General features: G+C 42.5%; 3 protein-coding genes and 1 pseudogene across 5 annotated transcripts in view; 1 reads left to right on the forward strand and 3 right to left on the reverse strand.

Moving 5' to 3' along the window:
• Window positions 1-6946: 6946 nt before the first annotated feature.
• On the forward strand, window positions 6947-108512 carry INO80 (INO80 complex ATPase subunit; the record flags this gene model as incomplete). Its single annotated transcript, XM_079699619.1, has 35 exons — window positions 6947-7111; window positions 7368-7537; window positions 7629-7696; window positions 9551-9736; window positions 11902-12022; window positions 13109-13323; window positions 22514-22567; window positions 24193-24396; window positions 27300-27495; window positions 28392-28459; window positions 29550-29759; window positions 30245-30325; window positions 31195-31290; window positions 38154-38213; window positions 38655-38797; window positions 39967-40051; window positions 41016-41133; window positions 42055-42140; window positions 44818-44985; window positions 45215-45348; window positions 46372-46439; window positions 47181-47274; window positions 48044-48215; window positions 61935-62075; window positions 68583-68808; window positions 72924-73051; window positions 82985-83079; window positions 89388-89460; window positions 100002-100160; window positions 100801-100903; window positions 101717-101805; window positions 103927-104082; window positions 104387-104546; window positions 105641-105856; window positions 108295-108512. Exons 1-35 carry the CDS (start codon window positions 6969-6971, stop codon window positions 108510-108512), a joined length of 4704 nt encoding a protein of 1567 aa, XP_079555745.1. The 5' UTR covers window positions 6947-6968.
• LOC307050704 (small ribosomal subunit protein uS12-like) lies at window positions 65908-66347 on the reverse strand (annotated as a pseudogene). Its single transcript has one exon. The product of its transcript is annotated as a small ribosomal subunit protein uS12-like (transcript).
• A 21019-nt stretch (window positions 108513-129531) lies between the features above and the next one.
• Window positions 129532-131013, reverse strand: CHAC1 (ChaC glutathione specific gamma-glutamylcyclotransferase 1; the record flags this gene model as incomplete). Of its 2 annotated transcripts, XM_079700141.1 has the most annotated exons (4): window positions 129532-129735; window positions 129871-129912; window positions 130347-130382; window positions 130792-131013. In XM_079700141.1, 4 exons carry the CDS (start codon window positions 131011-131013, stop codon window positions 129532-129534), a joined length of 504 nt encoding a protein of 167 aa, XP_079556267.1. The 2 variants fall into 2 exon arrangements, with proteins under 2 accessions (XP_079556267.1, XP_079556266.1); XM_079700140.1 differs by having other exon boundaries at window positions 129532-129912.
• A 10985-nt stretch (window positions 131014-141998) lies between these two features.
• The window catches only part of DLL4 (delta like canonical Notch ligand 4), a gene marked incomplete at both ends in the record, with an annotated part of 11917 nt that continues 9736 nt past the window's right edge, over window positions 141999-144179 (reverse strand). The window contains one exon of the mRNA XM_079699135.1: window positions 141999-142528. Coding sequence (XP_079555261.1) covers window positions 141999-142528 — 530 coding nt within the window. The remainder of the gene's footprint in view (window positions 142529-144179) is intronic.

The following is a 144179-nucleotide window of genomic DNA, read 5'->3' on the forward strand; positions in this document are numbered from 1 at the left end:
AGGATATGAGTAGAGACCTGTGGTCATTGACTACAGATTGTCTTTATACAGAAAGTAACATTAGAACTAGAGTTTTGTAGCCTTGACATTTAAGACTGTGCTTTGAAAAGCAAATTAATGTGGTCATTTGTAAATATCAGAACCAAATAGATTCATGAGATAGGGACTCTTTGCCCAAATAGTTTAGTAAGTTTGTTTAGTAAGGGAGCTAAGGTGTGCATGCATACAGTTAATAGACTGTAAGATCATATAAGTGCCATGCTTTCCATAAATAACCATACAGATGTTCAAAGAAGAGAATAGTCTTAGCTAAGAATAATCTAAAAGTGTTTACTGGAATAGTGTATTTCACTCATTTTGACTTTGAAGGATTTCGTTTCAGCTTGGTGAGACTCTTCTTACAGAGACATTATTCATAGGATAAGGGTAAGACAGCATCCATAAAGGCATAGCAGTAATTAGAGAGTGCAAAGCAGTTCAGTCCAGGACCATATATGGATACAGGTAGGTAAGTCTGATACATGTGAGTATGATTTGAAGGCAGACACTTTACCATGGATATCAAGCTTAGTTAGGGGACCTAAAGGGTGATCATAGTCCAGCTGCAGGATAATCAAGATTAAAGAACCAGAGTTCAGGGTATGGACCAGGCCAATCAATGGTGAATTGCTCTAACATCATGTATTAATCCTTTGAAATGGCAGTAAGACCCTGTGGTTGGAGGAGTTTTAAAGAGCTCTTCACGTGAATATTGGGATGGATCTGAGAGGAAGTTAAGAGACATTTTCAGGGTATTCTTAATTTGTGTCGAGTATAGGGAAATAGTAAAATTGGAAAAGTAGCTTGAAGCCAGATGATAAAGGTCTTTGAATCTCTGGTTGAGGAATTTAGACTTCATTGGATTTTGGAAAGCTACTGTGGGATAACAACATAATCAGAGTGATGTTTTGGGAATACTGATCTGGAAGTAGCTGCAAAGATGGATCAGAGGGAGAAGTACCTGGAGGTGGGAAGCCAAATTAGGCAGCAGTAGTCTGGGTGTGTGAGTACATGTGAATGTACTTAATGCCACTGAATTTTCTACTTACAGATGATTAAAGTGGTAAATTTTATGTTATGTATATTTTACAACAGTAAAAATCTAATCAAACACTTTAAAAATATTCCTTGACTCTCCAGATATCATCATAAGACTTCTTGTGGAGATATGTCATGAACTTCATGCACCTCCTCCTTTAGCCTTGTGGAAATAAGAAAGTGCTATTTCATGGCTGCTATTTCAACTATCAATGGTGATATGCTACAGAGGTGACTCTGGGAGAATCAGACTATAGGATTGATGTGTACTTGGTGTCACAGGGGGCACATTGAGCATTGTAAGACCATACAAGTAACTCTGATCTTTCCTGGACAAATTGGTTTTGACTTCATGTTATTATGCAGCCCAGATACTAAGGAATTATTTTAAAAAGTAGTTCCTTTTGGGCTTCCCTGGTGGCGCAGTGGTTGAGAGTCCGCCTGCCGATGCAGGGGACACGGGTTCGTGCCCCTGTCTGGGAAGATCCCACGTGCCGCGGAGCGGCTGGGCCCATGAGCCATGGCCGCTGAGCCTGCATGTCCGGAGCCTGTGCTCCGCAACGCGAGAGGCCACAACAGTGAGAAGCCCGTGTACCACCAAAAAAAAAAAAAAAAAAAAAGTAGTTCCTTTTGAATCACCCAGTATTTCTTTGTAGTCATACCTTCATACCTCCTTAATTAGGACCATTTTTATTATCAGCTAAATTAAGTAGGTAGAGCATAATATCAATTTTTTAAAATAAATTTATTTTTTATTTTTGGCTGCACTGGGTCTTTGTTGCTGGCACGTGGGCTTCCTCTAGTTGCGGCAAGCGGGGGCTACTCTCGTTGCAGTGCGCGAGCTTCTCATTGCGGTGGCTTCTCTTGTTGCAGAGCACGGGCTCTAGGTGCACAGCCTTCAGTAGTTGTGGCACGCAGGATCAGTAGTTGCGGCTCGCGGGCTCTAGAGCACAGGCTCAGTAGTGGCACATGGGCTTAATTGCTCCACGGCATGTAGGATCTTCCCGCACCAGGGCTCGAACCTGTGTCCCCTGCATTGGCAGGCGGATTCCTGACCACTGCGCCACCAGGGAAGCCCGAGCATGATATCAGTTATTTTGTAATAAAATCTTAGGAGGGTGCCAAGCAACACCTTTTTTTCTTTTTTTCATTCAACTATAGATGATTTACAATATTGTGTTAGTTTCAGGTGTACAGCATAGTGGTTCAGTTACACACACACACACACACACACACACACAATAAATCCTTGTTGTTTATCTATTTTGATACAGTGGTGTGTATCTGTTAATCCCAAACTCCAAACTTATCCCCCTCCCCCCTTTCCCCTTTGGTAACCATAAGTTTGTTTTCTATGTCTGTGAGTCTGTTTCTGTTTTGTAAATAAGTTCATTTGTATTATTTTTTAGATTCCATGTGTAAGTGATGGCATATAATATTTGTCTTTCTCTATTTGACTTCACTAGTATGATAATTTCTAGGTCCATCCATGTTGCTGCAAATAGCAATATTTCACTCTTTTTCTGGCTGAATAATATTTCATTGTTTATGTATACTACATCTTCTTTATCCATTCATCTGTTGCTTCCATGTCTTGGTTATTATAAATAGTGCTACTGTGAACATTGGGGTGCATGTATCTTTTCGAATTAGAGTTTTTGTCTTTTCTGGATATATGCCCAAGAGTGGGATTGCTGGATCATATGGTAACTTTATTTTTAGCTTTTTAAGGAACCTCCATCCAACAGTGTAGGAGGGTTCCCTTTTCTCCACACCCTCTCCAGCATTTATTATTTGTAGACTTTTTGATGATGGAGTTTTTGTCTTTTCTGGATATATGCCCAAGAGTGGGATTGCTGGATCATATGGTAACTTTATTTTTAGTTTTTTAAGGAACCCCATCCAACAGTGTAGGAGGGTTCCCTTTTCTCCACACCCTCTCCAGCATTTATTATTTGTAGACTTTTTGATGATGGCCATTCTGATGGGTATGAGGTGATACCTCATTGTAGTTTTGATTTGCATTTCTCTGATAATTAACATTGTTGAGCATCTTTTCATGTTCCTGTTGGCCATCTGTATGCCTTCTTTGGAGAAATGTCTATTTAGGTCTTCCAAGCAGCAATTTTATATGCTTTAGTTTGTATGTATGTATATCAAGATGAATTATATGTATTCTCTAAGGTAGTTTTGCTTTATTTTTAAAACCAAGTTTCTTTGAAATCTTCTGGAATGGGTACCTGTTAGGTCTCATTTTGAAAAGTAGAATTTATTGAAGTCGTTTATAAAAGACTTTTATTAAAAAGTCTTTTATAAAGACTTTTATAAAAAGTATTTAAAGTATTTTTTTTTTTTTTTTTTTTTTTTTTTGTGGTACGCGGGCTTCTCACTGCTGTAGCCTCTCCCGTTGGGGAGCACAGGCTCCGGACGCGCAGGCTCAGCGGCCATGGCTCACGGGCCCAGCCGCCCCGCGGCATGCGGGATCCTCCCAGACCGGGGCACGAGCCCGCGTCCCCTGCATCGGCAGGCGGACTCGCAACCACTGCGCCACCAGGGAAGCCCTAAAGTATTTTTTTAAATTAATTTATTTATTTAGTTTTGGCTGTGTTGGGTCTTAATGGCTGCGCGCAGGCTTTCTTTTTAGTTGAGGTGAGCAGGGGCTACTCTTCCTTGCATTGTGTGGGCTTCTCATTGCAGTGGCCTCTCTTGTTGCGGAGCATGGGCTCTAGGTGCACGGGCTTCAGTAGCTGTGGCTCACGGGCTCTAGAGTGCGTGCAGGCTCAGTAGTTGTGGCGCATGGAGCTGCATGTGGGTTCTTCCCGGACCAGGGCTCGAACCCATATCCCCTGCATTGGCAGGCGGATTCTCAACCACTGCACCACCAGGAAAGCCCTAAAGTATTTCTTAACCTTTTTTCTTTAACTGTTCCCAAGATTGATATTTTATATACCATGAAATTCACCTCATTTAAATATACAATTCAGTGATTTTTAGCAAAATTACAAAATTGTGCAAACATCACCACAATGTGGATTTACATTTCTACCTCCCCTAAAAAAGATCTCTAGTATCCATTGGTAGTCACTCCCCCTTTGTACCCCCAGTGAACCACTGATCTACTTTTTGCTCTATAGATTTCCTTTTCTGGATATTTCATATAAATGGAATTCTACAGTATGTGGTCTTCTGTGTCTGGATTCTTTTACTTAACATAAAATTTTGAGGTTCGTTCATGTTATTGCATGTATCAATTGTTTATTCCTTTTTAATGCTGAATAGTATTCCATTGTCCAGACATGCCATATTTTATTTATTCATTCATCATTTGATGGACATTTAGATTATTTCACTTTTTGACTATTATGAATAATACTGCTGTGAACATTCACATAAAAGGCTTTGAGTGGTGGACATGTGTTTTTATTTCTCTTGAATAGATAACTGGGAGAGGAAGTGCTAGGTCATATGGTAACTATATTCAAATTTTCAAGCAACTGCCAAATTTGTCTATAGTGGCTATAATATTTTACATTTTCACCAGCAGTGTATGAGGGTTTCAGTTCCACATCTTCCCTAACAATTGTTTTTGTCTTTTTACTGTAGCTGTTCTAGTGGGTATAAAGCGGTATCCCTCTGTAATTTTAATTTGCAATTTTTTTTTTTTTCTTCTTTGGTACGCGGGCCCCTCACTGTTGTGGCCTCTCCCATTGCGGAGCACAGGCTCCGGACGCGCAGGCCCAGTGGCCATGGCTCACGGGCCCAGCCGCTCCGCGGTATGTGGGATCTTCCCAGACCGGGGCACGAACCTGTGTCCCCTGCATCGGCAGGCGGACTGTCAACCACTGCGCCACCAGGGAAGCCCTTAATTTGCAATTTTTGATGTTGAGCATCTCCATGTGCCTGTTAAGCCACTTGTATATCTTCTTTGGTAAAATGTCTGTTCACAGTCTTTTGCCCATTTTTTAATTGAGTTATCTTCTTACTGAGTTGTAAGAGTTCTTTATAAATACATATCTAAAGTCATGAGGATTTTTTTTTTTCTTGTAGAAGTTTTATATTTTGGGGTTTTACACCTGGGTCTGTGATCCATTTTGAGTTAATTTTTGTGCATGGTATGAGGTAATGGTTTAAATTCAACTTTTTTTTTTTTTTAAGTGAGAAAAGGACCTATTTCATTGGTCGCTGTGCAGATTTTTTTTTAATTAATTAATTTATTTATTTTTGGCTGTGTTGGGTCTTCGTTTCTGTGCGAGGGCTTTCTCTAGTTGCGGCAAGTGGGGGCCGCTCTCCATCGCGGTGTGCAGGCCTCTCACTATCGCGGCCTCTCTTGTTGCGGAGCACAGGCTCCAGACGTGCAGGCTCAGTAGTTGTGGCTCACGGGCCTAGTTGCTCCGCAGCATGTGGGATCTTCCCAGACCAGGGATTGAACCCGTGTCTCCTGTGTTGGCAGGAGGATTCTTAACCACTGTGCCACCAGGGAAGCCCCTAAATTCAACTTTTATATGTGTTATATATTCAGTTGTCCGGCACAGTTTGTTGAAGACTGTCCTTTCCCCCATTGAAATTGCCTCGGCACCTTCATTGAAAATTAATTGACCATAAATGTAAGGGTTTATTTCTGGATTTTTCAGGTCTATTTCATTGGTCTGTGTGGTTATCCTTATGCCAGTACCACACTGTGCTGGTGACTGTAGCTTTATGATATATTTAAAATCAGAAAGTATAAGTGAGTAAGCCCTGTACTTTTTCAAAATTATATTGACTATTCTGATTCCTTTGTGTGTCCATATAAATTTAATAATCAGCTTGTCAATTTCTGGGGGGAAAAAAAAGCCTACTAGGATTTTAATAGAGATTATGTTGAATCTGTGGCTCAATTGGGAGAGAATTTTTAACATTCTCTTAAGGAGAAAGATTGTATTAGGAAATTAAAAAAATTTGTAATAAAAAGAAGACAACCTAAGATAAAGATGTTCTGGTTTCCTTTAAAGATTATACCTTAATTTATTAGATTATGAACTTTTACAAGTAATTTACTATTTACTGAGTACTCACTGTATGTCAGATGGTGGGCTAATTGCTCTGTGTTGTCCCATTATTTAATCTTGGCTCAGCCCCTTAACTCTTTAAAGATAACCAGTTATAAGGTAGAAGATGTTACATGAAAGACAGTTGGGGGGAAGGTTGTTAACACTGATTGATTCTCTAGTTGAAGACGTTCTTAGTCTAACATTGTCCTTAACAACATAAGGTAGCAAAGAGAATGCTCAGGTTTCTCACCCTCAGTTTTATTCTCTTTGTTCCGGTTTTCTAAATCATCTCTAAATTTTTATACTTTATGACTTGTTTATAAGGGATTGTAAAATACTCTGCCAGTATATCTATTCCCTTGTAAGTGGACTACCTCACACATATGTATGAATGTAAATACAAAGTGAAAAAGGGAGCAGCTGTTTTGAAGGGTGATGCTGAGAACATGTGCTCCTCTATGAGGTGTACAACAGTGAACTTGTGGTACAGATTTGGATAGTTGTGAGTAATTATTAACTGTAAGATGAAAGAGAATTGAGTATAAATTTTAAGGCACTGCTTCAAAAAAGTATCAAGAATTTTCATTGTGACAGGTGACAGTATTTCTATAGTTTGGTGTTTTTCTCACCCTTTTAACTTCTGCATTTGCATTAGGAGGCAATGCCTAACAAGAGCTTTATCATGGTCTTTCTGTAGACTGCTGTATTCTCTTCTTGTGTCTAGAAGGTCTGATTTCTCTTCACATTGATAGCAAGCAGGCAAAATAAAGGGAGAATGAACAGCATTTCATCTTTCACTACTTATCTCCATTCTGCAGCCGTGCAGTCGGAAACCCTTGTGCATGAAGACAGATTTGTTCTATGGCCTCGGAGTTGGGTGCCGGGGACGATGGCGGCTTCACTGAGCTGGCAAAGCCCCTCTATCTTCAGTACCTGGAGAGGGCCCTCCGGTTGGACCATTTCCTGCGACAAACATCAGCCATCTTCAACAGGAATATTTCTAGGTATGGTATCCCATCTTCCCAATATAACGTTTCACCACATTTCTGATTCCCATCATTCCTGTAGATTTTATGGTTCAAGTATCTTATGGGTTTTGGGATGTTTGATTTTTTTTTTTCCTTCTTTCTTTCAAATAAAATACAGTCAGCTTAATCAGAGGATCAATTTCTTCTGTAAAGTGTTCAGTCTACTAACCATAAATTATAATATTTTGCTGGGTCAGCTGTTATTGTGGATTCACCATTCTTCAATTTATAGTGATGAAAGTGAAGATGGACTGGATGACAATAATCCTTTATTACCCCAATCTGGGGATCCCTTGATACAAGTTAAGGAAGAACCTCCAAATTCATTGCTTGGTGAGACTTCTGGAGCAAGTAGTTCTGGAATGTTAAACACATACTCATTGAATGGAGTTCTACAGTCAGGTCAGTGTGGTGTGAGATCCCTCTTTGGACTATCAGTTCTTTTGGGGCAAGTGTCCTTTCATTTTTTTATTCTCTATGTTTCTTTACACAGAAACAAAATCTGACAAAGGGAATTTATATAACTTCTCTAAGTTGAAGAAAAGCAGAAAGTGGCTAAAGGTAAGAGATAAGGCAGAATGTTTATAATTCAAATAACCTACTAAAATTACAAATAGAAGGATAAGTTACTGACTAATTATGGCACATTGGCAGAGATTTTCCTAGACATGAGTCTTTTATTCTGGGTGTGGTTTTTCAAGAGATTATAGAGAAAAATCTAGAGGACTCAACGAAGTTCATTTTAGCAAACATTTTTGGGAATGAAGCCCTATACTGAGCAAGGGAGTACAGAAATATATCAGATAAGATCCTTGCTCTCACTGGCTTGTAATCGGGATTATTAATCTGTTTGTTTTATTAGTCACTGAGTAGTTCATTCATTCAACAGATGTTGATTGGCACATACTGCCTTGGGAGATACTGTTGTAGATAGATAGGGTTCCTACCCTGAGGAGCTTACATTCTAATGTAGGGAGGCAGTGAGTAAGCCTGTAAATAAGAAATAAATACAGTTTCTTTAAAGAGGTAACATTTCAACTGATTGCTGAATGATCAGAAGGAACTATGTGAAGGTTTAAGATAAGAGCATTTCAGTCAGAAGGAACAATGGCAGAAGTCCTGAGAAAGGAAGCAACTTGGTATGTTTGGGGAAGAAAGGAGGTTGGTATAGCTGGAGCACAGTAAATGAGAGGATAGTAGAAACTGAGGCTATTTAGCTGATCACGTTCGGCCTTGTACACTATGTTACGGAATTTGTATTTTCACTCTTGTTACAGTGCTAAGCAATTGGAGTGTTTGTAAGCAAGGCAGTGACAATCTTGTTTATACTCTTACAAGATAACTGTCATTAGCTAGACTGAATTAAGGTTAGCATTTCTTTTATTGAAACTAATTATTTCTCTATTTTATACTTTTCTTATGAAGAGCTCAAAGTAATTTAAAGGTAGTAGTCTTTTATTTTTATCACCAGCCCCTTTAAAAGGCTCATGTGGAAAAGGCCTGAAAAGGCTCATGTGGAAAAGGCCTGATAAGCTTCACATCAATGAGGTTTTCAACTGTTGGGAATGCAGTAACCTTATGCTTGGCCATCACATTTTTAAAAATTGAGATGTAATTCACATGCCATAAAATCTACCCTTTTAAAGTGTATAATTTAATAATTTTTAGTACTTTCATAAAGTTAATACAGCCATTACCACTATCTAATTCCAGAACATTTTCAACACTCCAGGAAGAAACTCTGTTCATTAACAGTCACCCTTTCTCTACTTTCCCCAGCCCTTGGGAACCACTAACCTGTTTTCTGTCTCTGGATTTGCCTATCCTGGACATTTCATATAAATGAAAACATAAAATGTGGCCTTTTATGTCTGGCTTCTTTTACTTAGCATAATGTTTTCAGGGTTCATTCATGTTGTGGCACATGTCAGTACTACTTCCTTCATTTTAATGGCTGAATAATTCTTCGCTATCTGGATAATACCACATTTTGTTTATCCATTCATCTGTTAATGGATTTTGGGGTTGTTTCCCCTTTATTAGGCATCACTGCTTGCTTTCTATATTATACCTTTATGCCCTATAGTAGTTTTTTAGGTTTTGTTTACGTTTTTTGCCTTGGTATTTGACATTTATTTAAATTACCTTATGTGTAGCATATGTACTAAGTGAAATTTAGCCTTGTTGCTGTTGATAGCATTTCTCATGTTTTGACGCTCTTTCATTCATGACTACTAGGTTTAATTGGTATCTTTTTGTGTTTTAGATGAATTGGTAAAGAATAGTATAAGGGAAACTGGAATGACTATCCTCCAGCTGTTTTTGTCATTGTTTTGGGATCTGGAAAAAACCCTTGGATTATAAAAGGAATTGCTTCACATCAGAGGTTCCATTTCCATTTCCTCCCTTTTTCAGAGCATTCTGCTAAGTGATGAATCCAGTGAGGCAGATTCTCAGAGTGAAGACAATGATGATGAAGAAGAAGAAGAAGAAGAAGAAGAAGAAGAAGAACTCAATCTCAGCAGAGAAGAACTTCATAATATGTTGCGACTGCACAAATATAAGAAACTTCACCAGAATAAGTATAGTAAAGACAAGGAGGTAAGGGTTTCAGGAGAAATCTCAGATTTTCATGCTGGGTATTTACCCTCTGGTTTATATTAATTGAAAATACATCATTTTAACTTTATATTTAGATGGTGGTTGTGTTGTTCTGATAATTGAAATATACTTCACATACCAAAAAAATTCAGCCTTTTAATGTACACAGTTCAGTTGGTCTTAGTATATTCATAGAGTTTGTAACTATCATCACTTTCTAATTTCAGAACATTTTCTCACCCCAAAAAGAATTCTCTTAGCTCTTGCCCCTCATTCTCTTTTTTTTTTTTTTAATTTTTTACATTTTTAAATTTTTTGCCATGTGGCTTGCAGGATCTCAGTTCCCCTACCAGGGATTGAACCTGGGCCACAGAAGTGAACGTCTGGAATCCTAACCACTAGGCCAGCAGGGAACTCTCCCCCTCATTCTCTTCATTCCCCTCAGCCCCAGAGAGCCATCAGTCCACCATTTGTTTCTATAAATGTGCCTATCCTAGACACTTCATACAAATGGAACAACATGTGTCCAGCTTCTCTCACTTAGCATAAGGTTTTCAGGGTTCATTCATGTTGTAGCATGTATTAGTACCTCATTCCTTTTTATTACCAAATAATATTCCATTGTATGGACATAGTGCGTTTTATTTATCCATGCATCATTTGATGAACTAATTGGATTGCTTCTACTTTTTGGGTTTTATGGATTGTAGCTACGAATAGTGACTTGTTTCACTTTTTGGCTCTTATGAATAATGCTGCCCTGAAGATTTGTTTGCAGATTTTCGGTGTGGACAGGTATTTTTATTTCTCTTGGGTATATACCAAGGAAAAGAATTGCTGGGTCATATGATAACACTATGCTTACCCTTTGGGGGAACTGTCAGGCTGTTTTCCAAAGCAGCTGTACCATTTAAAATTCTTGTGGTTGCTTTTTAATGCAGTTGTTCTTTGGAAGTGTTCCTATCTTGGAAAAACTCCCTTTCTTCACATACTAACATTAGATTGATGATAGTTTTATGTAGCAACTATTTGAATGCTGTTACAAACGCCTTCTGATTTTTGTCAGGAGTGTAGCACTTTGTACATAATGAGCAATAGAATATTTGAAGACCTAAAACTTTCCAGCAATTAGTTAAGGTCCAAAGTCAGTTCAGAAAGCTTTGAATAATATGCTAAAAGTTATAAACCTGTAGAAGTAATAAATAGTAAGATGTATGAAGATGTATGACTTTTGACTTAGACAAGGAGTTCCTTTTTAAAGTACAGTGCTAAGGCAGTTGATGCTCAAAATAATTGGTCTTTTAAAAATTGAAGTAAAAGGCACATGTGGGAAAGTCCACAGATTTTAAGTTTACAGCTGTGCGAATGCTTTAACAGAGGACCTTGTAATAGTTCTCCATGTCACTCTTCTATCCTAGTTTCAGTCTTTGAACAACTCATTTGCCTATAATTCAGGAAAGAGATTCTGCAGTGGACTACCTAATTTTATTTATCTTCGTATTTACCCGTTAGTAATAGGTCAGACAAAATTTGAGCTTTGGAGGTCAATTTGAATGAAATGTTTGAAAAGATTAAGTGCTCTCTGGACAGAAAAAAAATAGATTATTCATATGTTAGAATTCTGGTAACAAAGACACTATAATACACTATAATATTGTCAGACTCTTAGTGGGAAATGAAGAGAGAAGACTTCAAAGATTGAAGAATTGTGATGGCTGGGGACTATTCAAACTAAATATAAGACTAAGAGCTGGGAAAGCAGGCATTAGAAACCTTAGTAAATCTGGGGACCTATTGGTAGTAGAAGTATGGTTTATTTCTTGTTGATGAATTGAAGAGGAGACCTTTCTGCAATGACAAATATGTGTCAGGACAAAGTAAATATTCTGGTGGAGAATCAGAATCATGAAAATTTGCTTATTTGTTTTTTTAAGTTATTTTCAACAACTTTCCATGTGCATGGCCAATGAACCCATTTTGTTCTGAAGTTAAGGAAATAATTCACTTCGATGTATTAAACGTTTATTGGTCTCTTGGTGGGAAGAATACTGTATGTAGGAACTATGGTTTTTCTCTGGATCAGCTTTCTTTAGTAAAGATAATTTGAAGGCTGTTCTGTAGGAAAGACAGGCCCTTCTAAACATCACTGTCTTTGCCTGCTTCAGTTGCAGCAATACCAATACTACAGTGCAGGACTGCTCTCCACATATGACCCTTTCTATGAGCAGCAACGGCACCTTCTTGGACCCAAAAAAAAGAAATTCAAGGAAGAAAAGAAACTTAAAGGTGAGCATATTGACCTGCCTTCTACCGTTACTCATTCTTAGTTCCAGGTACGTTTGGGCTTTGAACATAATCCATGTAGTAGAAATTTGCTTTATCTGAAAAACCCTAGTCTCCCTTATCCGATTACTAGTTGTAAATAGTATTAAATTTGTTTTGTATTTGGTTTATGATATTTTCTAGAATTATGAAGACATGAGAACTATAGATTCTTTGCCAGAGATTTAAGCCAATTAGGTTATTCCTTTTTTTCTTCTACATACTCTCCAAATATTGAAACTGTTCTGGGGCAGAAAGAAGTTAGTTATACACAGGGAAGTATGAAGAGTCACCTGAAGTATTTGGAATAAGTTATAATTGTTGCTGTGTGTAGTGATTTAAAATAGACACCTCCTGATGATCTTCTGTAGTGCTTGTTTGCACGTTTGCCAGGAAATGTCTTTTCCTCTCTGAGTTCCAAGCAGCTGGAAATCAGGAAGGAAATAGGAAAGGAAAGTTTTAGACTATCTGTACTAGGCAGATTTTATTCCCCTAAAGGCATGAACTCTGTACAGAAACACTCTTTTCAGCCTTCTTCCCTTATTTCTTCCACGTCCTCCTTGTTTATCTCAATATTTTCTCATCCTTCCACTCTCCCTCTCAAACTAGATTTTTGTTTCATGTGCAGTTTTTTTTTCACAGGTCGTAGTGTCGTATCAGTTAATGCATTTTTTTTCTTTCTCTGTTGTTTTTCTTTAGTCACCTTACATTGCTACCAAGTAGAAAAGTTTCCTTCCTCTGATCATGACTTGAGCTCATGATACTTCATAAGCCTCCTTTCCTATTGTTGGGTTCAAAAGAAATACAGTTCTTAGGTTCTCTTCTATTTCTTTCATGTAAACAGAGGGAGTATCCAGTGTTCTTTTTTGAGGTAGTGTTAGCTTCTTCTTGGAATATTCATGGACCTGAATAGATAAAAAGAAAAACATTGCCAGTCTCAGTGGAATGAGAAAAGAACCTTGATTTTTCTTGAAGTGATGAGGTTGTTTTGTGACTTTCTCCTGTGGAAGGGAAGAAATGCAACCTTCTGAGAGTCTGTTTCCTTTGCAGCTAAGTTGAAAAAAGTGAAGAAAAAAAGGCGAAGAGATGAAGAACTCTCCTCTGAAGAATCCCCTCGTCGCCACCACCACCAGACCAAAGTCTTTGCCAAGTTCTCTCATGATGCACCTCCTCCTGGCACCAAGAAGAAGCACTTATCCATTGAGCAGCTCAATGCCCGTCGCAGGAAAGTATGGCTCAGCATTGTGAAAAAGGAACTACCAAAGGTAAGTGAGTGCCTCCAGATAGAATGTTTTCTCTGTCTGCCCTCCAAAGAGAAGCTGTGAGAGCTAGATACCTTCACACGCTTCAGAAAGAAAACTAATCGTTTGGAATTGGAAAATCCTGAATAGTACTCTCTTCAGTTAACTGATTTTCTAGAATTTGATCAAAATATATGAGATGGTTGTGTTATGCTCCTTGGCCAAAAAAATGGAGGGAAACCTCTTTGAGGAATGCAGTTTTCTTACATAAAGAAATAGAGATTTGACAGCAAATTGATAGGTCATAATGCAGGAAATTAAAATAAAATGATGGACATGTGTTTCTTAGACTTTATAAACATTTGGATGTTACTGAATAATCACAGCTATTAGAAGAAAATGTGAATGATTTAGGAAAAACATGTATAAGCATTCATTTTGCTCTTTTAATTTGCTTGAATGTTTTTTTTTGTTTTGTTTTTTTGTTTTGTGGTACGCGGGCCTCTCACTGTTGTGGCCTCCCCGTTGCGGAGCACAGGCTCCGGACGCGCAGGCTCAGCAGCCATGGCTCACGAGCCTAGCTGCTCCGCGGCATGTGGGATCCTCCCAGACCGGGGCACGAACCCGTGTCCCCTGCTTCGGCAGGCGGACTCTCAACCACGCGCCACCAGGGAAGCCCTGCTTGAATGTTTTGATATACTAATTTCAAACTTAAAAGTTGCAGGAATAATGTCTGTATACCCTATTTATTTATTTGTTTATTTATGGCTGTGTTGGGTCTTAGTTGCAACATGCGGGATCTTTGTTGTGGTGCGCAGGCTTCTCTCTAGTTGTGGCGTGTGGGCTCCAGAGTTCTTGGGCTCTGTAGTTGCTGCACGCGGGCTCTCTAGTCATGGCGTGTGGGCTTAGTTGCCCCGAGGCATGTGGTATCTTAGTTCCCCGACCAGGGATCGTACCAGCGTCCCCTGCTTTGCAAGACCAGTTCTTAACCACTGGACCACCATGTCCCCTTATACTCTTTACTTAGATTCACCAGTGGTTTGCATTTTACCCAGTTTATTGCTTCATTATAAATTGAGTGCAATCTTAATAGACATATGAACAGGATATTTTATGAATTTAGAGAAGAAGATTCTAAACTCAATGTGGAAAAAGTCAATATGCGAGAATTGCTAGGGAAACAGTAAAAAAAAGCCTTCCCAAACATTAAAACATACTATAAAATCTCTACAACTGACACATGAATGGGCAGATAGACCAGTAGTACCTTTAATAAATGGTGTTGGGACAACTAGATAGCCATTTTGTAAAAGGTAAAATTAGGTCTGTATCTCACACATATATTCTAAATGGATTTGGCATCTCAGTGTAAAAAAAATAAATCATACAAATATTAGAATAAAACGACTGCATTTCTATCTAACGTTTGTGTAGGAAAAGAGTTTCTAACTATGATTCAACATCCAGAGGTAATAAAAGAAAATACTTCTAAATTTGGCCACATAAAAATAAATTTTTGTATGACAAAAGACAACTGACAGGGGCTTCCCTGGTGGGGCAGTGGTTGAGAGTCTGCCTGCTGCTGGAGGGGACACAGGTTCGTGCCCCGATCTGGGAAGATCCCACATGCCGCAGAGCGGCTGGGCCTGTGAACCATGGCCGCTGAGCCTGCGTGTCCAGAGCCTGTGCTCCACAACAGGAAAGGCCACAACAGTGAGAGGCCCGCGTACCGCAAAAAAAAAAAAAAAAGACAACTGACAAACTGGGAGATATTATTTTTTTATTTTTTTAAATTTTTTATTTTTAAAATTTATTTTTGGCTGTGTTGGGTCTTTGCTGCTGCATGCGGGCTTTCTCTAGTTGCGGCAAGCGGGGGCTACTCTTTGTTGCGGCGTGTGGGCTTCTCGTTTTGCGGAGCACAGGCTCTAGGCATGCGGGCTTCAGTAGTTGTGGCACACAGGCTTAGTTGCTCTGCTGCATGTGGGATCTTCCCGTAGCAGGGCTTGAACTCATGTCCCCTGCATTGGCAGGCATATTCTTAACCACTGTGCCACCAGGGAAGTCTCCATTATTTACATTGAATACTACAGTCAAAGGGCTGTTACCTCTAATAATATGGAAAGAACTATTAAAAATTGAGGGACAGGGACTTCCCTGGTGGTCCAGTGGGTAAGACTCTGTGCTCCCAATGCAGGGGACTTGGGTTCGATCCCTGGTCGGAGAACTAGATGTGCCACAACTAAGAGTTCACATGCCGCAACTAAGAAGCCCACATGCCGCAACTAAAGACCCCACATGCCACAACTAAACATGCCACAACGAAGATCCTGCATGCCGCAGCTAAGACCCAGTCCAGCCAAAATAAATAAATATTTTTTAAAAATGGAGGGACAAATGACCACAGATTCAGTAGACAAATGGGAAAATGTCAAGCAAAGAAAGATATAAAAATGGCTCTCAAACATTTTTAAAAGGTTCAAAGTCTCTCATAATTGGGGTAATACAAATTAAAATAACACTTAGACACCATTTGTCACCTATCACACTGGCAAAAATTTTTAAATATGACAACACATTCTGTTAAGGAGCCTGTGGGGAAGCAGGTGCTCTCATAAATTACTGATAGGAATACAAATTAGGACTGTGTTGTGGGGAAAGTTGGCAACACCTAGCAATCTACAGATGCACTTACCTTTAAAATCAGCACTACCAGTTCTAGGAATCTACCTTAAAGCTAAAGCAACCATACAAAAATACATGTAAACAAAGTTATTCATTGTAGCATTATGTGTAATTGCAAAATAACAGAAACAATCTAAATGTTCATATATGGGGCTTGAATTAAATGATGGTAGGTCTATCCAGTGGATTATTATACTGCTGTTAAAAATAAAGAATGAGGAAGACCTCCCTGAACTGATATGAAGTAATTTTGAGGATATACAGTTAAGTGAAAGAGGCAGAACACAAAAAAGTAAGTATACCCTTCATGTAAGAATAAAGGGAATACAAGAAAGTACACAAATATCTGCTCATTCGTTCAAAAGAAATTCAAGAAGGATGAACCAGAAATTAAAGTGATTGGTTCCGACCGCCTGGAGGGGTGGGATAGGGAGGGCGGGAGGGAGACGCAAAAGGGAGGGGATATGGGAACATATGTATATGTATAACTGATTAAATAAAAATTAAAAAAAAAAAAGAAAGTGATTCCTTAGCAGCAAGGAGGTCGGTGAAGAGCCACACAAAGTTTGGGGGGGCGGGGGGGAGCGGGTGCAGAATAAATGTCTGTTCGGTCTGCAAAAAATAAAAAATAAAATAAAATAAAGTGATTGGTTCCTTATAGAGGGCAAGTGGGAAAAGGGTAGAAAGGAGGGAAGGAATGGGAACGGGGTAGCAAGGATGAGGAGGAAGGAGTCTTTGAGTATATTTTGTATAAGGCTGACTTTTAGAACCATAGTAATGTTTCACAGATTTCTGATATACCTCCAATATTAAACCAACCAGGATGTGGGTGGAGAGGGAGGTTGGGGGGATGTGTGGTCAAAATGGAATAAAAGTAGGAACAAATGAACTTAACTGTATTAGAAATGAGTGACATGATCAGGTTGCAGGGAGTGGGGAAGAAAGAACTCATCTAAGTAACTGAGGAGAACATTATTTTAATTGGATATGTAAGGCTAAAGACTGATGGAACTATGCGTAAATGCCATGATTGACATAGTAAAAGTGTTTCTCATAGGGGAATGAATAGGTTAGCAATTTTGAAACTACTTTATGTGTATACTAGGATTAAACAAATAAGTAAATATATTGTAGATGAGCCAGTTTCTCACTGCTGGAGAAAGAAGTTATGAGTAAGGAGAAGGGGAAAGCTAAAATGAAGCCCGTGAAGTTTGACTGGGATCAGAGGTATCAGTATAAATTCATGGTTTCATATATATCTACACACATACAGATAGATAACTGAAATGTACTTGGGTGTGTATGCATGGATTAGCATGCATATGTATATTTTTTCTGGTTCTGTTTGCTGAGAGGGCCTAGAAGCAGTGACACCCCAGTAACAACGAAGATACCTGGCAACCAGGTCTTGATTTCTTACTTACTTATTTATTTATTTTTTGTTGTGTTGCATCTTCGTTGCTGCGAGCGGGCTTTCTCTAGTTGCGGAGAGCGGGGGCTACTCTTCGTTGCGGTGCGCGGGCTTCTCATTGCAGTGGCTTCTCTTGTCGCGGAGTATGGGCTCTAGGTGCGCAGGCTTCAGTAGTTGTGGCATACGGGTTTAGTTGCTCTGTGGCATGTGGGATCTTCCCAGACCAGGGATCGAACCCATGTCACTTGCATTGGCAGGCAGATTTTTAACCACTGCGCCACCAGGGAAGTCCCTGGGTCTTGATTTCTAAACAACTTTTATTCTCTAATAAGAGGAACCAAGGCTCCTTGAAGAGGTACCTTATTCCAGAACTCAGCAGGGAAAATACAAAATGAACCTTAGGGAATTTCCTGACGGTCCAGTGGTTAGGACTTGGTGCTTTCACTGCCAGGGCCTGGGTTCAATCCCTGGTCAGGGAACTAAGATCCCGCAAGCCGTGCAGCACAGCCAAAGACAAAATGAAAAACATTTTTAAGTGGTGCCAGAAAGTAAAGAAGTTCTGAAGAAAGATCAGGGGGAGGTGGGGCTTGTCAAAAGAACACAGGAGCCAACCTGAAGGAGCGCCTCATGGCCAAAGTTAGAGTAATTTGAGCAACAAAATAAATAAGAATAATATTGGATTTTGACCCATAGAATAAAAGAAATATCTGTCAGTCCATACTGTTATAAGTAAATACTTGAATAGACAAAGTGTAGAAGGAACAACTCTTCCTTTCGGTAGGAATTCCAGTTAATAAGTGTAGAAGGAAAGAAGGAAATAAAATTATCCTTATGCAAACACCACAGTAATAATTGTTACAGACTACATCCATTTATGAATGCTAAAATTAGAGGGCAAAAGTTAGAGGAGAAACAGAAGTTGCATAGCTTCAAAACTGGCAGAGTGCACCTTAACCAAATGATCAAAGTAAACATCACTAGTAATATAAATTTTGATATCACGAACTCCTTGATGTGATGCACTGAGAGGAGCACATCATCAAAACATCATTTCTCTGGTATTCTTGCCATAGTAAATGATGTCATTCCCATCATGAGGAAACAGCAGAAAACCACACATTTTGGGACACTTTACAGAATAACTGATTGGTGCTTTTCAAAAGTGTCAAGGACATGAAAGAGAAGGATTGAGGAAATGTTACATACAGGAAGAGATTAAGGAGAAGAAAAACTAAATGAACACATTGTGAGATCCTGTGTAGGATCCTGGAACAGTGAAAGGATATTAGTGGAAAAGTTGTTGACATTCAAATAAGAACTATATATAATTTGGTTAATACTTTACTGGTGTTAATTTCCTTGCTTTTTTTTTTTAAAATTCGTGTCAAGAAGCATCACTTTTTATTTATTTATTATTTTTTAAAGGGAACTTTAATTAATTAATTAATTTTTAATTGGCTGCATTGGCTCTTCGTTGCTGCATGGTTTTTCTTTAGTTGTGGTGAGCGGGGGCTACTCTTTGTTGAAGTGCGTGGGCTTCTCATTGCGGTAGATTCTCTTGTGGCAGAGCATGGGCTCTAGGCACATGGGCTTCAGTAGTTATGGCGTGCGGGCTTCAGTAGATGTGGCTCACGGGCTTCAGTAGTTGTGGCTCATGGGCTCTAGAGGGCAGTTAATTTCCTTTCTTAATAATTGCACTATGGTTATATAAGTTGCTAAAATTAGGGAAAGTGTGGGTGGGGAGTAGTAAGGGAACTCTACTATTTTTTGCATGTTTTCCATAACTCTAAAGTTAGTTCAGTTTCCTCACACCGTATACAAAAATAAACTCAAACTGGATTAAAGACCTGAGAAGATCTGATAAGATCTGAAACCATGAAACTCCTGGAAGAAAACATAGGCAGAACAACCTTTGACATAAGTTATAGCAGTATTTCTTTGGATCTGTCTCTTGAGGCAAAAGAAGAAATAAAAGCAAAAGTAAATAAATGGGACCTAGTTAAATGTAAAAGGTTTTGCCCAGCAAGGAAAACCATTGACAGAACAAAAAGATAATGTATAGAATGAGAGAAGATATTTGCAAACAGTATGACTGGCAAAGGATTAATATCCAAAATATATAAACAGCTCATACAACTCAGTATCAAAAAAGCAACCTAATCAGAAAATGGCCAGAAGACTTGAATAGACACTTTTCCAAAGAAGTCATGTAGATGGTTAACAGGTACATGAAAAGATACTCAACATTGCTAATCATCAGAGAAATGCAAATCAAAACAAAAATGAGATATCACCTCACACCTGTTAGAATGGCTGTCAATCAAAAGGACCACAAATAACAAATGTTGGAGAGGATGTGGGGAAGAAGGAACCCTAGCACACTGTTGGTGGGAATGTAAATTGGTATGGAGGTCCCTCAGAAAACTAAAAATAGAACTACCATATGATCCAACTAGAGAAAGCCCGCGCACAGCAACAAAGACCCAACACAGCCAAAAAATAGATAAATAAATAAATTAATTAAAATTTTTTAAAAAAATATGGCAAGAATAATGCAAGGAACTGCCATGTATCTTTTACTCGTATTTAGCACCTGTTTGCCTCATTTGCTTTTGCCATGTAAATGCATACTTTTTCCTCACTCACTTAAGGGTTAGTTTGAGATTTTGTGCTAAATTTACTCCTAATAATTGTGTGTTTCTGAAGAAAAAGGAAATCATCTAGTGCATAACCACAGTGCAGTATTAAAAATTATTATCTGACTCATAGGTTTTCATATTTCATCACTTGTTTCAATAATGTCCTTTATAGCACTTTCCCCACCCCTGAATCAGTCTAGGACTACATGTTGCATTTAATTGTCCTGTCTCATTAATCTCCTTTATTCTGAAACAATTCCTTAGCCTTCATCTTTCCTGACATTGTTATTTTGAGGAGTATATCATTTTGTAGAATATTTTTGAATTTGGGTTTATGTGATGTTTCCTTGGGATTAGATTTGAATTATGCATTTTTGGCAATATTACTAGAGAGTGATATGTTCTTGACATATCTCATCAGGAGGCACTTGATACATCTGTCCCTATATTGTGATATTAGCTTTGATCCCTTAGTATGATGATGCCTCTGTACTGTGCAATTACTTCCCCTCCCTCCAAAGCAATTAGTAAATATTTCTGGAGAGACGTACATGTTTGAGCATTCTTTTTTTTTTAATTGAGATATAGTTGATTTATAATATTAGTATCAGGTGTACAGCATAGTGATTCAAAATTTTTATACATTATACTCCATTTAAAGTTATTATAAAATATTGGCTGAGTTCTCTGTGCTATACAATATATCCTTGTTGCTTATTTATTTTTTATACATAGTAGTTTGTACCTGTTAATCCCATACCTCTATCTTGTTCCCTCTCTTCCCTCTTCCCACTAGTAACCACTCGTTTGTTCTCTATATCTATGAGACTGTTTCTGGTTTGTTATATTCATTTGTTTGTTTTATTTCTTAGATTCTACATGTAAGTGATAACATACAGTATTTGTCTTTCTCTGACTTATTTCACTAAGCATAATACCCTCTAGATCCATCCATGTTGTTGCAAATGGCAGAATTTCATTCTTTTTTATGGCTGAGTAATATTCCGGTGTGTGTGTGTGTGTGTGTGTGTGTGTGTGTGTGTGTGTGTGTGTATCACATCTTCTTTATTCATTCATCTGTTGTTGGACACTTAGGTTGCTTCCATATCTTGGCTATTGTAAATAGTGCTACTATGAACATTGGGGTGCGTGTATCTTTTTGACTTAGTGTTTTCATTTTCTTTGGATGTATACCCAGGGGTGGAATTGCTGGACCATATGGTAGTTCTGTTTTTAGTTTTTTGAGGGCCCTCCATACTGTTTTCCATAGTGGCTGTACCAATTTACATTCCCACCAGCAGTGTGCTAGGGTTCCCTTTTTCCATATCCTCTCCAACATTTATTTGTGGTCCTCTTGATGGTAGCCATTCTGACAGGTGTGAGGTGATATCTCATTTCTGTTTTGACTGAATTTCTGTGATAATTAGTGATGTTGAGCACCTTTTCATGTGCCTGTTGACTTTGTATGAACATTCGTGATGGGAAAAGTTACAGAAAAACTTGTTTCATACTTAGTGAAGAGGCTTCAGATGATGCCCTCTGATGATAAGGAATTCAGTGGGAATATTTGAGATTTTTATCTTTAAAGTGGCAATAGTTGCTTTAGAATTAGAGAAAGTTTTTGTTAAAAGCCCTCAAAATTCCCTTAATCAGACAGTCTGAGGTGGGATTATTATAGAAATGGCTTTCAGGCCCTTTGTATAACTTCACACCCATTGTTTCTTTACAGTCTTGGGGGAGATCTCTTTAATAGTCAGAGAGCCACTCAGCTCTGCCTCTTCTTTCCCACATCAAATAAATGGACCATCATGGTCAAAATCAGGTTTCTTTATTGAAGCTAGTATTTTTTTAACTGAAGTGGTAGACATAGTAAGCAGCTTGAGACTTGGTTGTGGGCTGCTGAGTCATCTTGTGTTAGGTCTGCCTTGGAATTTTTGTTGAAGAAGATGAGGTCAGGTGGTAGTAAAAATTAAGTAGTAGTGGCAGTGGGTTTGCCTTGGCTGGAGGTAGGGCTAGAATCACAAACTAAGAAGCTAGTTTACCTTTCTCCTAATGATTTTTGTATCGCTGCCCTGCTGTCTCAGCTTCTTTGAATATTGGCCCTAGAAAGCAGTGTTCTAATCAGGGTGGTGCTAGGACTAGGGTATGTTGTTACATTTTCCTACTTCACTTCAAGCCTTAAATATAGCTTAAATTCTTTCCAGAAGGATACAGAAGACTCAATTTAAGGCAGATACAACACCAGTTTATTTTTTTTAATGAGGCTTTAGGAGCTTTATGTGTGGTTCTGAGTTGGTACATTTGAGTGACTCTTAGAAGTCATGTATTTTATTTTAATTGAAAGAAGTAATGTATTTTGACTACGCTTGGTTTGGCATTTTATTTTTTAATCTTTGAGGAGATCAGTAAAGTACGGTGCCAGTCTACACAATCGTATTTCAAAAAAGAATCCTAAATGAAGTATTGTTTTTAACTATTTTAGGCCAACAAGCAGAAAGCTTCAGCTCGTAACCTGTTTCTCACCAATAGCCGCAAGGTACGATTATATTTCCCATTTTATGTTTTGCTGGAATGTGTTCTTATTATTTAGATCTATGGTTGCTGCTCTTGTCTCTTGTGACCTGTTGATACTTAATCTAATAGTACTTAAGAGAGTTTCTAAATGTTCTCAATCTATTTTTTTAACATATTTATTGGAGTATAATTGCTTTACAATGTTGTGTTAGCTTCTGCAGTATAACAAAGTGAATCAGCTCTATGTATACATATGTCCCCATATCCCCTCCCTCTTGTGTCTCACCCACCCTCCTTAGCCCACCCCCTAGGTGGTCACAAAGCACCGAGCTGATCTCCCTGTGCGATAAAGCTGCTTCCCACTAGCTATCTCTTTTACATTTGGTAGTGTATATATGTCAATGCTACTCTCTCATTTCGTCCTAGCTTACCTTTCCCCCACCCCGTGTCCTCAAGTCCATTCTCTACGTCTGTGTCTTTTTCTTTTTTTAAAGAACATCTTTATTAGAGTACAATTGCTTTACAATGGTGTGTCAGTTTCTGCTTTATAACAAAGTGAATCAGGTATACACATACATGTGTCCCCATATCTCTTCCCTCTTGCATCTCCCTCCCTCGCACCCTCGCTATCCCACCCCTCTAGGTGGTGACGTCTGCGTCTTTATTCCTGTCCTGCCCCTAGGTTCGTTAGAACCTTTTTTTTTTTTTAGATTCCATATATATGTGTTAGCATACGGTATTTGTTTCTCTCTTTCTGACTTACTTCACTCTGTATGACAGACTCTAGGTCCATCCACCTCACTACAAATAACTCAATTTCGTTTCTTTTTCAATCTATTTAAAAAATAAAATTGCTGTTCCTCGCATTTCTGGTTTTCAAATTTTGGGGGATAAGACCATAGCCTACTGTTAATTCCTTGGGCAAATCATGCAGTCATCCTGTGCTCAGTCTCTTCATCTAAGAAATGATGGTATTAATATTTTCCCTTAGAGGGAATTAATGCAACTTTCTTTGGGTATTGTGAGAATTAGATGAGGTAACCTTACTAGTTGTGTTTCCCTGGGCTAGTTACTCATCCTCATTTCCTCATCTATGTATAAAATATCAACTTCATAGGGTTTTTGTGGAGAATGAATTAGTTTAATATATGTTAAACTTAGAATGGTGCCTAGCATCTAATAAACACTGACAGTTATTATTATTATTATTATTAAAAAAAATTTTTTGGCCATGCCACACGGCTTGTGGGATTTTAGTTCCCCAACCAAGGATTGAACCCCCCGGGCCCTTAGCAGTGAGTGTGCAGAGCCCTAACCACTAGACGGCCAGGGAATTCCCGAAAGCTTTTATTATTAATGTGTATGATAATATTTCAGAACTTCCCAGAACATCTTAGGTTATTATACTTTTTTTTCATCTTCTAAGGCAACGTGTCTATAGGTTTCTCATCCCTGATATTACTTTGTGGTCAGGGACTGGCTCACGGGACTGTATAGAGACATTAATCGGATTAGGGAGAAAAAGATGTGGCCATAGGAGGACTATATGCCCTGAACAGGTTGAGGGATGCTGTGGTTTAGAGTCCAGGGAGAACTGGCCCTGGTGTTGGTCCTCCTCCATTGTGATAACATTGTTGTCACTTGCAGCTCGCCCACCAATGCATGAAGGAGGTGCGTCGAGCTGCCTTGCAGGCCCAGAAAAACTGTAAGGAGACCTTACCTCGTGCTCGCCGCCTCACCAAGGAAATGCTTCTATACTGGAAGAAGTATGAGAAGGTGGAGAAAGAACACCGCAAACGTGCAGAGAAGGAAGCCTTGGAGCAGCGGAAGTTGGATGAAGAAATGCGGGAGGTAGGGCAATAGCATGAAATTTTGAAAACCATAATTGCTACAGCCATATTAAGAGATTGGTTAGCATTTCATAGGTTATAAATCTAACCAATGAAATGGTTGAAAACATATTTTAAGACATAACTTTGAGTATAGTGATTTTAGTCCCGTAAACCAGTTCTGTTTTTATTCTTTTAGTAAGGCCCTCTCCCTGGCCTTCACCTCTCTTTTATGCTCATTTCCTCTCTTCTTCTTTTTTTTTAAAATTTTATTTATTTTTGGCTGTGTTGGGTCTTTGTTGCTGAACGTGGGCTTTCTCTAGTTGCGGCAAGCGGGGGCCACTCTTCGTTGCGGTGTGTGGGCTTCTCATTGTGGTGGCTTCTCTTGTTGCAGAGCACGGGCTCTAGGCATGCGAGCTTCAGTAGTTGTGGCGCACGGGCTTTGTTGCTCCACGGCATGTGGGATCTTCCCAGACCAGGGCTTGAACGTGTGTCCTCTGCATTGGCAGGTGGATTCGTAACCACTGTGCCACCAGGGAAATCCCCATTTCCTCTATTCTTTGTAGCCTTATTCTTTTGAATATTTCTGGAGGACACCCTTCCCCAGCCTCCCCCACCTCACAAAAAAAGAAAAGGAATGAAAGAAAAAGAAAACAGCTTAGAGCTTATCTGGGCTTGGTTCCAGATGCTGGCTGTAATTTCGATTTGTTGGAAGATGAGGGCTGGTTGCCAAATTTAGGGCCAGATAGGGACAATGGACAACTAGCTCAGTTTTCTGAGACACCTCCCCCATCCCCACCCGCTGCTGCCTACTTTTCTGTTTTAACTTGCAGTCAGTTCTCTTGCTAAGAGATATCAGCTGAGAGTATTATTCAGGGAAGCAAGAGGAGAGATTAAGAGGACAGAGTTATTATGTTGCCCTTGGTAAACCCATTGGGATGAGTGGAAGGACAGTTGAGGTCTGGAGAAGGAAGGGAATCAGGATTGAATGTTTTCTTTCGGGTATAGGTGTAGTACTCCTGTCAAAGCAGAGCCGTGGAGACTCTTTGGAGTTCTTGGTCTTCCCTCCTGTCGCATGCCTTTGAGGGGGAATATGGATTTTGCCCAGTTCTCTTAAGTCCCTGGGTGACTTGTTTCTTTGCATGGAAGATAAACGTATTATTGAGTTAGTAAACTTTTGATGCTAATGGAAATATTTGCTCACTGAGTTTAGAGGCATTTGAGTTAGTCACAGATCTTGAAGTTTTGAAACTGACTTGGCTTATGATCTAGATTTGTGAGACATTCTCTCAATTATGTTGATAGCTAACTGATGAGACTTTCATCTGTGATTATTTTGACTTATGTGTCTTTTTCTCTGAATTTTTGAATTAAGACATTTTTGATGTATCCTTGTTCCCTTAATTTGCCTTCTTCATTTAGACACATAGTAGTTGACTTCCTTAAGGTTAAAGGAAATGTTACTTTTTATGGTTTAATTTAGAAAGGTTTTCTTTTAATTTTTGGCCACACCGGCCTCCTGCGGGATCTTAGTTCCCCCGCCAGGGAATGAACCCGTGCCCCCTGCAGTGGAAGCACAGAGTCTCAACCACTGGACCACCAGGGAAGTTCCTAGAAAGGTTTTCTTGACAGTACTTTAGCTTTAGAACATGAACATCTGTATCCTTTATGAAAATAAATCAGTTTTCTCTCAAACTCTCAGATTTTTTTTTCTAATCTGAATTTGGCTAAAGTGTTATAAAACCTTAAGGAGAAAGTCTAGTTTTGTGTAGCATACTTTGGGACTTATGTCCTTCCTGGCCATGTTCCTTATTTTATTGTTGTTTTTCTTTTGTGGAGGTGGATCAAGGATAAATCAAGTATACTTCATATGAATTTTATTATAAAATAGTTCATGCAGAATAATGATTCTTTTATTTGGTATTTATTGTATATGCTGTATTTCATATAATTCAGTCTTTTGAATCATTTGCTTACTCATTTTATTGTTGAAGAATGATTTTTACTGACATAATGATTATTTTTCTTACTAGATTATTTCAGAGGCACTTTGAATTTAGCTTTCTCGTATTTTAAAAAAAAGGTATATGTGTTTGTGATTTTGTATTTGGTCTGTATTCATGTTTTATAGCTATCATTATCAACAGATGAACAGTAGGCTGTTTCGGGGAGCATTTTCTTTTTTTCATGGACTTCTTTTTTTTTTTTTTTTTTTTTTGCGGTACGCGGGCCTCTCACTGTTGTGGCCTCTCCCGTTGCGGAGCATAGGCTCCGGACGCGCAGGCTCAGCGGCCATGGCTCATGGGCCCAGCCGCTCCGCGGCATGTGGGATCTTCCCGGACTGGGGCACGAACCCGTGTCCCCTGCATTGGCAGGCGGACTCTCAACCACTGCACCACCAGGGAAGCCCTTTTCATGGACTTCTTATTCTCAGATACCTCCTGCATTGACTTTCAGAATAATTTATAGCTCTTCGTCACTTATTTTGCCTTTTGGTGTTAAAGAAGAGTTTTGAACACATTTATGTTTTTAAAAATAAAGCTGTACATGTGTATTTATCACCCAAGTTATTAAGTAAAGCATGTTGTTTGAATTTAGTTGGTATCTCAGTGCCATTAAAGAAAAGTAATACAGTAAAGAAATAAGCATTTTAGACGGAAGCCTAATGGAAAAAAATTTTATTTTGTAAAGGAGAGTAAAACATAGGTTATTATTAGGCTATAAATGAAGATTATTCCTTGCTTTTAGTACCACTGACTTAGTTATAATAAAATTTGTTCATTAGCAATTTTTACCTTTCTAAAGGTAAAGAATTTGTAGAGGAATTGTTTGCAAACTATGTATAGGTTTAGTGAATTCTGTTGAGTACCCTTGTATGTGATTGGTGATTTGACTCTTTTCACTTTCATCTTTTTTCACCTTTAGGCCAAGAGGCAGCAGCGAAAACTGAACTTCCTCATCACCCAGACAGAGTTGTATGCCCATTTCATGAGTCGCAAACGAGACATGGGTCACGATGGGATCCAGGAAGAAATCTTAAGGAAACTGGAAGATAGTTCTACACAGAGACAAATTGACATTGGTGGAGGGGTTGTAGTTAACATCACACAGGAGGATTATGGTGAGTCCTGAATCAGGAGTGGGAGGAAGGAGATACCCAAAATTTTTTCATATCTCAGGTTATACTCATTATTAATTCTTGCAAGTTTTGTCTTGATCGATAGGTAATATTGATCAAAAGGGGAATTTATTTTATTGGAGTAGGGAAAGTGTGAATGTTTGTATAAAATAAGCATATAAAAAACTTTTATTAAAGAATTTGAAAAGGAAAGGGTGTGGTTATATGATCTTGCAAATTTGGAAATATTTTGTGTGTTGATTTGTTAGCAGAAATAAAAGGTATTGTATCAGAAGAATTCAGTGAACATATCTAATTAGAGAAAATCATCTCTCACATAACAGGATTCTTGGTGATGTGAGTAAAGCATGAGAAGAGACTGTTTTGGTATTTTTGTGACCACACAGAGAGGGAGGAATTGGGGTAAAGTTTGAGAGGAAGTTCATAGAGAATAGTGGTCAAGATCATGTTGAGTAAGAATAAGAGAAAATGAGAATGCTTCAGATTATGTTGGGATTTACACAGTCTCTGTTTCTTCTTTAGGAATAGTTTCACCCGGTATAAATATATTACAATTTTGAATCCTCATTGTCTTGCTTTTCCTGGCTTCGTCATTGCTTCGTGCAAGAAACGCAGGATTGGGAGACTGGGGCTCAGTCTCCTGGTGACTTTTGTGAGCTGGCTTTGGCTCCTAGAGACCATGGCAGCCCTCTGCCTTCATTGCCACTTCCAGGTCCTTACCTCTGTCAAGTAATTTGAGCCTTTCTTCTCCCTCACCCTGTGTGAACTTAGGGATAAATAGAATGTGGGCATCAGGGATCCACATATGCTAGTATAAATTGCATCCTTAAAGGAGATCAGTTAATGAGGTGTTATAATCTACATGTTTCCCTTTTCAGACAGTAACCATTTCAAAGCCCAGGCCCTGAAGAATGCTGAAAATGCTTACCATATTCATCAGGCTCGGGTGAGTCTTAAAAATGAAATGTTGGGCCCTGGAAATACAACTTTTTACTTAGGTGGTCTTCCTTTAATCTTAATCATATTTTCAGTTAAAAACATTAATGGATGTGTACGTGTGTATGTGACTGCATTGGGGGTGTGTGTGTCTCTATTTACTTTAGAGTAATAGAGGAATACCTGAGGAAAGGTGGGAAACGAGCATTCACTTGTCTGAGCTTTAAGAATGTGTTGATTGTCGCTAAGACAGTTTGCCTATTTTTTTTCTTCTGTCCTCCCTGGTAATCATGGGTAATACAGAATGAAGTGCATCATGGTGGTTTAGTGAAAAAGTCCACACTGTTGCTTGTTAAGAAAGTGGTATCATGTGTTAAAACTGCTAAGTTAGCACCTTCTTTCACTTTAGTAATAACTTGCTTGTTCATGACATAGTGACATTTAATGAAATCAGAAAGAAACTGCAGTTAGATCAAATTAAGTAAGGAAAATACAGTTTAATATACTGCATAGGAGCCCCTGTGTAACTTTGCCAGGGTCCAAGTCAAGGATAGAGACAAACTCAACCTATTCCTCACCAACCCCAACCAATCAAACAGGTTTTATATCAAATCTTTAATAAATTCACTGATGAAGCAAGTAATTGTGTAATATGGCTTAGTGCCTGTCTATCAAAAGTGTATTCTCAATATAATTGTTAAAATAATTTTAAAATATTAGTAATATACTTTACGCTTGACCCTTGAGTAACTCTGGGAGTTAGGGGTGCCGACCCACCCTGCAGTCAAAAATCTTTGTATAACTTTACAGTCAGCCCTCCATACCTAGGGATCCACATCCACATATCCAACCAACCACAGGATCAAGTAGTACTCTTGCACATACTTAGTGAAAAAACTTCATGTATCAGTTGACCCAGACAGTTCAAACCCATGTTGTTCAAGAGTCAAGTGTATTAGGCTTACATGTAATATATTACATTATATTATCAGAAAGTTTGTTCCAACTAGCACAAGTTACCTATATTGGCATTATGAATTTTATTTGAATTTAATTATTTTCCTCTTATATATTTCCTCTAAAATATTTTTATTTTCCAGACAAGGTCATTCGATGAAGATGCAAAAGAAAGTCGAGCAGCTGCCCTACGGGCAGCAAACAAGTCTGGCACTGGGTTTGGGGAGAGTTATAGCCTGGCAAACCCATCTATCCGGGCTGGTGAGGATATTCCACAGCCTACAATTTTTAATGGCAAATTAAAAGGTTATCAGCTGAAAGGCATGAATTGGTTGGCAAATCTCTATGAACAGGTGAATTTTAGAACTATATCATACCCACTCTGTTTTGTTTGTTATCTGTTTTCCTGAAGTCATTGGTTCAGTGTATTGTGAAATGAGCACAAGATAATGTTTTAGATTTCATCCTTTTTAAAAAGCTTTATCGTTTGACAAGAATCAGAAAGATGTCTCTATATTTCTAACCTGGAGATTTTATTGGGGATTATTTGCATCATGTATAAAGTTTGTCTTAAGTAGTCTTAGTAATAAACCTGATTGCATTTGTACCTGGATTAGGTTAGCTGAAAAACTGGCTTTGGCGTGTTTGTCTCATGATTCAGAGTTGTAGCTGTGGAATTGGCAAAAGGAATCATTACAGTAGTAATAGTGCTGAAGCTGGTATCTCTAGTCACTTTCATTTGAACAAGTCTGACATTTTGGGTAGTTCTTTTTGGCAGTAAGTTGAACCCTGTGTAATGCAATGTGAGAGGTGTTGACTATGTGTATTTTTTTTCCAGGGTATTAATGGCATTCTTGCCGATGAAATGGGACTTGGTAAGACAGTACAGAGCATTGCCCTCCTTGCCCATCTGGCTGAGGTGGGTAGATGCATGCAGTCTTTTCTTCTTCCTATCTCTCCATCCTAGGGTCATTTTCTATTGAGAATCAGCCATTATCAAGCAGTACGCTAGACTCTGTAGCATACCAAGACAGTAGGACTTGCTCCTTGCCTTCAAGGCCTTTACAGGGTGATACAGTGTGGTGAAACATTCTGGTTTTCAAGAAGACTAGGACAGTTTCTAAGCATGTGTGTTTTCATTCTCCATCTCCCACTTCTGTAGAGAACCACCATTGTAGTGGCAAAAACACTGTAGTTAGTTAGATCAGAAGACCTGGTTTCACATCTCAGCTCTGTGCTTACTAGCAGTGTAAACTTGGACAATTCACTTAGCCTCTTTTGACCTGACTTCACTTTAACTCTGTGAGGTTTAGTTTCCACTTCTGCAAAGTGGGGATACTATCTACCTTACAGGAAATTTGTGAGAATTAAATGAGAAGAAATGCGTGAAAGCACTTTGAAAAATGCAGAAAACTCTATACCAATTAAATAATAGTAAAATAGTTGTGATCATCTAGTATAAGGAAAAGCAACACATACAAGTCAGTATGTCATAAGTGCTTTGTTAATGATATAAACTAGGACCTGTAAGGATGGGTGGGGAGTAATTGCTTGGTATTTTTTTCTCAAGGTGTGTGTGAGCAACTTCCTTGCCTGTGTTATTAACATAGAATATTATTTTTCTTAACATAGGATATTATCATTGAGTGTGCAGGTATGGGGGATACGAACCATTTCTCTTGTAGTAATGCATCTCCTATTCTTAAACTCCTCTTGTCGTAAATTATAATTTTGAATTAAATTTCTTCAGTTTTCCTGCAGTTGGCTGACCCAGTTTTTCTGTTTCAGAGAGAGAACATTTGGGGACCTTTCTTAATAATTTCACCTGCTTCTACACTTAACAATTGGCACCAGGAGTTTACTAGATTTGTTCCTAAATTTAAGGTAAAAATCAACAAAATTCTCTTGCTTTTTAAAAGAAACTTTCTGACTCCTTTTTTGCTGCCTTACTTACTTAATTGCTCATAATAGCTTTTAATTTATTGCATTTTTTTCAAAATAACCTTGCATACATTTCCTATCAAAGTTACTGATGGGAGCAATAAGAGAGCATATTACATCCTTATGTTTTATGAGAAAGCCAAAGTCCAGTTTGAGTGATTTGCTGCATTGACCACATGAATTGTAGCTCCTAGTTGTACTGCCATAATAGAAAATGTCTACCTTGCTGGCTTAATATAGGTTTTGATAAATCAAGGTACATATACTATAATTTATGGCATTGTTGTCCACACTCCTCTCCCCCAAATTTATTCATAGATTATCTATTTTCTTGACACTCTAAAGCCAGCTCTTCAATCTTGGTCCAGATTATAACGTCTAAGGTAGATAATGTGAAAGTTGCATTTAACTAATTCAGAGGAAAAGAATTGAGATTTAGGTAGGATGTTATCATCAGGGAAATATGCTGCATCAAGTATGGACAAGATTTAAATAGGGGTTTAATTATGCAGAGTTGTTGGGATGTAAGAAAGAATGGATAGGATTTTTTATATTATTTGCAAGTAAAAAGAAGGAAATGAGTTAACTATTTGTTTTGTCCCTAAAGGAATATAATGATAATGAAGTTGCATGGTAAGGAGGATTTTTTGGAGATATGTATCAAGAGATATTGACATGATCTCTGATCTTGGGTCTCCATAATAATCATGGGTTCCATGCAATTTAAGAGGTCATGGGAGGTGTTTCTCTGGCTTATACTTTATAAGGAATAAGGACGTGTCTGGGATATTCCACTTTGGGGCACCTTTGTGTCTGTGGCCCCACCTTTGCGGCTGAATTAATAGACTTAGGAACGGTTTACAAGGCACATTAGGTATATGGCTTTTAGCTTGGCTGACTCATTCTTAACTTTCTAAGGAGGTGAGATCGTTCTAAGGCAATTTATTGAATATTTTCTCTAGGGTTTTTTCACATTGAATAAGGAGCCCCTCATCTTTTTTCTGCTTTCTTGTTGTTGTTATTGTCGTTTAGTACATGTCAAACAATTAGGAGCTTGAGAAATTAAGTCTTAAAATTTTCTTCCAAACCACTAAAGTTTTCAATATTTCCTTCACTGGCCGATAGATGGCAATGTAGTACTACTTACATCATTGGTACCTCTCCTTTGACTTTATACCCATGCCCGAAACTGAGTTTTCATTTGCATGTGGAGTTTCCTTTTGAAGCTCTAGTCTAGGGGTCAGTAAAATATGGCCTGTGGGCCAATTCAAAGTGTACAATTCAGTAGTAGTAAGTACATTTACAGTGTGGTACAATAATCACTGCTATCTTATTGCAGAATTTTATCATCATACCAAACAGAAATCTCCTTCCCATTAAGCAGTCACTCCCTATTTCCCTTTCCCTCTTGCCCTTGGCTACCACAAATCTGCTTTATGTCTCTGTGGTTTGGTTATTCTGAATATTTTGTATACCTAGAATGTGGCCTTTTATGTCTGACTGCTGCTTTTCACTTAGTAGGTTTTTCAAGGTTCATCATGTTGTAACATGTATCAGCACTTCATTCCTTTTATGACTGAATAATATTTCAGTCATAATATTATAACATATAATATTATAGAGAATAATATTTCATTATCTGGGTATACTGTATTTTGTTTATCCATTCAGCTGTTGATGGGTATTTTGGTTGTTCCTTTTGGCTATTGTTAATAGTGCTGCTATAAACATTCATGTACAGGTTTTTGTTTGAACACCTGTCCTGTTTTCAGTTCTTTTGGGTATATACCTAGGAGTGGAATTGCTAAGTCACTTTATATTTAACTTTTTGAGGAATCCACCACGCGTTCTTTTGTGCAGCTTATGAGCTAAGAATAGTTTTTACTTTTTAAAACTGTTGATTAAAAAAGAATATTTCGTAGCAAATGATATATGAAATTTAAATACATGTGTATTGGAATACAGCCACACCTTTGATTATTTATTATTTATGGCTGCATTCACAGTACAACAGCACAGTTGAGTAGTTGTGGCAGAGACTGTGTGGCCTACAAAACTAAAATTCTTACTATCTGGCCATTTATAGAAAAAGTTTAATGACCTCTCTCTACTGATTCATTGTTTCTATTACCATTACTCCTTTAAATTGTCACAAATGTGTTTGCTTCCCTGTAGAACATAGTTAGAAGTAGACTCTGCTCAGATTTATAGTCTGGTTACATTCAAAAGATACTTAGATCTATGATGATAACATCAGAAAGTTTATTTTATTTGGCAGGTGTCTGAGTAACACTCATTTTATGGTTCTAGTATGATTAGTGCCTCTGACCTCCTCCTTTTCCTCATGAAATAAGATTTACATTTTTTCTCTAGTTAATGTACCACTTTTCATTCCTGAAATTGGCTATTCTGTATGTTTTCTATTTCATTTATTTCTGCTCTTTTATTATTCTTGTCTACTTTTTTTGTAAACTGTTTTCTTTTTCTGTCATCTTGAGATGGAGCTTAGATTGTTGATTTTCAGCTTTTTCTAATGTATATTTAAGGGTATTGCTTTCTAAGCATGACTATAGCCATCCAAAGGTTTGATGTGTCACATTTTCATTATCTTACAATGCAAAATACTGTCAGCTTCTACTGTAAGTTCTTATTTGATTCATGGGTTATTTAAAAGTGTTGTTTTTACTCTCTACACAAAGGATGATTTTCTAGTTATCTTTTTGTTATTTATAGCTTAAATCCACTGATAAGAAAACATGCTTTTTATTATTTTAATCCTTTGAAATTTGTTGCTTTGCTTTCATGGCCCAGCATATGGTCAGTTTTTATAAATGTCCTGTGTGTGTTTGAAAATAATAGTTATTCTGCACTTGTTGAGTACAGTGTTGTATATATGTTGATTAGGTCAAGTTTGTTAACTTGTTCAGCTCTTTTGTATCTTTACTGATTTTTTTGTCTGCCTCTCCTATTACTGACTGAAAGAGGTGTGTTAATATTTACAACAATTATGGATTTATCCATTCTGTTTTCTTCTGTTTTTGCTTTGAGGCTGTGAGATGTATACAAATTTATAATTTTATCTTCCTGGTGAATGAACCTTTTATTATTATTAAATTCCTCCTTTAAGACTTTTGCCTTAAAGTCTATTTTCTCTGATATTAAATAGCTTTCTTTTGGTTAGTATTTGCATGGTATCTTTTTCATCTTTTTACTTTTAACCATTCTATATCCTTACATTTAAGGTGTATTTCGTGCCTTTTATTTGGAATATCTGTGCTTACTTTTAATGTAATTATTGATATATTGTGTTTAAATCTGCTGCCTTGCTCTTTGTTTTCTACTTCTTTTTTTAAAATAGGGTTGTTATTGTGTTTGTGCTTTTTAGTTTTTACTTTTTAAATATTTATTTATTTATTTGATAGTGCCGGGTCTTTAGTTGCGGCTCACCAGCTCCTTAGTTGCGGCATGCATGTGGGATCTGTTTCCCCAACCAGAGATCGGACCCGGGCCCCCTGCATTGGGAGTGCAGAGTCTTAACCACTGTGCCACCAGGGAAGTCCCTGCTTTCTACTTCTTTAACCTGTTCAGCTTTACTTTTTTTTCCTTTTGAATCCTTTTGGATTGATTAGATTTTATCATTCCTTTTTTTTTTCTTCCCCTTTTAAACTTGCTAATTATAGGGCTTCCCTGGTGGCGCAGTGGTTGAGAGTCCGCCTGCCGATGCAGGGGACGCAGGTTCGTGCCCTAGTCCGGGAAGATCCCACATGCCGCGAAGCGGCTGGGCCCATGAGCCATGGCCGCTGAGCCTGCGCGTCCGGAGCCTGTGCTCTGCAACGGGAGAGGCCACAACAGTGAGAGGCCCGCGTACCGAAAAAAAAAAAAAACATAAGAAAAACTTGCTAATTAGATATTCATTCTGTTATTCAGTAGATACCCAGGAGAATACCACATGCACCCTTAACTTTTTTTTTTTTTTTTTTTTTTTTTTTTTTATAGTGTTTATTTTTACTTGTTGACAGTTTGCTTTATTTATTTATTTATTTTTGGCTGTGTTGGGTCTTCGTTTCTGTGCGAGGGCTTTCTCTAGTTGTGGAGGGCGGGGGCCACTCTTCATCGCGGTGCGCGGGCCTCTCACTATCGCGGCCTCTCTTGTTGCGGAGCACAGGCTCCAGACGCGCAGGCTCAGTAATTTTGGCTCACGGGCCCAGTTGCTCCGCGGCATGTGGGATCTTCCCAGACCGGGGCACGAACCCGTGTCCCCTGCATCAGCAGGCAGACTCTCAACCACTGCGCCACCAGGGAAGCCCCCACCCTTAACTTTTTCAAAAGTAATATAAATTAGTACTGTTAATACTTTCCAGACAGTACAAAGACCTTAGTATAGTACTGTAACTACATCCCCCTTCTCTAGACTTACATGCTGTTGTTTTTGTATGTATTTTATATTTTAAACCCCAGAAGACATTATTTATACATTTAAAACTTACTTAGATTTATTCGTATTACTCACATACCCATTGCTCATTGGTCTTCATTCCTCCTTGCATGTTTGTGCTTCCATTTGGCTGACATTTTTCAAAAGAACAAAGGACATCAAGCTACGGATTCTAGAAGCACTTTGAGCCCCATAACAATAAAAAGAATGAAAGTCACACCTAGAAACATCACAGAAAAGTGCTGAATTTTGCATTCTTTTGTTTTTCCATGCTTTAGTCTGGATATTTCCTTCTGACCTCTCTTCTAGTTCACTAATCAGCTCTTCAGCTGGTACTATCTGCTGTTAAACTCGTCACTGAATTCTTTTTTTTTTTTTTTTTAATTTTTTAAAAAAATTTTGTACTTTAAAGATGTTCTTTGTTTTCCAGTTCTACTTCTTATGGTTGTTTTCCTGTATGTTATGTGTCTTTTTTCGCCCCCCTCTGGCTACTTTTTTTTAAAAAAAATAAATGTTTTATTTATATATTTATTTTTGGCTGTGTTGGGTCTTCATTGCTGCACGCAGGCTCTCTCTAGTTGTGGCGAACAGGGGCTGTTCTTTGTTGCGGTGCGTGGGCTTCTCATTGCAGTGGATTCTCCTGTTGCCGAGCACGGGCTCTAGGCACATGGGCCTCAGTAGTTGTGACACGCGGGCTCTAGAGCACAGGCTCGGCAGTTGTGGTGCATGAGCTTAGTTGCTCCGCAACATGTGAGATCCTCCCGGACCAGGGCTTAAACCCGTGTCCCCTGCATTGGCAGGTGGATTCTTAGCCACTGCACCACCAGGGAAGCCCTCGTCATTGAATTCTTAATTTTAATTATATTTTTTCAGTTCTAAAAATTCCCTTTGATTCTTTGATAGTTTCTAGTATACCACTGAAATTCTCAATCTTTTAATTCAATGAAGAAACTTGCTTTTTTTTTTTTTGGCAGCGTTGGGTCTTCGTTGCTGCATGCAGGCTCTCTCTAGTTGTGGCAACGGGGGCTACTCTTCATTGCGGTGCATGAGCTTCTCATTGGGTGGCTTCTTTTGCTGTGGAGCACGGGCTCTAGGCACGCAGGCTCAGCAGTTGTGGCTCGCGGGCTCTAGAGCGCAGGCTCAGTAGTTGTGGCGCACGGGTTTAGTTGCTCCGCGGCATGTGGGATCTTCCCGGATCAGGGCTCGAACCCGTGTCCCCTGCACTGGCAGGCAGATTCTTAACCACTGCGCCACCAGGGAAGCCCCAAACTAGCATTTTTCAAAAAGTCTGTTTCTAAAATTTTCGTTATCTAGATCTCCTGTGGGTTTGTTTCTTTTATCTATATTTCATGTTGGTTTTCAGTTATGTGGTCTAGTCTTTCCATATTTGATTTTTTTGTTTTGTTTTGTTTTTGTTTTAATGCCAGACATTGTATAGGAAAAATTGTAGAGATAATTGTGGGCTCTGGATACTGTTTTCTTCTTCCTGAGAGAGGATTAATGTGTGTTTGGGGTTTTGTTTTGGATTTTTTTGCCTATAGTAATTTTTTTTCTGGGGCAATAATAATCCAAAGCCCCCTTAATCTAGTCAGGAATTGAGATGATTTGAAACCAGGATTCAGTACCTGATAAAGCAAGTGTATGTATAGTTTACCTTTACTACCGGTGTGTATCTATCTTTTTTTTTTTTTTTTTTTTTTTTGGCGGCACGCAGGCCTCTCACTGTTGTGGCCTCTCCCGTTGCGGAGCACAGGCTCCAGACGCACAGGCTCAGTGGCCATGGCTTACGGGCCCAGCCGCTCTGCGGCATGTGGGATCTTCCCGGACTGGAGCATGAACCCGCGTCCCCTGCATTGGCAGGCAGACTCTCAACCACTGCGCCACCAGGGAACCCTGTGTATCTATCTTTTGATTCCCAACTTAAGGCCAGGGAGGTGGGTGGTTATCAGAATCCCTCCTCCTTGAACTACAGTTTTTGTTTTGTGGGTCCTATGTCTCCTTTTAAAAAAAATACAAACAAAAACAACTTTTCAGTTTCTTAGCCTCTCAACTCAAACTTTTGGGAAGGATCAGCACCCACTTGGGGAACGTGTTCCAGATGCCAGGCTTTCCTCTCTTTTCTAGATCTGGGCTGTATAATTCTCCACTGGCTCAGTAGCTCTCTGATGCCTTCAAACAAATGTTTTGTATCTGTGTTTTAACTTGGTCAGTAGGAGGAGTGCTAGTCCAGCACCTAGTGCGGCAGTGACAGAAGAGGAACTCTTATATTCATTCTATTAGGTTTTTTAAAAATCATTATGAATAACGTATTTGTGATGATACTTTTAAGATTATCACTAGGAAATAATCTGTATATTGGTCCTTTTTCCAGGTGCTACCATATTGGGGAAATCCTCATGATAGAAAAGTTATCAGGAGGTTCTGGAGTCAGGTAACTTTCAGCTTACTGTACACGCATGCACACACACATATACATGTTCACACATATGTGCAGTCATTATTTCTCCAGTTGATTTGAGTGATTTCACTTTCATAAAATCTTCTTTTATGTTTCTGGACACTAGGCAAGTGTACTTTTTTTCTTTTACAATGCTTTTCCTGTTATAGACAATCAGCTGGACTTGAAGTCCAGGATTAAGTAAGAGCTTTTTTCTTTAATAAGCTGAAGACTAGTTTTTAACAAGGTTTGTGGTTAAGGTAACTACCTTCAAAACAGTTATGCTTTTAATTCACTGCACATCTCCTACATTGGAGAAGTATATCTTTAGAGCTATCTTAAACTTCTTGGCCTTAGAAAATAAATTCCATTCCTCATTGTCTTATTATGACTTGTTAGGTATCTCTTTTCACCCTTGCCCTCTTATGTTTACAGAAGACCCTCTACACTCAGGATGCCCCCTTCCATGTGGTTATCACCAGTTACCAGCTGGTGGTGCAGGATGTAAAGTATTTCCAGCGAGTCAAGTGGCAGTACATGGTATTGGATGAGGCTCAGGCGCTCAAGAGTAGTTCCAGGTAACATGAGTAGTAGAAATTAAAGTCTGTGGACTGAGGATGTATAGATACATAGATATGTGTGTATCATGTACACACACATGTGAATGAAGATCAGAGAGATTTGAAAACATGGTATATGGCTTATATATGGTCTTACGATCTCTTCATAAGCTATATATCTGACCAGAAGGCATAAATTCTCTTTTGCATTTTCATGGAATATGCGTATTAATGTTTAGAGTATAAAGATTTTCCTCAGCTTTTTTCTCCCTATTCAATAATTATGGCATTTTAACTGATTTTTGTTCTTCAAGGAAACTTTCTGTGGAGGAAGGGGTGTCTGCTCTTTGCTTCAGGGATTATTTTAGACAGGAGGTCTTAGTAGGAAGTAGAATGTTACATTATGTGGATTGTAGCTTCTACTGTTTTATGAAGGTTATCCTAGTCCCTGAATGGTTATTAGATGCCCAAGAATCCTTTTATTGGAAGTTACATGTTTAAAATGTTCTAATACCTTTAAGTTCCCAAACTGAATAGTAAATGAGTGCTTGGCTGTAAAGTGTTACTCAGTGGTATTAGACCTTGGGTTTGATGGATTTTTATTAACTCTTGGTGAGCCCATAGGGCTTTCTTAGAAGTCCATGTTAACTGGCAGGATGGTATTTTCCATGGAACTTTCCAGCCTCTAAAGAGCATTATTTCATATTTTACTCTTTTGAAGTAGGGCATGCTTGTGGCCAGGAGCAGTAGACTCACTTTGCGTTTTCTTCTCACACCCTTTCTCTCTCCATTGCTCCCTCCAAACTCACACTGGAAGCGCATAGAGTAATAATTTTAAAACCTACTACTGTAGATAATACTTTATAATTATATGGTCTGTATGAACAAAACTGACCAAAGAGGTAGTAGAGGACTTTTATCAAGCCAGAAAGGATCCTACTCTGCTATTCGAGGGCTTTTTTATATATATACCCTAATACCACGTTTTCAGTATAGAGTCAGTTCCTTTGAAATTTCCTGTCATCAGCTTTGTTGAGTAATATTTTTCAATTGTGTTCATGGTAGAGTATTGATACTTGATTTTGAGTATTTGTTATTTTTTTGAAAAGCATTTTTAGAAATAAGGGGTCTCAATAGGGTGATTATTTACTGCTAACTTGGAATTTGTAATTCATCTTACTGGACAGTGTTCGTTGGAAGATACTCTTGCAGTTTCAGTGTCGGAATCGGCTTTTGCTAACTGGGACCCCCATTCAGAACACCATGGCAGAGGTAGGCACTAGTAAAGACCTCAGTTTTATGTCTGCATTAAACAGAGTGGCTCCAACACAGAATAAAATTCTTTACCCATGCCTACCTGGAGTGTTACGGCTTTGTATAAATTGCAATCCCCACATAAAAGGAAGAATTTGACCATGGCTTGCCCTAAGTGGTTTTTTTTTGGGGGGGGGACATCATTACTGTTTTCTTATTCTCTGGCAAAAGGGAAATAAATTTCTTTATTCCTTGGTTACTTATATAATAAATCGTGATCACATTAAGAATGCTACTCATCTAATGCAGAGATATTTTTATACTAGAATAAAAAGGTAATATTCTTTGACACTGAGAGGAGCTAAAATTCTTTCTTTGGGGAAGATAATTTTATCTTCTAGAATAGGGGTCAGAAAACTTCTGTAAAGAGCCAGATAATAAATATTTAGACTTTATAGGCCGTATAGTCACTGCACAGCTACTCAACCTTCTATTGTAATGTGAAAGCAGCTATAGATGATATATAAATGAATAGGTGTGACTATGTTCCAATAAAGCTTGATTTATAAAAATAGATGGCAGACCAGACTTGGCACCACAAGGCGTAATTTGCTGACCCCTGATCTAGAGTTATTATTAGCAAGTTATGCTGCCTCAGACTGTGTTCAGTTGTGGAATGGATCTTTATATAAGATCTTCAAAACTATCTCACTGCACAAGCTGAGCAGGACTTGCACTTTCAGACTTTCAGTGGGAAATTAATTGAAAAATAGTTTTTTGCTATAGTACCTTATAGAATTAGAGTTGGTTGATGAGGCAGTGTGCTTACACATTCATTCTCTCTCACTTACTCACACATACACATGCTCCTAGACACAGATACAGAGACCTGCAACTTCACTCTTTCTCCAAACTCTCATCATGTCTTCACATACTGTCGTTTTGTTGCTCTATAGTTATTTTGCTTTTTGTTTGTTTCCAGCTCTGGGCTCTGCTGCATTTCATTATGCCAACATTATTTGATTCACATGAGGAATTTAATGAATGGTTTTCCAAGGACATTGAGAGCCATGCTGAAAACAAATCTGCCATAGATGAGAGTGAGTACTTTTATGAACTTTCATTCTTTCTGCCTATTAGTGTAGGCAACTACATAATTCTGTATTTTCTTGTATGTAAAGAATTTTTCTTCTGGTATGCATAGAAGGATCTGAGAGAAAAGTTTTTTCTCTTTTAAAATATTATGTGCTTTGTGCATATTTAAAAGAGTCCAAAAAGGACTAACTCAAGTGATGTTCCTTTAGTGTTGACTAATCAAGGCAGAACAGGCAAAATTCACATTTTGGATTACGGAATCCTCATTTTCCACGTAGATCCTGAAAAATTTTATATTCTTTGTGGAATGGGGTAAGACTTTTTGCCTGTGATAAAACCAGAAAATATTAGAAGGATAATTTTTGTTATTTTCGCTATATATTAGGATTTGTTTCTTCTGTAAACATTTTTAACCTTGTTTATCAATTTTTTTACCTCTTGACTAATATTTTAAGAGAGTTATGAGGTATTTATTACATAACATGAAGTGCCACCTACTAACTATTAGAAAAGTTCTTAAGTAATTCCTTATACTACATGTTGTGAATTTGCTGATATACTTTGAAAAAATGATTTTTGGGGAACACTGGGAGTCCCAGATAGCTTGCATTAGACCTGTCTGAGAACCCTATTATTGATAGAATGTTCCTAAAACACTCTAAAGGTGAATTCTAATAAAAATAAAGCCATCCTTACTGGTTTGAGTAAATGAGAGCAAAATGCATTTGCACAATTGACTCCAGGAAGGTGCTGTGGAAAGTTCAGATCCCTTGGCTTCCTCCTTGCAATTGTTGCAGTCTTCTTTTAGAAAATCATTAAGCCAAAAGGTGTTAGAATGGTTTAGTGAAGGGTGGTGATGATATTTCTTTTGTTTGTGTTAAATTGATATAATGTATTATTTGTCGGTGGGGCTCCTGGCATTTCAGATCAACTCTCTCGCTTACACATGATCTTGAAGCCATTTATGCTGAGGAGAATCAAGAAAGATGTGGAAAATGAATTGTCTGACAAGGTAAGGAAAGAAGACCTTGTGAGTTTATGCCTTAATAGGCACCAACCTAGGGTTCCAGGGTGAAAAGAAATTCCTTGGTAAATGTTTACTTGAAGGGTAATTAGTTTGATTGATAGGAGACCTTTAAACTTGAGAGGGTCAGAGAAGACTTAAAATGAGTCAAATAATGAAGGCAAGTAATAGTTCTTTCTTCTTTTTGTTTTATACTTTTTATTACGGAGAGTTTGAAACATTACAAAAGTAGAAAAAATAGCATAATGAGCTCCATATAGTTTAAATGATCAATCATGACCATTTTTCACCCCTCTACATTATTCTGAAGCAGATCCCAGATGTCTTTTGTTTCATTTATAAATATTTTCATAGGTGTCTCTAAAAGATTTGGTGTTTTTTAAAATACATATTCACATATCATTATCACCTCTACTAAAAAAGGCAGTTATTTCATTGTAGTATCACATATCCAGTCAGTGCTCAGATATTCCCAGTTGTCTTTGTGTATGCTTTTTTCTTTCTCTCTCTTTGAAAAAGTATTCAGTTTTTGAAACCAGAATCCAAGCAAGGTCCACGGAACATAGTATTTGGGTGCTATGTCTCTTAAGCATCTTTTAGTCCCACCCTACTTTTTCTCCCCTTGCAATTCTTTGTTGAAGAAACCGAGTTGTTTGTCCTGTAGAGTTTTTCCACATACTGGATTTTGCTGGTTGCATCATTGTGGTGTTGTCTAACATGTTCCTCTGTCTCCTGTATTTCTGCAGACTGAGAGATAGATTTAGAAGTTTAATGTGCTTTGGGTTTTAATATTTTTTCTCATAAAAAGTCAGTAATTTTGGTTTATAAATAATCTTTTTTTGGATCTTACCAGACTTCTGTAGTTTTCTGTTATCTCTTGTGAATCCTCCCCATATTCTCCTTCCTTCTTTTTTCACCCAGTTCCCAGTCCTTTGGGGTATTTTCCCATCTCCCATAGATCGCACCTGTTCCTCACAGTTCTGCTGTCTATATAAAAGGCATCTTTCCAGGTTCTTGATAATATCAGGTGATTCTCTCTGTCACTGCCAGAAGGCTGGATCATTTTGAAATTAGTAACTCTCTTACAAGATTGTGGTGGAGATGTACACCTTCAAAGAGAGGAATAGAAGTGTACCTTTGTTTTATTCCTTTTAAAAAAATCTTTATGGCTGCTTTGTGAAACTGGCTGATTTTAACTGAATAGCAGTTCACACAGATATGTACCTGATAGAAAGAAAATACTTAATAAAAAAATGGATCCTTAAGGCTTTTATATCAGAAACAGCTTAAAAACAATAGCAATATCATAATGTCTGTTATTTAGTGGTCATTAGGGAGGTGATCAGAAGACATGGTTCTTAACCACTGTGCAGAGTATAAATTTCTTAAACATCAGTAATGTTTCTAATCTTAATTAAATAGTATATTATTTATAATATAATAAATAATAGTATTTATAGTATAGTTCAATAGTATTTGTAGTATAGTTCAATAGTATAGTTCAGTAGTATTATTGAACTCTTACTGTCTGCCAGCAGCTGGTCCGTAGAGATGCAGCTTCCAGGTTCTGTTCAGATTTCCAAGGGGGATGAATACATAAATAGCTAGTACTGTATCATAAGATATGCAATGATTATCCATGTGAAATATAATGGGAACATAGATAAGGGAGTAGTTCTATTAGGGAAGGTTAGAGAAGGCATCAAAGCAGAGATGACATGTGAGCTATATCTGGAATGATGAGTTGGCATTTACTAGGAAAATACGGTAGGAAGGGGGTGCTAAGCAACAAGAGTGAACAAAGGTAGAGCAATATTCAAATAGGTAGCATGTTTGGCAAACATTATTCAGACTGTTGTAGCTAATATATATAGGAGGACTTGATGAGATTGGGATAACATGGTGAGTTAGATTATGGGAGGCCTCTGCCTACAGGAGAATTTTTAATATTTTACTATAGGCAGTAACTTACATTGAAGGTTTTTCAGCAGTTGAGTACCTTATAAGATTTGTATGGAAAGTTTCTTGGAACCAGGAGAGACTAGAGGCAGGAAGCTCCCACGGTAATAGCAGTATAGATTAGATATGATGAGATTCTGTATTAAAGCAATGGGAATGGTCAGAAAAGGTGGTTAGAGGTAGATTTCCAGGTTGAGTTGAGGGACTTAGGAAATGATAGAACATGGGGTATGAGAGAGAAAAAAATCAGAGCTGACTGAAGTTTCTGTTTGGGCAACTGAGTGATAATGCTGTTAATGAATTAAGTAAATTGTGAAAGAGAATTTTTTTCTGATATGTCACAAATGCAATTGCTGCAGACTCTGAGTGATACTATTATGGTAGGTAGTTGGAAATATTGGGCTGGGGATGTTGGGAAATATATTTTTGCAAGTCACTGTGATGGACGGTAGTTGGTGTTATTAGAAATGGAAGAGGTCGCCCAGGGACAGCATGTAGAGTGAGTGACAAGGGAAGAGGGTCAAAGAAGGCACATTTTTCTGGATAATTAGCCATATCACAGGTTTATAGAGATACTGAGTTTCTAGAGATATGTATATTGTTTTTTTCGATCATAATCTGCCTTGCATGAGTTTCCAACTTTACGCTGATACTGAGTTATCTTACAAACTGTTTTCAAAATATAAATGTCCTTATTGATTTTTAGATTGAGATTCTAATGTATTGCCAACTGACCAGCCGACAGAAGCTGCTATATCAGGCACTAAAGAACAAAATTTCCATTGAGGATTTATTGCAGTCTTCTATGGGCTCTACCCAGCAAGCACAGACAACCACCAGCAGCCTCATGAATCTGGTCATGCAGTTTAGGAAGGTAAGAGCTTAGGTCAGCTGCCTTGGAGTTGTCTCTATTATTAACCCACTTCAAGAAAAAAGGTTCTATCTTGCCTTGATGCCAAATAAACAAAGGCAGTTAAAAAAGGATGAAAATGGGAAAGTATATATTCATAAAGGTAAACATGCAGGGTTTGGGATTCCTCCATCGTTTCATAGAGTGATGTCTGCACATGACAATATTGTCTTATCATTTCCTTTCCTGTTAGGTGTGTAATCACCCAGAGTTATTTGAACGACAAGAAACTTGGTCTCCATTTCATATTTCCCTAAAGCCATACCAGATTTCAAAGTTTATCTACCGTCATGGACAGATCAGGGTCTTCAACCATTCACGAGACAGGTGAGCAAATATTAATATCTGTTTGCTCTAAGAGTGTTTTTGTATAATTTGGGGTTTTGTGGCTTAGTAGATAAATTTAATTGAGAGTGAGTTCCACAACAATGAGGTATTTAAGCAATGGGTGGACAGCTATTTGTTGAGGGATCTTGTGATAGGATCTGTGCACTCTCAGGAGTTTAACTGGCGCTTCCAGTTGCCTTTCTGAGTGAGGAATGTGCACCTGTGTGCAAATATGTACTTGTACCAAGAGAGATCAGCAAATGTCTCTGTCTCAGTACTGAAATTGCTTTGTGATGGTTTATACACTTGGAATAGCACTTGTGGAAGAACTGATTGGATTTCAAATTAATCAAATTTATCTTCTTCCCAGAATCAGCAGTCACAGATTTGGTAAAAGTGAAGTGATTGTTAATGGTAATATGCTAGAAACCACTTCCATTCAGAAAATGGCTATGTATGTACATTCTGCACTTCCGAGTGAGGGTGGCCCCGGCTTCTGGATTTTTTAACAAGCTCCCAAAGGATTCTTGTGCACACCTGCACTTGAGAACCATAGATTTAGAACGCTGCTTCTGTAGAGAAACAATATAAACAGTACTTTCAAAATAATCATCAACAACATCTAGCCTGATGTTACTGAAAGTGAGACACATTTCTTGGGTTTAATTTTAAGAATTCTTTGTCTGTGATAGCTCCAGGCTAATACTTAACTAGATGGGCAGGGGGAAACAGACCAGAGTTGTAGTGCTTTTTGTTTAATATAGTATATAGCAACTTTAAGTGCTAGAAATGTGCTTCTTTGAAATAAAATGAGACCACTTTGAACTTGTATTATAATCTACTGCCTTTATTAAGTACTTAGTACTTTCTGACATATATGTAATGATTTTGTCTGGCAACAAACTTCTCAGAAGTAGAAAGTTTCAAACCTTAAATGATTCTTTTAGTTTGGAACCTCCAGTTTAGTTAAGTTCCTGATATTTATATTTGGGTTTGGATTTATTTTATTTACTTACTTTACAGGTGGTTAAGGGTTCTTCTTTCTCCATTTGCACCAGACTATATCCAGCAGTCTCTGTTTCACAGAAAAGGTAGGTGTTTTGATCTTTGAGGAGGAAAGAATGCCAAGGATTTATCAGGATGCTCTTTGTTTTGCTGAGTTGGAACTAGTAGTGGCTTTGCCTGAATGCTAGGCCTTTATTTATAAAGTCTTTATAAGATTTAAGTAAATTAGTTGTCTTCATCTATAGATGCTAGGCTTTTTGGCTATAACAGGAAGCAATAAAAAATTTTTTTTGATTAATTGTTTTCCATTTTGATTGACCTTCCATCTTTATTTTATACCTGCCTCTTAAGAATTTCTTATACCCTTTGAATAGAGGTGTGATAGAGACAATGCAGGACTCTTGCTAGTGTGGGACTCTTAGATACCTCCTCCTTAGTTTAAGGAAAGGAAGCTGCTCAACTTTGAGCATTGTCCAAAGTATTAAGGCAGAGGTTCAGAATTTTTCACCTCTGTGTTTTCCTTTTCTTTTTTCTTTTTCCTGGCACGATAAAAAGAGGAAGGCAGTTAGCCAAGAATCCAAAACCCCAGAGGTAACTGATGAGCCAACTCCACTCTGGCCCATATATGCCATATCTCATAGGTCTGCCTCTTCTACTTATGATTGTAGTACAAAAATATGACACACTGTCTTATATCAAAGTGGCTGTATTGGAACCTTTAGAATAGTTTTTGATTCTTAAGTCAAAATTCAGCAGTTCAGCAGGCTTTAGTTGAGTATTGCCTCTTGGTTTTCTGTTGGGTTTAACTTTGTCCTTTGATATTCCAGGTGTTAATGAAGAAAGCTGCTTCTCTTTCCTTCGCTTTATTGATGTATCTCCAGCTGAAATGGCAAACCTCATGCTTCAGGGACTTTTGGCCAGGTGAGAAGTTTGCTCATTGTTTGATGAGAGAGCAGTTGGGAATAAACAGAGGCGAAGGTCGAATACTGTGAAATTAAATATTTACTATTATATCATCTTACAGAGCCTCTCATTCTTTTTTGTATTGTTAAGAATTAAAATTTTTATAAGGAAATCATACTTTTGATCCTTTAATAATTGCATGATGCTTCGTGATATACCTTAAATAAAACCTGTTTAGGCTCTTCTCCCAAATGCTACCAGAAGGTCTTCAATTCTTCATAATTTCTAGGTAGACTACTTTATTTGTTTCTACAGGGCAAATGATGACTGATGATTCCTTTAGTTAGTAGTGATTGCAGCATAGCCTGCCTTACGTATTCAGGGAAACTTAGTTCTCTTTTCTTATTCTTTGGAATAATGGCTTTTACTTAATTTATTACTTTGTATTTGTGTAAAAAATAGTAATCTCATTAGGAGAGGCTGTCTCCTTAGTATGAGGATGTTTTTATGACAGTTTTTATGATAGAGTTGAATATTCCTTAATACTGAGAGGAGCTTTACAGAGGATTTTCGTTTTCATAGTAGCAAACCAATTCATGCCAAAGATAGAATTTATAGAACAAAAGTATGAAATGGCTTTATCTGAAAGTAGGAAAGAGCTGTGTCTAAAGTGTTCAAGATTTACAGAAGAGACATGTTAATGAGAGACAAGGTTCCTCGCTGCTATGAACTACCCTCAGCCCTCCATGGAGCACTGAATAAGCATGTCTGCTGTGGTTTGTTTCAGATGGTTAGCTCTTTTCCTGTCTCTGAAAGCCTCCTACAGGCTCCATCAGCTGCGCTCCTGGGGAGAGCCAGAAGGGGAGAGCCAGCAGAAATATCTGAGAAACAAGGATTTCCTTCTTGGGGTTAATTTTCCACTCTCCTTTCCCAACCTTTCCAGCTGCCCTTTGTTAAAGGTAAGCAATTATTTCAGCATCAGTTATCTGTGTAGTACTCCCTTCCCTTTTCTTTGAATCAATAAAAGTAATAAAGTAAATGAAGACCTGAGGGAGCCAAAAAGTTCCCAGAGGAGTGGGAGCAGTGTAGTGTTATATAGCTTATTACATATCACTTAATAGACATTTTATGTGTGTGTGTATGTGTGTGTATATATATATATTTTTTTTAATATATGTTTTGTATATAACTTTACTGTGAAGTACACAGATCTTAAGTGTACAACTCTTTGAATTTATACATGTGTATACACTTGTGTAACAACTGCCTAGATTAAGGTATAGAATATTTCCAGCACCCAGAAGTGTCCCTCATACTTCTTCCCATTTGAAACCTTTAGTTCAGAACAAACCAACAAATAAAAATAAAGGTAATCACTATTCTACTGCTATCATCCCAGATTATTTTACCCTGTTTTTGAACTTAATGTAAATGGAATGATCTAATGTGTACTCTTTTGTGTCTGGCTCCTTTCCCTCAATTATTTTGTCTGTAAGATTCATCCATGTTGCACTGTAGCATTCTTCTTTAATGCTATGAAGTGTTCCATTGTCTGTTTCTAATCACAATTGATTAATCTACTGTTTTTTATTTTATTTATTTATTTGGCTGCATCGGATCTTAGTTGCGGCATGCAACTAAATGGGATTGCTGTATCATCACGTATACGTATGTTTAGATTTAGTTCCCACTGCCAAACATTTTTCCAAAATGGTTTTTCAAAGTTAAACTCCCACCAGCAATGTGAGAGATTTATTCTTGTAAATCTTGCCTACCCTTGGTATTGTCGGCCCATTTTTGTTGAATTTGTGATTTTCAGTTGCATTTCCATGGAAAGTAATGATGTTGAGCACTTTTTCATATAACTGTTTGCCATTGTATAGTAGGTAAGGGGAAAAGGGATAGGAAATAAGTGATAGGTGATAGGTGCAGATTCAGATCATGTGAGGCCTCATAAGTTAATGCTAAGGATTTGGGTTTTATTCTGAATGAAATGGGTGTAACACTGGAGAGTTTTAATAAGAGACTTGATGTTTATATGTTATAGTTCTTCAACTAGATTAATAGTTTAGAAGGTAGAACTTTTTCTTTGTATCCTCTAGAAAATTTAATGTGTCATCAGTCATACAGCTATCGAATGTAGGATGTTCTTTGGCTGCATCTGGTTATTTGCCCCCTGTATACTGAAGAACCTGTATGATTTCCTTTTCTTCTGTTTTCCCAGTTGGTTTCTCACGCATTGCTCCATATACTTTTTTGGACTCTGAAGATAAGATCGTTAATGCAGAAGGAGAATAGAATTGGGTTCCAGCCTGTTTGGAATAATATAGTCAGTTGTGGCAAGGTGACTTCCTACTAGTGAATACTGATATGTCTAATGAAGAGTTGCTGAACCTCTGTAGACCAATTTCCTTACATTTGGTACTCTATATTACTACAGTTAAAATTTTTTTACTAGTTTTATTTTTGGTACAGAGCGCACCATTCTACCAGGGGTTTTTTATGCTCTATTATGTAGATAACTGCATCTTACTTAACACTGAAAGATAAGCATCACTTATTTGTAGTCTTCTCCTTTATGAAAATACAGTAGTGTGTTCAGAGCACCTGTTCAGTGAGGTCCTTATATCAATTAATTTCCTGAGAAATTTAGATATGGGCAATATGCTTTATGTGAAACTGGTTTTTCCAAAGTTAGTTTCACTTCCATGTCCTCTTCTTTACTTTTATTTTGTGTTATAGATAGACCTTTGCTCTTGTAGTGGCTTAGAATGTACACCGAGTTACTGAGCCACAGGTAGCTGAAAGCTAATCATGTATTTTGTAGAGATGCTGTTCTCCTTTTGGTCTCACCATCCTTATCTCCAAAATACATATGTTGAAATACCAATGTATCTTGCCAGAGTTGGTTGATATATCTGTTCTAAGAAATATTTGCTTTCAACTAAGCAGAATAATCTTTACATGATATCTAGCCTTAAAGGTTAGACTGGGTTCTGAATGAAGAATCATTCTGTTGAAGCTCCATATGTAACAATAAAAATATAATAAAGCCCATTATATCTGTGGCTTTTGAAGTCTGACCACGACTCACAAGAATATTTTACACCACCTGTAGTTATGTAGATATATCAGATATTACATACATATATAAATATTACACATCCATAAATTTTTAAGACAAAATATTCACAAAACAGTATTTACCCTCCTTCAGTGCACAGTTTTTTCCTTTTGTTTTTCTTAATGTTAGTTGGAACCTACTAAAAAATGATTTCATGACCCTACTACTCACAGTTTGAAAAATACAGCATTCAGTGACTACATGATATTAGAATAGCAAGGGGACTAGGTAAAGAAAGTCACCATATAGAAAGATTCTGGATCATTCTTTTTAATAGTAAGAATGGAAAGAAACTGACATTTTGGGACTTAAGGAAGGTCTCACTTTCTGAATATGAAAGAGACCACCAGAAGTCACTCAGAGAGCAATATGCACGTTTCATTGCAGAGTTACCCTGACATGTAGTTAGTGATCAAGGTCCATCTCTGTCTTAGTATATTTTGGCATATACCTGTTATATCCCTCCTATTCAGAGATAATATAAATAAAGTTAAGTAATTTTGAAAAAACCCAATTCAAACTTGAGCAAAGTAGTTTATTATGCGAACTGTCCCCCAAGAATGGCTTTGTTAGAATATGCCTATTACCACTATTGTACTGTTTCTCACACTAATTTCTCCAAACTGAGTCTTTCTTTCTCTCTTCCTCCCTTCCTCCCTTCCGTTTATGGCTGCGTTGGGTCTTCCTTGCTGCGCATGGTCTTTCTCTAGTTGCAGTGAGCGGGGGCTACTCTTCATTGCGGTGCGCGGGTTTCTCATTGCGGTGGATTTTCTTGTTGCGGAGCCCGGGCTCCAGGCTTGTGGGCTTCAGTAGTTGTGGCATGCAGGCTCAGTAGTTGTGGCTCGCGAGCTCTAGAACACAGGCTCAGTAGTTGTGGCACACGGGCTTAGCTGCTCCGCGGCATGTGGGATCTTCCTGGACCAGGGCTCAAACCCGTGTCCCCTGCACTGGTAGGCTTATTCTTTTTTTTTTTTTTTTTTTTTTTTTTTTGCGGTACGCGGGCCTCTCACTGTTGTGGCCTCTCCCATTGCGGAGCACAGGCTCCGGACGCACAGGCTTAGTGGCCATGGCTCACGGGCCCAGCTGCTCCGCGGCATGTGGGATCTTCCTGGACCGGGGCACGAACCCGTGCCCCCTGCATCGGCAGGCGAACTCTCAACCACTGAACCACCAGGGAAGCCCTGGTAGGCTTATTCTTAACCACTGCGTACCAGGGAAGTCCCGAACTGAGTTTTTCTTATTCAAGAAGTATTTTAGAGAATATTACATTGTCTGTTTTGCAAAGAAGGATAGAGAAGGAAATTTTGAACACCTAATCCTTTACAACAGATTTCCAAAATTCCTTTGTTAAGAATATAAAGTAAAAGCTAAAACTTAAGATGCATGATATTTTAGCATACATACACACATCAGAAACACACTTCCAGATTTCATAGTCTGCTGTAATCCTGCCAGTTTACAGTTTTTCACAAAAATATGATTAACAAAAATGAGTCTTTTTTCAAAGGTAACTCTTCAAGTATGGACAGCAGTGGTGAGACTTAAATATAATAATTATCTGTCTTGCTGATGTTTGGATTTGTCAGTTGGATTTAGATACAAGGTCTTGGATTCTTTTTGTTTGTTGCTTTGTGTGGGATAAATTCATCATGTATGTGCTTTGTGCCTTTTCCTGACATGACTTGTTTGTTGTCATTGAAATCTACAAAATACTTCTGGTATTATTAATACAATTTACAGATCCTCTGGAAGATTCCTTTGCTTATACAGGGACCCTACTACTGTGGAATCAGAGAGAAAATTTTTTATTTTCACAGAAAACAAACTTAAAATTCTGCTTACTAGTTTTAGCAAATGTCCTGAAAATATGACTTGAGAGGTATTTGCTATCATTCATATGGTGAATTAGAACCTCAGGAAGACAAAGAAAAGTCTTGAAAGATTAGAAAAGGACTGACATATAAATGTGGGTCCATTAAAGCTTGAGGAGGTAGGAAGAAAACTTGGAAATGATAACCAGTACCCTAATCAATTATTAGAGAGTTAAAATTTTTTTCTAATGAAATTAATTAATAACCATTTGAATTCATGAGTCTAAGAAGCAGCTAAGTTGATTCTGAAAATATGACCATTTGCTTTCCTTTAGTAAACAACAGGCCAAGGAGATTAGAGAGACAGAGAGAAATAATAGGTATAATATATTTTAAAAAATATAAGCCTTTTTCTTATTGCCTTGGCTATTCTTCTAGAGATATTAACATACATATAGGAAAGTGCACAAATCATAAGTGTACATACAGCTTGATAACTTCACAAAACACTGTCAGAACTCTACCTCAGAGGCCCCTTTGTGCCCACTTCCATTCATTGTTCCTCCTCAGTGTCCTCGCCGTAAGAGTTACTATAGGCAAATATTTGGGTGGCTTATAGGTTTTATTATTACAGATAGTGCTGCTGTGAACATTACTGTACACACCTTTTAATGAAAATTCATATGTATTTTGTGGGGTATATATATCTAGTAGTCAAATTGCTGGATCATAGGGTATACATGTGGTCATCTATAATAGGTTATGCCAGACAGTTTTCTAAAGCAGTTGTGCCCATTTTCATTCCCATTAACAGTGTATAAGAGGTTCTAGTTGCTCCATGTCCTTGCCAGAATGTGACATTATTTTGTCTGTTCATTTTAGTCCTGCTATGTGGTAGTATCTCACTGTGGCTTTAAATTATATTTCCCTTATGAATAATGATATTGAGTACCTTTTCTAATGCTCATTGGCCATTTGGATAACCTCCTTTATGAAATGCTTATTTGAGACCCTTGCTTATTTTTCTGTTAGTCTGTCTGTATTTTTCGTGGTGTTTTGTAGTTCTTTATGTATTGCAGAGGTCTTCTACTCTGTAGCTTACTTTATCACTCTAAATATTGTCTTCTGTTGAATCATTAGTATTTTTTGTGTTCTGTTGAAGAAATCCTTGCCTTTACCAAGGTCATAAAGATAATTCTGTTTTTCTCCAAAGGTTGTTTTGATTTACCATTTGGATCTACAAGAAACTGGGTTTTCAGTCTGTGTTATGGGTTGTCATTTTTTTTACTTACAGATATCCATATCCGTTTGACCCAACTTCATTTGTTGAAAAGACCATCCTTGTTGCCCTGCAGCATCACTTTTGTCAAACAGGTGGCTGTATATGTGTGGGTCTGTTTCTAGACCCTGTTCTATTCCATTAGTCCATTTGTCTACCCTTGACCAGTACCACTTTATCTTAATAACTATAGCTTCATAATAAGGCTTGATAACTGATAGCACCGGTCCTCTAGCTTTGTTTTTCTTCAATATTGCCTTCACTGTTCCTGGCCTTTTGCATTTTCATGTAAATTTTGAATCAGCTTATCTATCTTAGTTTAAACTCTTTTCAGCAATGCCAGTAGCCCCATGTTTTTTGATTATGTCCCCCATTATTAAAACATTCTTTATCCATTTTGCCAATACCTATGCATTATTTCTTTTAAAATGATACATAAATAATAGCATATTAATATTATTTACATTGTGAAGTTTGCATGTAATTTCTCTGGAGACCACTGATCCCGGCAGTTAAAAGAAGGCTAATTGAATAAGGAATGTTAATAGAGGGGAGGACACACTATTTACTGGAGAAAGTACTCTTTTTGTTCCAAACACTCTTCACTCTTTCTCTCCTGCTCTTTTCACTTGTTTGATCCCAAGGGCCAATGGGATTGAGTGAATGGGTCCATTAATTTGTATGTATATCAGAAGAGCTTATTGATTGAATGAATCTCCAGTGGTTGAATGTGATTTTGGCTTAAGGGTTGGGGTTTTTCTAATGTTCTTTCATAATAGCCTCCTCCCAGTGTCAGTCTACTCCCACAGAGAAAAAGCACATGTAATTAATGTTGTTTACAAACCTGTCACGCATCAGTGCCTGTTGTGGGCAAGGTGTGTTAACAGTCATGGTCTCTTATTTTCTGGTTTGAAAACTCATTCATTATATAGTAAAAAGACATGCACAAGGTTAAAAGGACTTTAAAAATAGAAATGATTCAAGATCAGAGATGAAAGAAAACATAATTAACTGCCAAAATAATGTTAGATGATTAGTGGTAAAGTTCAGGATAGGAGATCACTTTAGGTTAAAATGGACAAAAAACTCTTTTATAGAAATGGTATTGTTTAAGTTGGATCTTGAGTGGTAGGGACCTGGGTAGAAGGAAGGATTTTCCAAGTTGAAGATTTGAGCCAGAATACAAAGCAGTAGTGAGAAAAAAGGCCAGAAAGGTAAGTCACCTTTTCTCCCAAAGAATCTTTGAATGCCAATTTATGGGGGTTTAGATACTAAACGAGGAGTTTTAGCCCTTTTTTGGCTCACCTTCTTCAACAGATGCTACAGTTGTAATCCTGGGGGAATAAAGTTTTGGTGGCTACTGTCAAGCCATGGGAAGGAATAATCGGGTAGTTGGTTTTAGGAAGGCTGTTAAATCATTCAAGTCATTACAGCACATCAGTGGGAATCTCTGCCATTGGTACTTGATGACTAATCTCAAGAGTGTGATAACAGGAAAGATTGGATGTGGGAATCCATGTTAAGGAGGGTATTAAACTAAAGTTCCAAGTATCAGGTACAAAGGACCCAACAGAAGTAGTTGTAACCAAAAGATGGTGAAGAAAGGGTGAATGGACTCTGATTGATTTGAATATGGATGAGCATTGGCAGTGAAGGAATAACTTCCAAAACCCAGAGTTCAAGAGAGAATTCAGAGGGAGTGCTGAATTCTATATCAAGTTTAAAGTCAACACTTAGGAATGAGATTAGGAGCTCTTTGATGTTATGAGTGCAGATATAACAGAGAAGGCCCAGGTTCAGGGATTTACAAGGAGAAAGATTATGGTTAGGAAATAGGTAATGAGATGTGACAGTTAAAAAGAATAGGAAGACATTTCAGGAGGGACAGTTGGTTTTAACTAAAAGCTGAGTTTGTAAGAGAGAGGAGACTCAGATTTGAAGACGAAAGAGTAAGAAAAGGCAGCTAAGCGGGAAATCAAACATGCAAGAAAGATGATTGATAGGGGATGCAAAAGTGGTTAACTACCCTTTTTGTATGGTAGAAAACCAGTGAATACAGGTAGGAGCTCTATAATTAATAGAAAGATACTTCTCTAATACAAAGAATATTTTACAATGTCCAGAAAGACTGAAACCAAGCTTAACATGAAAAAAAAAAAAAGTGCTGTTAAACAGTTCTGTCATTTTGGACTTCTGGTGGTCCAGTGGTTAAAGCTCCATGCTTCCAGTGCAGGGGGCACAGGTTCAGTCCCTGGTCAGGGAACTAAGATCCCACGTGCTGCATGGCAGGGCCATAAAAACCCACAATTCTGTCATTTTTTTTCTTTCTTTTTTTTCTTCATTTCTTTTTTCCCCCCAAGTGTGAGAACAGAATTTAGATGTTTGGACATAGTCCCTCTTGTCTTTGTGGTCGGGTTATTTTAAGCACCTTGCACTTACAAGGTTAAATAAATGTTTACTGAATGACTTAGTAAGTCTTGGTGCATTGTATTAGTGTTGTTTTTCCCTTTGGAACTTTGTGTTTTGTTATCTGAGGGAATGTCCTCCACCCTAAAATTAGAAGTATAGTCTTCCTCTGTATTTAAAATAGAATTTTGTGAAGAGTTCTAACTTTTCCTTGGAGGTTGGGAAATATGGGTGGCATTGCTAATTTGTTTGATCATGCATTGAGTTTATTGCACATTAGTTATTTTTGCCCTGCATTTGAGCTGAGAACTAGAGGCATTTCTTGGGAGTGAGAAATATACCAGCAGAAAGAAGCTAATTTTTAGACATCTTCAAAAAGGGCGTCAGTTGTGGATATTAGCCCCTGTAGTAGTTATCTATACCTATATAACAAATTACCCACAAATTTAGCAGCTTAAAACAATGAACATTTTTAATGTCTCATAGTTTATGTTGGTTAAGAACTTGGGAGCAGCTTAGGTAGGTGATTCCGACTCAGAAAATCTTATGAAGTTGCAGGCAGGATATCAGCTAGGGTTGCAGTTACCTGAAAGATTGACTGGAGCCATAGTTTCTGCTTCCAGGTTAGCTCACTTATATGCCTGGTTAAGTTGGTGCTGGCTGTTGGCTGGAGGACTCTGTTCCTCGATGTGTGGACTTTTCCATGGGGCTGCTTCAGTGTCCTCATGGTATGGCAGCTGGCTTCCCCCAGAGTGGGTGATTCAAGAGAGAGAGCAAGGAGGAGCCTCAATGCCTTTTGTATTAGTTACTTCATTACCACGTTTGTTTGGGTATTCCCTGTTCTGAGATTTTGGCTTAGGCGACAGATGGGTTCTGACTGTGACACTATGAAAGTTCTTAAATTGGAAGGGATGCTGGTATCACCTCTTCTTGTTCTCCATGTTACCTGTCTGTTCACAGTTTTATTAGCTACTGCAAATGCAGTATAATATGTGTCATTCATCTTCAACCGGAATTCATTGCTCATAAGCCCTAACTCCTTGTGAGCAAATTTTTTTTCATTGCAAGCTCTGTTTTTTTCTGTATCTTGCATTTTCATTTGATTTGCCAACTTAGTTCTGATTGTGTAACTTTGATTATTTGTAAACATAATGCTGAAGAGATGCTGTTTCTCCAAATCCTTGTTTTGCTTTCTTTTGTGATACTGTGAAGTAGAGTAGCCTTGTTTAATACGCAAAGTAAACACAAATTTATGTTTCAGTGTTTTGATGGGAGAACATGAATCCGGCTTCCATGTTCAAGATCAGTCTTAAAAGTAAAGTTGGGGATTATTCTTAAGCAGACAAACCTGAGAGAAGAGACAAGGGGAAATGCTAAAATTGGAAGCGAGTGCCAGGTCTCTTTTACTATTCAAAAATAATTTTGAGTAAAATTCCTTTGGAGCTACCAGATTAACTTTGAATTAATTTTTCCATATTCACCTTTATCCTCTTATTGCAGAAAACCCTTCATCCTGTTCTCTTCTGTGCCTTCATTTGTTTTATGAAAAGTAGTAGGTATTGTTCCAGCAGCCTGTCTCCTAAATACAGCTTCCTATCATCAGATCAAGGTGAAGGCTTTGTTCTTATTCCTCTGAGGAGATAGTTAATGAATGTTGACTTACCTACATGTTGTCATCTTGTTCTTGGTAAGCTATCTTAAATCACATACTACCTGAGTTACATTCAGCAGTCTAACCCAATCCTCTCATCTTCCTTGCCACCCATGGACGTGAATGAATCTGAACAGTGAGAAGCTCTTCCCGCCACTGAGTGTGCCTATAAAACTCTTCTTACCCTGCAGTGAATATTAAATTTGAATTCTGTGTTACAGAGTTCAAGGAAGTACCATTCTCATAATGCTGGCTTTGGGATGGTACAAAAACATCAGGGAACTAGGAACTAGGCTAAGGACACGGATCAGATGACACTTAGGGTACTTTGAACGAAGTTTAGGGCCTTTTAAACTCTCTTACTTGACATGAATGCTTTTCTGATATTTCCTTTTCTTGTGATGCTTGTAGAACAAAAGCCAGCATGATTCTGTGTTGTCCTCTTAACCTCATTGTTCTCTACCCTGCTTTACTGGTGATGAGTTCAAGAAGGAATAGCATTTAGTTAAAAAATTTTATGAATTCATTCTCACACACCTCCCTCCCCACTGTAGGCTCTGACCAGAGCTCCTTTCTTGTACAGTTTTACAAGGGTTAGAGTGCAAGTCTCACACATATGAATTTTTTTTCTTTTTAATCTTATTTTGCTTAGAAGAATAAAGACAAAAACCAGAATCTGTAGGAAATACACCATTTAGCCATCTTTTGAGGAGGCAGAACAGATTTTATACTGTATCCAGTTAAATACTATGTTAAAAATGATAATTGGCAGAAACAGTACCAGCATTAATTTCATTTCCTGTCCCAGTCTTAGTGAAACTGTTGTCATGGTTATGGTCTGCTTAGGCATTATATGTGTTGAAAGCTTTATATACTCTACAACTCTAGTGAGGCAACTAACTCATAGAAATTGAGGGCATTTCAGATTTTGCAATTTAAAATATACAGGACTTCCCTGGTGGTCCAGTGGTTAGGACTCTGTGCTCCCAGTGCAGGGGGCCCAGGTTCGATCCCTGGTCAGGGAACTAGATCCTGCATGCCTCAACTAAAAAGATCCTGCAGGCTGTAAATAAGACACAGCACAGTCAAAAAGAAAAAAAAAAAAAAAAAGATTTAAAAATATATATACAAAAGAATCTAAACATAAAGAGTTATTTTGAAAAGAGTGGTATGTGTTTTAAGTTTTAAACACTATACTCTATTAAATGCTTAGAGAGCTTAGAATGGCTATTGATGAAGAATCTCCCAAACAGGAAGTTTCCAAAAACTCTTCCACTGGAGGTTAATTTGCAACTGCAGTATCTATATCATCATTTCCTGGGATCATGAGAGCTGCCAGTACCCCTTGTGGAAAGCTCTGGGAATCCGTTGTTTTCAGAGTTTTTCTGTATTTTATTTCCCCCTTTTTGTTTGGTTACTTAGAATATCTGTGAAAATAGAATCCATGCAATCTTAGCAATTGATCTATAAACCTTACACCCTTTCATTTTAAGTGAGACCTTTTCTCTATATCTGATTTTGATGTGTTCTTTAAGAGCAAAAACAGAAAATTAATTTCTAAGTAATGAAGACCTAACGTTAGCATAAGTATTCTTTTTAATTTTAAATAAGGCTTGGAAAGCAAAGAACGGCCCCTTGTTAAGTGGACAAGTATGTATCTGAGGGGAAAACATCTGTGTGTTCTCTGTGCTCCACTGTGGCAGGTAGTGTACAGCTGAGGGGCCTATCATACTGCCCTGTTGTTTTTCACTTGAGACTTTTGCATGGTGCCAAAAGACTCTACAAAAGACTTCCTTCGCTGCTGTGTGTATATTGTAGTACTGGCAGCAAGACATACACAGTTGCCAGTGCCTACAGGGTAGTAAGATACTCAAGAACATGAGGAAGGGACAACAGAAGAGCAAAAACTGTGACCACATTATTACCAAGTCACATCTCTCATTGTGTGACATTGTTTCTTTTTTTCTAATTTGTTTTAGGCCAAAGTAGACTAAAGAAGTAATGAATCTTCTTTTCTGCACCCTCCCCCCGGCCCCCTGCATCCTACACAGTGGTGCCTAAGGTGTCCTTTGTGTTCTTCTCTATTAAGCATTAAAATTTTCTGTATCTAGCAGTACCTAGCAGTTCATGTCATTATGTGAAGGGAATGTGGATAGTATGGTACCAAGGACCACCTGTGCTAAGGAAGATTTGATGGACCCAGTGTTAAGAGAAAATGATCTAGAAAAGTATAGATTGAGTGAAGTGTACTGGGGGTAGTCAGGGTTTCTCTACAGCTAAGGCTTGTGTATGTTGAGCTAGTGAATCATTTTTTAAATCTGGAATCAGCTACAAATCACCTTGATTTAGTGACTGCCAATGAGAAGCCTGTCTTAACCTAGCTGATATAAGACAAGTGAACATGTTCTAATTTAGGAATGACCACCCCGGAAATAAAATTATCATTAGACTTTTTCCAGAAAGGTATCACAAGCAAAATATTGTGTTAAAAAGACTCCCTATCGTGATTGTTGTATCCCTTATTAATAACTACAATGTTGGAGAGAAAATAATTGAAGGAAATGGTCGTTCTTTCATCTCTTATCTGTTGGATTTTGCCATTTAAGAATACTGAAAATGAGGTTGACTTTAAGAGATCCCTCCCTGAGACATTGTTTAGATACTGCTCTTTAGGAGTATAAGAAATAGGAGTATAAGAAGCTCCTTTTACAAAGATAAAGTGATAACGGATACTGCTCTTTAGAAGTTAGTAAAGAATTCAGAAGTCTCTAGGCCAGCCACTGCTGCTATCTCAGCCACCTGGGTGGCAGTGGACCCCCCAGCTAGCAGCCCTGAACTACGACAGATACGAGCAGCGGTTGCTAGGCTTGTGTCATCTCTTCACCCTCAGGAGGAGCAGGAAGAGCTATTACTAATAATCAGAAGTGAACTTTCGGAAAACAAGAAAATAGGCTACTTTTTTTTTTTTTTTTTTTTACTTTCATCTATGTATCAGCAATAGGATTTTTTTAGTAATGATCCTAGCTCGTCAGTATTCCGTATTGGAAGAACAGGGTGACACCTGGTCTATTGATCTTCATAATGATCCTCACACTAGGCATTCAGATGATAATGGAGATAAACATGTAGAGAGGTGGATAAATCTCAGTGCAGATGCTACCCAACATAAAGATGAGAACACAGATACTGTTGAAAAACGGTATCAGAAGATTAATGTTCTTTTCTGGTTAATGATGGGACCTAAACACCTAGAGAAAAATGTCAAACATATCAAAGCTACATGAGTCCAGCATTGTACTAAAGTGTTGTAAAGACTTCCATGCAGTGTGATTAGAAATCACTGAAGACGTCCCAACTCTGCGGGAAACATTTAAAATCCTTTCACTTCTTTCATGCCCATTATTTAGAAGGTGCTGATTGCTTCATGAAAGCAGATTATGATACACCTGTCCTACTAGGCAACTTGAAATGGCTTCTTTCAAACTGTGATCCTGAAGAACCCATGTACTTCAGGAGGAAATATATACTAAACAAAGAAGCTTTGAAGAGATTTGGTACTGGACACTTTCGGTATTGGAATTGTAACTGTTATTCTCCTACAGAGGGTCCTGGTTACTGTTCATCTTGCAGTTTTTTGTATTATCTTCATTCATATGATTATTTAGGTTACCAACCTGTCTTGAGAAACCAGTAAGACAAATAAATGAAATAATTGAGAATGAAGATCCAAAGATAAAATGTCTAATATTGAACTGAATAAAGAATTGCACCTGCAATATATTGATACAACACTGTAATCCCACTGACAAATTCTTTGTATGTGAACATTCCATACTTAAAAATCTTTCATATGAATGGCTGCAAACTGAAGCTTTAACATGAGCTTTAAGTCTGTTAAAATGAATTGATACAGTAATGTAAGTTTTTAATTTTTTAAATGGTAGTTAGGTTAGAGGAACTAAAAAGATATTGTTTCCTGTTCCTGACCACTTTTATTGATGTCTCCAAATAAATAGAACTTCTAACCTTGCTAGAACTATACTGCACTGTTGTACACACGTGAAATACTAGACAGATCTGCCTAAAAGAAAAATTTAGGAGGAAATATTATTGGTCATCTTTTTTAACTCAAGACAAATGGGTTTGTATTCACAGTTTAACAAATGAACCAAACTTCCCCTGGCATACACAAAATGTTGTTTTGTCTAATGAAAATTTTGCTGTAACTATTTATAATAAACAGAATCTCTTCCAGAAAAGGCAGAATTAGAGATGACATTTACCTAAGGTACATTAATAAAAGCACAGTTTGAAATTAGAATGAACCTTGACTATATGTGATATTTTTTCTGTTTTGCTTACATTAAATAATTCTCAATAGCACTAATTTGCATTTTTGTTTTGTAGTCTCTGGTTTTCAGCAGCCACTGTAAAGCAGTGAGTGGCTACTCAGACCAGGTCATCCATCAGCGGAGATCAGCTACCTCCTCGCTTCGTTGCTGCCTGCTCACTGAGCTGCCATCTTTTTTGTGTGTGGCCAGTCCACGAGTAAGTGCCACAGGAGGGAAGAGATAAAATAGATGGTGTTTGAAGAAATAAACCAGTTTTCAAGGGATCCATTTCTTAACCAGAACTGTTTTAAGCTATTTGGACCTTGAGAAACATATAAATGCTCGGTATTTAGAAAGGGCATCTGTGGTCCTGGCTTTCCCAAGACAGCACTCCTCACTTTGAATTGTGTTGGTTTGAGAATAGTTGTATGGTAATAGAAGTGACTTCTTTCCCTGATGTTGCTTCCGTGTAGTTCCTCTCATTTAGCCTGGGGCTCTAAACTACCATGGGAGCAAGCCATCTGTTACTAGGTAGGTTATCACCCAATAGCAGGGACAGGAACAGTGGAATATTTGAATAGAAGAGGGAGCCATTTGTCACCTGTGTTGAGGTTTTTGAGGGTTTTTTAGAGGAGGGGGCCCGATTGGGAGGGAGATTTGATCTGGCCTTATCGCCTCAGTACAGTCTCCGAATAACAAAGGGAAACATAACACTCCAGCATCAAGAAACTTCTTAGATGGTATTCTCTCGCTTTCTTCAGCAGCTCTGCCTGGACTGTGGTTCACAAGTATGTTCCCTCTGAAAAGTGACTATTGGGCCATATCCACCAGTCAGTGGTAGTAGTCTTGTTCGCAGATTGGGAGTAGTTTCTATTGTGGTTTCAACTTTGAACAGCTGTTAGATCCTTCCTGATACCCTGTTTATCAAAACAGGGCACTCTTGTGATTGCCAACAGTGTTGCTGCAAAGGCTCCCCTTGGCACACTGTGGCTGTTTACTTCGCTTACATCTTCCACTCTTTCATGTCTCTCTGATCAGAGCCAGACAGAAACTCTCTTACAACCATGAAGCAGTACATGAAGGGGGAGAGGCAGAGTAGAGATGTGGCCAGACTGCAATTAGAGCAAAAACGAGTTTGTCTTTCCAGCTTGCTTCCATTTGCTCTAAGGGCAACTTTCAGTTAGCCAGGAGACTCTAAGAGGCTGACTTTTCTTACCCTTCTATGTTTTTATCTTGTTTTCTTCACTCATCCTAGCAAGTCTACTGTTTTCACAGTTCCATTCAAAGAAGGTGGAGACTTTTAATTCTTCTTTGTGGTGATATTTCTCTACCATTATTTATATCAGCTTACATCCTTAACTTTATTAAGTTATCAAAGGTCAGAATCTGGCAGAGGGTCCAAAGAAAGATCATGAATGGAAATGAGATGACAGTAGAGTCCCATTGTTTCCTGCCTGCCTAGATTTCTCTGCTTGTTCTGTGCTACACAAACTTGATTCGCTTACCACTATCCACTTTGTTTGATTTATATTGATTCTCCAGAAAGTATTTGGGTTTTGTAGGTACCCAGTTCTTCCAAAGTATTCTTGGTCTTTGAAGCTTAAGTTTATCTAGGGAAAAGCACTTTTTCCAGAAAACATCTAAAGCCAAGGGCTTGCATAGAAAGCTGCCTTCAAGCTTCATATCTGTATGGTTGTTTCCTTTTTATTCTCCTAATCTGTTATGTACATGGAGAGGCCTATAAGAGGAAGCCTAGATTTTTGAGAGCGGGATGTCAAGACATTTTTTGCTTCTCATATTCCCCGTGTTTTATAGAGCCAGTAAAAAGTGAACTTCCCGGGCTTCCCTGGTGGCGCAGTGGTTGAGAATCTGCCTGCCGATGCAGGGGACACGGGTTCGTGCCCCGGTCCGGGAAGATCCCACATGCCACGGAGTGGCTGGGCCCGTGAGCCATGGCCGCTGGGCCTGCGTGTCCGGAGCCTGTGCTCCGCAACGGGAAAGTGAACTGCCCTGGACTGTAACTGCATTTATGGACATAATAATTCTTCATTTATACTACTCAAAGCTCTATAGCCAACCACTCTGAAGAATAACCCCACTCTTCTGACATACTTACATATACAGACCCCCACTGTACTACTAAAGTATTGTTTCTGAGGAGCCTGACGTCTAAACTATCATGCCTGGTACCGATGTTTCCCTAAAAAACAGTAGTAACTTGAAGAAGACTGTTAGCCTAAAGGTGTGGTGGCAGGCAGGAAACAGGAGGAAGCTTTTCTCATCTGGCTGAGGGGCTCCTCCCCAGCACCCTTTCCTGTTCAGCCCCTCTTCCCACATTTGTAGAGTTTCTTCACATAGCATGTGCTAAATCTGAAATGGGAGTAATCACCCCATAGTTAGGAGGACAGGAAGAAGAGTTTTAAACATGTCTGAATGTTTTATACACACACAAGATCTGTACATCAGGCCAGGGGTGTGAATAAGGCAACATTTTATGAGGTATTTTAATGATCTTATATTGATTTCTAACCCATCTGCGGTGGAGAGAAACTGATTTCCTTTGATGCCTCAACCCTGGCATTGAGTTAAGACAAATTAATTTCCATGGCATATGCTGTGAAAACTTTAGGGTCAATTCAGGAAGAACTGTGTCACTAGGAAGGAATTATCATTAGCTTAAGAAATCATTCTGCAGGGTTAATAAACTAAGACCCTGGGAATTCATCACACCAAGAAACTGAAGCGCTTGGAGCGGTCACGCTTCCTGGGGCTAGAGCAGGAATATACATGTCCTCAGGAAGGACGCGCTGATGCTTGAGGAGGCAGCCCCTGAAGATACTATAGTTTAGGAAGTTAATGAAGCAAGAAACGGGTTTGCTCATGTGGGACTAAAGGGAGTATGCATTTCCATTTGTGGGGAGGCAAGAATGGGTATGTCATGCTTCATCTCCCCCTCCTTCTGAGCAATCAGGAAGGCCACTTGGGGTTAGCAGAATGGGTGGAGGCTGTTTAGGATAGAGCTGACTTAGAAAGCACAATTTAAGTAGAAATGGACCTGTTTGCCTCCTTTTGGACCTCATGAGTTCACTGCTTGCGTACTTACAACATGACACTGTATGATTCTGTATATATCTTGATCCAGGGCTCCTGCCAAATAAGCTTATCAAAACATTAAAAAATATTTCACTAAGAGCTGTGCCTTGCAAACCTCCTAGTTTTTAATCCTGGACTTGGAAGGCTATCAGCAAAATGAAATTGGAAAATAGGTGAAAGTTTATAACTGGAAAAAGTTGTCTTGTTTTTAAACTATCAGAGTGTCTAGAAATGACACTCTTTCCTGTGTCACTGTTCTCCCCCTATTCCTTCATGATTTGCTAGCTTTTGATTTTTCATCTCGAGAATATGGGCCCAAAGTTTTTATATATAATTCCAGTATATATTCTGCTTTTCTTCAAAAAAAAGAAAAATCTAAGTAAGAGGTCGGGGGGGAGGGAGGGAAGGATTGAGAGTTTGGGATTAGCAGATGCAAACTATTTTATATATAGGATGGATAAACAACAAGGTCCTACTGTATAGCATAGGGAACTATATTCAATATCTTGTGATAAACCATAATGAAAAAGAATATATATATGTATAACTGAGTTACTTTGCTATGCAGCAGAAATTAACACAACAATAATAGATCAACTATACTACAATAAGATTAAAAAAAAGCAGTTATCTTTGAGTGTAAAATTGGTCCATATGAGTCTCTAATTAGAAAAGATTAAGTATGCTTACTCATCTAAGAGTGTGCTTGCTGTTTGAGCTATATAGAACTGGTCATGCTTCTGTGGTTCAGACCACTGCTTCTCAAACCATTTTTGTGGAACTATAGCCACTATTGATTGTCAGGTTCTGAAACTCATATCCTAGGTGGCAGATGTCTGCTCTGGTTTAGTATCTGCTGGGCTACTGCCAGGACAAGCCATGGTGGGAGAGACCCAATTTTTTTTTTTTTTTTGCCATATGGAAATTTATTGCTATCCTGCTTTCATCATCAAAACTTACGATCTTGGTCTTTCCTTCTTGCCTTTGTATAAGGCCAAAAGGGAGATGTTGGCTACTTTGACGACCTTAAGAGCAGACTCCAGGAATGTCACCAAGAGCATGACCTTTGTGACCAAATCCAGCAACCAGAACTTCATTATTTTCCTAAATGATGAATAAAATTCAAACAACCATCATTGGGTACAAAGGCTCTGATTTTTTTGCCATTCTTGATGAGCTGAACCCTGACACACTTCCTGATGGCAGAATTTGGCTGTTTGGCTTCAACCCCTGCTTTTTCAAGCACAATTCCCTTGGCATGAGAAGCACCTCCAAAAGGGTTGGCCTTCAGGGCTGTGCCCAAATGGGCTTTCTTGTACTGTTTATCATGCCACTTCTGGTCTCGTCGGTGGCTATGGAGCTTCCTGGCAGTGCGAACAGTGCGACACTTGCCCATCTTGCCAGCGCCACAGGCCTGAGTGAAAGACAAAACTTATTTATTTTTATTTATGTAATTTATCCTGGTTGCACCAGGTCTTACTTGGGGCATGTGTGCTCCTTAGTTGTAGCATGCATGTGGGATCTAGTTCCCTGACCAGGGATCGAACCCAAGTCCCCTGCATTGGAGGGCGATTCTTAACCACTGCACCACCAGGGAAGTCGTGACCCAATTTTTAATCACCTACTTTGTATTTCGGTCTTTATTTGCCTGTGCTCAACTTTCGGTGGGAAAGATGAATAACTTGGAAGCAAGAGAACAAACTCCTTTTGGAGTGGGTAAATGTGGTATGAGACTACCAAAACCTATTCCTAGTACTAAGTAAGCTGATTTAATGCGTGAGCTTTTCTGGGTTTTGGAGCGCCAGGGGACCCAGCTTGCTGTGACCCACTGTAGTTTTGCATCTGGACCATAGATGGCACTGCTCCCTAGCAAAATGAATTTAACTTCATCTGTAAGCCAGAGTAGTATAGTCTTTGGTTATTGGTAAATGATGCTCTTTCTCCAGTTTTGGTGTTCTCTAGTTTCCAGCAGAGGTACCTGCAGCCCCACAGTCAGCTAGCTGATTGTTTATGTAACCCAAGGCAGTATTTCTCAAGGCTTGGCCTGAGATGCTGGGGTGCATGTTAAAAACCTAGAACTAGTGACTCCTACTTTAGGCCTGGATCAAAATCTGCACATTAGATAGGCTCCTAAGAAGGTTCTTATGCCCACCAAAACTTGACAACCACTGCCCTGAATATCGGTGGGCATGAAAATAGAAAAGTTAGTAGCAAGGTAGATTTTCCTAAATGTCTAACTTCCAATAAATAATAGAAAGAATAGAACTACCTAACTACGTACAGCCAGTACGTTATGTTCTGATCTTTCCCATACCTCTGCCTTTGCTTCTTATATCCACATTCTTCCTATCTCTTGGTCTAGCTCCATGGTTCTTCTGAGCAATTCGCTGCTAATAATGGGACCTTAGCATTTTTATCAACCTGGGCTTACAGGTAATCACAACCTCCAAATTTTAACAAAAGGTAACCTCAGACTCCTTAACAGATGATTTCACAGACATCTGAATGCATAGCTACTTATTATAGTGGGTATAGACCCAGGTCATTAAAGAAGGATAAAACCTGTGTTTCTAAATTGGCAGGAGCCTTCTGTTCCTTTGGGGGGCAGCATTTGAATGTGAGATAAGAATTTGTGGGGCTTCCCTGGTGGCGCAGTGGTTGAGAATCTGCCTGCTAATGCAGGGAACACGGGTTCGAGCCCTGGTCTGGGAGCATCCCACATGCCGCAGAGCAACTAGGCCCATGAGCCACAACTACTGAGCCTGCGCGTCTGGAGCCTGTGCTCCGCAACAAGAGAGGCCGCGACAGTGAGAGGCCCGCGCGCCGCGATGAAGAGTGTCCCCCGCTTGCCACAACTAGAGAAAAGCCCTCGCACAAACGAAGACTCAACAGAGCAAAAATAAATAAATAAATTAATAAACTCCTACCCCCAACATCTTCTTAAAAAAAAAAAAAAAAAAAAAAAAGAATTTGTGCAAAGCCTCTGCCCTAGCCAGGAAATGAATTCACTACTCTCTGGCAATTGCTTTCTCTAATCCCTACCCCATAACGCTCCCCCGCAGCTTATGGCCTGAAAGAAAGATTCTCTTATCTTCCATTACGTTTGTCAGTCAGTAACCTGGTCAGGCAAGAGGAAAAAGAAATGTTGACAAACTTGGGAGCTTTTCCACAGAAGCCTTAAAGATAGCTTCAGAGGCACCAGGAGGATACTCTTTAGTTCTTTAATGATGACTATCTCCAGCTCCCTTTATGGCCTCACCATCCTGTGTATGGCTAATAGAACTTTGCCAAAAGCACTTTCTGGCAATGAAGGGAGATGACAAAGTGATTTTATATATATATATATTTGTGATGGAATTATTCCTGCCCTGGTATCCCAGTTTATCTGTGAACTCCAGCACTCTTTGGATCTTTAGTTTGTTGAAAATTCATTTTATGGAGGTTGGCTTTTTACCTGGGGAAGCTCACTAAGTCAGTTATTAAGGACAGGTTAGTTTGTCAGAGCAGGGAAGTTAAAACCGCTAGTCTAAGAATTATCCACATTAGTCTGATTTCAGAGTCAAAGTTCCCAAAAGGCTTAGTGGGTGTGGAAAATGTGAAAGAGCCATCTCATGTGAATCTTTCACTGCAGGTCACCGCAGTGCCATTGGATTCTTACTGCAATGACCGAAGTGCAGAATATGAGCGGCGAGTGCTGAAGGAAGGAGGGAGTCTGGCAGCCAAGCAGTGTTTGTTGAATGGGACCCCTGAACTGGCGGCAGACTGGCTAAATCGACGGTCCCAGTTCTTTCCAGAACCAGCTGGAGGACTGTGGAGCATTAGGCCTCAGAATGGCTGGTCTTTCATCAGGATTCCAGGTGAGTCCTCCTTTCTCTTGGCATATGTTCCCAGCTTTGGCAAGGGAAGAACCAGGAAGATACTCCATGTGGTGGTTTCAGATATTCAGAATTCAAAGTTCTTGAGGTTTCTATTTCCTCTTTTACCCTTTGTGATTGTAGGTAAGAATGCTTAAGTAATTTGTGACTTGAGTGGAAATAGAAATTTTTTTTAGATTTCTGCCTAAATGCTCTCCTGTGACAAGCTTACAGCTGAGAGAGGAATACCACTCTTAGGGGTGGGGGCGGGGGTGTAGGGAAATAAACTTGGTAGGAAAGGCTTCAGGTCGAGTGAGTACAGTCGTCTTGTGCCATTGCCAGTGGAATGAATGAGAATGTCGTCACTCACAGAAAGCCTAGTTTAAGTAGCATAAACAGTGTCCTGCACGAAGCACTAGAGATCTGAATGATAACCAGAAGAAAAACAGTGTTTTGTGCCAAAATGCTAGCGGATTCCCAGACCTACTAGAGTCAAGGTCGAGGGTTGAAAGGAAACTAGGTTTTCATTTTTGCTTTAGTGAGACTACTTTTAAGGAAACCGAACACAGGGTTCATAGGCTTGTGTTCCTTGCTTACACCTGCAGGCACACTGGAGTGGTAGCTTAAAGCTACCATGTTCGTTTCAGTTGTCCAAATTCTCTAATGCTTTGATTGTATTCATCTTACTGGCACATAAAGGAAGTAAACTAGAGTTAAGGGTTCAAAAGAGAGGCTCTGCTATTTCTAAGAGATAACTGGGTTCTAGGCTTTAAGGCCTGGCTTTTCCATTTAATGTTAACTTTGTCAAGTGTCGAGGGACTTTGGGTCAACCTGTTAGTTGCTTTGGGGGTGCTTTGAACTGGAAGATACCATTTTGTGTACAAGAGCAATATGTATATGGCCTCATATCTGACTTAAAACAGAGGAAAGCAGTGGGTGAAGGTATATTGTTAGAAAATAAGGGGAAAGCCCAGGTGTAAAGCAGGCCTGAATAGTAGTAGGAATAGAGGAATAGAAGCCAGCAGGTTTGGAAACCACAGAGTCCCCGGCAAAAGATGAGCACAGGTGTTAAAAGAAGCAAGATAACAACTTATTTCTTCTTTCTCCCTTTTTCATTTTGACTCCTAAGTTCCCAGTACAGAAGGAGAAGGCTTATTGCTGGCGCTGTGGGAATCTCTTGTGGCTTTTCCTGTTCTTTGAAAGAAAAATGGACCTTGTTTAAATAGCAGGAAGTGTCTGAGTTCTTTTTGCATCGATAAAAAGCACCAGCCTCACTGGCTGTTTACTGTGAGAACCAACCAGCTCCTCACTGACCCCATTGTGCTCGGTAGACTGGCTGGGCAGGGCAGTGGGGGGTGGAGGGGTCACTGGAACCTGTATTTTATCTCTTTTTCCTCTATACTTTTACATTTTCTGTTTCCCTGGGAAGGGTTGGTTTTATTGTATTCCTTGAGAGACTGACCAAAATCTTCTGGATTTCACACCTTGAATGTCTCTCTGTGTTTCACCAAGAGAAGTGTGTACAATCCCTTCAGAAGTCTCCTCTCTTTGGAAAAAGGAGATATTATTTTATCTGTTACCCTAATTTTACTGCCATTGGATACATTCATTTTGTCGGTGACCAGGATCTTATACTGTGGTCAGTAAGAGCTTGTATCTAAGTGAAAATACTGTAAGATTGTACTGTAGGATTGTAGGAAGGATTGCAAGAAAGTAGCGTAGGTCTTTTCATTTCAACATTTTTTGAGCTTCTGTTTGAAAGAAAGGGCTGGGCACAGGTTTGACTTGGCAGAGTCAGCCTATTTCTAGGGAATTGTGCTCTTCTTGGCTCTATGCCCTGCTTAGCAACAGGTGGTGCTCTTGTCCAGTGCAACTTTGGTAGCTCCTGAAAATTGGGTAATGGATGCCAGGCCCAGAAGGCAACAGTGTGCAGTGAAAGAAAACTGTTTTTTTTCTGCTTAAGTGTTTTAAGGCTGTTGCTGATGTCACTTTCTTCTTGGACCTTTTCCTTCAGGCAAGTCCAAAGAAATTCAGTCCATCCACTTCCACCTCCCCTACCTAAACAATAACAAGCTAACAACAGGTGCGACTTCTTGCTTCTTTTAGGTGCATCAGAGTTCTCTTCTAAGTGTACATCTTCATCTCTGAGTTTTTCTAATCCTAGCATCAGTTTGTTCTGCTTGCAAAGTAAAGTAGATGTGGGAAGCAGGAAGGTGTGAAAACCATTAAATCATGATTTTGAGATGAATTGAAGCTTCCGAATATTCAGACACAAGACAGATTTGTATATGCTTAAATATTTGTGTTGAGGGACTATATACGAATGGAAAGAGGAGATAAGCAGGCTGCAGAAATCTGATGTGCTTAGCTTGCCCACTCTCACTCAGTGACTGAAAAATATATGGGTTTCTTTTTTTCACTTTCCTGTGCTTTTAATGAGAAAAAAAGAAACTTACTGTCTGAAGCTGATTGGTACCTCTTTGGGGAATGTTTAGGAGCTGTCAAAATTGAGGGACCCCAGGGAACCCAATTAAAGGAGAAGGGTAATTGGCAAGAAGAAACCCTTGAAGTTGTTACGAAAGCATTGCTGCCTGATCAGACTGGGAATTTATATAGGCCTCCTTGTCCCGTGCCAGCAAGAGGGCTTAGCAATCGGTTCTGTCCCAGCTGCAGTCATTTGATTGCGTTGGTAAGGAGACCAACAGGGAGAGCATTTCAATAATCTAAACAGGACCAAACAAAGAGGCTGAACAAAGGTGTGTGCCACAGTGTCAGGGAGGGGGTGGTGGAGGAAGAAATGTGGCCTGGCAATGTTCCGAAGGTGGGAAAAGGCAGGCTGCAGTGCAGAGGAGTAAACATCCAGGACCTGTAGCTTTGTAGCAGAAGCAGAGTGGCTGATGATTTGTTGTGGTGCTGTCAGCACATCTGTTCTCATTCGGTTTATACAATTAATTGTGCACTTGGCAGATAGTGGCGAGAACAGAGAAATGACCGTTGAAAACTTTTGGATTGCTCTCAACAGTCAGCTTCTGTAGTTCAGAGGAAAAACCACAGGTTCAAACCCGAAACTAAAGGTAGACAGTATGTTTTTCTTAACAGTTTTCTTTTTTTACTTTTAGTAGTTAGCTGTGTATGTGAACCTCTCTAGCCTTTCTGTCTCTCTTTTTGCATCCCACAGCCACTTGCAAACATACTCTTACATCTCCCAGCCCCTTAAGTTTCATCTCTTCCCCTCCAATAGCAGCAATTGTTTAGGGTATGTTTATGGACCAGTCTGCAAACAGGAAACTCTACTTCCTGAAATGTGATGGGAGTTGAATGATACTGAATGGATAAGATGAAAATTTGTGAGTTAAGTGTTCTCTAAAGATCTTTGGCCGAAATGCCATTTTTTTTTTTTTTAATGGGAAGAGGAAGGAGGAAGCACAAATTAGTGAGTGAAAGCAGCTTCCATTTCACAGAAACCCAAAGTCAGTCTTTCTGAAAAGCTGAATAAGCCCTAGTGTCTTTATTAAATTACAGCTTAGGATAATGACATTTACCAGCCAACCTATTTGAAATCATCCAAGAGAGAGGGTTTTGTTTTTGTTTTGTTTTTGTTTTTTAGTGCATTTCTTGGTGTTCAAGTGTTTTTAGGGGCAGGCAAGAGCAGCCCTTGTTTCTCTACATTCTCATGCCTTTGGGAGGTAAACCATGTAGCCACAGGACTAGTAGAAACAGATACCTAGAGATAAGATGAACAAAGGAAAAACAGATTTCTCAGGTCACTTACAGCAAGTTTGGCATGGATATTACTCTTAGATGTCCACATAATACCTGCTGTCTCTTCAATAAAAATGTGGAGCAGTGAAACTTTCAGATGCCTTAGCAGCAGATTTTTGATTGGGAACTGTCAGTTGGGAGGGGACCTACACCTCCCTACTTCAGGATGTTTCTTCCCAGAGCACTACTGGATATGATTTAACAGTGCTTTGCATTCTTCTCTGGAGTACTTTCCTGCTCTCATGATGACAAGCGTCCTGGTTGCAGTAATTTTGGCTGCATACAGCTTTGCAGTGAGTGATTTTGCTGCTTCAATTAAATATAATTTCCCGCTTCCCCCCTTTTCTTCTCCCTAGGCAAGGAGAGCCTCATCACTGACAGTGGAAAGCTGTATGCCCTTGATGTCCTGTTGACTCGGCTCAAGTCTCAAGGACATAGGGTCCTTATCTACTCCCAGATGACCAGGATGATAGACCTGCTGGAGGTAGGAGAAAGAACCTTGGGGACTAGGACACTTTGACATTTAAATTGCAGGAATCATAGATGTATGACTAATGTCAGTCCTGCTTAATGGGAACCCAAAACTTGTCTTCATGATTTGACCATCTATATTGGGAGGAGAAGCAACTCCTGGCGGATATGAAAGTGTGCAAAGGACTTCTTCCTCCTTTCTTGTATCAGTGAAATAGAATCCCTCTCCTTCCTTCCTTTACTAGTGAAGAAATTCCCGAATTTTAAAGCAGATCAGATCCTAGGAATTTCTTTAAAAGTCCTCTGAAATTCTGTATGGAAAACAAGATTTGGGATTAGTTCTCTATTAGAGAGCAACTATTCATCCTGAGTTAGTGTAGTGATTCTCAACCTGACTATATTTTGCAGTCTTTTGGGGGAGCTTTAAAAAATACTGATGTCCCATCCTCAGAGATCCTTATATAAGAAGTATGGAATGAAGCCTAGGCATTAGGATAAAAAGCTCCCAAGGTGATTCTAATATATAACCAAAGTTGACAACCATTGGGTTATGGTGAAAGATACAGCTCTGTCTTACTGTGCAGGGCAGATTTTGTTTCTTTTATTACTTCTGAGTTGATATTCTCTCTGCTTTCTTGTTGTTGAAGTAGTGGCTTATTATTTGAGGGAGAGAAAGTCATGGACATACAAACAGAGGAGTGAAAGTGAGGACAAATAATCACAGACCACTAGAGTAAGTTTTTCATGCAAGAAAGTTGGAAAGCCATCTGTTGAGAGGCTAAAGCATCTGGATATCAGTAGTGTATAAATATTCTCATGTTTTTTTGTGTGTTTTACATATTTAAGCCTTTAAATTTTAACCCTGCTACTCCAGGGACTAGTTGGTAATAAATAAGTGGAAATTGGACCATGATTATCCCTATCTAGGAATAAGGGAGTAGAGATTCTATCAGTACAGAAGGAATGAAGGGTAGCAATAGGGGAGAATTTTAGGTTCTTCAGAAGCCAAGGCTGGCTCGCTGAATTTTGCAGTGAGTTTATCTAAATTCGGTGGCAGGCTCTTAAATAATCAGGCAACTTCTTTTAGCAAGAGACATAACAAATAATATTTGAGGTCAATTTAATCACTGTTTCATGTTTAATAAAAAGTGTTTAGCCTCTGGAATGCTGTCAACAGGCAGAAGTTTCTGCCTTTTTGTATTGTGAATAGGTCATCTATTTCTAAATGATGGAAAAAATGCTTATAAGTGACTGTGAGTCACCGTAAGAGGTGATTAAGCCATTGTGTTTGATGTAAATCTTGACTATGTTAAAGTTCCTAACAGCAATAATCCAAAATAAAAGGACTGCCTGCATCCTTAATATTCTGTTCAGGGACTTCCCTGGTAGCAGAGTGGTTAAGAATCTGCCTGCCAATGCAGGGGGCTTGGGTTCGAGCCCTAGTCCAGGAAGATCCCACGTACTGCAGAGCAGCTAAGCCCGTGCACCACAAATACTGAGCCTGTGCTCTAAAGCCCATGAGCCACAACTACTGAGCCCATGCACTGCAACAACTGAAGCCTGTGCACCTAGAGTCCGTGCTCCACAACGAGAAGCCACCTCAATGAGAAGCCCACGCACCACAATGAAGAGTGGCCCCCGCTCACCGCAACTAGAGAAAGCCTGTGCAGCAACGAAGACACAATGCAGCCAAAAAAAAAAAAAAAAAAATCTGTTCAAACTAAATGATGTCAACAGCCAAAACAATATGAGTAACTTTCTTTCAGTGGGACTCTTTTTAGATAAAGTGCACTTGCCTTTTCCTGAAGAGTCAGGAAAGTATAGATGAAATAGTAATCTTTCACTGATAAGAATTATAGAAAAGGTAATATAATATGCTAAGGATTTTATAAGGGAGTTAATAATCTTTTTTTTCCCAAGGCTATATATCAGTATATTATAGAGTCTTAAAAGCTGATTCACATTATAAGGGAAGTTCCAAGGAAAAGGGGGTGAGCCACCAAAATATAAGCTAGCTGTGGTAGATGAAAGGTGAGTGTGGGTAGGTGAAGTGACACAGTCCTGCATTTTAGTCCCTTATTCTGTATATTGCACACTTCTAGGTACTCATAAGAATCACTAAGATAAGTAATTCAAAGTATGATAATGAGTTTTGTTCAGGATGAGTGCTGTGAACACTACCCACCAGGGTCACTTCCTGTCTGTCTGTAATCCAGCAGGATTTTTCGAGGGGATGTGGACTTTGTGGGTAGGCTTAGCAATGAAGGCAGCTTGAGAATCTTCTCTAAATGTAGTTGCATTGCTCTATGGGGAATTCTAAATTAGGGAAAAGCAAATTCAAAGCCTGAATTTCACAACTGCTAACATTCCTTAGCCATGTGTATAACATGCTTCTAGGATGTTGAAGCCAGAAAATGTTGCAACTGTTTGTACTGAATAATTAAAATGAAACTGTTGTCTAGTTTCCTTACTACTATACTATTCTTTTTCCTTCAACATTAAATTTTAAAGTTTCTTCTTTTTCAGTCTATTTATTTGTTTTAATATTATTTACTCAAACGAACCACATTTTGTATTCCAAGAGTTTAGTCCTCCAAATATATATATATATATATATATATATTTTTTTTTTTTTTTTTTTCGCGGTACGCGGGCCTCTCACTGTTGTGGCCTCTCCCGTTGCGGAGCACAGGCTCCGGATGCGCAGGCTCAGCGGCCATGGCTCACGGGGCCAGCCGCTCCGCGGCATGTGGGATCCTCCCAGACCGGGGCACAAACCCGTGTCCCCTGCATTGGCAGGCGGACTCCCAACCACTGTGCCACCAGGGAAGCCCCTCCAAATATATTTTGTGGGCAAAGAATTACAGTGCCCACAATGTTTAATATTTGTCTAATCATTTATAGAAATGTAAATGTATTGTGGATTTTAGGAAAGTGCAGGATTAGGTCTACTTTTCATTATCTTTTCAAAGAGTATTATGGGTTTTTCAGTCACTTTCATGATGGAAGCTTTCATTGTAAACATTCATTAGAGCCATGTTCCACTTTAAAACATGACCTAGTATTAATTTAAAAAAATACCTTGACCCTTGGCCTTGCTTCTTCATTCTCAGAGTGTTGTGGTTTTTGTTTGCTTGTTTGTTTTTTTAGATTAAAAAAAATTTTTCAGGATTCTCTTTTTCCCTTGACATCTTGTACCCTGTATATCAAAGATGGAAGAAAAACTTCCACTAGAGCAGGAATTTGAGCTCACATGGGGCTGTTGAAGCTCTGCTGTGTAGCTGTGGAGCATGTCAGCATCTCTTTTATCTAACAGCCTTTTTGGGTTTTTTTTGTTCTGTGCCTTAGCCTTGGCTATGTGTTTGTCTGTTTCTGGGACTCAGAAGAACTAAAAGATAGTAAAAATTCACACACTTTTGTATGACCAGGATTCCATTTTGTGAAAAATACTAGTTCTAAGCACTTTGTATTTGCTCAGTATTTTCTAAAGTGATTGATAGCCTCCTTCTCTTGGGCAAAAATCTGACTTTAATTTAAATTTCAAGCAAATATATCAGATCTTCTTCCAAATAGAATTCTATATTCAGAAATATTTCATCTTGTCCCATGGTATCCAAATAGTATTTCCAGATAGGGGATTTAAAAAGGAGACTACTTAATTTCTAGGGCCAGGAATTTTTAGTGTGCCATGGGTAGAAGTCAAGGACGTAAATAAGGGAGGATATCACAGGTCACTAAGTTATGTTATCAGTTTATTTTTTATTTCCTGAGTCACATACAGGGTCTTGCCTGATGGGAGTACTATGGACACAGACATAGCCCCTATGCCTTTGGGATGGTGGCATCCAGCTGGATGTCAGACAAAACTTTTCCCACCACCACCATTTTACCCTATAGTTTGGGATACTTCCCGTCCCTCCCCATAGTTTAGTAGTTGCAGAGAGCTTTTAACTCACTACAGATGACTTACATTATCTCTGAGTCATCTCTTTTGAGATTCATTCCTATTGCATCAAGCAACTGAGTCTGTAGTTCAAGGAAATAAGCCTCAGTATTTTCTATGCAATACAAAAATACTTGGAAAGGGTCAGCCAACTGGTGCTGTATGTGTGATTGTTAAGTACTGAAACCCAGACAAATCTTGCACTACACCAATATATGAAAATAATGCAACACAGAATTAAATACAGATAATCCATAGCTAATGATGATATATGAGACAGTGGGTTGTGTAACTTGCCTAGTCAGCAAGTACCTCACTGGGGAAGGATTCATCCCAAACAGACATTCTATCATTTATGGGCTGGCTTTTCTTAGAACTCCAAGTAACCTTTGGGAGCTGTGATTCTGAACATACAGGGAAACTGAGTATTTTAAAACTGCTCCGTGGAATGAAAAGCAAATTGGGGTTACTGTTAACTAGCATTTTCATTAGGTCTTAGAAGTAATAGAAAGAAATATGTTTGCTTACAACCACACTATATTTATTCTGTTTAGTTCATTTCTTTTTCATGCCAACTATGAGCGAGGCACTGTGCTAGGCAGAGGTAAATACCAGTTAAATGTGGTCTTTGACTTTAAGAGATGAATCTAGTGAAGGATTTATGTATGTATGTATATATATGTCTCACACAAATAACTGTCAAGTGTACCCTGACACTAATGCCAAAAATAAAGCATAAAGAGAGACGAAGATAGCAAGAGGGATCATACATTTATTTCCAACTGGGTCACTTTGGGAAGGCTTCACATATGGTGACATATGAACTGAACTTAAATAGAATTTCAACCATGAGGAAAAAGGGCATTTCCAGACTAAGGAAGCCAGATGTAAAAAGGCACAGACGTGGGAAGGTACAAGACATTGGGCAGTGGGGAGTAGTTCAGTGTAACTGGAGCATATGGTATAGAAGAAAGGGGAATAACAAGTAGGGTGAAGGCAGATTATGGTGGGCCCATGAATGCTTTGTGATTGCTCCAGAGGGCTCTATATTAGATAAGAGAAGGATAACTATCATATTTCACTTACTTGGTGCAATTTGCTTGGACAAAAGAGAAGTTGTAATAGACATTGAGGGGAGCCTCACTTTTTGCCGGTGATAAACACCAAAGATAGAAAGGGGCATGTTCAGGAAAATTAAAGTTACACTAGGTCTGCAGGTTTGTGGATCATACTGAGTCTTCCCCTCAGATTTTTTTGTGACAGTGAAATTGGGTTAAAATGAACATCAGAGACAACTTTGAAATAGAGAAGAAGTCTCAGAATGGAAGGTTTGCGTTAGGGATACATAAACATTAGCCTTTATTTTTTCAAGTGCCCAGTTACCCTTTCTTTATGATCATGATGGATGGGGGTTATAGTCATAATAAGAACTTTGTGGGGCTTCTCCTTCCCCTTTTTTTCTGCTAGTGGTAGTGAGCTTCTGTTCTATCTGGGAAGCAGTAGGTGGAGGGGTTAAGCTAAAGGCTCTGGATCTAGTCTACTTGAGTTCCCATCCTAGCTCCATGCCTACTGCCTGTGTCACTTTAGAGACCTTGCTTAACATCTGTAAGATATGGGAGTGACAATAATAACACCTACCTGAAAGGCTATAGTGAGGATTAGATAAGCAAAACCAGGTAAAATACACAGAATAGTGATTGTCACTTAGTAAATGTTCAGTAAATGCTAGTCATCATCACTATCACTACTACAAGGTGAACCTAGACCCTTTGTATTACGCCCCTGGGTGTGTGAATGTTTGCTTTTATTTAGTATACTTTAAAGGATTGAGAGGCACTTGCTGAAACTATTTTGAGTTATGCTAATAGCTCTGTTCACATGCTACTGCTTAAAAAGTAGGACTTAGGGATGTGTTCCAGAACTGACCTGTCTTCTCAATTTGTATTCTAAGACAGTGGTTTTTCAACTGATGGGGTTGGGTACCGGACAGGAGACCTAGGTGTAGACATTAAACAGGTGGGGCCTGGACTCCCTACCCTTCTTTGTTAGCTAGAATAGTAATTTTTTTAAAAATCTATTTTATATTAGAGGGATTCCATATAAGAGTTTTCTTGAAAAAAGTGTTCCAGTGCTTTAGAAATAGCATAAGGGTATGTTCTGTAACAGTGTAAGTGTACTTACAAGTCACACCTGTTAAATGCAGATTTCGATTTACTAGATATGGGGTGTGGCCTCAGTTCTGCATTTCTAACAAACTTCATGTGTTGCTCATCTGAGAACCATGCTGAGAAAGCATGATTCTAAGGGACCCTGCCCTGCCTTCCCTCTGGAGTGGTTGTTCTCAGCTCTAGAAATAGGGTGTCTATTGCAGTCATCTTTGGAGCTTTTTAAAAATAAACCGGTCTAGGCCCTAACCCAGACCTACAGAGTCAGAATTCCTGGGGTGGGACCCAGGAATTTTAATCCCGGCTGAAAATCACTACTCAGATGCCAAGAGTACATCTTGTCCATAACCCCTTTGGCTTCTACAATAATTTTTAAAAATAGTATCTACTAGAACTGTATAGGTCTAAAGACTTCCTAAATGTTAAAAGCCATAATTTTTATTTTATTAGTTCAAGCAGAATTAGAGCTTACTTTGGTTAGTGGTTATTGATCCACTTGAGAATACTGGTGTTCATATTTATTTAATTAAGGGAGGATACTAAATTATGAGACTTCTGGGAGGGGAAGGTCTACATTTGGTTTCTCTTTTCGCTGCTTTAAGTGGAAAGGAATTCTTGGTTTACAAGGTTCCAAGAAATTTAATCATACTGATGGATCATTTTCTGAGCTTTTCCTAAATAACCCAAGTAGACTTGGGTTAGAAATGCCCTTGGTTTCTACAGAGTGCCAAGTGTCAGGAAGAACTGGGTAACGGTTGGCCTTTCTGTACCATAAGCCCTTCTTAATGCACAGGAGTGCTAACATGACACGGTTCCTACAAAACACAGTAAAGTCATCCAGCAAGCAGTAGTCATCCAGCAGTGGTCCTCAGGCATGGGAGTGAATTACAGACTATTGGGGGATGAATGAGAATGCTGTGCCATCCTTGAAAGACATTTAAGGGACTTCAGTGGTGGCGCAATGGTTAAGAATCTGCCTGCCAATGCAGGGGGCACGGGTTCAAGCCCTGGTCCGGGAAGATCCCACATGCTGCGGAGCAATTAAGCACATGCAGCACAACTTCTGAGCCTGCCCTCCAGAGTCCGCGAGCCTAGAGCCTGTGCTCCACAGCAAGAGAAGCCATTGCAATGAGAGGCCTGCCCACGCACCACAACAGAGTAGCCTCCGCTGGCCGCAACTAGAGAAGCCCCGCGCGCAGCAAAGAAGACGCAACGCAGTCATAAATAAATAAATAAAGTTTGTTTAAAAAATAAATAAATAAAAATAAAAAACATTTAACTGCAAAACTCAGCAAATAGTTACTAATTAACCAGTCTCAGCTGCTGGCTTTGAAAAGAATATATTAAGCAAGACTCTTAAGATGGATATTAGAAAACCATTAGAAAACCTTTTGATATAGAGATTGTTAAGTGGGGATAGATTTTTTTAAATAGATTTTTTAACTTTTCAAAAGTGCTATGACTACTATCAAATCATTTGTTGTTAGAATTTGTCTTTTTATTTTAAAAGATAGAATTAAATTTTATGTTAAATCATTAGGTGTTTTTAGGATCATAGGAGAACTGAACTAAGAATGGAACAGTTCTTGAAATTAACAATTGGAAAAAATAAGGCTTTTCTTTCCGGATGAGCATTTGATTAAATTAAGTATCTTTCCCAAATAGCCTAGAGTTCTAGAGAGATGTCTAGGAAAGCTTTGGTGTAGCCAGAATTTGTGAATGAAAGAAATACTGAATTGCCTTTTTAGCTCAGTCTTTATCTTATAGATGTTTTTCTGTATTGTCAGGATATAGCTATTCCTCTGTTCTGCTTTTAACTGCTGTTTCCATGTCCATTTACTTGTTGTTTTGAAGCTATTTACTGAAATAGGATCTAAACTCAACTAAGCCTTCTGAAATCCCCCTATTCCCCTGGGTGAGAGAGCAAAGGCTTAAAGCAGCAAATGGGAAAGATTCACTTCCGTTGCCTCAGTAACAGGTTGTCTATGATCAGTGTTGGTTTAATTATGGCCTAGGATTAATATCTCTAATGTTGTTCTGACCTTGATATATAAATGATATGAACAGCAAGATCTACAAGAAGGTTCATTCATCAGTCCTGTCACTAAAGTTGGAAGTTCTGGTTCAAAAGGCAAAAGAGTGCAGTGCCTGTGCAGGAAGCCCACCTTTTGGTTAAAGTTCAAATCTGTGGACTGTCTCTCTATAATCTAGGTATTTTGTTGTTCTGAATGGCAACATCTCCTGATTGGATTAGCTGCCCAGGTATAGTGAGCCTCTAAAGACCATCATCATGCTGTCATTTTTCATCTTCTTTCCTGAATTCCTCATCCAAAACACCCCCTACTCTTCTGCCATTAACCCATTCCCATTATAGGGCTCTACCACTAAATTTGAAGCTTGCTTTGACTGTATATTTTCTGCCCACCCTGTGATTACCAAAGCCCTTAAAGAACCACCTGGAGACAGAAGGAAATAGTGAAAAAAGGAAGAAAAAAAAAAATATACACACACACACACACACACACACACACACATATATTTTATATATATATATATATCAACTTGCTCTAAGAGTGCTGCCACATACACTGTACCAGTCATACCAAACTGTAACAACCTTCTGTGCTGAAGTACCCAGCCAGGTATAAGAGGTCCATAATGAGAATACTACAAAGGAAGAATATTCGACCACAGAAAATTAATTAATAGAAACATCTCCCAAATGTAGAAATGATTAGTATTTTTCAATAGGAAAAAAGTTTCTTTGAACTGAAAGAACTGCTTCATGGTGTTTCTTATAAATAGGCAGCTGTATTAGCTTTTTATTTTTTGGTTGCCTTGGGTCTTTGTTGCTGCGCGTGGGCTTTCTCTAGTTGCGGCGAGCGGGGGCTATTCTTCATTGCAGTGCACGGGGTTCTCATTGCAGTGGCTTCTCTTGTCGTGGAGCACGGGCTCTAGGCATGTGGGCTCAGTAGTTGTGGCACACGGGCTTAGTTGCTCCGCGGCATGTGGGATCTTCCCGGACTGGGGCTAGAACCTGTGTCCCCTGCATTGACAGGCGGATTCTTAACCACTGCGCCACCACGGAAGTCCCTGTATTAGGTTTTGGTAACAGTCCCTCTGCAAGTGGACTTTTTGAAACATAATCCATATAATCGGGGTAAAGAAAGGAAATTAGTGCTCATTTGGACATATCTGTAAGAGGAATTGCAACTTCCAAGAATGGAGATAACATCCCCTCTATTGCATCTCTTGAAATCTCTTCTCTGTTCTTAAAAGTTTTAATTCCTTTTACAGATAATGCCAAGAACATTCTCTGCCATGGAAAGTTACCTTGTCTTCTGTTCATTCTGATGCTTAGGCCTCCCTTAACAGTGATGTATGCTGTGCTGGGAGAAGGGAGCTTAGGTTGTAAATTCAAGGACTTGGTCAGCAAGAATTTGCTGGAGAGAAACCCATTGGGGTGGATGTTGCTGAAAGAAAACTGGCTGTTCCATAGCCATGAGAGACATCTGGTTAGTGACTGAAAAGCCATTTTGGTTTACAGATTTCATTTTGTTTAGCTTGTTTTTTTACAAAAACTACAGAAATCTGCAGGAATAAGATTAGTTTCTAAGTTGAAATTGAGAGTCGTTGTAATCTTCAGGGTACCCTCTATTCTCGCACACTGACAATAAACTCATTTACGAATCAAATTCCTGTACTTCTGAGATTGCTTTCTCCTCATTCTGGGTAGAATGACTTGCCCCCAGTATGGATGAGGTGGGTAGATGCTTGTGGAAATTAGAACGCAGTAATTTGCATCAAACTTATTATATCTTTTTACTCTGATTGGCAGGAATATGTGGTTTACAGGAAGCATACCTACATGAGGCTTGATGGCTCATCCAAGATCTCAGAGAGGCGGGACATGGTTGCTGATTTTCAGACCAGGTAATGTTAATAGGAATTACAAAAACGGTCATTTGATTTTCCTCTAGTTGAGATGATGAGTTAAAAGAAATACCAACACATCTCAGATTGTTAAGCAATCATGATATAATTTCTGCTATTTTATGAGGTAGCTAGATCTGCTTATAGTGCTTTAGATTTGTGTGTCTGTGAAAGAGAGAGGAAATGAATAGTTGGTGATTTTAGTGCCAAATTAGTGCCTGTTTCTTTGGGCAATAAAAGAAATGATTTCTGAGTATGAACCAGGATCCTTCTTATGTGAATAATATGTACATAGAAAAAAAATCCACAAGGCTATATTCCTAAATGTTAACAATGGCTATCTCTGGGTATTGACTTGCAGTTGATTTTCTTTTTGTTTTTGCTTACCTATTTCATTTTGTATAAGTTTAAAGAAAAATACCTCCTTTTTCCTGCTTTCCGTCTAATATTGTAGTAGTACAGTGCAGTATGACAAATTGCAGTAGTGTGCAATCTATTCATCTGGCAGCTCTCAGTTATAGTACTTCTCCCACCTGATAATGAGCCTATGAGATTTCAAATACTGCATGCTGGATGCTGATGGCCTACAGAACCATAATTATTCCAAGTACAGGTTCTCATTGTAATAAGCAGGGTCTGCTTACTGCTCTCTCCAAGGAGAAATCCAGGGTCTGCTAGTGACAGGTCTCCTGAACTCCACCCTTAATTTTCCTTAGACCTGGAGAACTAAGGAATATAGTAGATCTTAATGTTCTGTAAGTCAGAACAGTTCTGAATTTTTGGCCTTTAATTGTATTGTCTGTTAATATTTAACTTTCGAATTCTTGGGTAGAAAATTAAGCACATAGCCATTTGTATTTAGGTTGCAATTTTTAGTTTCTTTCATTTCAGTTTTAAAGCATGTTTTACTTCAGCATGAAACAAATCCATAGTTCAACATAGAATGTCCTCTGATTGAGAATTTTTGCTATTGCACGGTCCTTTATAACACAGCATGGGTAAGGAGATACATCCTGATGTTTTGGTTTATAGTATATACTCAGACCAATAACTCCTAGGTTGAAACTACTTCTGCATTCAGGTGCCTGTTTGACCAACAATGGAGGGTAAGAGCTGCTTTGGACCTATTTTAGTTTGTTACCTGAAGCAGCTGGTAGATGACCTAACTTAGCTTCTTACCTAGCAGAAGCTTTTGACCGATTCTTAACTTGATTATTTGAGTGAGACATGTATAATCATAGTAGTGCCTCCTAGCACTCCATACTGTGTGCACCTCTCCCCACCCCCAAAAAAGTTTACCAGCTGATTTTTATCTTTCCTTGATTTTGAAATCAAATGAAATACATTTCACTGTGTCCTTATCTAGTCCAACCTGCAGGGCTCCAAATGACAAGAATCTTACATACAAGATCTGTAGACTGTATGTTTCCCCCAGGGTGCCTATGTTTTCTCCAGGAATGCCAGCACTTCAGTGATTTGGGCACATTGGTATGAAGGCAGCATGAATTGTGTGTTAGAAGAAAAGCCATTAAGTAGTAGATCTTTTGCCTGTTACTGTTTGTGGTTTTTTTCCACTAATATGTTCGATATTGTACATTTGAGAATCTCATTTATAGCAAAGCTAATTTTTTTTTCCAGTAACAGTTGGGGCCATTATATATTATATAAAATGCCTATTGAGGAAAATTTGAGAAATATTTGATGAAGAAAGTAAAAGTCACCCACAATCCCATCACTGTTAACATTTTGGTTTATTCCTCTTGTCTTTGATGTGTGTATGTAGTTAGATTTATATGTTGATACCCATATTGTAGAGATGACTATGTCCTCATTTCTTCCACTTAACAGTATATCATAAAGGTCTTCACATATCATTAAAAAAGAGTCATTGTAATCGTTATTTTTAATGATCAATATTCCATTACATTCGATATACCACCTTTCTGTTGTTAAAATGTTGAGTATCTTTGTTACAAAGCTTTGTCATCATTTTAGATTATTTTCTTAATATAGATTCAAACAAGAGAGATTATTGAGTAAAGGAATATGAATGTTTAAGACTGTACATATTGTCATATTGCTTTGTAGAAAATTCTACTGGCTTAGATTCCAGTCAGAGCTGTATTACGTTGACTTCTAACAGTTTGGGCTTCTGAGTTGTAGAGCTACAATTTTTCTTCTAGCTGAAGCAATTCCCAGGAAACTGGACTGTGAGATCCAGGGCTCACTACCTTTTACAGTGACCTTTTAGTGGAAAAAAATCAGTAGATGTATCTAATTTACTACTTCTAAAATCTCTTATTTAACTTGTGATTACTTGGGCAATCACAGTAGCACACATTAGTCTTGAAAAGCTTAGCTTTAAAAGGGTATTTTCACCATTAAATTATACTAGATCTGCTTAGTAAATATCTTGTTTTTATGCTTTCCTGGAAAACCTTACTTGAGCATCCAAATTCTACAACTAAGAATTACTTAGGGAGTAATGAGTTTTATTTAGATACTGAGTAACAATCATTTTAGCATTTTAACATCTGCATCTGCATCTAATGTTAGGTAAAATGAAAAAACAGACTAAAGTCTTCTTCCCTTCCTACATATGAGCTAGATGGTAGAGTTAGGATTGTGGCTAGGAAATAACCTCCTACCTCTCACATATAGAATCTGAACTGTGCCTATGCTGATTAGAAGCTTGTCAGGCAGGTCCCTCCAAATGGGATCTAAATTTACAAACTTGAATGGCAACAGTAGCCCAATATAGAGAAAAAGGTGTTTTTGAAAACAAAAAAGCATGACTTGCCAAATATTTTCATTATTATTAATGAAAAGACATCAAAAGAAAAAATTGTAGTTTCAACTGGAAAGCCCTGTGGCTCAAAGGTCAGCCAGAGTAAACAAGAACTCCTATAAAAAGCCACTTACATTCACTTTATACAAGATTTATTTATGAGGGATCCTTCCAGGAAAGAGTCTGACTGAGACTAAAGACTGTTTGGCCAGGATGTCCTGACTGGGCAACATTCAGAACACGTGACCAGTGCGTGATCCTAGAAGCCATTCACAAGGTCTTTGCTCTGGGTTGCCTTGGCCTTTGCTTCCCTTCCTCCTACCCCATGACGTTTGCCAAATGGATCCCCCTGATTATCTGATTACTCGGGTGACCATTTGGAAAACATGAGAAAAAATGAGTGTAGTGTGGATTTTTCCTTCTTGGTGAGAGTATAAAGCTCCAGTATCTTTAATTCTGGCTCTTTTTCAGTCATTCAGCAAGTCTTCACTGCAGTCAGCTACGTACCTAGCACTATTTGAGTATTTTGTTGCATAGTAGCCTAAGAGTGAGACTTAAGCATGTCTTTGCTACATGATTTCATAGGCTCCTTCACAGATCCCCCTGAAACCTCGTCTTTATGGCCCCTTCCAATAGAGACCCTGAGTTGAGATTCCTTTATAGTCCCCTAGAGGGCACCCAAACCATCATGTTGCCTTCTGGGATTCTGTTTTCTTCCTTTTAGTCAGCTCCCAAAACATTAATTCACATTATCAATACTAGATTTATTAAGTAGAAAGGAACTTCTTAACAGTTCAGTTTAGATGTGTTTTTGTTTACATATGATCCAACAGTGTGATCCAGGATGGACACTAATTTCTTTGATTTTTAATCACCCAGGGTTCCCATAATCCTTATTTTTCCATTACAGTATGATGAAATTACATTGAATGCAGCCAAACGTTGCTACTTACCATCTACCTCATCATTAAAAGCATCTTCTCAATAAATAGTTAATATCCTCAAAGAAACATTTTCCACCGTTAATGTTTCTAAGTTTTGGTACTAATTTATTTTTATCTATATTCCTTTCTCTAGTGTTTTTTTCTGTATATAGTCCTTGTTTGTGAATGATTACCACATCTGGGGACTTATCTCTCTGACTGTCCAGACTATGGAAATGACCCATCTTTTTGCCTCTACTCTTTTACTACAGATCCCAGCTGCCTTCTGTCTCCCTCCCCTGTGCCATCCCTGTTCCTCCATCCCCACACCAACAAAAAGTCCTAGGCATCGGGTGACTCCATCAGCTCTTACACAGATATCGGAGAGAAGCCTCTGACCCCTGCCTCTGTGTCCACAGAGCAGGAAAGAGAGATAGATGTATGGGACTGAGCAATCTTCCTAAGGCCAGAGTGGGAAGGATTATTCTATAGAGATTAGTATGGCCCTGGAAAGCTACATCAATTTTTATTTGAAGCCTTATTGTGGTTAAATATTCTCCTATGGGCTGTGAGGTATCAAGCTTCCATTTATATCATCCCATATCTATAGGAAAATGTGTTTGTATACTGGCAGATGCCTTTTTTTTTTTTTTTTTTTTTTTTTTTTGCTGTACGCGGGCCTCTCACTGCTGTGGCCTCTCCCGTTGCGGAGCACAGGCTCCGGACACACAGGCTCCGCGGCCATGGCTCGCGGGCCCAGCCGCTCCGCGGCATGTGGGATCTTCCGGGATCGGGGCACGAACCCGTGTCCCCTGCATCGGCAGGCGGACTCTCAACCACTGCGCCACCAGGGAAGCCCTGGCAGATGCCTTTTAACTTTTTGGTTTGCCCTTTATGATTTAACCGTGAAAGATGACATCTTATAAATAAAATTCTGAAATATTAAACTTTATGATAAAATTCAAGCATAAACGAGCAGAACTTTCATTAGAGTACAATACTTTTGGAATTATGCCCTACAAGAGGCCTCCAAACATGATCTGTTATCCATGTCTGCCTCTAGGAAAGCTGTGTTTAATTGAAAGCAAATTAATGGACAGATTTCTACTAGGACCTACCCAGCTTAGGGATTAACCAGGATACTTATTTCAGAATAGTTCCTTCACTGGTATTCATGTTTGCCATTGATATATCATCATTTAGTCACTTCAACTATATTCAGAGCATCCTCATTTTATAGCACAGGAAACAGACCTTTAGCAGCCAAGTGACTTTACCAAGGAAGAACAGCATCAAGGGATGAGAGCATCCTGATGTCAGTGTGTTTCTTTTTTCTTTATTTTTTTTTAGCTGGAACCCACAGAATAAAATTCATCTTACATTGGGATTTAGTACATATCTACCATATCTGAAATCACAAAACAATACTTATCCTTATGACCTTTGTTGTATTATAATATTTTCTAATCTGTTCTATTTCTTTCTTTAATTTATGTGGTCCAGACCCACCAAACTGATTTCATGACCAATGATAGGTGTGACCTGCAGTTTGAATAACAGTGATATAAATGAATTTCTACTTTTATTCCTCATTATAGTCATGGAGAAAGGGGGTGAGCAGCTTGATTTAGAAGGCTGTAAAGTTTGTTTACCAGTATAAGGCAGTCCCTTTCCCTTAGAAGTGTTCTGGAAAGTAACCTCAGGTGGCAGGAACATGAAAATGCAAGATAGTCTTAAAATATATTTATGTTATCTGCAGGAACTGGGCTCAAACCGAGCCCCTAGTTGTATGTGTATACATAGATAAATCTTACAGTCGAAGACTGCTCTTTGTGATCTGGCATGGCCCTTGTCCCTAGAAGATATTCAGTGAATATTTGCTGCCTGAATGAATGACAGTGGCACCTTCTGATTTATTTGTAATTCTGGGTTTCTTTAATAGGATGTAGAATGTAGAGGGAAAATGAGAAAACTGTCTTGTTTCTGTTAAGGGTTATGTTGGCATTTGTCAAAAAGTACTTTAATTTCAGCCTGTCTTCATGGATTGATCCTAACTTCAACGTAATACTTAAAAGTCATAACCTGAGTCTTAATCCTAACCTCAGGTCGTTTTTCTGGGACTAACTTTCTTCATATGAATTTTAGTGCTTTGGAGTTAAAATCATTAGTTCCCAGATTGTTGGAAGTCACGATTCTTTGGGGAAACACCAGGAAATACTGACTTATTTGTCCCCTCTGTATGAACTGGGAATAGTTTGACTTGCTAAAAATATGACTGTTACAGAAAGAGAGGTCTCTACTTCCATAGCATATTTTTCTGTTACATTTGTCAAATGTTTATAATTATATTGCCTATCAGTCAATATTAGTGGGCAGCAAAAGTTTATCTGCAAATTGGAAGGTGACTGCCATGGTTTGATTTTAGCAACAGAGCACCTTTGTACAGTGTGTCAGAGAAACCTGGATCAGGTCTGGGTAACCACCAAAACTCTTTCTAGGCCTAGACACTGTTCTTTGTCCAGAGATCCCTCTCTTTTGCCACATGCCATTTTTCTTTTTCATTTTTTCCTCTTAAAATATCCCTCCCTCTTCTGCAGGAATGACATTTTTGTGTTCCTGCTAAGTACACGAGCTGGAGGACTGGGTATCAATCTGACTGCGGCAGATACAGTAAGTAACAAGAGCACAAAAATACACTGGATATGCGGTTTTTCTACTATAAATATGTTGTTCGGTTGGCCTTATCCTTTATTATGTGTCACAGACTTTTTATTTCTTTGTCTCTTGTTGTGTTAAAAGACAATAGTGGCACTTTGCCTGGTACTGAAACATTTTAGCTTTCCTTTTGGGCTTTTCTCTCCATTCTCTTATTCTAAGTTTCTTACACATTCATTCAACACATATTTAGTAAATGCCCCCTATATGTCTGATAGTGTCTTAAACACTTGGAATATGTCAGTGAATAAACAAACTGGAAAAAAAACCCAGTCAACTAACCAGATGTGTTTGTTTTAGGAGCTATAACTGAAAAAATCAAAAAGTTGTTTTATTACTCTTATGCATTTATTCCATCATAGGAAAAACTCATATTTTTGTATCCCGAACTTATAAACATGGTTGGAGAGCAATGAAATTGGTGATTTAAAAAATAAAATAAAAAGACATCCCATCAAATTGTCTATCCTTTTATGCCCAATCTTCTTGGAGGAATACTTCAGCATCTGAAAGGGAGAAGAAAAGATCATTCCTTTTGTATCTCAGATTTATTCCCAGGTTACAAATATATTTAAAAACAATATCAGTAACCCTGAGACATAAAAATGCATAAATGGGAAATTGTTTTGTAGAAGGCATGATTCTGCAAATGTCATTTAATGTGATCGTTGTGGTACCTCTCTGTGAAATACAGAGCATCAGAATCCCCACAAATATGAGGAGGATGCAAACTCTGGAGGGTCATGGAGAAATGAATGAAGTACAAAGGTGAAGAAGCTTGAATAAATTCACAACAGTAGAGCTGGAACTAGATCCCATGTTTCCCAGGTTCCACTTCTAGGCTGTGTTCATTCTTTCTCTTTGTTAACTGCTACACTGTAGAACTGCCTGCCTTCAAGAATGAAAAACAGATTCTGTAACATCACCAAGTAGAATATCAACTATAGGACTCAGCTGTACCTTCCTCGGCATCTAAACCACTTCAGCCAATTAACTGTGCTGGGACAGGGTTCCAGGGCCTGGGGACTGCTGGAGGCATAACTGGGTAGATTCTGTATCTTATGTGCACATCATCAGCCTCAGTCATCTTAAGAGAAGGCAGTCATTGGTGGTAGTGTTGTTCTTGTGGGTTCTCTGATGAGGTAGCTCACTTGGTGTCATATCAGCAACGTTTCTCTTTTGCTCCTTGGTTTTCTGCTCTAGTTTTCAAGCATACTGTCCCAGTTAGTCATACTCTTTTTTTTTTCTTTTTTTTTGATGAATTATTTTGGTTGTCAGTTTGTGGGTGATAGAGGGCAGATTCCATAGTTTTGGGGTTTCTTCAAATTAGAGAAATGAGACCTGGGTTTGAATCCCAGCTCTGCTGTTCACTATGTGAAAGTGAAACAGTTGCTTGACTGCTCTAAACCATCGTTTCCTCCTCAATAAAATGAATATCGGGACCTCCGTGGTGGCACAGTGGTTAAGAATCTGCCTGCCAATGCAGGGGACACGGGTTCAAGCCCTGGTCCAGGAGGATCCCACATGCCGTGGAGCAACTAGGCCCATGAGCCATGGATGCTGAGCCTGCGCGTCCAGAGCCTGTGCTCCACAACGGGAGAGGCCACAACAGTGAGAGGCCCGCATACCGCAAAAAAAAAGAATATAATAATCCTTCCTTCTCTCATGGTTGTGAAATGTTACCTAGAAACATGTGACCCCAGTGCCTGCACATTAATAGCCCTCAAGGATCCTGTGACCCTTGTAGCCCCAAATGAGAGAGCCAGGTCCAGGACTTCATTATTTATACTGGGCCCCAAATACCCCTCCTTTCCCCTAGGCCTTGTCTGCCTGGCTCTGTGCTCAGCTCTGCTGCTATGGGAAAGCTGGGGATGGGAGTCCAGGAAAGGCTCTGGATTCCCAGGGCGGGTGAAAACAAATTCACACATGATGTGGATTGAAGGGCCAGAGTTGGGGATTGGGAGCCTCAGAGGAGGAAGAGAGCCGATTGGGGAGGAAATACTCCAGAGCCTTGCACTGGTTCAGCCCTGCTGTGTCCTGGAGGCATGGCTGGAAGAGGGGTGGAAACTCTTAGGGGCTTCCCAGGGGGCAGTAGCTTCTTCTCTGGCACCTTTGTTCCCCTCCAGGGTTGGTTGATATTCCTCTCCTGTGTCTCTGCACAGCCCCCAGGAACTGGGCCTGAGTTTATCTCTGTGTCTCCTGCTTCCCCTCCTCTCCACCCCCGACCCCAGGAAGCCTTTGTCTCAACATTCCCAACCACAGTTATCCTTAGAGAGGCCCAGGTACCTGTGTGAGAACGCCAGGCAGGTGGTGATCAAGCTAGGACGTGAACCCAGGAGTGAAGACTGGTAGTCCTGCCACACCAGGGTGCTTCCCTCATACCAAGAGGTGACCGATGGGGAAAGTTGGGCACAGATTGGAGGACGAGTTATTTGGTTCCTGGAGGGGTCTTGAGACACTGTTTAGCATGTGGGTGGTCTCAGTCATTACATTTATCTAGTCTGGAAGTCCCCACGGCACCCCCCTCCACATCCCAAGCTTTGCTCCAGCTGAGTGAAGCCAATGCATATTTTTTGTTTTGTTTTGTTTTTTTGGCTGCGTTGGGTCTTCGTTGATGCGTGTGGGCTTTCCCTGGTTGCGGCGAGCACGGGCTACTCTTCATTGTGGTGCGCCGACTTCTCATTGCGGTGGCTTCTCTTGTTGCAGGGCACGGGCTCTAGGTGTGCAGGCTTCAGTAGTTGCAGTGCGCGGGCTCAGTAATTGTGGCTTGCGGGTTCTAGAGCTCAGGCTCAGTAGTTGTGACACACGGTCTTAGTTGCTCTGCGGCATGTGGAATCTTCCTGGACCAAAGATCGAACCCGTGTCCCCTGCATTGGCAGGCAGATTCTTAACCACTGTGCCACCAGGGAAGTCCCGCCAATGCATATTTGAAATAGAGGGAGGAGCACGTAGGAACTGACCCAGACACAGATTCACTTCAGCAAAGTGAAAGTTCTCTCCCAGGTTATAGGGGACTCTCTGACAGCTGCCTAGGAGTTGGCAGCAGTGGGCCCAGTTAGTCTTACTCTTAATGGGAGTACAAGATTCATCACTTTCTGCTAGCTGATCTTTTGGACTCCAGTCTCAGTCCCTAGCCCCATACCTCCTCTGTTAGTTTTTATACCCTTCTTTATTAACCATGCTACTCCCTGGCTTAAAACTCTTTAGGGAGTCTCTGTCATCTACAAGATAAAGTATAAGCTCTTTTACACATACAAGGCCCTTCATTTTGTGGCCTTTATCTCCCTTTCCAGCCTAATTGCCAGTCTATTACTCCTTCCAAAATTTATGTTCCAGAGGCAGGGAGAGGTTGGGGGCCTAGCGTGGAAGAATGGTGAAAAGAAGGGGCTTTCAACAGTTGCCTACAAGGCACTGGGAGAGTGAGAACCTGCCCAGTGTGGCGCCAGGGCATGGGCCGCCTCTGCCCATGTCTAGGGGAGGTACTGCTCTCTCTCGGGGTCAGTGGATTTCCCGGCAATGCAACCATAATTTTGAGGGGGGACTCGGAGATCTTCATTGCCACTCGCCGCCTCACCAGGCACCAGATTCCAACCCACCCCCCTTTCTCCATATGATGAAGTCCATCACCTCCCACCTAGATCGGGTTTGGGTCCACTTGGCGTCTTGCCACCAGGTCCAGCCATCAGTGTGGGGGCAGTGGGTCAAAGATGGCGACACAGACTCTTGAGATCCGGAACGTCAGTAACCTGAGGAGGGGAAGGCTGGCGCACCCTCCCTACTTCCCACCATCTCCCTCTGTTCTCTCCCTCCTTTCCAGTCCCAAACCAGCTCACCGGGAGTTGAAGCCAGCCCTCCAACTGCGTGAGCGCGGGGCACGGGCTGGGGGTGGGGTGGGGGGCTGACTTCACAATGACTAGTAGGTTTGCTAAGGGTTGGGTCTGTTAGGCTCTAGGGATCTGGAGCGCCCTTTGGCGCTTGGCAGGTACAGGTGAAAGCTGTGTCCGGTGCTCTCTGAAGGGCCTGTGGCCTGTGACTTCCAGTGGATGGATGGATGGATGGATGGATGGATGGATGGATGGACGGATGGATGGGATGAAAGAAGTGTTCCCATATTGGGGTACAGGGAAATCATTCTGGCTCTGACATGATTTCTGTGCTAACTACAACAGCCTGTTTTGTGGCCTCAAACATACATTACACATGTGCTTTAATTGTTAAAGAAAAGCGTGCAGTGTCCAGAAACAAAGACGCCCTTTTTCAAGGAAAAAAACAAAAAATTTATGTTCTGGTAATAACAATTGACTTGTTTCCTGAACCCACCATACTGTATCATAATGTTACATTAACAGCTCCCTCATCATAGATCTTTGTCCTGGGCACTTTGTCTTCTTCCACCTGGTAAACTTCTGATTGTTTTTTTTGTTTTTTGTGGTTTTTTTGCGGTATGCGGGCCTCTCACTGTTGTGGCCTCTCCCGTTGCGGAGCACAGGCTCCAGATGCGCAGGCTCAGCGGCCATGGCTCACGGGCCCAGCCACTCCGCGGCATGTGGGATCTTCCCGGACCGGGGCACGAACCCGTGTCCCCTGCATCTGCAGGCGGACTCTAAACCACTGCGCCACCAGGGAAGCCTTTTCTGATTGTTTTTCAAAACCCAATTCAGGGTTAGGGGTTGCTGTTTTAAATGGGCTGGTAAAGCCTCTCTGATAAGGTGACATTTGAACCAAGATCTGAAGAAAGTGAGAAAAGCAAGCCAGTTATGCATTTGGCAGAAAAGAATAGCATTCCAGGGAAAGGAGATAAGTACAGAACAAAGCCCTGAGGTGAGAACATCCTTGGCATAATCAAGCAATGAAGCAAGCCCTTTGTAGGTGTAACAGAATGAATGAGGGCAGAGTGGTATAAAATGAGTGGCAGAAGCAGATTGTGTGGGGCTTAATAGGCCATGGTTAGGATTTTGAGGTGGGAGGCTACTGGAAGAACTTGAACAGAGGAAGAACTTTAGCTTGAGCTTAAATGTGTCCTTCTGGCTTCAGGGGGGTGGGGTGGAGAAGACTATAGGGAGAGAAGTAGAAGCAGGAAGTTCAGTTAGGAATTAGACACAAGACGATGGTGACTTGGACAAGGATTGAAGTAGTGGAGGTGATGAGAAATAATTGGAATCTGCACGTATTTTGAAGGCACAGCCAATGGGGTTTACTACTAGATTGGATGTGGATCATGTGGATCAAGGAGAACTCCAAGGTGTTCAACCTGAGCACCTGGAATGATGGAGATACCAACGACTGGTTAAGGGGAAGGTGTGGGGAGGAACAGGTTTGAGAGGGGAAATCAAGAGTTTGGTTTGGGGTTTGTTAAGTTCAAGACTCTTAACCAGGCATTAAGTGGCATTGTCACCCAGGTGGTAGAGTATGGAATTTAGGAGAAAGTTTGAGGCTCAAGATGTATTTTGGAATCATCAGGTCATAGATATAACATTTAAGGCCATGAAGCTGGATGAGGTCACCTGGGGAGGCCTAGCATTTGGTTCATTTGATTAAAATATCTTTCCCTTCTTCTCAGCCTGCCTATGTCAGGTTTGGCCTGTGGTTTCTTAAGGAATAGTTCACCTAGTCATTCATTTGAATGGCCAAAAAATAAGCAGGTTTGAGGGGGGCAAATCTGCATCATGCTTTTGGTTTTCACGGTTTGCCTTATGCAGGTAAGCTGCTCCTGCCAGTCAGAAAGAACCAAAGTAGGCCCCTAACCCCATAGCTAGAGGAGTAGAAGTAGGAATTCTCTTTATATCCTGGGGCATAGAGAGAGGCTCTGAATATTCTGAGTCCCCAATTCCAAAATAATTTACATTTAATTTTGATGGGAGGGCTAAGGGACTCATAAATTAGAACCTTCTGGAATACTCAGAAAAAATGAGACCACAGGATTGAAATGAGTGGGCTTCCCTGGTGGCGCAGTAGTTAAGAATCCGGCTGCCAATGCAAGAGACACGGGTTCGAGACCTGGTCCGGGAAGATCCCACATGCTGCGGAGCAACTAAGTCCGTGTGCCACAACTACTGAAGCCCGCACACCACAATTACTGAAGCCCGCGCACCACAACAAGAGAAGGTACCACAATGAGAAGCCTGTGCACCACAATAAAGAGTAGCCCCCGCTCACTGCAACTAGAGAAAGCCCACGCACAGCAACGAAGACCCAATGTAGCCAAAAATAAGTAAATAAAAGATGTAAATGAGTTGCTAGTAAAGCTTTGTGTGGAGTTAAGTTATACTCGCTGTGTGTGTATTATTAGCGAAACAATAAGCTTAATTGCTTGCCTGGCATTTTTCCTTTGTCCTGAGATTTGTTCAGCTTTGGAAGATCCCCAGAACCATTTATGGACAAGGAAGAGGTTAGCCTGCCTAAAATGTCAGGAAAAACTTAATGTTTTATGATTGAGAGTGCATTTATAAATGTGTATTTGTAAACATTGGGATTCTGTCTGGCTCACTCTATTAGTAAAAACATGATTTTAGCATGAAATTAATGGCAACTGCCCCTCACTGCCTGTGTTGTTCTTTGTGTATTCTTCTTGGAGTAGGGATCTCTTTGCATTTGACATTGTTTAGTGAGAAATTGTTAACAAACTGCACTGTTGGTTTTGTTTGTGTCAGATCTGTTTTAAATGTTTATGTGTAGAGAGATTGAAGAGCTTTTGTCCCTTAGTAACAGTGTGAGAAGTCTTATGTCCTGTGAGACAACATGGGGCAGCTTTCAGCCCTCCCAAGGGACTGAACTTCCACCCGTTCTCTTGGGGGAAAAAAGAGGGAGTTCCACCCTCCAAGTGTTGGCCAGCTTTTTCCAGTTGTTCCTCTAAATTTTCCTGTTTTCCATTTCACTCCCTCATCCCCTGAAACTCCCTCTCATTGACCTGTATAGCCAGGCGCCTCCACCCCATCTCAGCTCTCACCTTCTTCCCTTGCTTCCCCTCCCAATGCCCGCCCAGCTTGGTGTTTACAACTTCATAAAGGTGCTGACAAGTAATATATTTCCCCTTAGTCATTGTTGGGCCACACATTGTGGACTGACTAGCTTTAGTCTTTCCTAGTTAAGTCAGCTGTTGTAGTTCTTTGTTATTTTCTCTAGAATGTCTCACTGAGCTCCGTAAACAAAGATGTCATCTCTGTCCTATTCTAATGGACGTGGTCTCCCCTGACTCCCTCTCCCTGAGTTCATGTCATGGTTGATTCAGTGTTCATTTTATTGTCAAGTTATATAATAACCATACATCGAACTTGGTTTTTAGTTCTCTCTGTTCTTGTCTTAACCCACTAGCTTACACATATTTCATATTCTTTTTCCCTGGGTCTTTTTCTAAGTAGAATCTTTCTTTTTTTTTTTTTTAAACATCAATAACTTATTGGATAGGGTTAAGTAGAATCTTATTTTATTCTCTCTTTCTCCCCAGTTCCTCACCTCTTTTAATCCATTTGAATGATACATAGCCACTAAATTGGGGGAAGGGGGGACTTTAAAGTTAAATTGAAAGCCTGTCTCTTAGGCTTTAATCTTATTGTTTATGATCTCAAAAGAACCCAAGTTGAATCAGGTTTGGTTGCCACTGAGACTTCCAGGAAAAAAATTTAAATATGGAGGAAACACCTATGAAATGATTCATAATATAGGATTCCCCATTATGAATTCATGCTGAACCATTGCCTTAGGCTTGGACTACTAAGGTACTATCTTTGGGGTGTGACATCAACTCTCATTTTCCACATATGTAAGTCATGTTAGGTATGTTGGGCAAATAATGACCCTCCCCCCAGTCCAATTAGAGGTCTCATTTTCTTTTCTTTTTTTTTTTTTTTTTTTTTTTTTGCGGTATGCGGGCCTCTCACTGTTGTGGCCTCTCCCATTGCGGAGCACAGGCTCCGGACGCACAGGCTCAGCGGCCATGGCTTACGGGCCCAGCCGCTCCGCGGCATGTGGGATCTTCCCGGACCGGGGCACGAACCCGTGTCTCCTGCATCGGCAGGCGGACTCTCAACCACTGCGCCACCAGGGAAGCCCTTCTTTTTTTTTTTTAAAGATTAATTTTATTTTTGGCTGCATTGGTTCTTTGTTGCTGCGCAAAGGCTTTCTCTAGTTGTGGCAAGAGGGGGCTTCTCTTGTTGCAGAGCACAGGCTCTAGGTGCACAGGCTTCAGTAGTTGTGGCACATGGGCTTAGTAGTTGTGGCTTGCGGGCTCTAGAGCGCAGGCTCAGTAGGTGTGGCATACGGGCTTAGTTGCTCCACGGCATGTGGGATCTTCCCGGAATCCACTGCGCCACCAGGGAAGTCCGGAGGTCTCATTTTCATTAACTCTGTCTTCTCTTCCTTTGTCCTCCCTGAAAGTTTAAACTGAATTTTCTAAAATTTTGCATATCCTGTTGAAGCTCCAGAATATCCTGTGGCTAAACTCCTCTACAAGTGACAAACATTGTGTACTTCCAAATCCTAGATCTGTGGACACTGTGGATTAACAATAAGCTTTCATAATGATTTTCTTTCTTTGGCAGGCAGTTTGTAATTTTTTCCTCAAGGATTCTAACCTACACTATAAAAACTGAGGGATTATACCTCATATGAAAGCAAGACAAAAGGAGCGCCAGAAGAAAGAGCCAGTGGGGGTCCTTATTAGTGGAGGCAAGAGCATTGAAAATGCTGATGCCTTTTATCCATCTTTACCTGAAGTGAATTCTGAAGAAAATGGCAGAAGAATTGCTTCCATTTTTAAATAAGAAAATAAATTACTTAGGAATGATATTAAGCAAGGGAAAAAGCATCTAGAGGAACAGTGTCAAGAGAAATGAATCACTCTGCAGCCTACATTTTAAGGCTCTGTCTAGTTTTGATCACACCTTAGAGATTCTAGTATCAATTGACTAATATTTGTAGAATTCTACTTTGTACTGGTGGATGGTGTCTGTCCTCAAATAAGACTAGACAGGAAGATTTTTAAAATATGTAATACGCACGAAACAATTGGACACCTTTAGAAGGTAGCAGTTGAGTGGGAACTTAGACCAGGATAGGTGATGCAGCATTTTGCTAATAGTGCACGTTGCGGAAGGAGACTATTAGGATTGTGAATATAAGGTTTTTTTGAAAATTTAGTGAGATATGTATGCACATCTGTTTTAAGTGCTCAAAAGGTTTCAGCCAGTGTTACTTCTAATAGGAATTCATGAGGAATAGGAAAAGGAGACGTTGTTACAGGCAAGAGAAATCAGGGAGGTCTTCCTGAAAGTGGTGAAGCTTAAACTGAACCTTAACCAACAGAGAAGAGTTGAAGGATTGATTGTTAGTCAGAAAATCAGCTTAAGCAAGAAGTAGTACAAACAAACGTAATATAAGTGAGGGATACCGTAGAGACCTATCTGACAAAAGGGAAGGGGTGCTTTTATATTAGGAAAGAATAAAAATGAAGTTGTCTTAGTATAGCAGGACCTGATTATTGAGGGGAGTTTGGACTTGGTGTGTAACAGCATAATCGACAGAGAGATGGAGTGGTCTCCAGTGGTATCCAAAGTAGACTGAAGAAGAAAGAGACAGATCTCAGAAGCCTGCTGGTCTAGAAACTAGTGAGCCAGATGTAGGTGGTGAGGGCCTGGTCAAGGAGGACAGTGGACTGTAGAAAGGATAGGTTTGTTTCTGAAGAAGCACTGGCTGGATTTGGTGACTTGGTTGAATGTAGAGGAGGACGCATGAGAGATGAGGGTCATTTTGAACTGGCTTTCTTTTAGGAGGTCTACTGTATTGATAGTAGCCTCAGGGCTGAGGACCCAGGAGTCTGTTGGTTTTAGGATCACTGTGGGGCAGGGGAGGGGGGAGTACATTTTGTTGTTGTTTGTGTTTGCTGTTTAGCAAACTAGAAGTATCTTCCAGAGAACCCTTTAAACATTTCTTGCCTGGAATTCAAGAGACAGGAAATGGCCCTGTTAATGGGAACCTGAGAATGCCAGGAAAGCCATGTCTCTCTCTTACAAGGTAGGCCTAGGGTTAAAGAGAAGGCTTTCACATCCCTCACATCCCAGGTCCACTGCTTATTTAGGCGGTGTGATCTTGGATAAAATCTCTTATTCCTCTGTGTCTCAGTTTCCTCATCTATAAAAAGGGGTTTTTAAATAGCACCTAAATCATAGTGGTAGCGGGATTTAAGTGAGTTAATACACATAAAGCACCTAGTACAATGACTGGCAAATAGTAAGCCCTGAGTGTTAACTATTAATATTGTTGCCACTCCCTCTTTTTAAATGAAAACCCTGAAAAACTCTCAGAGTATGTCTCTTTTGCCCAGGGCAGATGAGGGAATGGCTTGGTTTTATGAGTAGATAGATACCTGTTCATCTTTATATCGTAGAAAAAAATCTGGCATCAGACTATTGAAATAGATGAGTGGCTGGGTTGCTGTCAGAATTCCTGGTGTTGCCCTGAGAGTGCCTCATCTTTGCTGTATTCTTGTCTTGCCTATGCAGGTGATTTTTTATGATAGCGATTGGAACCCCACTGTGGATCAGCAGGCCATGGACAGGGCCCACCGCTTGGGGCAGACAAAGCAGGTTACCGTGTACCGACTCATCTGTAAGGGCACCATTGAAGAACGCATTCTGCAGCGAGCCAAGGAGAAGAGTGAGGTAAGCAGAAGGCAAAGGAAGTATTGTGCTGGTAGAGAAAATAGTCCAGCCACATTGACTGGACTAAGACTAAGACTCTCTTGGCTTTCATTGGTCATGAAAGCACTAAAATTGCTCGTGAATAGAAAATAAAATGAGGTCCCGTACAAAAGCAGTCTACTGCCCTGGCCATTCCTTACTCCTTTTCTACCAGAATGGTGTCTCCAACCTACATTCAGCTGTTGTTCATGTGAAGAGGACCCCAAGTCGTGGCCTTCCTGTTTGACATGGTTTCACATTCAGGGGAAGAAGGAATGGCGTTTGCTCTCACCCTAGTACTCTCAGTGTGACCGGCCTCTGAGTTGTGTGACAAATTTGCTGGTTTCTAAAGAAATGATCATTTTGGGTTCTTTTCCTTCTTGATTCAGTATTATTGGACCTTATAGCTATCAATTAACAGTTGCAAGCAAAGAGGTTCTCATTGTCCTTTCTGTTGGACAAATGACCTGGATGAGCCAGTCACACGAATGAAAAAGAAGTAGGAAGTCCAGGGGCCTCACCAGAACAACAGATTAAGAAAGATGTTTCTTTCTTTCTGAATATTTGCCATAAGGGAATGGATGCCTGATGGTGGTGGTTTTTGATCTGCTTTGATATTCAGATTCAGCGGATGGTGATTTCTGGTGGAAACTTCAAACCGGATACCTTGAAACCCAAAGAGGTGGTTAGCCTTCTTCTAGACGATGAAGAATTGGAGAAAAAATGTATGTACTCTAGACCTCTTATTAACGCTCTCTCCTCCTTACAGAGAGGTTTCTTTAGCCCCACTCTTCTGGAAATGAAAGGCGCCCTTGACTGTGACAGGGGGAGGCAAAGCCAAAGACTATCTGGGGAGAAACATTTTTTTGGTTAATATTTTATATTAAAACCCAAAGAAGGATGTATTAATGGAGCAGAAGGAAAAATTCCTGTGTATTGTTAGAGTAATATGACTTCAAATAAATGTGTACCAGGAAGGCTATATCCCTTGACTCCTCAGCGGTAATGAATTTACTCTGTTCTATCCAGAGAAATGTTTTTATGGAAAAGTTGGAAAAGCACGCTGCTGTATGTAACATACAAACGCTTCTCCCAGTACTTCTGGCTTTTGAGAACAATGGGTTTCAGTTTCAGACTTACCTTGTAAACCTCTGAGGACTTCGACAGCATCACATCAGAAAATGTGATGAAGTGCCTTTCTTATGGGGCTCACATTTGCCACCGCCTTCTAAAAACCTTTCAGGACTCTGTGCAATGCAGAGATATTAAAAGGCTGAAAAGAAAAGGAAAAAGAATAAAAGGCAAGGAAAGGCCCATTACAGTGTCACTGAATCGTGGTTTGAACCCCCAAACTGTTAAGAATCCAAGGAACTCTGTTCGTTCTCCAAGTTAGAAAACCACCAGTTATCTGCCTTAGATGGATAGAAGTCATACCTTCAATCATAAATATAAAAGAATATGGCCACCTTAACTTCAGAGAATGAGGATTAGGATTGCCACAGGTACTTCATCAGATGTTTTTAAAATTTTCTTGACAGTGAGACTCCGACAAGAAGAGAAACGGCAGCAGGAGGAAACCAACCGAGTTAAAGAGCGCAAGCGGAAGCGGGAAAAATACGCAGAGAAGGTATGTCAAGTTTGGGGTGGTGGACAGGGACTGATGGGGGTGCGGAGTGGTCCTTACAGAAGAGGCTTCAGGGTACAGGCTTGTCGTCTTGGTTACTGGTTGGTGTCCAGCGCCATCTACGTGTGCTATACAGCAGTTCTGTCCTGACAGAGAATCAAGCAGGAGAAATGCAGCCTTGGTAGAACTGTACTCCCCACACAGACATAATTACATGTGTCTGTGGTTACATGTAATTATGGAAACCATTTGTTGGCACTGTTAAAAAGCATTAAGTCTAATAAATGTAAGATGGATGTTACATTATTAGATTCCGTAGAATCTTAGAAAGGACCTAGGAGGTCATTAGATCCAGTCCTTCTGCCATAGTTCTGCTAGTGCACCATTCAGTGTCATCTACTACTGGAAAAATAAATCGTTGGCCAGTCTGTTCATCTTTTTCTCCAAGTCATGCCAAGGATTTGAGTTGTTTTTATCTCCCTTCTGACATTTCCTACTTGAGCCCACCAGGCTAGCTGCAAAGTGAGATGTAGTTCCCCTACATTTCTCCCTGTCTTGCTATTTCTACCAAAGTATATCAGTAATCCTTACCCCTGATCTTTACTGATATGTAAATCAGAAATGAGGTCTCCAGGGCTTACTCTTGTTTCAGGAGTCAGCCCATTAGTTCTGACTAGGTTCCCAGACTTAACCATGGCTAAAGACTGTTGGTTTGAACAAATAAATAATTAATTAATTAATCTAAAAATAAATAAATAAAGGCTGTTGGTTTGAAACCATTTTATTACCTTCAGAAAGTGACTCCTAATTTCTTCTGGTGGGTTTGGCTTACCTTTGGGTTGTGCTGAACTTCAGACATTGCCATAGCTCTGGGCCCTCAAGTCAGACATTTGTCCATGTATCATTTCCTTGGACTGTTTGGTTTGTCTGAAGCATGTTGTCACATGTTAAAGCTGGTTGTGTTTTAAGTGGAGGTCCACTTCTTCCTCTTACGCAAGCTTGTATAGGGCCTTGTGTCCCTTTGGCTGTATGGCCCTGATGGTCAGCAGCCTAGGAGCCTGTCTATATTGTATGTTCATCTTCTGATAGCCACACCAGCTCAGTCCACACCCTCAATTGTACCTTCTGCTAAGCAGAACTATTGCTAGCCTGAAGGATGCCCTTGGTACTCACTATATTTACAGAGTTGAAAAAAAATCTTAGGAATGAAAGCTCACGTTCTTCCTAGTCTGGGCTGCTATTTCTACCCATGTTCTCAGGTTCTCTTTTATGACTCCACTTTCAAATCTCTAACCCATTGCTTACTACTATTCAGAAACAATATCAAAGAAGAAAGGGTGGTTTTCTTCAACAGGACATTGTAGGGTTTAGTGAGTTTGCATCAGGCGCCATCCCTACTCTGAATAAGAAGTTTCACATAAATACCCAGTGAATACTATAAACTACACAAAGACATACCGTATTAACCCTAATATAGGTCTAGATACAAATGCCGTTAGGTGCCGTGGATGGGTGTGATCCCCAGAATTTTCTAAGCACTTTCTGTGCTTCTACATCTCTCATCTGTGACAAAGCCCTACTGAACTTGGCTCTAGAACTGTTTAGTGTAGCTTAGTCACTCAATCCTTAAGCATAAGTTGAGGAAATAATGAAAAGCCACCTTAGTATTCCTTGTGTGTAATAAGAACCTTCATTCCCCTTATACATATTTAAAAAGAAGGCAGAGTGAAAACAGATGTACGGAAAATATACTAAGAGCATGGGCCCTCCCTCTTGTGGGGCTGCATCAGTTCAGCCCCTGAGAAGTGCTGCAGCTTGGCCATGCTGGAAGCTGACCATGCACCCCGCCCTGTGAGGATTAGGTTTGGCACAGCTCCAGTTCAGTGTGACTGGCCTTTCAACTCTGTATTATTGTGCCAGAATATGCATAAACTCTTACTAAGCCATCCCTTTCCTCCTTCCTTAGGATTTTTTCTTCCTTTAATAATATGCTAATTGAACAAAATGAAACTTAGAAGTTTACAAAGAGTCAAATTTCTGTCATCACTTTCTCCTCCAACCCCACTTTTCTCTTGGTGCCTGTCCTCATCCTTTTTCCATATTTCTTGATTTGTGTGTTCCCAGAAGAAAAAGGAAGATGAATTGGATGGGAAAAGGAGAAAGGAGGGTGTGAACCTAGTGATCCCATTTGTTCCTTCGGCTGATAACTCCAACCTCTCTGCAGACGGGGATGACTCCTTCATTAGTGTGGACTCAGCCATGCCCAGCCCTTTCAGTGAGGTGAGGCTCCTTTTAGATGCCTTCATCACAGCAGTGGGGACTGTGTCCTGACCTGGTAGCCTTTGCTTTTCCAGGAGTTCTCCTGCCTTGTAGAAGGGGTTACATATGGAATCCATGGGAAGAAAAGCAAGTGAGGACAGGCTGCCTTCTTTGGAGCCAAAGCAGGGGGTCTAACTCTCAGGAGTGAAGCCAGGCAGGAGAGGCAAATGGTGGCGAGACCTGAGAAGCACATCCTGATGTAGGCACGAGGGCCATGGGCTGCGGGCGCTAGGAGTGGGGGTGATCATGACCCTTTTGCCTCTAGATCTCCATCAGCAGTGAGCTGCACACCGGCTCTATTCCTCCCGATGAGAGCAGCAGTGACATGCTGGTCATTGTGGATGACCCAGCCTCCTCAGCCCCTCAGTCTCGAGCCACCAACTCTCCTGCTTCCATAACGGGCTCCGTGTCAGACACTGTGAACGGTAAGTGATGCTGCTGTCCTGTACAGCTTGGGTGAGGTCCTGATTCCTTCTTGGTTAATGCCGTTTTCTACTTTCTTTAAAGAAGAGTGGAGTGGAGCAAAAAGAATTTGTAGCCTCCTTCTTTCATTAGCCGATTCAAGTGCAAGGGAGAATGAGAAGGTTGAGGGAATGCAAAGTAAGAACTTCATAAAGATTTCAAATTTCTTTGTTTTCTAGCCGTTCCTGTCTTTCATATTTCACCCTTATTTTTGCCAGTTTTTAATTATAGTTAGCTTTTCCAGGCCTTTCCTCACTTTGTACTGTGGGGCCCAGTGTTGCTGCTATTTCTTGAGGACTTCTAAGTTTAAAACCTGGGAGTAGGGACTTCCCTGGTGGCGCAGTGGTTAAGAATCCGCCTGCCAGTGCAGGGACACGGGTTCGAGCCCTGGTCCGGGAAGATCCTGTATGCCACGGAGCAACTAAGCCCATGTGCCACAACTACCGAGCCTGCGTTCTGGAGCCCGCGAGCCACAACTACTGAGCCAGTGTGCAGCAACTACTGAAGCCTGCATGGCCTAGAGCCTGTGCTCCGCAACGAGAGAAGCCACCGTACTGAGTAGCCTGCGCACCACAACGAAGAGTAGTCCCCACTCGCTGCAACTAGAGAAAGCCTGCGCGCAGCAACGAAGACCCAACACAGCCAAAAATAAAACATAAATTAATTAATTAATTAAAGCAAACAAACAAACAAACAAAAAACCTTGGGAGTAAAAGTTGATTCTCCGAGGCAGGAAAACATTGGATTGTGCAGGTGAATCACAGGTGCACGTCTCTGGAGTTCATTTAGTAATGATCTAGTTGAAAGAAGAAATTCAGGAGTAATGGCACCACTCTTAGAGAATGAAAAGCAGCCTTGAGGTGTCAGGCTGTTGTAGCTATTTACAGTTCTTACTAATGCTGTGTGACGCTGTGTCCCAGCCATTAAAGTGAGGCGTAGACCTCCCTGGGAGTCCTGAAACAAACACCCTGAAAGCCATCTTCCCTGTCCAGGAGAAGATTCTGTTAACATATGAAGAAATAAACTTTTTTCCCTCTTGGCCCATTTGTTCCCATAGGAATTTCCATTCAGGAAATGCCAGCCGCAGGACGTGGTCATTCAGCCCGAAGCCGAGGCCGCCCCAAAGGTTCAGGAAGCACAGCCAAAGGAGCAGGGAAGGGCCGGAGCCGGAAATCCACCGCAGGCAGTGCTGCTGCAATGGCAGGAGCCAAAGCAGGGGCTGCCGCGGCCTCGGCAGCTGCCTATGCTGCATACGGGTACAACGTGTCTAAAGGTGCGGAGGCCCCAGGGGACTACGGGCTCCATTCTGGTCGGGGACAGTCTGGAGGGTCTACTGAGCATTCTGCCAGGTAGAACAAGTAGGACACCCCCAGGCCCAAAGCTCCTTCCCAAGCCCATGTTGGATTCTGCCTCAGCATTGAGTGGTCCTGACTCTCTCCTTGCCCTTGTGACTTGGCACAGTACTGCCTTCAAAGTGGAAGTAACTGTGAAAACAGAGAAAGCTGAATTTTAAACAGAATTTCTCCTGCTTTGAGAACTGATTATCCCCCCCCGCCGGACCCACATTTTAATAATTACATTTCAGTAGTCAAGGCTAGCATAGTTAACTTTTACCCAGCCTTGTGCTCCATCACCTTAGGGTTAAACACCTGCTGTAGGGAATTCCCTGGTGGTCCAGTGGTTAGGAGTCTGTGCTCTCACTGCCGAGGGCCCAGGTTCAATCCCTAGTTGGGGAACTAAGATCCCACAAGCCACGTGGCGCCAAAAAAAAAACAAAACAAAACCAAAAAAACAACACCTGCTGTGTGCATAGGAGTATAACACATGGACCCTGCACCTGAGTGTATAATGAAAATGAGAAGGGGAAGCTGGGCATAGAATTTGTTTAACAGCAGTACAAGGCAGTATGTGTGTACTGAATGAAGGAAGAGGGAAGGCCTTAATTCTGGTTGTAGATCAGAAGAAGGAGTAACCGTGGATTTGATGACAAAGTTGCCAGGCTAATTCAGAAGGAAAGAGAAGGATGGTGAAGGATTTAAACTGGCGACAGAGAGTTAACAGTGACCAAGGCACGTTGGGGGTCACCGAGCAGGTCAGTCAGGCTGCGGGAGTCAGGGTTGGAAAGACCTGCTGGGCAGGAGCTTACCCGGTGTGTGACCAGGGCCTCTGGGAAGTTTGAGAAGAGAAGTAGCTAGCTATTGTGACCATGAGCTGTGGAGGATAAGGGTAGGGGTGGAATGTAGGACACCTGAGAGCAGTGAGAAGGGCACCCTCACCATGCACAGACCTCTCTCCCCATTGGAAACGCGGGCTTAGGATTTAGGGTTGCTGCAGCAAGTACGGGCATCATTGGATAGAAAGTTCTCAGTAAGCGTTAGGCTACCTCCCCTTTCTCCTCCTGCAAGGATAGCGGCCTTCATTTATCTGTTCATTCAACAAATAGAAAGTATGATAACTTACCCCAGTGTTTCTTAACCTCTTGCCAGCTCATCACACCCTTGGAAAATAACAATCATGGCAGTGGTCAAGGCTGCCATGGCAGGATTTCACCCACGGATGGGGCAAAGCATGGCACTCATCATGCTTTCTCCCGGAGGCAACAGCGGGTAGAGTGTCACAAGAATAATTGACAGTGCTTGGTGACTGGGAACGGAAAACAAGGGAAAGGACTGATCTGGACATTACCCACAGCTCCACTGTGGATGAGAGGAGACACGAGTCTGCCTGCTGAGCACTTAGAATTGATTCTTAGGAATGTTCAAAAGAGTTGTTGCCCAGGAAGCCATCACTGGAGATGGGAGATTTGAACCAGGTCCTTAAAGTGGCAGGGCTTGGAGAGCAGGGGTAGCTGCCTCCAACACAAGGAGAACTGCATGAGTGTAGACACAGGATAGAGTGGGCAGCCTTGTGTCCTCTGGCCAGACTGGGGAGTAGAGGACATCTTCTGAAATTAAGAAGGAAGCAGCTGGGACTTCCCTGGTGGCGCAGTGGTTAAGAATCCGCCTGCCAATGCAGGGGACATGGGTTCGAGCCCTGGTCCGGGAAGATCCCACGTGCCGCGGAGCAACTAAGCCCGTGAGCCCCAGCTACCGAGCCTGTGCTCTAGAGCCTGCAAGCCACAACTACCTAGCCCACGTGCCACAACTACTGAAGCCCTCGCGGCTAGAGCCCGTGCTCCGCAACAAGAGAAGCCACCGCAGTGAGAAGCCCACGCACCACAAGAAAGTAGCCCCCGCTCGCCGCAACTAGAGAAAGCTGGCACATAGCAACGAAGACCCAATGCAGCCAAAAATTTAAAAATAAATAAATAATTTTTTAAAAAAATAAAGAGGGAAGCAACTAATCACAAGTGGTGTCCTAAGAAGGAAGAAGGAATGTGTAAGAAAATACATTAGTGCCTGTAAGTTACGGCTCATCCTGCAGCCTTGGCTTTCCCATGTTATATAATGTGTGCTCTGCCCTTGAGTGCCAAGGTGACATCTTACTCCTTGTTGATGCGGTAATGTGGAGAGCGCCGGGTAGGTATCATTTTTCTCTTACTGAAAAAACAGTTGACAGGAAGAGCAAGCAAATATGCTAAGAAGAGTGGCAGGGAGGGGGTTCCCGACGACCTCATCTCCAGACCAGACTCCAGCAATCGAAGTCAGGCACTGAGGCACTCAGACAGGACTGGTGCTTATGCTTGTCTTGCCTCTCTTTCCCTCCCCACAGGAATCTCCGCCAGCAGTCCTCTGCAGACATCCCTTGTTCGGCCTGCTGGCCTTGCTGACTTTGGACCTTCAAGCGCCTCTTCTCCCTTGAGCTCCCCTTTGAGCAAAGGAAATAGTGTTCCTGGGACTCCCAAGAGCCTCCACTTGACCAGCAGCCTAGCCCCAGACTCCCTGGTCCGGAAACAGGGCAAAGGCACCAACCCCTCTGGAGGACGGTAACCACCTGGCCCTCCAGCTTCCTTCAACCAAACCAGGGGCTAGAGTCCTGGCCTGCAGATGGTCTTGGATGGCTTGCCCAGTGCAGCATCTTTCATCCCAAGCCAGAGGGCAGCGATGACCAGCTGCAGCAAGGGAAGACAGGCAGGTGGTTGGCGTGAGCACTTTGATCACCTGTGTCTCAAGAGGAATGCTCTGGGGTTGCCTGTAGGAAGAAGGCCCGAGGACAGGGATCAGGCCCACAGCATCTCAAAGGAATTTATAGGCAAGTCTTAAACCTCATACTGGGGAAGGGCCTGACAGAGACCCTGTTTAGATGCTCAGGCACACAGTCTCCATCCCCATTCCACTCTTCGGCTCTGGCCATGTCCCTTGCAAAGGCTCTGCAAGTGCTGTGAAGAGCCTTCCACAGTGGAGACTTCTCTTAGGGCTGTGATTTCCTGTGGGGCTAGGAAGGGAGGAAATCATTATGTGACGTCCTCAGTCGTGGGCAACTCCCCACGTTTCCAAACCCCATTTGCCAGAGTGTCACGGTTGAGGAGAGCAGCAAATGCAGAAGAAGGTAGTGGTCTGTGAGGATGACAGAAGGCTAGAGGAAGCATGCCTGGAGGCAGTTGTTTTCCCAGCATTTCCTCCCCTGTCCTGCATGGTTCGCACCAGAGAACCTTCAGGTCCCACCAGCAACAGTAGCAGCAGCTCCCACTCCGGGACTCCCAGAAGCCAGTAAACAGACCAGGAGCACCTCAATCAGCAGGACATCCTCACTGCCCCTCTTGCAGGCTCCCCTTGCCCTTCCTGAATGCACAGTCTCCCCACCCTTGCCCTTCAGCCCCCTGCTTGGCTGTATGCACTGTCTGTATTGCACTGAGAAAGGAAGGGATGGCGGAGTGAGCTGGAGAGGATGGAGAGAGGGCAGGCTCAGCACCCACCCTCCCAGCCCGGCCCCACCAGCCTGAGCGTGCTTCCCTCTAAGAGAGGCAAAGGGGTGGTGTTGGCATGGGTGGTGTTTCTGCTTGCCCCCAGCCTGATGTCCCTGGTGGAGCAGGTGCTTCTGGGCGGGCCAGCCTCTAATTTGCACACCTGAAAATCGCGGAATTGAGTTTAGATAGATTGATTTTTAAAACTTTTTTTGGGGAGTAGGAGTGGTAGGGGAATCATTTAATTTAAATCATTAAGATTCCCCTGCCCAAACCCAGACTCCTGTGTACAGATGCTATTTAGAGGGAATCAGAAAAATGCCAAGCCTTTTTTCTCTTTGAATGTGCTGTCTATTTTTATAACTGAACTTGTACATATGTATAAAGAGAGACACATCTTTCTTTTACTAACTGGAGAAAAAAAATCTTAAATAAAATGGAGTGAGATAATTTTATGTAAATTGAGGTGTCTGTGGTCTTTGCAGCCGCCTCTCCTTGGGGGCATTGTAGGGCTCTTGGGGGAGTGTGGCAGGATGAAGGGGAAGCAGAGCCCCAACATCGTCATCGTTCTTGTGGTCAGGACACGTGGTCAGTGTGACGAGGAGTGCCCTGTGGGCGTTAATTGGGCATAGGAATTCGCCTCCAGCCGTCAGAGAGGAGGCTTGACCAAGTGCCTGTCGGGCCAGGGCCTAGGTCCTCAGGGCGTGGGCTCCTTATGACTCCAGACCTTGCCTCCAGGACTTAGGCGTAGGCAGCTTGACCTGGTCCACCATTAGGCAGTTACATAGTGGTCGTCTTAACACTGACGGATTCTTTCCCCAAAAACCACAAGTGAGAGATTATCCTGGCAGTGTATAATATATAAAATCCCCAATTAATAGAAACTTTATTGTCCCAATTTCTAAAACTGTGATGTGTGTACAAATGTGTGCATATAAACCCCAGAAACCTACCCCGTTTGCAGTTCCAGTACCCACTGTCAATCAGTTAAGCCAGCAGAAATACTAAGGAACTGTGAAACGAACTCAGCGTTACCAAAGTTAGCTGTACTTGTAAGAATCGTGAAGGAAAACAGTGAAATATGTTACTAGGGATTCCAGAGACATCCAGCCTTTGAAAACTTAGCTCTCTGATCGGTTGGAAAAAGAATGCGTTCCCAGCCTGCACTGGCAGTGTTTCTCTGATTGAGTTAAATAAAACACTCATATATGCTCTTGCGTCACCTTTGAGCAGGGCTCATGCTGTTCCGAACGTGCTGGCTGTGTGGCCTCCCAAGCCTTGGCTCACCCTGCACACCCTTGACTGGGGTGGGCTGCCTCCTGAGAAGCTGCTGCTCCCCCCGTCACAAGGGTGATGAGCCTTGTCTTCATTTTGTTGATCTTAAGTAGCACTGTCATATATGCTGGGTCTTGTTTTTCTTGCTGGTAAACTTGACCAAGGCCTCACACACAGCAAGCCAATGTCAGTTTCCCAATTAGCCATGCCCTATTGTCGTCACCACTGTGGCTCCTGGTCCACAAACCCTCTAGGATGGATCCTCTCCAGTTCTCATTACCCAGTGACAAGACTTTAGAACCTTGTCAAGGTCAGCAGTGGTTGCCTCTCTAGGGACCTGACAACTCAGATCCTCGCATAGCTTCACCCAGATGTGGATAGGCTAGTACCCTGAAAAGCATGTAAGTCTTGGGTCAGAGCTCTCCCGTCTTCTGTGTCCCCAGACATGGTGCCATACCCCCCTTTTACCCATTTTCAATCCAGTCCCTGAAGAAACACAGCTAACATTTCATATTGAGGGGTGCTCGCAGCCTTAATGTTCCTCCTCACCTGTCCCTCCCTCACCTGAGGGTTCACAGATGGGGCTTGAATCTTAAAAGCGAAGGCTTCAAACTCATTATCAGCTTGAGTCCTGTCCCCAAGTTATGACTCATGCTAGTCTGTGCACTCTCTGAAGACTGCGGCTCTCATGTGGGAGATGGACAGCTCTCACCTATGAACCCAAAGAGCCAGTCCCTTAACATAGAAAAAGACTGGGGAGGGCTCCTGCCTGCTAAAAGGAGCATCCCTCAGGGAACCTGGAGGTCCAGTCCTCCAGTGCAGATCTCACTGGATCACAGTGAGGCCGTCTTTTCGACCAGGTTTCCCTTGCCACATGAGCCAGCTTTGGGGCTCTAGGTAAGTAGATTTAAGATTGTGGGCTGCCCCATGAGCAGCCCTGGAAATGTGGAGTCTGCACTGGGCTTACTATCAGAGTTTCCATGCCTAGGGCTTTGTTGAAGCACTCAGGAGTCTCTGGAGACTCCCTGGACGTGGAGTTTTAGAGATCCCCAGATGTGCCTCAAGGGCTGTTGTGAGTGATAAACAAAAAGGGATATGGGCCACCCAAATTAAACAGAGCAGCTCTGCTTTTACTGCCAGCTAAAGATTTTGTGTGGAGTTAAACTAAGTTTAAGTTAAATTTTTTTTTGAAACTTCTGAATCATCCCTTTAAGTAATGCTTATCAAACTTTAGTATAGATATGAATCACCTCGGATCTTCTTAAAATGCAGGTTGAATTTCAGAAGGTCTAGGGTGAGACCTAAAACTGAATCTCTAACACACCTCAGGTGATGGCTGCTTCGCCTTGGACCACACCCGGCATAACAAGGCCTTGGGCACCCTCCAGCCATGTCAGTCAGAATAAACTCTGATCTCTGCTTGTATGCCCCCACTCCAGCCAGGAAGCCCTGTGCAGGAAATACAACTTGATTTTTTAGGTTACTCAATCCACCTGATGAAAGAAAATGAAAAACTAACATTTCCAGGAAAATTAGGTCCCATACATGTTTTCTCACTTTTCTCATTTTAAACCTATCAATTCATGATTTTCTCCATCGCCTTTTTCCCCTGGGTAGACCTCTGTTAACATGTTAGGTATGAGAGAAGATCTCTGATCTGCTGCTGCCCCTCTGTCCTGTGTAGCCTCCACCAAGTTGTAGCCTCTTTAATTGCTGGAGGGTCTACGATCCCCGGACTCACTATTTTCTCTGCTGCATGTGTCTCCTTCTTGTGACCACCAGACTCCTCAGGGCCAGTCAGCCTTCTGAACTAATTCCTAAGCCCTTTTCATGGGCATGGTGAAGTTTGGCAGGTCTCCCATGCTTCTCTGAGACTGCCAGAGTTTGGGAAGCCGCGCAGTTTGGGAGGCAGCCATGGCCACTGCTGGCTGCCCAAATCAGCCATCTTCATGGTGCCTTCAAACCACTTGGATGTGGAGGGCATAGGGAGGGCAGGCTCTGTTCTAGAGAAAGCAGGGCCTCTAGCTGTCTTAAAACTGTGTGTGCCCAGCTACTTACTCTATGGTAGCAAATGGTGCTGCTAAGAAAGGCATCTGCCTGGAAGGGCGGCCCCTGCATGGAGGCTTCTAAGGACTCTGGGGTGGCAGGAGCTTGAGCTATGTCAGCCCTCATGGAAACAACCCCTTTTGTCATCCTGGAAGTGTCTGGGGCAAACAGTGCCATGGCTGGACTACGGAGATGCCAATCCCTGGTGACAGTCCCCAGGGCTGGGTGTAGGGGGAGGTAGAAGAAAAGGGAAAGAGGAGGGAGGACAAGCCTGAGGCCCACTTCCTGGGTCCCTGAGGAAGCTGGGCACCTCCCTTGTCACCAGGCCCCTGAACTCTTCCTGTGCTCCCATTTCTTCCTTGCTTCAGGTCCTGAGACTCAGCTGGCTTCCCCTTCCTTTTTAAAACAGCCACCATCCACTCTCATTCCAGTTACCCCTGTTTATGGCAAGCTGCTGGGGGATGTGCTCCTGGTCCCCTCCTAACTGCTGCCAAAAATGAGCATCTTGCTTTTTTTTTTTATATTAAGGGTTTTCTTGCTCATCGAAACAAAGACACCACGTAAAAGCAGAACTGGACATAGGGAGTTACAAAGCTCAAGATCTTTTTCACAGTTCTCAGAGCCCCTGGTCTACAGTTCCTGGCACCTTGGTTAAGAGAAACAAGGATTCCTGAGTGAGAGGCTCTCTCTTAAGGGAGGTAAGAGTTTCTTCCTAAACGCCAGGGAACGGGCTCTAGTGGTGACCCCTGCAGGGCCCATGCCTCTCTCCTCTCCTGCCCTTTGGGATTTTGAGGTCCTGGGACCCAAAGCCCAAGAATGAATGCCTGGACCAAGGGCTGGGGTGACCTCTCTGGGTCTGACCTGGACTATGGATTGGGCTGCACAGCCTCTGAAGGGAAAAGGAAGCAGGGGCACAGAGGGTCACAGTTGCAGGAGACAGTGGGGAGTTTTCTAAGCTCCCCCCGCCCAGCTGATGGTCCTGAGAGCCGCTCTCTGGGAGAACGCCCAGGACACTCAGAACGTCTCATGCCCTCCATTACCACCACACAACCCCAAGCCCCACCCTGAATCAGGCCTACCTGCAGCTGTTCCTGCCACCAGGGAAGAGGGAAGGGGCTCCCTTCACATTTCCCAGGTGAGGTGTCCTGGAAGACCCCAGGCAGCTTCATGCCTTGCACCCTTGAAGTCACTTGCCTGGGAATGTCTGAGGAGGGCAGTGGGGTGTGTCAGGGGTTAGGGGTTGAATCCAGTGGGTTGTAAGGGCCACGCGGCTTCAGTGGTCTCAGTTTGTCCTCAGTCCCGTGGATTTGGAAAGGGCAGCATGAACTCTATCATGCAGAATCTTTCTGAATAGCTTAAGTCTTTCAGAGAGCTGATATTTAACCCTTTGAAACACCGGAATTTATCTTGGTTAGGACTCTTTTTAAAGAGATTTTATGAATATCACAGCTTAAACCCTACTGAACATATCTTAACCTTTCCTGAGAACCTGGGTCACATAAGCATCTGGTGCTCAGGCCCCTGCACTGTGACTACCGAGTGCCCGATGCTAAACCACACGGGCAGCTACACTGGTATGCGTCTCAAGTCTGCTTTGAATAGGACCTGTGTCCCCTTAGTGTTTTTGTGCTGATATCTAACTTACCTCCCTCTTCTAACTTACCTTTTCCAAATTCTTGGGGGCTTGAAAATCATTTATCCTGATTCAGAACTTCTGAACCAGAGAAAAGTACTCCGAAGGAGGAACTGCGGGGTCTCCTAGGAATAAAGTGATTGAGCTTCAGTGCATGCCTCTGGCCTCTGCTGGGCTCCAGTACCTGAGTTCTGGATAAGCCCAGTGTTCTAGATAGGCGTGTTCTGGTTTGAACCAGTTCACTAAAGCTTATGGATTTTATTTAACTCTCTTTTTTAAAACCAAAAAAAGTGTTGGTTAACTTAAATACCTAGGAACAGTTCTGCCAAGGAAGAGCTGGAGGCAATCTGAAGGCAATGTAAGCAAATGTAGTCCATCATCAGGGTTCAGTGAGAGCAAGGAAAACGAACTGTGTGATCTCAAAGGCCAGTGTCACTGAACCTGATCTCCTGATCTCCATCCACTTCCCCGTGCTTCACCTTTATGGGGACAGGCTGGTCGTCCCTAGGGACTGTCCAATTACAGATCTCCATGGGTTGGGCGATAAATCCTCTGATCAAATAATGTCACTGCTTACATTGGTTAGGGCAGCATACACTCTGTAAGAGAGACTCCGAAATGCAACTGCTCAAAGCAGATGTAAATCCACATATGTCTCCCTTAAGAATTTGAATTTGTTCTACACAATCATTTAAGGTCCCAGTTTATTTTCATCCTGTTTCTCTGTCATCTCCACGCTTTGTTCTCATCTGCATGGTTAGTGCTGGTTTGCAGAAACATCTGATAGGAAGGGGAAAGTCTGGAGAGGAGGTGCCCCTGCTGTCTTAAAAGTTAGATCCTTAGGGCTTCCCTGGTGGCGCAGTGGTTGAGAGTCCGCCTGCCAATGCAGGGGATGCGGGTTCATGTCCCGGACCGGGAAGATCCCACATGCCATGGAGCGGCTGGGCCCGTGAACCATGGCCGCTGAGCCTGTGCATCCGGAGCCTGTGCTCCGCAACGGGAGAGGCCACAGCAGTGAGAGGCCCCGCGTACTGCAAAAAAAAAAAAAAAAAAAAAAAAAAGTTAGATCCTTAAATGGCTCACAGTACTTTGGCTCACATTGTATCAGAGAGAGCTCTAGATGCAAAGACCCATCCAACTGCAAAGGAGGCTGCCATACAATTAAGGAAGAAGAGAACAGATTTTGAATGGACAGCTCTTAGTCTTGGACACAATGCCCCAAAGGAAAATGGGGAAAACCACTTATTTGAGGTCTATTTATAAACACTTTCTGTATGCTAGGCACTGTACATGCATAGAAAATGCACACGAACGCAAATGGGTAATCATCATATGGGGAAATGTTTACCCTCATTAATAATCAAAGAAATGAGAGCTAAAACAATGAGATTCCAAGCTTTTCCTATCAGATTGGCTGAGGTTTGCTTTTAAATAACAATTGCCAGGGACTTCCCTGGTGGTCCAGTTGTTAAGAATCCACCTTCCAATGCAGGGGATGCAGGTTCGATCCCTGGTGGGGGAACTAAGATCCCACATGCCATGGGGCAACCCGCGTGCTGCAACTACTGAGCCCACGTGCTCTGGAGCCTGCACACCACAGCTAGAGAGAGGCCCATGCACCACAACGAAAGATCCCGCATACCGCAACTAAGACCCATCACAGCCAAATAATTAATTAATTAAAAAAAAACAAAAAACAATTGCCAGAGTTGGGGAAGCTATACAAAAACAGGCGTTAGCACCAACTCCTGGTAGAATCAAAGGCTGATTTACTATGAAACACTGTAGTTTAAGCTTCCGGACTCCTCACTTTGTAGGCCTCCTTTGCACAGATGGCATGGAACACTGTTCCAGTCTGGGGGACCCCCTCTGTGCCTTGGAAGAGGTGGTCCTGGGGCTGTTCCTCTACCTCCAGTGACAATTTGCCCTTGGTGGCCCTCATCCAGCATCCAGACCCCATTGTTGACCCCAAGGAGAATGATCTAAACAAGACACTGTCCCACTATGGCCCAGGCTTCATCGCTAGTAAACCCCCAAAGACTGGCATGGTGGGATCACCAGACCAGTGAGGACCTGGCTGGCTGGACCAGCTGCCATGGGAGACCATGCCTCCTGAGATCAGTGAGCAAGGCCTAGCCTGAACAGGCATCTCTGAGGAAGTTACAGAGATGACAATAGGGCACTTTCTAAAACTATCAGTAATGAAAAATTTATATCAAATATGCTATTTTAAAAAGACTATACTACATTTTCTTTATATTCTTTCTATAGAAAGTGAAATTGCAATATTATTTCTTGAAGCCCTTCGCACCCACTAGGATGGCTACAATAAAAATGGTAATAGGGCTTCCCTGGTGGCACAGTGGTTAAGAATCCGCCTGCCAATACAGGGGACATGGGTTCGAGCCCTGGTCCGGGAAGATCCCACATGCCGTGGAGCAACTAAGCCCGTGTGCCACAACTACTGAGCCTGTGCTCTAGAGCCCGCGAGCCACAACTACTGAAGCCCGTGTGCCGCAACTACTGAAACCCACGTGCCTAGAGCCCGTGCTCTGCAACAAGAGAAGCCACCACAGTGAGAAGCCTGCGCACCGCAACAAAGAGTAGCCCCCGTTCTCAGCAACTAGAGAAAGCCTGCGTGGCGTGCAGCAGTGAAGACCCAATGTGCCAAAAATTAAATAAATAAATAATTTTTAAAAAAGAACGGTAATAGTAAGTGTTAACGAGGATATGGAGAAATTGCAATCATTCATTGCTGGTGGTAACGTAAAATGCTGCAGGTGCCTGGGAAAACAGTTTGGCAGTCCCTGAAAAAACATACACTGTTACTGTAATGGTTAATTCTATGTATCAACTTAAGTGGGCCACAGAGTATCCAGACATTTGGTCAAACATTATTCTGGGTGTTTCTGTGAGTTTTTTTGGATCAGATTAACACTTAAGTCAGTAGACTGAGTAAAGCAGATTGCTCTCCCTAATGCTAGTGGGCCTCCTCCAATCAATTGAAGACCTGAATAGAATAAAACCGCTGACGCTCCCTCCAGTAAGAGAGAAGTCCTCCTGCCTGACTGCCTTCGAACTGGAACATTGGCTTTCTCCTGTCTTCAAGCTGGAATTGAAACAGCAGCTCTTCCTGCTAGCCTTTGGACCAAACTACACCACTGGCTCTCCTGGTTCTCCAGCTTGCAGACTCATCCTGCAGGTCTGCAGACCTTGGGACCTGTCAGCCTCCATAGTCACATGAACCAATTTATTTCTATCTATCATCTACCTATCTATCTATTTATCTATCATCTATCTATTTATCTATCTATCTCTTCTATTGGTTTTGTATCTCTGGAGAACCCTAACAATATGACCCAGCAATTCCACTTCCAGGTGTACCCAAGAGAAATGAAAACATATGTCTACAAAAAAACTTGGACATGAATCTTCATAGCAGTATTCACAAGAATCAAAAGGCGGAAACAATGCAAATGTCCATCAACTGATGAATGGACAGATAAAATGTGGTATATCCATACAATGGAATATCATTCAGCAATAAAAAGGAATGAAGTACTGATCTGTGCTACAAATAGGATGAAGCTTGCAAACATTATGTTAAGTGAAAGAACCCAAACACCAAAAGACCAGGTATTATATGATTATGAAATGTCCAGAATGGGCAAATCTATAGAGACAGAAAGTAAATTAGTGGTTGCATAGGGTTGGGGGATTGGGTAATAAGAAGTGAAGGGTGTGAGGTTTCTTTGTGGATTAATAAAAATATCATAAAATTGATTGTGGTGATAGCTGCATACCTCTGTGACTATGTAGTAAAAGCCATTGATTGTACACTTTAAAAGGTGAATCGTATGGTACATGAATTATATTTCAATGAAGTTGTTAAGAAAAAAAAAGAAGATGCAGCCAGAAATGTACAGGAAAAGTTTTAGGTTGAGCAACATAAAATTGCTTTTTAATTTACAAATATGGCAGTTTCATATGTTTCAATCTATTGATAAATAATAATGTTATTTTATGATTTTTTAGGTATTTGTAAGCTTTTTCTTTTTCTATTCTAAATATTCACTTTTTTGCTTAATTTTGTATTCTTTTTCTTAAAGAGGGCTTTCCCAAATTGTAAAAGCTTTTAGGCCTCACACACCCAGATCCAGGGTGGGAATGTAAAGTGTTAGGGCCTTGTGTAGGACAATCTGACAGTCTGTGTCAGGAATTTTAGAAATATCCATGCCTTTGACCCAGCCACTCTAGTTTCAGGGATCTATTTTCAGGGAATAATCAAGTTTGCTGTAGGGCAAGGGTTCTCAACTTTGAACCTTGGGTAATGGAGCAGGAGCCCAGACTGAGCCTTGTCAGAAGTTCTGTTCCTCGTAACTTTTTTTTTTTTTTTTTTTTTTTGCGGTACGCGGGCCTCTCACTGTTGTGGCCTCTCCCGTTGCGGAGCACAGGCTCCGGATGCGCAGGCTCAGGGGCCATGGCTCACGGGCCCAGCCGCTCCGTGGCATGTCGGATCCTCCCGGACCGGGGCATGAACCCGCGTCCCCTGCATCGGCAGGCGGACTCTCAACCACTGCGCCGCCAGGGAAGCCCCCTCATAACTTTTGAGTTTCACCAATAAGTCCTTGGCTTGAGCCCATTGGAACTGGATTTTCTGTTATATGCAACTAAAACAAAGGTTTCATGGCAGCGTAACTGAACCTAGCAAAAAATTGGAAACAACCCAAATGGAAACAATATAGGATTGGTTGAATAAATTTTGTACATCACTATGTTGAACTATTAGGTGGCCATTAAAAATCATATCTTTAAGAATATCTGATGACAGGAAAAAATGCTCACAATTTAATCTTAGGTGAAAAAGTAGGACACAAAATAATTGATGAGGTTTATTTTTTACCTACATATGTATATATGTAGGTTTTTTAATAGAGTAGTAAGAAAGAGGAATAGAAGGAAGCAAACTTTCCTGGATGGAGGAATTATGAATGAATTTTAATTCTTTATACCATTCTGTATTTTCCAAACTTTCTACTATGATCATGTGTTATTTGATATATAATTATAACAAGCACTTTAAGAACAGAAGTGTGGGGTTTTTTTTGGCTGAGTTGGGTCTTCTTGCTTCACGCGGGCTTTATCTAGTTGGGGCAAGAGGGGGCTACTCTTCGTTGCAGTGCGCAGGCTTCTCACTGCGGTGGCTTCTCTTGTTGCGGAGCAGGGGCTCTAGGCGCATGGGCTTCAGTAGTTGCAGAACGTGGGCTCAGTAGTTGTGGCTTGCGTGCTCTAGAGCGCAGGCTCAGTAGCTGTGGCTCACGGGCTTAGTTGCTCCGTGGCATGTGGGATCTTCCCGGACCAGGGATCGAACCCGTGTCCCCGGCACTGGCAGGCGGATTATTAACCAGCGTGCCACCAGGGAAGTCCAAGAAGTATGCTTTTAAGGGAAATTTAGAAAACACTCAAAAGCAAGAAGAAAGTAAGATATTTCCCACAACGAAAGCTTTCTTACAATATGTCATCTGATTTCAATTCAGTTCTCATGATAAAATGATAGCATCCCCCCAATACACCTTAATAATTTCAAGGGGACTTTAGAGAAGCTGTACTTCAGGGAAAGGCATGGGCTGGAATTTCAGACATTATGGAGAGATATTTTAAGGCAGGTATGTCTTTTCTGAGCATCAATATCTGCTCCAGTTTGCAAGCCTGGTGTTCCAGTCTGGGCCTGGGGCCAGCTTTTCCTCTGGGTAGAAAAGGGAGCACCCTGCATGGCCACCACCCAAATCAGTGCTCTTAACCTCTGAGGGGATGTCCAGAGCCTCTTTGTGCCCAGGCCTTTTCTTTTTCAGATCTGCATTTTATTAAATATTTGACTGACTTATGAATAAGTAATAAATTTGCACAGTTCAAAATCAAAAACATACAAAAGGGCATAAGAATAAAAAGTCTCTCTTCCATCCCCTCCCCTGGCCCCCAGTTCCCCTCCTGGGAGGCAAACTGTGTTGACAGTTTCTGGTAATTCCTTCCAGACATATTTCTATGCTTTTTAAATACATGATTGTATTCATACTATGTGTCTAACTTTGTATGCTTTTTTTTTTCACTTACACACTGATGTTAAGGAATACTGTAAAAAGAGTAAAATGTTTTCTGAACATTAATAAATATTCTTCCTAAACATTCATAATTACTCAAATATGCCATGGAAGGGAGATGGGCCATTTGGTTTCCTATTGCTGGAAATTTTGGACGTTCTCCCCCTAAGTCCCCTGAGTCTGTCCAAATGAAACTGTCCTCCTGGGTTCAGCCAGCAATTGCATTTGGTTTGGGACCTGATTAGCCATTGGCTCCCTGGGGACACAGAGCTCAAAGGTCAGGAGGAGGCCCAGGGCCCAAGCCAGAGGGAAGAGCGGGTGGTCCCTGGCCTTCAGGAGCTGGCTGTGTGGTCCAGGCCAGCAGAGGAGATATATTTAGCTGGGTCAGATGCTGCTGGCTGTATCATGACCCAGGAGGACTGTGCTATTGCTAAACAAACCACAATGGCCTGGCTTTCAGTCAGTCCTCCTTTCTCCTCCCTTTCCCCACTTGCTGGTAGAGCAGGAGCTGTGAGAGGTGGAGGTGGGCACTGACCAGGGAGAAGGCTTATCTGGAGAGGCCACCTGCAAGGCACCCAGCAGAATTGTGTGGCCTTGTTCTCATGGCCCCACGTTTATTTTTTCTGTCATTTCCCCTCCTGCCTTTCTTCACCTACCCTCCCCAACACAGCAGAGTGGGGCAGCCCAGGGAGCACCCCCTTCCTCCTCTGCCTCCACCCCCTTTTCCCTTTCTCCCTCTGCCCATCAACTTGATTTGCCCTCAGTGCTCCGCTAAGTGAATAGAGTTCATTCATACAGTCATTCAGCCAACTTCATTTATCCATTTATTTGGCCAGCAAATATTTTTTGAGGGCCTGAGATAAGCCAGGCTCAGTGCTGGGCACCAAAGACACAGCAATGAACAGGGAGGTGCTACCTCTGGCCCTCGTGGAGCTTACACTCTAGTGAGGTTAAAGATAATCCAGTAGGGGCTTCCCTGGTGGCGCAGTGGTTGAGAGTCCGCCTGCCGATGCAGGGGACGCGGGTTCGTGCCCCGGTCTGGGAAGATCCCACATGCCGCGGAGCGGCTGGGCCCGTGAGCCATGGCCGCTGAGCCTGTGCTCCGGAGCCTGTGCTCCGCAAGGGGAGAGGCCACAACAGTGAGAGGCCCGCCTACCGCAAAAAAAAAAAAAAAAAAAAAAAAAAAAAAAGATAATCCAGTAACTAATTAGGTGCTGGTGAAAAATAATAGTGTTAAACAATAACCAACATTCACCTAGTGCTTTAAAGTACATAGGGACTTCCCTGGTGGTCCAGTGGGTAATACTCCTCGCTGCCAATGCAGGGGGCCTGGGTTCGATCCCTGGTTGGGGAAGTAGATCCCGCATGCATGCCGCAACTAAGAGTCCACATGGCACAACTAAGAAGTCCACATGCCGCAACTAAGACCTGGCACAACCAAACTAAATAAATAAATAAATAATTTAAAATAAATAAAAGTATATAAGGGTCTTTCACCTGATAGCACATCTAATCCCAAGAATCTAAGAGATAGTTATGATTATCATTCCTGCTTTAAAGATGAAGAAATTGCAGCTCAGAGATATTAAATAACCTGGCCAAGGACTCACAGGGTACATGGAGCCCTGGTTCTTGAGCTCAGTCCCTCCGACTCCAAGCTCATGTCCCTCCTGAAAAAGAGGAGCCACTGGAACTGGATGGGAGCAGGTTTCTGGTGCAGCTTTTCATTTTACATTTGAGGAGACAGAGGCCCAGAGAGAAGAAAAGTGCCTTGTCTAAGACACAGGCTTAAAACAGGACTGGAACCTCTGGATCCCAGCCCAGTGCTTGTTCTTTGCATCTGAACAGCAGTTCAATGTCCTGACCAGGGTATGAAGCCCTGGCAGATTTGGGGTGGGGGTAGTCATGGTAGGTCCGCCTCCTCCCCTCCCCTGCACCCCCCCAGCCCCACCCACCTCTGCTGCATAGTCCCTTTTGTGAGGAGAGAGCACAGAATGCCCTCCGCAGTCCCCATCCTCCCCTCGCCAGTGCCTGCTTCTTGCTGAGTGTGTGGGCTTTCGTTCAACAAACACAATGTGAGCACCTACTGTGTGAAGGCTCTGGGAAGCACCTCAAGGGCCCACAGTCCACTGGGGAGGCCAAGAAGGAACACAGTGCCATCAGATCTGCAAGATAAAAAGCAGAGATGTCAGAGATGCGTAGCAGGGCCCCAAAGCCAGGCCTTGGTGGTCGGGTAGAGAAGGTTCAGGGAAGGCTTCCCGGAGGAGGGACATCTCAACTGAGCGCTGAAGTCTGAGTGATGAATTAGCCAGGCCAGAGCTGGCAGGGAAGAGGCTTTCAGGGTGGGGGAATGGAGGGTGCAAGACAAAGCAAGAAGTCACCCTGCACGTTGCAGGCATTTTGCAGGCTTCTGTCAGGTCCATACAAGTAGCCTGTGAGCAGGAACTTGGTCTCCCTTCCTATGGAAACCTCCACGGGTGAAGACCTACTCCTGTGGATGGATGACTCGGGTACCCCACGTGAGCAGCTTTCACCACCATGGACTCAGCATCCTCCCAGCCAGAGCCACCCTCCTGACCTGGCATGGACATGACGGCCCCAGGAGGGGCTGTGCCTGGCAGGAGTCTTTGACTGCAGCAGGGGTGAAGCCGCAGGTGGGTACATTACTGTCCCCTTCTTCCCCCAGTCACCAGCACCCTCAGGTTGTTCCCAGGAGGGTCCAGCTCCCCTCCCGTGGGGACAGGGAGCACCACTCCATGAGACGGGCGCAAACAGCCCTCCAACTTAGCGCCCAGAGCAGGAAAGACTAGCAAGGGCACCGACCCTGCCCCTGACATGCCTGCCAAAGGGTGGCCCTTCCTCTGGTGTGTGTTTAGGGCCTGACCTCTCTCAGAACAACGGAGGGGCTGAGAGGGGGCAGCCCAGGGTGGGTCAGTACTGCCCCAGTCAGGCACGTGCTGGGTCTGCCCTCACCCTGGTGGCTCCCAGTCCCACATTCCTGGGCTGTGCACAGAAACATTCACTTTGAATATTAGCCCGAGGAGGCGGCTTGGCACTCTCCCTTGGTGGTGACAGGTTTCCACGGGTCCTTTCCGTCCAAGGGGAAGCGTGACATTGCGTTCAGAAGGGGTGTCTCATTAAACCCGGTTCCGCATAGGTCCCCTGAGTTCCTGTGGGGCCCCAGAGCTGGGCTACGAGCTGGGCGACATTCAGTTCCTGCCCTGGGGAAGGGGGGGCGTGCTGAGCCTAGTGGGGACAAATCTGCAAGCAGGTCACGTCAATACAATGTGCTGGGCTCAAAACAGGAGCGGGGGCGGGGGGTTGGCCACGAGGTGGGGCACCAGCCAGCCCCGGCCCAGGTCCACAGCAGCTTATGCAGGCACAAGGCCGACGCTGAGTTCAGAGGGACGTGAGAGGGCTGGGCAAAGTGGTTAGCAGAGAGTAGGAGTAGAGTAGTAGAGTAGAGTAGGAGCAAAGCCTTGGTGAACCAAAATAGCCCGAGGTGGGAGGAGACAGCAGGCAGGCGGCGGGATGGAGGGGCGTGGCGGGGCGAGCGCGAGGCCGAGGCGGGAGGGGAGAGCGGGCGCCGGGGCCCGAGTTGCATTTTACATTTTGTAGGAAATAAATATCCATGAGGGCACCAAACTGGGGAAGGCGGATCACTTTGGAGGGCATGACTGTCGTCCAGGGAAAGAGGGTGAGCATTAGGGCGGGGGAGGTAGGACGGGACAGGGAGCCCCAAGGTCCGGTAAGACAGCGGAACGCCTGAAGGTTTGAGGAAGGAGACGGGGCCCACGTTTAAGGTTTGGTGAGGGGGGCGCTCACTCCGGGCTCTACCTTCCTGGGGGGCGGGAAGGACCGGGGAGCCGCCGAGCCGGAGGGGCGCCTGCGGGGCAGGGTCCCCGGATGAAGCGGGAGGGGCGGGCACAGCAGTGGGAGGGCGCGGACGCGTGCGGTGCCCTCTCCTCGGAGGGGTTGGGCCGGTGACAGGAGAGCGGCGCGGTGGCGGAGCCTTCAGGGTGTGTCCGCTCTCCCTCACAGCCCAGGGAAATGCCCCGGACCGGCCTGAACCGGGAAGGGCAGGCCTGGCGGGACTCTCCAAAGGCACCCGGGAAGGGCAGAGGAGAGCGGCCTCCACGGGCCCCTGGGCAGGGGTTGAGGGTCCAGGAACAGGGCAAGGAGAGCAGAGGGCAGGTGTGGTCCGGGGCTTTGGTCAGCCTCTTCTGACAGGCGCCAGATAAAGCAATCCTGCTTGGGGACTTCCCTGGCCCTCTTCCCTGGCGGTCCAGTGGTAAAGACTCCACGCTTCTACCGCAGGGGTCAGGGGTTCGATCCCTGGTCGGGGAACTGAGACCCTGCATGACGCATAGTGCAGCCAAAAAATAAAAGACAATCCTGCTCGGTCCCAGTTTCCACAGACACCATGCCATTTAAACACTCCAAACGTCGAGGCTTTTGAGAGTGAAAGTAATAATTACCTCAGGACAACAGGAGTAAACTAGGCCCATCCTGGGCACACTGGGATATATGGTCACCCTAGCTGTGGGGCAGGAGGCTGGCCCTCCTGCTTTGACCCTGGCCCTCAGGGACACTCTCCTTGTGACAGGGCCCCCCCAACCTGGCCCTGGAGCACCCTGACCCTCCTCAGAGCCAGGCCTGGGGAAAGACAGGGTCTCCCCCTTTTGAGGTCCATCTCCCCACACCCTTTGGTTCTCTGCCACCACTGTCTTCAGGGAACGACAGCCCTCAGAGGAACGTGGTCCTTCCTGGAACCCAGTGGGGGGCAACCTGGAGAACCCCTAAGAGCCTGTCAGCCCTAGAAGGGTGCTCAGAGGCCGGAGTTGTGTTTGCCCACATGCCCCTGAACTGCTTATGCCCCCTCTCGGCAAAACCCTGGGGTTCCCTAGTCTCCTCCCTCCTGCCTGTCCCCCGTTTTCAACTGGCTGCCAGGCGATGTCCCCATGTTCCCTGCTCCTGCTTTTAGTTCATGCCTCCCCGGCACCTGCCCATCTTGCAGCCTTCCCCTGCCACCAGCACAAGCCTCCTTAAGCCCAGACCTGAACACAACACTTGTCTGCTTGACAGGCAGACAAAACAAAAAGAACAAAAACAAACAAAGACCCTTTTGTGGGAGGAAAAACACATGAAAAAATTAAAACATGACCACAGAACTCAACTTCCCTACAAGATAAAGTCTAACACTTCCTCCAAGAACTGACTCCAAGTGTACAATGGAGTTTTCCAGAACTATATGTGAATTTGCAACAGAAGGAATGCAGAAACAGCTGAGAATCCAACTGCTTCTATTAAAGTCAGACATTAAAAATATAAAACAGGGGCTTCCCTGGTGGCGCAGTGGTTGAGAGTCTGCCTGCCGATGCAGGGGACACGGGTTTGTGCCCCGGTCTGGGAGGATCCCACATGCCGTGGAGCGGCTGGGCCCGTGAGCCATGGCTGCTGAGCCCGCACGTCCGGAGCCTGTGCTCCGCAATGGGAGAGGCCACAACAGTGAGAGGCCCACGTACCGCTAAATAAATAAATAAAATAAAACAGTGCCACTCCTTTCACTAAATTTGTTCTGGAAAATAGAATCATTTTTCCTTTAAAATAGGTTTACATATAATGGATTTATTTTTTAAATTTAATTGATAAATATGTTTTAAACTTCTCAATTCCTAATACACTAAATGCTGTCAATCGCTATATCACACATCAACAAAAGCTCTTGGGGTCCTGAGTCTCCTACATCCTCCCCACACCTTCAGTTACCCCTTGGCTTCTCTCTCCTCTTAGCAGCCAACTTTCTTGAGAGCTACTTTCCTCCCACTAGCTTCTCAGCCCTACCTTTGATCCTGAAACTGCTCTCACTGAGACCACTGAGGACCGCCTGGCATTTCATCCAGTGGACACTCCTGTGTCCTCGTTTTCCTTAGCATCTCAGCAGCATGACCCTGGCTCTCAGAAAACCACGCTCTCCTGTTTCTCCTCCTGCCTCTCCAGCTGCTTGTTCCCAACTCTTCTTTTTTTTTTTTTTTAAAGAAGATGTTGGGGGTAGGAGTTTATTTATTTATTTATTTATTTATTTATTTTTGCTGTGTTGGGTCTCTGTTTCTGTGCGAGGGTTTTCTCTAGCTGTGGCAAGCGGGGGCCACTCTTCATCGCGGTGCGCGAGCCTCTCACTATCGTGGCCTCTCTTGTTGCGGAGCACGGGCTCCAGACACGCAGGCTCAGTAGTTGTGGCTCACGGGCCTAGTTGCTCCGCGGCACGAACCCGCGTCCCCTGCATCGGCAGGCGGACTCAACCACTGCGCCACAAGGGAAGCCCCAGTATTCCTTTTTTTTTTCTTTTTTTTTTTGCTGTACGCGGGCCTCTCACTGTTGTGGCCTCTCCCGTTGCGGAGCACAGGCTCCAGACACACAGGCTCAGCGGCCATGGCTCACGGGCCCAGCCGCTCCGCGGCATGTGGGATCTTCCCGGACCGGGACACGAACCCGTGTCCCCTGCATCGGCAGGCAGACTCTCAACCACTGCGCCACCAGGAAAGCCCCCCAGTATTCCTTTTTAAGCAGTCTCTTCCCCACTCAGAATCCACAGGGGCCCCCAGCAACCCAGGAGGAATGCCTCCTCCACAGCATAGCTCACCAGAGCAGCCAGCAGGATGAGGTCCTGCCACCTGTCCTGCCCCATATCCCCTTCCCCATGCCACTCTGTCCCAGCTGGTCTGACCTTGCACCCCCCCTCTGGTACAAGTTGTTCCGTGCCTCTGATCACTAGAGACCCCCTCTCAGCCCCATCATTCCCTCCCCTGGAAAGCCTACCCTGACCTCCCTCAACCCCTCAGGGTTAAGAGCCCTTTCTAAGCTGAGTGCCCTATTCCCACCATGACACTTTTCATGCTGAATGGTCACAATTCAAAGTTCCTTGAGGAGGAGGATTTCTTCTCTGCTCTATCCCCAGTGCCTAGATCAGTGCCTGGCATGTAGCAGCAGCTTAGTAAATACCTGCTGAATGAATGGCTGGAAGTATGCGAGCCCATGTGCAGCTGGCAAGCAAACTTCCGAACCCCCAGCGCCATTCATATAGAGCATGGCTCTGCTCTGAGCACCCAGACTGGCTGTCTGGCCCTACCCTGGCATAGAAGGTGGCTGTCCAGGGCTCCCTGCCACCCGCTGCCTCCTCTGGGTGTGTTGTCCTAACCGAGCTCCCAGAAGAACCTGGCTGGACTCCACACTTTTCCCATCAATGGCCAAGACATGAGGCTGCCAACACATGGGCATCCTCCCCAGGCACAAGGGCCACCCAGCTTGGTCGGAGCTGACCCTGCTGGGGACACCCAGACCAAACCAGGGCACCAGCCACAACAAGAGGGGCAGCAACACATACCACACAGCATCCCAGTGTAAACTGAGTCTCAGAGGCTGAATATTTTTCTAGAGGTCACTGGGCAAGTGAGGGATGGGCTGGATTGGAGCCAGGCTCTACTGCTGCAAAAGCCTTGTCTGGGCCCTGCACCCATTCTGCAGGTCCAGGAGTAAAGGCTGAATCCACTGAGGGCCCACTCCCATTTGAGGAGCCCAGGGCCAGACTGAGACTTTGGGGGCTGGGATTTGCACCTGGAGGGCCAGGTTGAGGGAAGAGTAGCCAGGGGCAGGCAGATGGTGAACAAGCAGCAATCCAGAGGGTGCCCGGCAACTCATCCCTTCATGGGCTTGAGTCCTGGTGGGTCAGGGTAACAGAGAAGGCACAGCCCACACCACAGGCACAGGAGGCAAGAATGAGCACCTGGACCTCGGAAGTCAAAGGGCCACCAGGTCCTCCAGGCCTGCACTGTCAGCATGGTCTCACAAGTTGTCATCACCTTACCCTTTAAGCTCCTTTAACCCACATGGCTCCTTTAGCAGGAAGCCAGAGGTCTAGCCTCACTGTCAGGAAGAGGCAGCTGCTGACCCTGCAACTGGAGGAAGACCTGGTCTGAACTGCAAGCCCGGCAGCCCCTTCAAGGCAGCTGGGAGGAGACACAGGGTACCAAGTCGGTGGCAAGGACTCCTCACAGGCCTGCCAAGTAGAGCTGCCCAGGCTGAATTTGCCTGCCTCAGCGGGGGCATTCTTTGTGTGCACTAAGACGTGAATCGTGATCACAGGAGCGATGTAACCTGGTAGTCCTGCCTGCTCAGCTGCCCCCTCTCTGGGACAGAGGCATGGGGATGAAGAGGGAGCCCTTTCCCCTCTTATAAGCCTTCCAGGGCTTCAGCACCTCACTCACCCCAAACCCCCATCTGAAGAAAGAACCACATTCCAGCACAGCACCGATAATGAGATCAGTTTATGGATTATAGTATGGGACGGACTGGGAAGGTGCCAGGGCCTATACCGATGAGCTTCCCAGAAATAGACCGACAGACAGACAGGAGTGGCCCAGACAGACAGACAGAAGGACAGGGAAACAAAGCCAAATGGGTAAGAGGCCTAGGCCCAGCCTCAGCAGCTGTGTCTGGCCTCCAGATCCAGCTCTGCCCTGGGGACCTGGGGGATGAGCAGGGCCGGCAGGGGCCTCAGTTCTTGTAGGGCCCCCTCTCCTCACTCCCTCCTACCCTCACCAGCAAGCTGGGACCTTTGGCGGGTGTTGTTTCTGGGGCTAGGGAATGGTTGGTCTGGAGTGGGGGGCAGAGGGTCAAGGCTCTTGGAGGCTCCCTGGGGAGGTGGAGGCCTGGGTAGTATGGGGATAGCAGCAGCACTGGGGGGAATCTGGTCAGGCACCAGGCGCCTGGGGTGGGGCACCGCTCAGCAGGGCCCCTATATCTAGGGCAGGCCCCCCACCCTGCCCACCACACCAACATGGTGCAATAAATAAAGTTTCAAGTAGTAAGTCAGTGTCAGGTAGGAGATCTGGGGGCTGGCGGACAGGCAGGGGCTTAAGAGAGGCCCCTGTTGGCCCACCAAGTCTTCTCAGTGGGCTCCAGCTATATCAAGTCTGTCTGTGTGCACTGGAGTGGGGACCTGGCCCCTGTGTCCGTGTAGGGGCTCAGCCCCTCAGACCAGTGCCAAAGCCTGCTCAGTGGGGGCAGAAGCAGGGCAGCATGGTGCCTACAGCATCCACGATGGCTGCTAGGTGCTCGTCCTGTGCCTGGGGCCCACAGAGCTGCATGAAGTCTGCCAGGCGCAGCAAGTACTCAAGGTTGTGGCCAGAGAAGCCTCGGCAGGCCAGGATCTGCGTAGCGATGGCCTCCTCAGGCGCAGGGCCCAGGTAACCAGGGTTCTGCGGGGTGGCCACGTAGGCCAATGCCTTGAGTGGTTGGTCAGGGGTATCTTGAGGGTAGAAGGTGACCTCCTTGGTATCATAGCTGCCAAGCACTGCCTCCCGCACATTCAGGTACTTCAGGGCCTCATTCACCTGCTCACCTTGCACCTGGTACGCCACACCCCAAGTGCAGCCCTAGGAGAAAACATGGGCACTGGGGTCAGTCACACAGCTCCTTCTGGTCCCACCCCAGTACTGTGCTTGTAAGGGAGGTGGGCAGAGCGCCGATGAGCCCTCTAGTAGAGATATATCAAGCCCTCATCCTCCCTAAACACGGGTTGATAAGGTGGTCTAGCCCCAGAAAGAACAGAAATCCTATTCAGAGTATGGTCTGAGAAACAATGGCATCACCTGTAAGCTTGTTAGGAATGAGTTTCAGGCCACTCTAAATCTTATTAAAATCTGTATTTTAACAAGATCCTCAGGTGATTCTTATGAGAAGCACTTAGCTAGACCCACCCTTCCCCTCAGCCAGCGGGGCATCTAATCTAGCCTGCAGCCAAGGATCCACAAGCTCTGTCTGTCTGCACCCCTCCATGCTGGGTCTCTTTCTTGACTCTGGCACTTACCTCACGATCTTCAAGGAGGGTCACCACACGACCAGGCTGAGGAGGGAAGAGAGATTTTGAAAAAAAAACAAATTAGAAATGAGCTCTGCCATCATTGGTAGAGAAAACTCTTAGTAACCCTTCTGTCCCAGGCCTCAGAGAGCCCCACTCATCCAGGGGGATGATGCATAGATGTAACAAAAGTAGACACATGGCAGTGGCCCAGACTGATAATCAGAAATATTCATCAACACGGTGATCCACAGGATCAGCCTATAGCCATCACACAGTGACCCACTGGGCACACAAATTTAAGCCAAAATATGTAAGCAAGGTTTACATATTTCCCCCATCGGGACGGAGTCACCGTCTGCCCAGATAGACCCTGACATTCCAGGGCACCAGCGCGGTGCCCACTATCCTGTCCCCACCCCCGTCATTCACCCGGGCATGGGCAGATGCTCACCATCTTGTCGCTGCCCCGATGGAAGGTGTCTCCCTGCCAGAAGCGGCGGCTGTAGCCGCGCACGAAGCCCACACGGCTGTCGCTGTAGGCGAAGTCGGGCCTCCACACCAGGGAGCCGTACCCGAAAATCCACAACGCTTGGGAGTCGCAGTCGTCCTGGGGGTGCTGCGAGGGGGGCGGTGAGGCGGGCGGGGTGTTCTGAGCTGCAGACTCCTGCTTCATGGTGCCGGACACAGGGTCGGGCCCGGGCGGCCTCCGGGGCTTGTCTCCGGCGCGGGCACGGAAGGACCACAGACGTACCCACCTAGCCTGGCACCGCTTGGCTGCTCCAGCTGCGCTGCCCGGTCCGAGGTCCCCTTTAAACCCTCCGGCCGGGAAGCCCCACCCACCGCGGCCAGCAGCCGCGGTTAGTGGGGCGGGGCAAATTCCCTTTTGGCCAATCACCTTAGGATTGTGCTGCCAGGTTAACCGCGCCGCCCCCTGAATGGGTAACTGCGCGTCCTGCGCTGTCCCAGCGCGCCCGCTGATTGGTTCGGCTCCACCTCTGTGGCAAACCTGGCAGGAGTGATGCAACGGCTGGGGAGGTATCCCCAGCTCAGGCGTGCAGCAAGGACGCCCCAGATTGCGTCAGGCGGCCGGCAGTGGGCACGGACGAGGGCACCGGTCGTCTCCCCATCAGCCCCTTTACGGCTTGCCTTCAAGAACCATGGCGGGCCGGCCCCAGGAGGGTGTCTCTCAAGCAGTCCTGCCAGTGCACCTGGCCTAGTCACTGCCACCCCAGGCAGCACGGATTCTTTACCAGGTCCAGTGCAGAACACGTCCAGAAGGAGGGCTCTGGGCGGCGTAAATGCCCGTTTCTAGGGTTTCGCCTGGGAGCACATACTCTGGAGAAGCGTCCGAGGCACCTCCGCCTTCCGCACAGGTGCCTCACGCTGTTGGCGCGCGTGAGCAAATGGAGAAACTGAGTCACGGGGCTGACGAGGTGTTCTGCGGAAGCTGAGAGACTGAGTCAGACTGGGCGTTCAGAGCTTGCGGGTCACGTGAGGGCTACGCCCCAGGCCAGGTGTGGGACTTGCTGAACCCAAATAGGCTCCGGGAAAAGCCGGTCAGAGCGCTTGGAACTGCCGTTGTCACTTTGGCAGTGGTGTCTCGACGTGCGGAGAGAAGCCATAAAGACAGGAAAGTCAGGTCAGTCCTGCCCCAAGGCGATGGGTTTAGTTCTGTCCGATCAGGAGAGTGTTGCAACAATGGTTGGATTGATCTTAGGCACCGAGGTTCTGGGAGTGGAGGGCAAGGAGGGCCCAATTAAGGCCCCCCAGAGGGCTGTGAGCAGCTACCGGCCTTCGCCCTTGGCTACTGGCTTCCCAACCCACAGAAGGTCCGCAGGTCGCCTGGGGTTGACCCCCTAAGCAGCGGCCAGGGGAAAGGGAAACAGAGGCAGCAGAAGGCCTGCACCTCGAAGAACTGGCTCCGAGGGACTGCTGCTGAGGTCAGGGGACTGCTGATGAGGAACAGGGAGAGCCCTCTGGCAGGGAAAAGGGGCAGTATTGCTTCTCATTCGATTCTAATTAGATATTTAAACTAAAAATTATCTGCACACTTAAAGTAATCATTCCAAAGGTGCCTAAGATATAATCTCCAGTAGGAATGTTTCACTATGTTGTGTATAATATGAAGCTAGATCTTTAAAAACAAGTTATACATTAATATTAGTAAAAGAAATAATATGGAATAATATACATAAACTGTTAGCAGAGCCTGTCACCAGAGGAGGACTTTCCATATTAAATGTAAATATTTATGGAAAAGTTTGGGTTTTTTATAAGGAGCGTGAATTACTTTCCCCACTGGAAAAAATTACAGGCAAATGGTTGTTTCTGGTTATTCCTTTCTCCTTCCCTCCATTCCCCATGTTCACTCTCCCCTCTTCTCCTCTCTCTATCCTGTCTCCTTTAGTCCACCTCCTTTGCTGCTTAGGGAAAATATCCCTCCTCCATCTACCACCTTTGAGAGTGGGGTGGGAGGTGAGAAACTGGTATTAACACATTGCTGAAAGTATCTGAATTGGCACAAACAACGCTTTGAAAAAGCAGCTTGGTGATACAAATCAAGAATCATAAAATGTCCCTGCCCTTTGACCCAATACTTCCACTCCATGAAATTATTCAAAATATGGGAAAAGCCATATTCCTCAAGGTTTTTCAATGCATTGTTAGTTATTATAGCTAAAACAAAAGAAGAAAAGCTACTTAAATAACCAAAAACAGCTAAATGTTTAAGTAAATTATCCACGTGGTGGAGAAGTACACACATGTATACACGACTTGAAAATCCTGCAATAAATGATTAGTTACATAAATTTGATATAGACATAAAATTAAATCTGTGCAGTCATTAGAAACAATTATGTATGACTATACTTATTGACTTGGAAACCTATCTACGATGCATATATAATTATGTGAAAAACAGGTTATAAAATAACCTAAAATAACTTTTTAAACTTAAAAAGTATATATGTGTTTATTTCCAAAAAAAAAATCTAGAAGAACACATAAAAATGCTCAGTGATTATCTCTGAGTAGTAGGACTACTGAGATTTGCACTTTCTTTTTTATACCAATTCAGACTGGGAATTTTTTAAGAGAACATAAACCACTTATATTTAGGAAAAACAGGTTACAGTAAAAATCCATTAGGAAGGGCTTCCCTGGTGGCGCAGTGGTTGAGAGTCCGCCTGCCGATGCAGGGGACATGGGTACGTGCCCCGGTCTGGGAAGATCCCACATGCCGCGGAGCGGCTGGGCCCGTGAGCCATGGCTGCTGAGCCTGGGTGTCCGGAGCCTGTGCTCTGCAACGGGAGAGGCCACAACAGTGAGAGGCCCGCGTACCACCAAAAAAAAAAAAAAAAAAAAATCCATTAGGAAAACAATGTAGTGAACATGCTTGTGATTGCATAGTAAGACAAAAATGCAAAACAGGAACTATCACACGCATTATAATTAAAACGATTGGGATTTCCCTGGTTGCACAGTAGTTAAGAATCCGCCTGCCAATGCAGGGTACACGAGTTCAAGCCCTGGTCCGGGAAGATCCTATATGCCGTGGAGTAGCTGAGCCCATGCACCACAACTACTGAGCCTGCGTTCTGGAGCCTGCGAGCCACAACTGCTGAGCCTGCGTGCCGCAACTACTGAAGCCCAAGCGCCTAGAGCCTGTGCTCTGTGACGAGAGAAGCCACCACAATGAGAAGCACACACACCGCAACGAAGAGGAACCCCCACTCGCGGCAACTAGAGAAAAGCCCTTGTGCAGCAACGAAGACCCAATGCAGCCATAAATAAACAAATAAATAATTTTAAAACAAAACTATTAAAACAACAAAAACAAGATCCATGAGGAAAAAGATGGGGCATCATATACTAATGATAGATGGATTGGGGTATGGTGATTCTTTTCTCTATTTTCAAGGCTTATGAAATGTAATTTTCAACAATAAAGAGTTACTTTTAAAGAGTAGTTAATGGTTCTTGGTGGCTCAGGGGCAGATAGCATATCAGAATCACCTGGGCAACATCTTCAAGATGCCCATTCTCTGACTTCCTCCCAACTAGACCAAAGCCCCAGGTTTAAATAACTCCTTTGGTGAGGTCATCAGTAACCAGCTCTTGCTCCAGGCAGAGTCAGGCACTCCTTCCTCTGTGCTCCCAGACCCCTTACCTCACTTCTGTCCCTTCCGCTTCATGCTTATAACAGAAACATTTATCCAGTGCTTACCATGAGCTAGGCAGTTTGCTAAGTGCTTTTACATCCATTCTAATTATAAACTTCTCCGCTGCTTTGTGAGGTAAATATCATTTCACAGATGAGCAGACTGGAACAAAGGAAATTTAGGTAACCTGCCACAGTGTCGCAGCAGCAAGTTGTATAGCCTGGGGCCCAAGGCAGGTAGTCCAACCCCAGAGCCTCCTTGTTGATGAGCATTTGACATCCTACCTCCCACAAAGTTGAGAGCTCCCAGAGAGCAGACTTCATCTTTGAAGGCCCAGGGGAACCAACACAGTCCTGGCTCATGGAAGGTTCTCTGCAAAGATAGGTAGAAGAAGTAAAGCTCTTGAAAAAGGCCAGGGCACCCTGGGGTTCAGAGGAGGAGGAATCCTGCGAGACAAGGGCTCAACCTTGACCCTCTCAAAATAGGAATCTGCACAAAAGTTGGCCCTGAGGTCTTGGCCACCTTCCCAGGAACTTCTCACCCGTTCCCATTCCTTGCTTATCCTTGCCAACATCTATCTCCTTCCCTCCCAGTGGGACACTCCCAGACAGTAAACCACCCACCCCAGCCAGTTCCTCTCCAACATCAGCAGCAACCATCCCATCTTTCCTACGAAAATCCCCTCAGGGAGGGGCTGCAGATGTCATGCCCACAGAGGTACCAGCTCACAAGAGGTGATGAGAGAGTATCATTTCCATCTTGCAGAGTTGCATATGATTTGCACATGATGTACACATGGCGTCTTCCTTCAGTGAAACTTTCCCAAATTAATCTTTCCTATTGTTCCTTCAGGTGGTCACTTCTAATTTCCTTATGATCTGTTCCTCCTCCTCATTCCAGTCACTGTAATCAACTCCTGGTGTTAGTGGGAACCACTGTCTGAAACAAGGGAAGGGTGCATTTTAGGAGCCAGGGGATCATGCGAATTTTTTTTTTTTTTTTTTTTGCGGTACGCAGGCCTCTCATTGCTGTGGCCTCTCCCGTTGCGGAGCACAGGCTCCGGACGCGCAGGCTCAGCGGCCATGGCTCACGGGCCCAGCCGCTCCGCGGCATGTGGGATCCTCCCGGACCGAGGCATGAACCCACGTCCCCTGCATCAGCAGGCGGACTCCCAACCACTGTGCCACCAGGGAAGCCCGATCATGAGAATTTATTAAGCTAAATGATGAAGTTGCTTCATGAAGCTGTTGATTCCAGAGGGATGAAAACCTTCTCAGACATGGGCTCTAAGCCCAGCTTGTCCAGATTTGAGCCTAGTTCCACCATATACCATCTGGGTGACCCCAGGCACCCTGTCTCTGGTCCTCAGTTTTCTTAACTGTCAAATTGGGAATAACAGTACCTACTTTGTAGGTTCTGATGAGGATTGAAGGAAATAAAACCTTATCCAGCACCTGGCATGTGTGAGCACTCAATACATGTTGCTCCATATTATTTTTACTCCAAATTTTTCACTTTCCTTTCTATCCAGGGTATTACCATGGTCTATGGTGATATGGTGATTTATAATAAGTACATATTTGGGTTTTGTTATATCATTTTTAATAAGCAGGTAATCTAGTAGTAAACTGTGTTCCTGAGTTCTGTGATCCACTCTAGCAAATTAATCTAACCCAAAGAGAGGGTCATAGGAACCTGTGATCTACAGCCATTCAGTTGGAAGGACAGGTAACACCTGGACTTGTAATTGGCATCTGAAGTGGGGGCAGTCTTGTGGGACTGATCTGTGGGATCTGATCCTATCTCCAGGCAGATAGTGCCAGGCTTGAGTTAAATTGTAGGACACCCAGCTGGTGTTGCAGAATTGCTTGTGGTGTGGAAAACCCCCAGGTCTAGTATCAGAAATGAAGTAGTGCTGGTAGGGGATTGAGAGTGGAGGAGATGCACAGAAGAGCGTGTTTTCCTTTGCCTGACTTCTCAGTCTGACACAGCTCAGAAGAACTGAGTGGGTCAGGAAAGCGACCAGGGTATTTTTTTTTTTTAGTATTAAACATTTTATTCAATTTCTTTTTTTAATATTTATTTATTTATTTTTGGCTGCATTGGGTCTTAGTCGCAGCATGCGGGGTCTTTCGTTGCGGCATGTGGGCTTCTCTCTAGTTGTGGCTTGAGTGCTCAGTAGTTGCTGCATGTGGGCTCAGTTGCCCGGCAGCATGTGGGATCTGAGTTCCCGGACCAGGGATCAAACTCGCATCCCCTGCATTGGCAGGCAGATTCTTAACCACTAGACCACCAGGGAAGTCCCCCAGGGTAAGTATTTTTGATTCAGTAGTGGAAGCCTCCAGCTCTCTCACCCTCCATTCTTACCATACAATTCACAGATTGTACCAGCAAATAGGATGTTAAATGAGAGTTTTTAAAAGGCAGAATAGGTGATAGTATGCCCCAAGCACACTATTTTTTAAATTGAAGTATAGTTAAGTTGCAATATTGTATTAGTTTTAGGCATACAACAGTAATTCAGTTTTATTTATGTATATATATATATATATATATATATAAGATTATTTTCCATTATAGGTTATTACAAGATACTGAATATAGTTCCTTGTGCTATACAGTAAATCCTTGTTGGTTACCTATTGTATGTATAGTAGTTTGTATCTTTTAATCCCATACTCCTAATTTCTCTTCTTTCCCCTTAGGTAACCATAAATTTGTTTTCTATGTCTGTGAGTCTGTTTCTGTTTTGTATATAGATTCATTTATATTATTTTTTATATTCCACATGTAAGTGATATCATATAATATGTCTTTCTCTATCTGACTTACTTAGTATGATAATCTCTAGGTGCATCCATGTTGCTGCAAATGGCAATATTTCATTCTCTTTATGGCTATTATGCCATTGTGTTATATATATGTATATATCTCACATCTTCTTAAACCAGTTGTCTGTTGATGAGCACTTGGGTTGTTTCCATGTCTTAGCTATTATAAATAGAGCTGCTATGAACATTGGAGTGCATGTATCGTTTTGAATTACAGTTTTCGTTTTTTCCGGATATATGCCCAGGAGTGGGATTGCTGGATCATATGGTAGCTCTATTTTTAGTTTTTTAAGGAACTTCCATACTGCTTTCCATAGTGGTTGCACCAATTTACATTGCCACCCACAGTGTAGGAGGGTTCCCTTTGCTCCACACCCTCTCCAGCATTTATTTGTAGACTTTTTGATGATGGCCATTCTGACCAGTGTGAGGTGATACCTCATTGTGGTTTTGATTTGCATTTCTCTAATAATTAGTGATGTTGAGCATCTTTTCATGTGCTTGTTGGCCATCTGTATATCTTCTTTAGAAAAATGTCTATTTAGGTCTTCTGCCCATTTATTGTTTGGGTGGTTTGGTTTCTTGATATCGTGTTATATGAGCTGTTTGTATATTTTGGATATTAACCCTTTGTCCGTTGCACTGTTTGCAAATATTTCTTCCCATTCCATAGGTTGTCTTTTTGTTTTGTTGATGGTTTCCTTTGCTGTGCAAAAGCTTTTTATAATTTTTTTTTTTTTTTTTTTTTGGCTGTGTTGGGTCTTCGTTGCTGTGCGCAGGCTTTCCCTAGTTGCGGTGAGCAGGGGCTACTCTTCCTTGCAGTGCATGGGCTTCTCATTGTGGTGGCTTCTCTTGTTGCAGAACACGGGCTCTAGGCTCATGGGCTTCAGCAGTTGTGGCATGCAGGCTTCAGTAGTTGTGGTTCACGGGCTCTAGAGTGCAGGCTCAGTAGTTGTGGAGCACGGGCTTAGTTGCTCTGCGGCATGTGGGATCTTCCCAGACCAGGGATCGAACCCGTGTCCCCTGCACTGGCAGGCAGATTCTTAACCACTACGCCACCAGGGAAGTCCCTGCAAAAGCTTTTAAGTTTGATTAGGTCCCATTTGTTTATGTTTGCTTTTATTTCTTTTGCCTTTGGAGACTTGATCTAAGAAAATATTGCTATCATTTATGTCTGAGAATGTTTTGCCTATGTTCTCTTCTAGTTTTATGATGCCATGTTTTATATTTAGGTCTTTAAACCATTTTGAGTTTATTTTTGTATATGATGTGAAGGAGTATTCTAATTTCATTGATTTTTAAAAAAATATTTATTTATTTGGCTGCATCAGGTCTTAATTGTGGGATCTTCATCGCGGCACACGGGCTTCTCTCTAGTCATGGCACGCAGGCTCCAGAGCACACGGGCTCAGTAGTTGTGGCATGTGGGCTCTCTAGTTGTGGCGCATGGGCTCTAGAGCATGCAGGCTTAGTTGCTCCGTGGCATGTGGGATCTTAGTTCCCCAACCAGAGATTGAACCTGCATCCCCTGCATTGGAAGATGGATACCTAACCACTGGACCACCAGGGAAGTCCCTAATTTCATTGATTTATATGTAGTTGTCCAGCCTTCCCAACACCACTCACTGAAGAGACTGTCTTTTCTCCAGTGTATATTCTTGCCTCCTTTGTCATACATTAATTGACCGTAGGTGTGTGGGTTTATTTCTGGGCCTTCTTTTCTGTTCCACTGATCTACGTGTCTGTTTTTGTGCCAATACCATGCTGTTTTGATTACTGTAGCTTTGTAATATTGTTTGAAGTCTGGGAGGGTTATGCCTCCAGCTTTGTTCTTTTTCCTCAGGATTGCTTTGGCAATTCTGGGTCTTTTGTGATTCCATATAAATTTTAGTATTATTTGTTCTAGTTCTGTGAAAAATGTTATTTTGATAGGGACTGCATTAAATCTGTAGATTGCTTTGGGTAGTATGGCCATTTTAACAATATTAATTCTTCCAATCCAAGAGCACAGGATATCTTTCCATTTCTTTGAATCATCTTCAATTTCCTTTATCAATGTTTTATAGTTTTCAGCATATAGGTCTTTCACCTCCTTAGTTAAGTTGATTCCTAGGTATTTTTTTTAAGTACCTTATTTTTATTTATTTATTTATTTATTTATTTTTGGCTGTGTTGGGTCTTCGTTGTTGTGCACAGGCTTTCTCTAGTTGCAGCGAGCGGGGGCTACTCTTCGTTGCAGTGCGTGGACTTCTCACTGCAATGGCTTCTCTTGTTGCGGAACATAGGCTCTAGGTGCGTGGGCTTCAGTAGTTGTGGCACACGGGCTTAGTTGTTCCGTGGCATGTGGGATCTTCCCAGAACCTGTATCCCCTGCATTGGCAGGCGGATTCTTAACCGCTGCACCACCAGGGAAGTCCAATTCCTAGGTATTTTTTTGACACAATTTTAAAGAGGATTTTTTTTAACTTTCCCTTTCTGATATTTCATTGTTAGTGTAAAGAAATCCAAGCACGCTATTAATAGAATAGTTGCTTGAGCAAAGAGAGGGATTTTCTTTGTATGCTTGGGGGGCTGCTAAAATAAACAAACAAATAAATAAAACAATCCCCATCTATGAGGGACTATATCTCCGGCAAACCACTGAGGTCCTTGGCCCATGTGCAAAAGGGACATAGGTCTCACCAATTCTCTGGCAAAAGTATGGGAAGGAGTAGCTGAATGCCTTGATACAGTCCACCTCAGAAGAGGGAGAGAAGAGAAGACAACTGCTCTGCTGGTTATACCAATTGAATCCAGAGCCAAGGTGGGGGAAGACTACTTGGTCCCCTGCCCACAAAAGCAGGGACTGTAAGGGTTCACTCACGTCCTGGCAGAGGGGCGCATGGGATAGTGGGAAAATCTGGCTCCTTGCCCATTTCTAGTTGCCGAGGAGGGAGGAAGACACAGCTGATAGGGCGCCCTGACCTCAGGCCTGGTCCTGGAAGGCGAGGGACCAGGGTTCCAACAAAGCATTGGGATGGTGGGGCCCCTCTCCCAACTCCAGGGAGAAAGAAAGGCGTAGTCTGTAGGGGCAGGAAGTGGCTGGCTCAGGGCTGAGAACTGCAGTGGGGAGCACTTCAGTGGAGTGACGGGGCTGCACAGAGGGGAGACCCATGGAGTCAAAGTCGAACATCAGACCCCACAGAAATGCTGGAGTGTGGTAGGACCTGGCTTTATAAGAGAACCTAGAAAAACAGCCCATGTGGAGAAGTATGACTGCACAAAATGGGCCTGACTGTGGAGGCAGACTCTGAGAGCCACGGAGGTAAAGCCCCTTAAATGACAGCAGCTAGGACACCATCCCCAGGGGCCTACTGCAAATGGGCAGATACCAGAACTTTTTGGATCTCTTTTATCAGAGAGTTAGAAGAGGACGCCCTGAGTGAAGGGAGTCACTGGTGGAGGTGAAACTGAACAGTCCAGGCATAGTAGGACGGGCCTGGCCCAGACATCTGCCCCTGTGGGAAAGGGAAAACAATCCTCTGACAGGTGCAGTGGCACACACCTGTCTGCCTACCCCCAGGGCCTCCTTTGCCTCCAGCCTGAGTCAGGAGGAGGGATCACTGGAGATAGACAGCTGGCCATGCCTGGCAGGGCTTTGGCTCTGCCCTGCAGGGGGTGCCATGACACAGGACAGCCTTGGGCCCAGAGCCGACCTGTTGCTAAATCCAGACTCCTGAGATGCTAGTTACCCTGTGTCTGACCGTAGCCACAGCTGGCTTTTTTTGGACCCTGCATCATGGCCTGAGAGGGTCTTTGGGGATGAAGGGAACGTGCTGAGCCCACTAGGGCCAAAAGCCACTTGTGGCGGATCTCCGAGGGGATGGGGACTCTTGAGGACTTGGGGTCCTGCTGTCACTTCCCACAGCCTGGGTCTCCCTTCCACTACTCCCCACATCAGAGGAGGTTGACCTAGACTAGTGGTGCTCCTTAAAGACAGGGACACAAAGAGAAGAAATGGTGGAGGCAAGCCGGCATCTCAGCTGCCTTCTTGGTCCTAGGGCTACTGCTGGGACTATCCAGCCAGACTCCAAGCTCCTCTCCAGCCCACCCCCATTCTGTGAGCTGGATTGTGAAAGCTCCCGAAAGTTGTTTGCTGGCATAAATTTAAGGATTAAACAACCTGTGGGGGGGGACTCGTTGCTCACAAATAGTTTTTCATACACTAACTCATTTCAACCTCATAGTAACGTGCAAGAAGTATTATGATCCTCTGAGAGGTTAAAGATAATTAACTAGACGGCCAGCTTCCTTGGGCAGAGACCATGTTTCATCCCCAATGCCTGACATATAAAAGGTGTTCAATCAGTGCGGAAGGAATGAAGAAATGGATGGACTTGTCCCAGGTCACCTGGCAATGAGAGGTGGTGCTAAAAGGGAGCTTCAGCCTCCCAACTCAAACCCGGTTCCCTTCCATTCAAGGTGCGGGCTGGGATGGGAGGGCGCAGAGGACCGCGGGGTGGGGAGGGCGCTGGCTGCACCGACAGCTCAGAGTTTGGTAATGGGCCGCTTCTCTGGACACCCTCTAACATATTTAGGGGAAAGCATCGCTCTGAGCTTTCTCCAGTTTACTCCCTCTGCTTAGGGGCCCGGGGGCCGGAGAGAGCTCTGCGCGACAAAGACTATCACTGAACTCGCGTCCGGCTGCTCCCTCTCCGGATCGTCCCGGTGGCCCCCAGGGCCAAGAAGGGCTGACCCCGTGCCTTGCGGGGTGACGGCGGTCCCGGTCCGGGAGCAGCCCCGCGGCCGCGCAGCGCCCCCTGGTGCTGGGCAATGGGGCCCGGGCGGTCCCGCCCGCAGGCCCGCCAGCTACGCCGGCTTCCCGCGGCAGCGGCCCGGCGCGGGATCCCAGGCCGTGGGTGGGATTCGGGGTTGCAGGAGGCGGAGCCGAGCGGGCGCGGAGTCTCCGAGAAACTCGCGGCCTTCGGTGGCTTCCCGGCCCGGGAAGTGAGCCGGGGTCGGGAGGCCGCAAACAGGAAGTCGGGCTGTAACAAAGAGCTCGGGGTGGGGGTGCGGGGCGCGGGGAGCCGCGGGATCTCCGGGGCGCCCGGGGCGACGGCAGGTGGAGGGCTGACCCGGGCCAGCGCGTCGCACTTGCCTCTTCCGCCGCCGCTGGGGGTTCCAGGCCCGCCGGGATCCGGCCGTGCTGTGCGCCCTGGGCGCGAGGGAGGGCGCGGCCGCCTGAGGGAGGCCGCTGGGACCTCCCAGGCGCATCCTCTCCCCGGGAAGGGACACTCACAGTTCCCTGAGTGAATCACTTCCATCCCTTCCCGGAATGCGGCGGGCCACGTGGGGTGGAGGGCTGGGTCGCCAAACTGCGGACCCGCGGGGAGAGGCAGGGAAAGCGGCAGGGAGGGGAGAGCTCTGTGGGTCCCCGTGAGAGGTGGAGCGTCCGCGCGACCTGAGTTTAGTGACCTAGTGGCCTTATCTAGCCCGGGATGGGGGGAGGTAGGAACCACTGTCCTTTTTTTTCTATCCCCTGACCAGTCTGGCCCTGAGGCAGGAGAGGGACCCCTAGCTGAGCCAGCAGCATAAAGGCATTCTTCACAGCCTCTCCCTGCCTCACGCCCCACAGTGATATCCAGGTGGTTACCAGCCAGTGGGCTCTGGAAAAGCAGCTGTCCTCAGAGCTGGCGGTCACCGTGGGGTCAGACTTGTCCTTTAGACAGGGCACTGCTTCCAGGCTAAGGAACTGCTATGCTCTGAATTCTCTTATGAAATACCAGTGCAGATTAAATATGGGTATTTGCTAAGCCAGGGAGAGCACTTCACAGTGAGTCTAGAGCTATCATCTGGCCTTGTTTCTGCCAAGCCTAGGACCTCTCCTGTACACCTGCACACTCCATCAGGAAAGTCTTGGGTACCTTACCTATGAGAAGGGGCTGGACCCTCAGGGAGTGATCTGGAAATCCTGGAGAGAGAAGCGCTTCCACTGTGGCCTGTTCACACCCCAAGTGCCTGGCCCAGCTTTTGCCATGTCACTAGAGGTGGAACCTGGCACAAGCTACAGGTTGGAGCTGCCCAGACCAAGTCCATGAAGGGATCCCCTCTTTTCCCAGAAAGCTGGCGCGGTATCAGAGCCGGTGAGTGGGTTTAGCCAGCCAGCTCCCCTCCAGGGCTCTCTTCTCTGAGGAGCTGGCAGCCTGCGCAGCCCACCACAGCCTGGTGGTGTGGACGTGCAGACCCGCGGGTGTCCTACCTGTCCCCCACATGGGAGCCTCGTCATCTCGCCTTCGTGTCCCAGCCCAGTTTCCCCCGCCCCCCAGGGCCCGGGAGCTGCTTTCCTGTTTCATTTTGGGCAGGAAGAGTGAGGTCGTGTTGTTCTTCCCCCTGCTGCCGGCTCAGGCTGTGGGAACGGTTCCCTGAATGCTTTCCTGTTTGATACCCTGTGTGTGCAGTGAGGGGAACAGAGAGCAATGGGTGAGGCGTGGAACGTGTGCACTTGGGTGAGTGTGGATGAGCCTAGGTCTCTTGCTCCCTTGTCTCTGGCATAAGCACCCAGATTAGGGGCGGGCATGCTCTATGTGTCAGGGAGAAAGGAAAAGGGAGGCAAGTAGCGCTGCATATACTTGGACTCCACTGGGGGCATCTGCTGGGTCTATTTTGCTTTACTGGATGGGCTGAGAGCTGGGAGCATCTGCTCAGCTTTTTGTCGATGGCTCATTTTTTCATCACTTGCTCTCCATGGGGTATTTTTGTGGCTGTAGAGAGAAGACTGTGGCACCCTAGGGACCATCTTACGCCTTAGAGGAAGCTAGCCATGAAGTAGAGACTGGAAACTCTCTCAGTAGTGCCTCAGCCAGAGA

This window comes from Hyperoodon ampullatus, assembly GCF_949752795.1.
Source record: "Hyperoodon ampullatus genome assembly, chromosome: 3".
Taxonomy (NCBI): domain Eukaryota; kingdom Metazoa; phylum Chordata; class Mammalia; order Artiodactyla; family Ziphiidae; genus Hyperoodon; species Hyperoodon ampullatus.